The 104,141-nt window shown below is 34.5% G+C and overlaps 5 protein-coding genes and 3 long non-coding RNA genes across 12 annotated transcripts; 1 reads left to right on the top strand and 7 right to left on the bottom strand.

Annotated features, from left to right (window-relative positions):
• Positions 1–10,420: 10,420 nt before the first annotated feature.
• On the bottom strand, positions 10,421–16,620 carry LOC132124283 (ubiquitin-conjugating enzyme E2 variant 2-like). Its single transcript, XM_059535232.1, has 4 exons — positions 16,534–16,620; positions 14,317–14,465; positions 12,476–12,601; positions 10,421–10,931 (listed from the first exon to the last, which is right to left on the bottom strand). Exons 1-4 carry the CDS (start codon positions 16,547–16,549, stop codon positions 10,785–10,787), a joined length of 438 nt encoding a protein of 145 aa, XP_059391215.1. The 5' UTR covers positions 16,550–16,620; the 3' UTR covers positions 10,421–10,784.
• A 573-nt stretch (positions 16,621–17,193) lies between these two features.
• On the bottom strand, positions 17,194–26,158 carry LOC132124280 (DNA replication licensing factor mcm4-A-like). Its single transcript, XM_059535231.1, has 17 exons — positions 26,083–26,158; positions 25,149–25,206; positions 24,903–25,037; positions 24,649–24,812; positions 23,056–23,157; positions 22,862–22,957; positions 22,653–22,748; positions 22,039–22,177; positions 21,732–21,952; positions 21,446–21,566; positions 20,604–20,863; positions 20,143–20,508; positions 19,931–20,058; positions 18,856–19,063; positions 18,454–18,682; positions 17,532–17,665; positions 17,194–17,420 (listed from the first exon to the last, which is right to left on the bottom strand). The coding sequence occupies exons 2-17, from the start codon at positions 25,192–25,194 to the stop codon at positions 17,328–17,330; spliced, it is 2,538 nt and encodes an 845-aa protein (XP_059391214.1). The 5' UTR covers positions 25,195–25,206; positions 26,083–26,158; the 3' UTR covers positions 17,194–17,327.
• Positions 26,159–27,548: 1,390 nt separating this feature from the next.
• On the top strand, positions 27,549–28,902 carry LOC132124284 (CCAAT/enhancer-binding protein delta-like). Its single transcript, XM_059535233.1, has one exon. The coding sequence runs from the start codon at positions 27,731–27,733 to the stop codon at positions 28,589–28,591; it is 861 nt and encodes a 286-aa protein (XP_059391216.1). The 5' UTR covers positions 27,549–27,730; the 3' UTR covers positions 28,592–28,902.
• A 4,963-nt stretch (positions 28,903–33,865) lies between these two features.
• On the bottom strand, positions 33,866–36,241 carry LOC132124285 (uncharacterized). The gene is made up of 2 exons (XR_009426743.1): positions 36,209–36,241; positions 33,866–34,747 (listed from the first exon to the last, which is right to left on the bottom strand). It is a non-coding gene; the product is annotated as an uncharacterized LOC132124285 (long non-coding RNA).
• On the bottom strand, positions 36,241–49,949 carry LOC132124287 (uncharacterized). Its single transcript, XR_009426744.1, has 3 exons — positions 49,624–49,949; positions 37,215–37,274; positions 36,241–36,303 (listed from the first exon to the last, which is right to left on the bottom strand). It is a non-coding gene; the product is annotated as an uncharacterized LOC132124287 (long non-coding RNA).
• A 710-nt stretch (positions 49,950–50,659) lies between these two features.
• Positions 50,660–62,594, bottom strand: LOC132124504 (uncharacterized). Its single transcript, XR_009426771.1, has 3 exons — positions 62,475–62,594; positions 60,561–60,655; positions 50,660–50,734 (listed from the first exon to the last, which is right to left on the bottom strand). It is a non-coding gene; the product is annotated as an uncharacterized LOC132124504 (long non-coding RNA).
• Positions 62,595–70,304: 7,710 nt separating this feature from the next.
• LOC132124314 (microtubule-associated protein RP/EB family member 2-like) lies at positions 70,305–82,665 on the bottom strand. Of its 2 annotated transcripts, none has more exons than XM_059535296.1 (7): positions 82,532–82,665; positions 75,079–75,206; positions 74,701–74,846; positions 73,331–73,547; positions 73,057–73,226; positions 71,832–71,990; positions 70,305–70,663 (listed from the first exon to the last, which is right to left on the bottom strand). In XM_059535296.1, the coding sequence occupies exons 2-7, from the start codon at positions 75,197–75,199 to the stop codon at positions 70,589–70,591; spliced, it is 888 nt and encodes a 295-aa protein (XP_059391279.1). In that variant the 5' UTR covers positions 75,200–75,206; positions 82,532–82,665; the 3' UTR covers positions 70,305–70,588. The 2 variants fall into 2 exon arrangements, with proteins under 2 accessions (XP_059391279.1, XP_059391278.1); XM_059535295.1 differs by lacking the exon at positions 82,532–82,665 and adding an exon at positions 79,459–79,725.
• A 2,173-nt stretch (positions 82,666–84,838) lies between these two features.
• Positions 84,839–103,312, bottom strand: LOC132124288 (dystrobrevin alpha-like). 4 transcript variants are annotated; one of them, XM_059535235.1, is made up of 23 exons: positions 103,095–103,312; positions 97,888–97,955; positions 97,611–97,691; positions 97,224–97,437; positions 96,977–97,062; positions 96,306–96,460; positions 95,430–95,535; positions 95,101–95,267; positions 94,019–94,143; positions 93,594–93,677; positions 93,076–93,147; positions 92,042–92,134; positions 90,361–90,448; positions 89,944–90,032; positions 89,751–89,864; positions 88,525–88,621; positions 88,397–88,417; positions 87,444–87,636; positions 86,729–86,818; positions 86,556–86,640; positions 86,354–86,474; positions 85,151–85,188; positions 84,839–85,054 (listed from the first exon to the last, which is right to left on the bottom strand). In XM_059535235.1, the coding sequence occupies exons 2-22, from the start codon at positions 97,952–97,954 to the stop codon at positions 85,171–85,173; spliced, it is 2,166 nt and encodes a 721-aa protein (XP_059391218.1). In that variant the 5' UTR covers position 97,955; positions 103,095–103,312; the 3' UTR covers positions 84,839–85,054; positions 85,151–85,170. The 4 variants fall into 4 exon arrangements, with proteins under 4 accessions (XP_059391218.1, XP_059391217.1, XP_059391220.1 ...); XM_059535234.1 differs by lacking the exon at positions 103,095–103,312 and adding an exon at positions 100,947–101,044; XM_059535237.1 differs by lacking the exons at positions 92,042–92,134; positions 103,095–103,312 and adding an exon at positions 100,947–101,042.
• Between the last annotated feature and the right edge of the window lie 829 nt (positions 103,313–104,141).

The raw sequence follows: 104,141 nt of genomic DNA on the forward strand, positions 1-104,141 counted from the left end.
TAGGTACAGTCTCGGAGCCCGGGGCCCCTCCTCCTGTTCGACTGGCGCCAGTACTCAATGGGCCCTGCACTTTGATTATTTGTGTTAACAGTTAATTTAGCACCACAGACACATGTGCCAAAGCTGCCTTCACTTCCTCATGCTTCACTAACAAATGTGACTTTTATGAGTTCTTTTGCACAAAACCAGACACCCCCACTACTTCCCCACACACACACCTCCCGCTTGCTGGCGTCGCTCATAACCCTCTGCCGACCGACAACTGTCTTTAACGCACATACACAAACACACACAGACTTGGTGCTAATCGCTTCCACATCTTATGAGGAGTTATTTCTGGCTCCTCTGTTCCCAGTGTTTGCATTATCAGGGATGCATTTCATGTGAGAGCAGAGCTGGGTTAGGAGAGCAAGAAAACTTCTGATGCCTTTAAACCATGTTTGCTTCCATGAAAGAATAAAGAAACAGTACAGACGTTTGCTTGGCATACTCGAGTTTAGCATCAGTGTGGTTTTTCATTATCTGGAAAACTGGTTTGATATATAATAATTTTACATTTTCAGAAGAAACAATGATGTGTTGATTTGCAATTACTAAGATCTTATCTCATTGCTTTGTAGTCTCAACTCAAAAGTCCAAAAAGCCAAGTCTCAAACATGGTTGTTATCATCAACTAACACTAAAACTGTAAAATTGTTACTGAAATAACACTGAAAATGAAATAGAAATGATGGATGTAAATTAAAAAATAAACCATTTTGGCAGCTAACTAAAATTAGTTTAGGTTGCATTAAAGTAAATAAATAAAAACACTAAAATAACTGCTGATACTAAAAGTGAAATACTAACTGGGAAAAAACGAAATAGTAAATATAAATATACAGTATATAACCTACTAAAAATGACAGCACATAACACACAGCATAACAAAATTACTCAAAATGTAACTAAAATAAATTAAAATGAAAACTAAAAATTTATAAAAATAAAAGCTAATTCTAAATATTAATAAAGTCTATAATAGTACATAAACAATACTAAAATAACACTGGTCTTGAAAATCTTTTACTTTTAAATATTTTTTTCACTTTAAACAGGTAATGCACACACAAAGAATGCTTAAGTATTTAAAAATATAATAATAATAATAAAAGTTAAATAATAAAATATAATTTACAAGTTAATTGATTTTAAAATAAACTGCAAAATGATTCAATACTATTGTAAAAATAATTAATAGTAAATATCACATACTTATATACTTCAGTAAAAAAAATCTGTAAACAGAGCTGAGCTATCAACAGAACGGTCACTGGTTCAATTATCAGGAACTGATAAAATATTGCACTTAATTATGTTGCCTGTTATTTTTTATCCAAATGTATATGTATGGGCCTGAATGCAATTTAGGTCAGTTTGGATAAAAGTTGTCTGCTGACTGCATAAAATTGGATAAAAATAAGAATAAAATCTATATAAATCCAAAGTGTGAACATCTCTCATTCATAAAATGTCAGATTATAATCATGCATATAAAATCATTTATTCTTGATGAATGGTGAAGGGGGGTGTATGGGTAACCAAGCATAAATTCAGTTGAAATTGTTGCCAATACAATGTGTTTGACAAATATTCACCTTATATATACCTCTTAATGGAATAAATGAGCAAAGCAAGCACGATCTGCATGGACACGTCTGGATGACGCTGTAGTTGGACACTGACAGTGCTGAGAAAGACCTAACTGGCCGCACACATGAGCTCATGCCAGAGCTATGCTGCGTCTCAAGGCCACAGGAGCCTCTGAAACATCCTGACTCCACTCACGCTCCATCTCTCGTCTGAGCCACGACTAGCTCCATCCCACCAGAGGTGAGGAACGGCATCCAAAACCTCAGAGGAAACACCACTGCGGCCGCTTTTCTACTTCTCAAAACAGAGAAGGCTGACATGCTTTCATTAGTCTTTCGAGAGTAAACAGAGAGATGAACCATGAATGAAATCTAATACCGTTAATGATACATACAGCCAATATGCACCAATAGAAAACATACATTTGATGACTCTTTCCATCATTTGAAGACCCCTTTAGAAAGATTCACCTGTTGTGAATGTTTATGGGACAAAGCTTCCGATCAACTTTTAGGTCCAAAAAATTCAAAATGTGAATATTTGACTCATGTATTAAAGTGCACAGTACCACCGAACATAAATCATTCGTGCTCAAGCAGTAACAGGGTTGGGCACTATTTAATATTAACTGACAATTAATCGAACAATGTTTTTAAAATTCCAATCCACTTATAGGCTGAATACACATTTTTGCCCCAGTTTACAGTTTAGACAAATTTCGATAGTTGCTGAAAGTCAGTCAGCCTGCAGATCTTTGGCCGTTGAAGTTGATAGATTTCGCAGAAAATAATGTAGGGTATGATGGATTGATAGACTATAATTCATCCAGTCAGAGGATATCAAACATATTTGATTTTTGAGTCACTTTTAGAACACAAAGGGTAGCAAATGGAATGCAATTCGAATTTGAATTTAAACAAGTGAAATTCACAAGAAACTGAACTTTAAATAAACTTGTGTAATATTTAACTAGAAAAAGAAAGTTCAGCAAACAAACTTTACATTTTGGCTTGCCTGAAAGTGTAAATAAGTAAATAAATAAGGTTTCACAGGCCGAAAGGATGAACAACAAATAGATGAAATGTACAAAAACTTTCAATGCATTGACCAAGCTGAAAAACATTATTTTTTAAAGAAAGCCACTGCCTGTTAAATTTCTTTGAACTGTAATTCAGTAAAATCCACCAGGTCACACTTCTGAATGTGCGGTAAAAAAATATATCTTGTTTTCAAAGAGATTTGTTTGGGCTTTACAAGCAAACAACACAATGAGACCTAAGTTAAGAAGGTTCTAGCTTCTTAAAGGAAGTGAAATGCATTCAGTGAAGCGCTAATGCTCAAGCCATGCAAAGGGATATTGTCTGTATCGGGGCTTCACAGGTTGGCAGGTTCATGTCCCTTATTCTCACTGCCTCCTCTTTCCTTCCCGGTATTGTCCTACATCCTGTGGACTGCTTCTGCAGCCTGTGCCACAACAGCACCAACAGGGACCAACTGTCTTTCCAGCCAGTCTGTCACCACAACATTTGTCCACTAGCCCGACCTCTGCAGGTTTAAGTCTGTTCCACTGGAGCCCGTGAAGAACTGCCAAGTATCCCATTCTGCTCTCCGCTGCGGTTGATTGGGAACCTCTTGGAACACAACAATCAGGTGTAATATTTAAGTTTAATTTAATACAATAACTAGATAAATTTATGTTCCAAGCACTCATTTTGCAAAAATATTGTTAGATGCCAATTATAAAGGAACACAAGACGCCAGTTTTCTCATTCAGTTCGACTACTGTCATGATGCAGCAAGAGCTTGAAGGGAATCTTATTGTGCTATTTAGTTCAAAAGGTCACCTGTAAATAAATAATTCTGGGTAAAACTCTTTTTTATATAGTGTACTTGTTAGACGTCACGTGTAGCCTACTTACTAAAATAATAACAATTGATTGTGCATAAATCCATGCAACAAACCCCCATTCTAACTTTAACCGTTCAGTAAGTAGTTAATTAGTATTAGTTAAATTACTTAAATTACATGTAGTTGCTTAATTACACATAATCACTCAATATATATATATATATATATATATATATATATATATATATATATATATATATATATATATATATATATAAAACTATACACTGAAAGAAATTGATTTAGAAATTGCTAATAAATAAAAACAAAAAATACAGAAATGAAAACTAATTTCAAATTAAATGTGAAATTTCAATTAAGAAAGATTAAAATAGATTTCCTTGTAACAGGTGCCTGGTTTTCTTAAAAAAAATAGGGTTTCTTGTTTATTACAACTTTGAAGAATCATTTCTGACAGCGTGCAATAAAATGTTGTTTGGTCCCCCAGTGTTCTTCAAAATATCTACTTTTGTGTTCCCGGTTTGAAACGACATAATGGCGAGTTAACGAACACCAATTTTCATTTTTGAGTGAACTATCCCTTTAAAAGTTAGTTAAGATATTTAGTTAGTTACCTGAATAAAAACATAAAGGCTTTAATTGCACAATCACATTCTTCAAAACATATTTTGTGTGTGTGTGTGTGTCATACAGGTTTGGAATGAAATTCTGTAATGGCAAGATTAAATGATGACAGAGAAAGTACATTCAGGCCAAGCACACTACACAGTTATCCTGATGATTTTTATGACTAGCGACAGCACATTTCTGCAGTCTTGCTTTTGACAAAAGCACAGCACAATGTCATTCGATGGCTCGGTCTTGCTTTGAGCTTTATCAAAAGCATTTCGAATTGACTTGACATGCCGGTCCATTTGTCTGTCACGCCTCACAAAAGACAAACTGCTGATATCGACACCAAAAAATGTTTCATATACTAATAGCGAACATTAACAAGAGATTTACTGACTCTCTTTGCTTTAAAAGGCCCTGTGTGTAAAATAAGGTCAAACTAACTGTAAGTAGCCGGGTCTGATTCGACATACACAGCTCCAGGAAATATATGGCACCAGATTTGAGGTTTCGAAAGAGACGTTAACAGCAATTCCACTGGCGACAAGTGCTATTACTGATGGCACCAGCTCGGAGACGGATTACAGCCTGCAGGGCCAGTGAGAGTGACGCTTTGCGGCCGTACATCTGGGATTGCGTTTAAGTCTCCAAGAAGCCAAAACTCTTTTAATTTAAGAGCAATTAAGTGGATCAGAGCCCCTTTCCCACCCGTCCCACTTTCCTTGTTTCCCCTTCTCTGCCTCACTCCGTTTTCACCCTTGTTTTATTAGCTATTTCCTCCCTTCCAGCAGCAGCGTGAACGCTCACTTTTCCCTAAAAAAAAAAAAAAGAGCACACTTTCTAATGCTTGCATTGCATAAACACACATAGACAACACACAGTAAGACCACCGGGACGAGGAGGGGCTGAGGCCGGCCCCCCAGCAGAACTGAAGTCAGGGGGCCGAAGCGCTCTGAGCCGGCTGTGTTGCTCCATTTATGGGCGGTAATTAAAAACATCCCGCGGTAATTTAATAGCACTCACAAGCCAGAGACACAAAGTCTGCTGGCTTTGCCCTCTGAATAAATAACTTGGAATGGGATCCGTACACAGCTTATTTGTTCTTCTTCTTTCTCCCCAGCATGAATATATATTTTCTTTGCCTTGTTGCCTTTCCTAACAAAGAGAATATACAGGACCAAAAACTTTGGGTAACATAATAACTTTATGATAACTTCATTAATTCATCATGCAGTATTAACAGACCAGTTAATTCATATTAAATATAAAGGTCAAGAAAGTTTGAATTGTAAAAATGCATATAAAAATAAATATTTAATTTAGTATACATTTGCTATAAAACACACATAATGCATATATATTTACATTTGCACACACACACATATATTTAACAAATACATAGTAAATATACCATATATTTGCATCTATCTATCTCCATTTATTTAAGAAATACATGCTCTCTCTCTATATATATTTATACATATACACGTATGCATGTGTGTGTGTATATATGAATATATAAAATATTATATATATATATATATGATAAAAAGTAAATACATTTGGCACTACACATACCAGAAGTGTATATTGTACATTATATTATAATATAACAATGCTATTATAAAGCATTGTTCTGTCCCAAACTATCCAAACACATTATTTAATATTATGTTAATCCATCAATTTCAACAATGCTACCAACCAGACTGCACTGCTTTATGGTTCTTATATAAGCATCACGCCTGCAGCTTCACTGATTACATTGTGACATCACAGTCTTGATGTTATGGTTTACTTTGCAGCTCAGCAGAGCTTTGAGTAAACACACATCAGACTGTCTCCAGCAGATATTTACAATTGCATCTCATCAGTCAGGAGTGAGAACAGGCGACAGGAGGAGATGAGAAAAACCACACATGATTTCAATCTGCCAGAGGTTCGAACACTCACAAAAGAGCAGTCGTGCATATTAGCAAAACTGAGCAAACTTTTGATACTGTACATATCCGCTTGCTGTCAAATATGACACTTGACAACGCTTTAAAATGACTTTCATTAAGCACTATAATGCTAAAAATATATGTAGTTCATGCATATTCATAGAAAAGTTCATATAATGAAATGTAATCTCAATAATCAAATGTCAGTTGTCCGTCTAATCAATTATATTAGAAAAGTATGCATACATTACATAACGAAAAAAATAATTAATTATATGGTAGTTTAAGATTTATAATTTTACAATGGTGCTTTAAGATATACTGTATATGAAAAAAAGGAAAAAGGAACATTTCTAACAATTTGAATGTGCTTTTTCAACTTTTTTGAAATGTAATAATCTAATGCAACAGTTATAATGCAATACTGTTCATTAGTGCCATTACTAGCAAACATGCATTGTACAAAATGCAATTCAATTACAAAAAAAAAGCACCAGATATTACCATGTTTTTAGACATGCACCATGGTAATCTTTAAAGTACAGTGTAAATACCACCGAAAGTATTCCAAAAGTTATCTTTTTTATATTTAAAAGCAATTCTGTCACACTAGCTTAAAAGAATGCTTGCACCAATGAAAATGAATTATTCAGGCACATGACTTCTTGGTCACACTTGCCATACAAGCTTAATGACAGAGCAATTCAGTTAAGACATAAGGTTCTTTCTTTAATAAGGGACTTTTCCTCTCTCAGTGGCGGTTAATTCAGGATGAAAGGTCCCCTTGGACAGAGACAAACCTCTTACAAGTGTTGATGATAATGCTCCAATTATACACAGCCTGAGACACAAAGACACCATAACATGGCCAAGAGCGACTGCTCTGGCTCCTGCGCTGTCGTCGGCTTTCCGTTTGGCAAGGTCAATAAAGCATGTCTTTTTTGGAAACATAAAAATAATGCATAGCTGCTGCATGCAAAGTCGTGGCAGTGCGCTCTAGTGATCACAGAAGACACTGCATGCACAGAAGCTCCTAGTGAATTAGAAGCAGATGAATGAACCTCATGGCTTTGCATATAGCGCCTCCTTGTGACATGCTTAAAAAGTCAAAGCTTTTGATCATATGTAATTCCTGCAGAGTTTTGCACTAAGCAAGGTGTTGTGATGTGACAGTTTTTCTCAACCTTGGTCCATGCAGGAACGGATCAAAGAACACAAATGTGTTTCGTTGATCTTTACAGAGAGAGCAATAAAACTAGATTAAACTGCACTTTCCTGCAGCATATTCACAAAACACATCATTCACATCTGAAAGAGAATCTAAGCATAGAGAAAGAAGGAGAAATAATCTTTCAAGATGTCATTTTTATCCTGACGACATGCTGAAACATCTATAATAGCCTTCATTAGACATTCCTCATCAACCACAGTGGCACACAGCACTAAAGAAGATATTATGAAGAATGTTGGAAACCAAACAGTTGACTGCAGCCATCGACTTCCATAGAATTGTATTTTTTTTTCATTCTATGGAAGTCAATGGCTACCGTCAACTGTTTGGTTTTCAACATTCTTCAGAAAGTCTTCTTTTGTGCTCAACAAAAGAAAGAAACTCATACAGGTTTGGAACAACTTGAGGGAGAGTAAAATATGACAAAATTTTCTTTTTTGGGTGAACTGTCCAGTTAAGTCACATTTAACCCACTTGTTGTCTTATAAAAGCTCATTTTAACCTGGAGAGAATTTACTTTTTCTCGCAATGTTGTAGCATTAGACTAAAACACTTTAACAGCACCACCCCCCCCCCCCCCCCAAAAAAAACAAACTTATTTGCTATTTTTTCCTCACCTTGTTATACTTATTTGTGTATTAATACCAAATATTGGAATCATTCTTTTTATCAACTTGTTTTTGTTTAATCAGCACAGGTTTTTTTATTGCTTTTGAACTGAATGATCTGAATGCTTATCTGTTTCTAAGTGAATATTGCCAGAATTATCCATAAATATAGCTTTTTTTCACTCAAGAACTGAGGTGCCTATGCTCATATCAGTGAGGCATATGATCAATCAGTTCCAAAAAGATTTCCAACACAGCACAAAGTTTAAACATGTCTGGGGGGTAAATCTCATTACAATATAGCAAACATATCAAAGCAAGTGACATCTGGGCTCAAATCCTGCAGAAGCTTTTCTCAGAATTCCCCCTTTTGCTGCTAGTCTCAAGGTCATCTTTGAGTCAGAATGTGTCTAAATTCATTAAATGTACTCATTTCAAACCGTTTATCAAGTTTAATAACTTCTTTTCATGAAATGTTTTATTACATTCATCTAATTCAGTGACATTCAGGGATTTTTACTGTGGCTTGAGTGTCCAAATACTTCACGGCTGTGTGATGTGAGGCTTGTGATTTTAGTTAAGAGAAACAAAGACAACCTATGATGTGGCTGAGCTTCTCAGCACACAAGAATTTATGTGAAATGTATTTCAAATGTCATAGGTTCTACAATTTTCCAGCTAAATCTGTAGAAAATAGCATCTTGGCCCTAACAAGACCCCTTAGTGGAAACAAAATCAATATTTAATGGACAGGGAATATAAAATGGATGAGACACAATATTTCCACTGACAGACAGGTCTTCTTCTGTCATGTCCGGTGATGAACCAAAGGCCTTAAACCACAAGGACGAGACAGCAGGACTTACGTAATGCGATGCATTTCCTAATTAAATATTTAGCAATACTCAACCAGAAACATACACGGACTTTAGGACTTCAATTTATCCATAATGATTAGATCTTAAAAAATGTCTCTATGCACCATATTAGTTCACCAATATATATATATATATATATATGAGGTGAGTTCCTTACCTACTGCAAAACATACTGCAAGAGATACACCAACAACTTGTCACTTGTGTTACTCTCAAATATACACCTGTGTAATTGATCTAATATTCAATTATATATATATATCAATATTATGAACATGAGTTCCTTAAAATTACATACTAGTAGAGGCAGATAAGGTATAAAGCAACACTTCTGAGGGCACTGCCCAAATGACAAGCTAAATGAGGTGTAGATGACAATTTATTTTTTTAATATTAATTCCATAAATACTACGAGCAACCTTGCAAAAAAAAACCAGAGTAAGAAACGAGTGTGTTCCACAATGTTTGTTTTATTATTCTGAACATAGTCCCGGTGTCACAAATTCAACTTAACTTGATAATGTGTCTTAAAAAAAAAACCTGAACAGGGAGAAGAAAATAAAAATGTTTCTTAGGTGAATTACAGGGTGATTCATCTGTGGCTCTGAAAATGTCGAGACCGTAAGAAAACTGCCACTACATATATTAATTTGCACAATAACTGCCTATTCGTTTTCGCTAATGAAAACTTCAATAAAAAGGTCATAAGCATAAATGAAGAACAGCACAACAAACCCCCACCTTTCACTTGAATTACAATTGAATTTAATGATTCTCTTCGTTCGAGTACCTAAGGATTATAACAGTGGTTCTAATGTAATAATTTCTGAAGCACTAGTTGGTGGTGTAATGAAAGCTACATAACAGCATGCTGTCGCAGTTACAGGTGGAGTCATAAAGCACCGTGGTAAAGCAAGGGCAAGTATACAGCAAATCCTTACCACTGACACAAACAGTGATTCCTACTAAAAAACAACCTACCTCAAACTCACTTTGAACTGATTTTCACAGTACGTCACCTTACTAAGTGTGTAAAATCTTCAAACGCTTTAGATAAACTTATGTAATGAGCGATTTAAATGTTAGGGATCACAACAACACACACTTGTGTTGAGTTACACTGCAGTGACATGAGATCAATGTGAGCGTTTACTGGTAGGACTGATGTAGAAAATGAATCTTATCACTGTAAAAATAAGGCTGTTTCATTCTAATGATGCAAACCGCAAATCGGACACTCTGAATCCCGTCCCTGAATGGCAAGGGTTTGCCGTTTTATTCGTACAGTAACATCTCAGCGTATTTCTGCGGCGTGTGATGACTCGTATACAGAGTCCGACAGCAGGTTGGAGAGTCATATGTTAATGCACCCGACAGATCCTTGTGCACGGTTTGATTTCAGAACAGAACGCGCTGAAACACACTGCGATTGTGTCAAATACAGACATTAAAAACTAAAAACAAAACAGAAGAGAAGTTCAGAACGGCTCCCAACCCTTTTGCGATTCTAGCAGACTACAGGCACACTTTTAGGACCCTTAACGTTATTGTCAGTGAGGGGTTCAGACATACACACACAAAAAGCTGCTTTTTATGTTTCTCTCTTTTTTTAATAAGCATGCCGTTGTATATGCATCCTATGTTTGTTTGTTTTGGCGTCCTGTTACTTTAACTTAAAACGAACAGATCTCTATATAAACCTCACCTAGCATGCCTTCTTTCTGCATCTATGCTGACTATGCTGTTCATCATCATAAAGCTCATGGTCGATGTAAATGGAAGAGAAGAGGTTTGTGCACTCGTAACTTTAAAACACAATTGAACATGGTGCCACACAATATAGGCGTTTTGCTTTGTTTCTCAAGCTAAACTATTAGAAATGTCCAATCGTGCCCCCGCAGAGGAGACTGTTTGTGTGTGGAGTGAGTCATATTTGTTTTTTCTTTTCTTGATGGTTTACAAGACATTTCTAAATGGTTTAAGACAGAGGGTCATAACAATCATTTAAAATTAATTGCTGAATGTCTGTCCTTCTGGTGGTTGAGGAAGCTTCATATTCTCTTTGGACATCATAAGACGCCTTAGCTCTTGAAGAACGACTTTAATGCTATATGAGTTTTGCCATTTTGCTAGAATTGGTATGCTACGTGAATCCACCTGAAACAAAAGAAGAGACAGAAAGAAAGGGAGGGGACATGTGGAAATGAGTAACATGATTTCAGTTACAGCCGCACACGTCATTAAACACTGCAAGAGTGCATTTGCATTGCACTGATGTCACAAAATTAAAAAAAATATACAGGATTTAATAAAGATTTTTGGGGGGTTTTATACAAGCTAAACTCTGTCAATTGTAATTGGAATCATTTCAATTAATTCCTCAGTTATTAAAATGAATAAATAAAAATACAGTAGACATTAAAATACATAGTTTTAACCCATGTGCTGTTTTTATTAAATAAAACTAGGTGTTTCCCCGTTGAAAAGTGACTTTAAAAAAAACTAATAGTATATCTCTTATGCTATATTATCATCAAATCTTGGATTTCGAGGGGGGGGGGGGGGGGGGGTCACAAATCAGCATAAACATTTTTTAAAACATTGAAGTTGTTATGCCCTGTGTGAGTAAAATCACTAAATTATAGTCCAATGCAATAACATTAGCATTTTCTGGAAAACAAAAATACAAATCAATCACAACATGATATTGGTAACGATTATTTAAAAGCTCATCTGGAATGAAAACCATTCCCACTTTAAAAAAAATACCAGTTTTGCACAGCTAAACATAAAGCTTGAACACGTCAATGAGATTTCCTTTTTAACGAAACATGCCAACTAGTTAAAAAGCACAATAACAGTAAAAGCTTGAACTAGAAAAGTCAATTAAAGTGGGTGCAAATAATATCACTGTAGCAGCAAAAACGTATCACAAAAATGTCCTGTGGTATCAGTATGACTGCTATATACAAATGTACCAAATAGACCTCAATTTCCAGATGTGGCAGACGCTTGTGCTTTATAATCATTACTGTAGTTTAAGGTAAGATGTGTCATGATGTAATCTAGTGACCAAAAACAAGAAACTGAACTCTTTATTGTGCACAGATCTTCAGTCTGAGCATGGGGAAATATCAGTGTCACTGCTGTATATTTTTAAGAAGTCATATATATATATATGTATGTTTTCCCTTTACTTGTCTACAGGTATTCAATTTAATATTGAATTTAAAGCACAGCTTATCATATTTCCTCCTACTTGTTTCAACAAATTAGCTTGTAAAAGTGTAGTTATTCTTAAACCAATATATTTCAAACAGCACAAAGGTTTTGAATCTATATCCAACAGACTACTTCGACCAGCCATTAAGAAAAATGGACACAAATGAGAATTCAATAGAAGAAAACCCTCTGTGGTGTAATAAAGCGATTCATTTACTATTATTCCTTTTCTATTCTGTATCCAGCTGAGACTCATTAGATGTGTTTGAGGTTCATTATTGGTTCTGCTTAGGCACAGTGAAAAACGTCCCTCCTCTGCAGTACTGATGTGACTTGAGGGCCTCTGTTCTGCATCGCTTTGAAAAACTGCAATGTCACACATTTCTAACAGTTTGCTGATAAATGCTCTCTAACACAACAGACAATACCTTGTTAAAATAACAATCAAAATACTCATTCATAAAAATGATTAAACTTACCATCCCATTGGAATTATTTATTCCATTCATGCTAATTTTCGTTACAAATCTAACAGTCGGTGGTACTTCGGGATATTTAGGTCCGCACTCCACTTTCAGGCTGTATATCCTGTTTTCATAATTAGTCTGAGAAATGAGGAAAAATTCAAAGGTTACAGCCGAAATGCCAAGTGGAACATGAAAGTGAGAGGATAACGAACACATCAATTCATCAAAGAGAACAGACCCACACAACCTGAAAGAAAAAAAAAGTTTGCATGCACTTGACAATCTGATTTCATGCATGGTATTCTAAACAATAACAGCACACAATGATAAACTACAGACGGAAACACAGTGTCGCTCTAAAATCAAGGTTTTATGATGGTACATTTGAGAACATTTAAGAATAAAGAAGATTAACAGAATGAATTGAAGGGAACACAATATATCAATATATTCTCAAAATGCATATGTCTAAGGAGCACAAAATGAGAAAGTTTAAAAAAAACCTACTTCAAACTAACAGCTTAAGGCTTAAACACTTTTGTTCCCAACCACTAGAATATGGAAATAAGCATAACTTTAACTGCACCTGCAAATATATGATGTTCTTCCTCAGCAGCTCTCAGTAAGTTTCTTTTTTTTTTTTTTTAAGTACAAATATCTAAAGATTCTTAAATCAACATACATTTTCTCGAGAAGCAATATGACTTAAGAATAGAAGTCTTATTTTCTGAGTAACTGAACAAAATGAAAAACTATAAAGAGAAAACAAGTTTTCACGCTCTTTTGACGGATATTTGTAAATGTTTTAAGCATAAACTCACTCCTTTTTTTTTCAGGTTGTCAGAAAACATACATTTTTATCTCAAGTAAATGTATTGTGAATATCAAGGATATTTATACATTTCTATTGCAGTGCATGCGCATTAAATGCTATAAATTTAAGACTTTTTAAAAGACAGTAAAGACAGTTTAAGACCTTTTAAAGGCCTTAATTTAAAAAAGGGTGAATTAAGACTTTTTAAGACCCGCAGAAACCCTGTAACTTTTATCTTTAAATGATGAACACAAAAGGAATAACAGAAAGGAATTCAATAATATTATCTATACACAATTATCCTGCAATTTCAGGCTAGCCGAGTATTTTGGATGCAAAAGAAAACTGAACTACTTCTGTTTGGTAGTTAAAAGCTCCCTGAAAAAAAAAACTAAAAAAAAAATACTAAAAGATACAGTTATCTTACATCGCCTCTAGAACAGCACTTTTATTGGTCATATTTCACACTGAATTCAAAATAATACATTTTATAAATTACATTTTTTAAAAATGAAGGAAATTTTAGGTCCTTTAAGATTATTTGCACATTATTGTCATACCAATTCAGGATATTTTTATGCCTAAAATTTACTGCAGTTAAAAAATAAATAAATAAACTTAAAAAAAAAACCTGGACACAATTAATTTTGTTTAATTACAAACTGCATAAATTACATTTACAATGAAAGTGCTTAACTGTCAATACAATTTTGCCATTGCAAACGGTCATAAAAATAGGCTTTATTATCTTTATGCAAAATATAATTTCAATAATTTTTGGAGTGAAATATGATCTGGTAGGTTTGATGGAAGGTTTCAATTTACCAATTAAGCAAATGAAACAAATTCACAATTTATCCTGAAGACTTCTGAGAGCTCCATATTCCCCGTCCAATTCAGAATTGGCAGCCAATAGGAAAAAATACATAAATAACTGAAGTATGTTTCTGCTGCAGCACTGCTTTCATTGCATGCATCTTTATCTTTCGGTCATGTGTCAGCCTGGACTACATTAAACATGATTAAACAGCAAACATACTCGTGCAGGTCCGATGATCATGCCTGTCCACCGTGTGAGAGTCATATCCTCGTCATCCTCCAGACCCCAGCTCACCGTCCCATCACCGACACCCTTCTGTCCTTCCTCAAGCTCTTCCAACAAACGAAAATTACGAGGGACTTTAACTCCTGCAAGAATCAATTCATGAACAATTAAAACCAGTGTCTCCGTAAACCTTTGTTTGCAGCTGATTAGTTCATATTTGACATGTTTTCGATGAAGTATAATGATTTGTCCTAACTCATGTATAATTATTATACATGCTGTTTTTATGAGTTCATATGACTTCATAGACACCTCAAGACTACATAAGTGAAAAGCAAAATGAATAAAAGTTGATTTTAAATGAATTGGGAAACCTAAAATACACACTTTTCCTTTACTTATGAATATTTATTATTAAATTTATGCAAAAAAAAATGTTCAATTTTATTCAGGGTTCCCCCTTACCATTTGATCAATGAATTCCCATTATTAAATATTAAATATTTAAGAACAGACAGAGCACAGCTAAAAAAAAAATGCTAATGCTTAATTTAAACATTATTTCAGCTTCTCTTGTTTGTGAATGTGAAAAACCTCATTTAAGGTGCAATTTCATTTAAATACTCAACCAAAACAAAAATGATACTGTAGGCACATTTAAGTGGATGACACCTATAAGATTAAAACACAAAATCTGTGCGGTTTCAATTGTGAAACATTAGTTATATGTGCATTTCACCATGGAGTATCACCCAGTGTTTTCATAGATACCGCTGAAAAAGTGGAGGGACAAGATTTGCAAGTTCAGGTGAGGCTCTAAGGAAAGGCTGAATGATTCAGGAAATGACACCCATGTTGCTCTATCAGGGTTTATCACTTCTTCACAATCTCAAGACGATCGCGGCATGCACGAGCCTGAACAGCTCAATACATTTCTGATGATGCATCTGACCTCATATAAACATTTAAGATAGGCTACATATGCAAACACACACAGTCCTAAATTTAATTTACATTTCAATAGTTCACGCTTACATATAATTAGCTGAGGTATGGAATGCGTATTTGGCGTGCTGTCCGGGGAAGGGCTCCGAGCTCGGGAATGGCCCGAACCTTTTCCCCGTCTATTTATAAAGTGAACTTGAAGTGAGGAGATGGGGTGGAGGAGGGATGCTGATAAACCGTCAATGGATAGAGGTAAGTCAGCGATATTTATACTATGGGATTGATTACTTGATTATGGTCCACCTGTGTTGATTAGGCTAAGTATCTGACGCGCTCCTCCCGAATCTTATTAATAAAATTACATATATGTATATCTAGATATGCACATTTCCAAATTAGCCTGTGCAAATGTAAAGATCTAATCTCATGATCTATGGGTTTTAACATATTTAAAAATACAATGCTGTTGTTTAACGTTACATAGAAACTCTAAATGTCATTTTATCTGAACATACACGATCTTACACTGCTGAAATATGAAGCTACAGACAATATTAAATAATCATAATATATTTCTAAAATGTCATAAGTTTAACGGATTTAAAAACTCTCCGTGAGTGTATAGTAAATAAACACACTCATAAACTCTAAACCTCATGTAACGTTATTCTGTTATGAAATGGCTTTATACGTTACTTGAATGAGTGTTGTTATGCACCTATAAATCTATTTACAAAATCAAAACGCAATCTTCTGCAAAGATGTGTTATCTTTAAGAGGTTTAAATGACTCTGTGAGGAAGTAATAACCTGATCAGGTGCTATTATAACAGATAAACAGCAGTTAAAGGCCCGTTTATCATGACTCTGGACGGATCCAGCAGCAGCGCGCACGTCAATGCTCCGCCTCGCCTCGCCTCGCCTCAGCACCGAAACACCCGCCCAACTACAATATTCAGCATTAAATCTACACCTTACTACTATATAAGAGCATAATTATATCTGATGTGTTTCTGTAATATTTATTAGCTAATACATAAAAATAAATACGATGTTATTTTTAAAGTAAATGTCTGAGTGAGGGCCGTTAGCTCGATGCTAACACACACACTGTTTAAAACGCACACAGATCTGTTAAGTGAAATTAGTCAAGGCGTCTGATCACTGGAAACCTCTCGGATAATCTATATAGGGTCGTGAAGCACGGGCTTGGCGCTTCTGTTGTTAAAACACGGCCGCAGAGGACTGAAGAGATTGTGAGACAAACCTGAGGAGGCTGCCATCTTCTGTCCGAATCCAAAAGCGTACGAAAGCGTGACGTCGACGCGTCATGTGACTAACGTCTGTAGAGAAAGGGGCGTGGCTCCACAGCAAAATTCTAAATAAGGTATGTAATTTATTACGCTTGAGATAAAAAATTACATTTGAATTCAGTTCAATCGTTTCACTAGTTCACCTTGAGGGTGTTTTCTTTTTTTATGTAATTGAGTTAGAAATATAGTTAATTGGTAATTTTATCTTTGTCCCATTTCACTTTTCAGTCTTTTAGCCCTCTCTAATATATATATAATTTATTTTTAAGTAACAGACTTTTAGTTTAAGTATTTTTTTTACTTAGTTAATCTGTTTAAATTCCTAAAATTACACAATTATATAATTCCCTCTATTCCATAATTTTATTTCCATTGTGTAAATACTCCATTTATAAAAACAACTCAAAAATCTAGTTGCTGTATGATAATACACTGTAATTTCACAGTGTTTTTTTTCTATTTATTTGACTTGCTTGGTTTTGCACTGTTGTTATTGCAGATGTTTAAGTGATTATTTTTGAGGTTTCAACCAGCACCATGTGATTGATTCGGATCAGTGAATAGATGCTTTCCATACTTGATTATGTAAATAACAGCTATAAACCACCAAAGTCTTCTTTTGTACAACAAAACCAAAATCATTTATTGCAACCAGAAATTGTCCATACATATGACTATTAACAATAATTGCTCTAAAGAAACAAAGAATAGGATGAAGCAAGTAACAGAGGAAGCAGCAGTCGAGTGTTCACAGAAGCCGAACGGTCTTTCCTGTGACGGTCAGATAATCTTCATCAGCAAGTGCTCTGAGGGCCTCGTCAAACATGTCCTTTGTGATGGCCTGAAATGAGAGGGAGAAACAGTTCACATCCTTTCTTACCGATATATAGCTGGAGTATCTATGCTTTCTTAGTACTATTAAAATAAGAATAAGAATAAAAAGAAAACATACCGCTTCTGACTGGCCACGGAGATCATCAAACAGCTGCTGGTACTTCATAGCTGGTGTTTTGCCCTTTGATTGAATGAGTTTCTTCAGGGCCTGAGCCACTTCCTCCTTGCGCTTGCGTGCTGTAGCACTCATCCCTGTCCAGAAACAATCATCAGACTCAACAACATCCACAGGTACTAGTTAAGGCATAATAAAGGGATAATTTGAGGAAGAGCACTAAAATGAAGATAATAAATAAATAAATATTTAATTACATTGATTTATTACCATTTTATTAATAAAAATTATTTTTATATGATTTTTATATATTAAATTATTTGTATATATTAATTGTTCTTTTATAAAGCATTTATATCAGTACTGAATTAAAACCACTGTAAGTTGTTCACTAGTTAAGGATAATTAGTGGAATTAAATTGAGGAAGAGCAGCGATTCTGAAAAATTTCAGAAAGAAGTGTAACAAATAGTACTTTATATAATTACGTTACCGATTTATTATTACTGTTTTACCCATTTAAAATATTTTCAGAATTTTAAAATAATATTTGATTACGAAACAATGTTCAAAATGAAAACTAGCCAATAATAAATAAATCTATATAATAATAATTTTTATATTACAGAATTGAATAATGGTATATCATTTAATATAATTAAGTTATCTATTTATTTTATCAATTAAAAAATGTATTTTTATATGAATATTTTGAGGAATAGCCCTCAATTACTAATAAATCATTTGATTATGGAGTAATTCTCAAAATGAAAAAGTAACAAAAAACATTTTACATCATTAGACTATTATTCATTATTAAAAATAATAATTTATTATACCTCTCACTAACTTAATGTTAAATGAGCCCATGTGACTTGACCTGGCCAGTACTAACGGTTTATTACGACCTAATCTCTAAGCCCTACCTGTGGTGAGGATGGAGATATCCACGAATCCTGTCCTGGGGTCAGTTGCAGACTGTTTTAGGGCCTCTCTGTGCAGTCTCTTGGCTTCCTCCACGTCAATGGACTCGACTTTGCTTGAGAAACGCACTTTAGCGTGACCTTCAGCCAGTCTGATGAGAGACTCCAGCTGACGGGGGTACGCAGACACCATCCCTCTGCCGCTGCCGATCTTACGCATGTCTACATAGGCCTGCAAAGTCAAAATGACAATTAATTTGATAATGTTAACATTAAGAATTACCAGTCTCTTTAAGACAAGTCATGTCACTGAGTGGCCATCTTTGAAACGCCTCTCGGGCATCTCTTTAAATGGGGAAACATCAAATTCTTCTACAGATACACTGATCTACATCATTTACTTGCCTCTATAAGAGCCTGACTAGCTTCTTCACTGAGTCTGGGATGCACAGTTGTACGTGCGAAAGCGATGTAGTCTTTCAGCATGGCCATGTCCAGATGCTCCTCTTCGATCTGCTCTTCACTCTGATAATACAGAGACACGAGGTGATGCGCCAGACGCCGGTCATACGCCTCGTCCTGAGGGTCCAGCATCAGGAAGATCAAATCAAACCTAAGAACCACAGAGTTTTCAGCTTAGTGTTTCATCAAAGAAAAAAGAAATGCTCAGGTGAGGTAAAAAAAAAATAAAATAAAATTTTTTTTACAAAAATGGAATGAAATGTATTTTAGCATTTGTATTTTAAGCTTTAAAACAGTTTGAGATCATTAAAGGCTACATTTACCCCATTTACTGTAATAACTGTCTCTAGCGTTACTGTGTACATCAACTTAACAGTTTATAAAGTACATTTTATCCACTTCTGAGAAGACTCTTTACTGCTCACACACACTCATTCATAAATTCAGTCCTATTCAAAAGTCTGGGGTCAGTAAGGTTAGTGGTCGGTAACTTTTACTTTTATTTAGCAATGATGGATTCGAACTTTTATTAAAGAGTCCTGAATTTTGTTTTTCTTCTCTATATTAAGCAGCACATCTGCTTTCAATCAGTTTTTATAGGTACTTATATATATATTTTTATATAAATGTAAAATTTTGAATGTTTTAATTTTGTTTCACTTTCATTTAATTTTAAGGTTTTAGTAATTTTATGGCATGTTTGTTTTTGTTTTTTTAAAGCTGTCTAAATGGTTGTTGTTGTTGTTTTAGTTTTTGTTATTTTAAGTCCAATTGAACTAAATGAAAATTATAAATGTCGCAACTAACATTTATTTCAGTTAACGTTTAAGAAACAAAAGTGTTTATTTACGGTTTAGACTAATTATTAGAACCAAACTTCTGAATGGTAGTGTAGCTCACTCTTCACAATCAACTGCAATCCTGACAGATACAACTTTCTTGCATTCTCTCAGAAATAAATCACATTATGGATGTTAAATATGTTTTATGTAAATACTGTGTCATGTTGTGTTCTTACCTGGACAGAAGTGTGTGAGGCAGCTGGATGTTTTCTATAGTCGTCTTCTTGGGATTCCACTGAGATTCCACTGGATTGGCTGCGGCGAGGACGGAGGTCCGAGCATTAAGTTGGCAGATGATCCCAGCCTGGGACACACAAACACTGCATTCATGACCTGTCCTGACAAAACCATTCACTCATGAAAATGATGGCTCACGCATCGCCCTCACCTTAGCAATCGAGAGCGTTTGCTGCTCCATGACCTCATGCAGCACAGACCGTGTGCTGTCGCTCATCTTATCGAACTCGTCGATGCAACAGATGCCGTTGTCACTGAGCACGAGTGCTCCTGTCTGCAGAACCAGCTGACGTGTTTCTGGGTCCTTCATCACATACGCTGTGAGACCCACAGCACTGGATCCTTTCCCAGACGTGTACTGGCCACGAGGAACCAGGTTATACACGTACTGCAGCAGCTGGGATTTACTGGTGCCCGGATCACCACAAAGCAGGATGTTGACCTCTGCACGGAAGTTTCCACGGCCCGTCTGAGTGAAGTCCTTACGGGTCCCGCCAAACAACTGCAACAGGATGCCCTGGAAAAAATGCCTACTATCAACTCACATCCTGAGAAACATTTGAATAACGTGAGGTAAAAAAAACCTCTTAAGCAGCACTGACTGAAACTCACTTTCTTGATGTCCTCGTGTTCATAGATACTGGGCGCCAGCGCAGAGGACAAGCGGTCGTAGACGTCCGGTTTGGCCGCTAGCTCTTTCAGCGCTGCGACCCGTTCTTTAGTGAAGAGTTTCTGCTCGCCGTCCTCGTCCAGTCCATGAAGACGCTTCTCATCCGTCTTCCGGAAGTGGATGGCGTCGATGTGGGTCTTGTACACGGACTTCACCTGGCTCTGTCGTGGGTTCAGACGCATGGGGGCGGCTCTGTAAATGCCTGATGAGAACAACAGACATGCTGCTTAGTTTTTTCACAATAACACTTATCTTAAAATACAATACTTCAATTAGCATCAAACCTTTTGAAAAGTTGGATTTCAAATTCTATTCTCAAATCCTAGCACTTGTGCTAAAATATTTAGATTTGAAAAAGTAAAAAAATATTAAATAAAGAATTATAACACACTTAGATACACAAACACCAACAACTACTAACATTATTAATATTAATAAATTATAGGATCACGTAACACAATATACTAATATATATATATATATATATATAATATTACTATTATTTTATTATTAAGAGGTCAAAAAACCCAAATGTTAGGAAATCTGAACTTTCATTTTTGAATTTTTTTGACTTGATATAATAAACTGTTCTTATCAGTTATTCTTCAGAAAAGTATCCTAATGTAATGGGTCTGAAAGTTTAGCTGTTCAACTAGGTCTGCTCCATAACTTTGAGAAAGCTACAATACAGTGCCTTGTTCAGATCGAAGAAAGTTAAGGGTTCAAATAGCATCAGGTACTCTACAGAACCACATAACAAAGCTTCAACAACAGCAGGTCGTACCGGTGATGTTTATTCTGTCTCCAGGTTGTACTTTGTCAACTAGGTCATTGTGTGCATAGACGACTGTGGTGTGTGGCGTCTGACCCGCAGGCATGTCCTCTGGAGATTCCTGCAGTTTTATCTGTCACCACAAAAGATATTGAAAAAATAATAATAATAATGCGCCTCAATTTCTGTAAGGGTCTTAAGGACTAGTAAACAAATGCAACCAAGAATAACAACCTTTCTTAACCAAGTTAAATATCTCAAAGAGATCAAATGCACTAAAGATTCTACGTGAACTCACCATTTGTTTGTCAGAGAAGGCGGAGCGGTTATGCACCAGCGCCATGCTGTGGGTGGTGTTGCAGTTGCGGCAGACGGCAGGTTCAGCGATGCGGCCGCGGTCCACCTCCACACGTGTGTTAAACGCACACACCTGACAGCGGAAGAACGCCTCCTGCATCTCAGGGATCAGCTGAGAGGTGCGAATCACCATCCCACTGATAGTGATGAGCTGGTCAATGTCTGAAAGGAGATAAGAGACGATCATGTGACGGCTGCAGACATTTATCAATAAACTGCATGTGATCATTAAGCACTGCTTCACTTACCTTCAGGGTTGAGCGCACGCATGTTTCTGGTTTTCAGGGCACTGTAAGGACGCACTTGAATCTGATGCTCCAACACGGAGTCTGTGAAACGATCGAAGAAGAGCTCATTGACGGCCATATCAAAAGTGGGGATGACTTCCTGTGAGGATGAGAGTCAAAGAGCTCAGTAACAGGTCAAAGTGACAATACAAACGTTTTTTTATGTTGTTGAAAGAAAAAGCTCATCAAGGCTGCATTTATTTGATAAAAAAAAAAAAAACAGACTAATTGTGAAATATTATTCCAATTTAAAAGATCTGTTTTCTATGCAAGTATATTTTAAAATGTAATTTATTCTTGTGAAGCAAAGCTGAATTTTCAGCATCATTACTCCAGTCGTCAGTGTCACATGATCCTTCAGAAATAATTTGATTTGCTGCTCAATGTTAAATTTTCTGGAATAGAATAGAACATTCTAAACAACATTGCTACATTAAAAATCTCTTTAAATTTTTACTTTATTATACATTTAATGTGTTTTTGCTGAATGAAAGTATTAATTCCTGATCCCAAACCTTTCTGGGTAGATACTTTTTGATGCTTATTGTTTATTATTAATCTCAATACTCGCTCACCTGTGGATAACAGATCAGCTGACGGTAGAGATCAGCATCAAATGTCTGAATATGACTGCAGTTCACATTCAATACCGGCTCTCCAACAACGCTGATCTGAAACACAAAACAGCCATATTAGAACACAAGAACTGGATATTAACGATTCGGCATCACGAAACATGAACAATCATTGTTTATGCCTTTCTAATCAGTCCTGCACTCCTCACCTCATCCAGTTTCTGTATATAAAGAGGCTCGTTCAGATCCAGCCCAGCGTTCTCCTCCTCTCTGGAGTTGGGGTCTGTGAACTGCTGAAGGAAACGCTGCAAAAAAAAAAAAAAAACACCACCAAAGATGATTTTTTTTCCATGGAAGATTAGCTTTATGCCAGTCAGCTGTGGATGGCTGTAGTGACACACACCTGAAACTTCTCCTTGCAGGTTCCCACGTTGACATCAGTCCCCCAGATCACCAGTCTCTGTCCTGGACCCTGCTCGTTGCCGGCCACAGCATCTCCAGACGGCTGAGAATGACGAGAGATGCACAGATCCAAATAAATAAATGCATGCAATGATTTTAAAATTATTTAAAATCTTTTAAATTCCAATTTTTTTTTATTTGTAGTCATTTTGTTCTGCGTTTTGTCTTTTTTTTTTTTTTTATATTACTAAATATTTGTAATTAATTTTTTATTTCAGTAAGTATTTTTCGTTTCAACAAACTTATTTCAGATAGTTTTAATGCAACATTTCTAATATATTTAATATATTCTAATATTACTTTAAAGACGTTTTATAATTTAAATAAATTACAAGTATTTCAATTCATACTTATATATAATTATTATTATTACATTTATTATACTGTAAACACATAAACACACTTAACAACAAAAACAACATAATAATAATAGCAATAATGACAAGAATAATAATAATGAACCAAAATATTTTATTCGTATTTATTTATAGTAATTGTCTCTCGATGATCCTTCTTTCTTTGCATTCAAACATGCCCTCATGTCCAAAAAAATGAAGTATAATAATAATAATAACAAATATGAACGACAACAACAACAATAGTAATAACTAAAATAGTAAACAAAAAATACTTTTAATTTATTTAAATTATTTTTTTATTCAGGAAGGTTGGTAATGGCGCATTAATTTTCTCTCACTGATCCTTCTTTCTACACATGCATACGCATTCAGCTTGAGGTCATAATAATAATAATAATAATAATTATTACACCAGTCTCTGTCCTGGACCCTGCTCGTTGCCGGCCACAGCATCTCCAGACGGCTGAGAATGACGAGAGATGCACAGATCCAAATAAATAAATGCATGCAATGATTTTAAAATTATTTATATACTATTACTTATTTATTTTATTATGAAATAACTTTTCATATTATCAGTGATCGTTTTAATGTTAAATTTTAAGTCACTTTACATTTTTATATTACATTTCAGTGTGAGTTTGCTAATGATTTATATTTTGAAATGCTTTTAAATTCCAATTTTTTTTTATTTGTAGTCATTTTGTTCTGCGTTTTGTCTTTTTTTTTTTTTTTATATTACTAAATATTTGTAATTAATTTTTTATTTCAGTAAGTATTTTTCGTTTCAACAAACTTATTTCAGATAGTTTTAATGCAACATTTCTAATATATTTAATATATTCTAATATTACTTTAAAGACGTTTTATAATTTAAATAAATTACAAGTATTTCAATTCATACTTATATATAATTATTATTATTACATTTATTATACTGTAATAATAATAAGGTTTTCCCTCTTTTTTTGTCCTTATGTGATCACATGCCTGATGCACATGAACAAACTCCAATTAAAAAATGAATTATATAAGTAACCAAAAAATATTTATGATGTGTTAATTCTAATAAACGACTAATTAAAACACTACCAGCAAGTCATAAATCAAAAGATTAACCTCTTAAACTATTTACTTTTTTTATGAAACTGCAAATAACAACAACGTTCACTCACTGGCTCTGAATGCATGTCGACCTGTGGAGCTTTCCGGACAGATCCCAGGTCGGCCCGCTGACGTGCCGGGGTCCCACGTATGCTGCTGCGGGGCGTTCCTTCCACCCTGGAGCTGGGAGTGCCGTACATCAGCGGAGAACTCACATCGACCTCGCTCTGCACGACTGGAGAAAACAAATCTTTATGAATTCCTGACCTGCTTAAATCAGCTTAATTAAATTCAATGCAAGTGAAATGCTGAATACGAGCTGTACCAGAGCGCGGGGCCATAGGGCTGGAGAACAGCGACACGTCCATGGCTGGAGATGTGGGCATGGGCTGAAGCTCTGTGGATGTGTCATGAGCTCTCGACCGCTGCGACGGAGGAGAGAGAGGGTCCTCACTCGCAGCTGCAAACACACACAAACCCTTCACATGCAGCTACTGTCAAAGACAAAGCTGTCACACACTACATGCATGCCAGTATGTGTGTGCATTCAGAGTCAATGTATGTAACTCACAGGTCGGAGGGTCTCTCTTACGGCTCTGGGACGCTGGTGAAGACATCTCGACTCTAAACTAAAAGGTTAAATCTCAAAATTAGTCAGCTGGAACCAAAACATGCTTTTATTACATTTATAGTTATATTATTACGTTTTAACATTAAGTAACTTAGTTTTTAAGTTGTACTAACATTAAATTTAGTTCATGTAAACTCAAATAGTTGCATGTTTATGTTTCATACACAGACTACTTCAGCATGTATGAAACTGAAAATCCTTTAACATTTGGTAATGATTATGACTTAAGTTCTTATAACCTGTTATAACTATTAATGCTATACAAATACTATAACTGCTATATTATAAATGACTTGTGACATACTAACTTATGATTTAAGTTATTGTTACCTGTTATAAAAGATATGCAAATATCATAACTGTTATATAATAAAAGAAAACAAGTTTAATGCTTGCATGAGATCAAGAGCGTAACTTTGGGTCTACCATTGGGGGGGGGGGGGGGGGGGGGTTTAAACTCGAGGCATATTTATTTATTTATTTATTTAATAATTTTCTTGTGTATGAGGTAACATGCTAATTTGGAATTCCTGTATTAGAAACACATGATGAGATGCCCAGAGAATATAATATCTGTCCACGTATAAAAACTTAATATTTTAACTACGCAGCACATTTATTTTGTAAGGACATTGAGAAAGGATGAAACGAAAGCATGAAGGATGTAATTTAAGTATCTTGAAGAGTCAACTAGTAGCACGCTGCATCACCCACAACAACGACATAACTTAGTATTTTAACCAGAATAACTATTATTTTTAAATATAAGTTCACACTATGCCAACGTCCAATTAACCGATACCTTTCTTTTTAGGTTATCGTGATTACGTCTACTTTCAAACACGGTGATTTTATACAGAAATACAACACTTACCGTGCGCACTGTTTCCCTTCTAATGTGGACGGTGGCGCGAAACTGTCTGTGACGTAAATTTCGCGGGGAAATTTTGACTAACCAACAATACGTTCCTCACTATCAGTCGAGAGGGGGGCAAGTGAGCGAAATGTGTGTTTAAACCATATAAAACTCGTTATTTCTTAGATTACACAATTCGTTGCGATTACTTATGTTTAAAATTACAATACACTCTTTTTCAAACGTTTTTAATGGCAGGGCGGCAATTATAGGGCGGGTGACATAAACGAATCGTATGAACTTTTTGGTATCGTCCAAAGTTTTCGCGGGAAAGAACATCAACAGAGAATAAACAGAGGTCATTCCTCTAACATCCACTAGATGTCCACGTGGACAAGATTAATGTGCCTACATATAGAAAAACAACCGTAGCATCCTCACAAAATTATGAATGACTTTTTGGCCTCATTAAGGAAAATTATTTATTAATACAAGTCTAAGGCAGGGGAATAAAACATTTTATTGTGTTGCTTATATAACTGCAAAATTATTTTTAAAAATTAAATATAACTAACAACAAATAGCCTACATTTTGCTTGCTTTAATGCTTTAATGTCGTTTCAATTAATATTATTTTTGTACTGAATTTGTACGTTCAGTGTGCTTCTCAAATACATGGATGTGGAAAAATAAATGAATTTAAATGTGTGTATATTTCCAAGTATACAATAAACACACTTAACAACAAAAACAACAACATAATAATAATAGCAATAATGACAAGAATAATAATAATGAACCAAAATATTTTATTCGTATTTATTTATAGTAATTGTCTCTCGATGATCCTTCTTTCTTTGCATTCAAACATGCCCTCATGTCCAAAAAAATGAAGTATAATAATAATAATAACAAATATGAACGACAACAACAACAATAGTAATAACTAAAATAGTAAACAAAAAATACTTTTAATTTATTTAAATTATTTTTTTATTCAGGAAGGTTGGTAATGGCGCATTAATTTTCTCTCACTGATCCTTCTTTCTACACATGCATACGCATTCAGCTTGAGGTCATAATAATAATAATAATAATAATAATAATAAATAACAAAATATTCCTAATAAGTATAATAATATAATTTAAATTATTAATATTATAAATCCGAACGAAAATCCATAATAGTAATAATAATAAATAAAAAAGAACCAAACATTCATTCTGTCCATTTAAATTCATTTTATTTGTTTATGCATGCATGTACAGTACACCCGCGTACGCATTCAGACTTGTCCTTATGTCCTACAACATAAAGTTCTGACAGACTGTTCTTACAAGTTTGTGTAGGCGTTCACGCACACCCGAGTCTCCTCAAATAGGAGCACGGGCGGAACATGTGACTGACGCTGGACACTCACTGGCTCCTGGAAGGGGGCGGTGATGCCGTGACGCAAGCCATGCGCTCGTACTTATTCAGGCGGACGGCAGAGTTTCGATAGAGAGCTACGAGGACTTTAACACCTGTGCGCAAGACAGCCAGACTTTTGGACATACGCGCTAGGTGCGCGAGACAGCGTGTAATTGCGCGTGAAAAAAATTACGCCTTTTGTGGACTGGGACAAGGAAAGCATCTGCTGATCGAGTTTTGAGTTTCGCTGTGTCCATGTCTGACATGTACAACCTGGACTCGCAGTGCGTAACGCCACCATGCAACATGAGCTGGGCCATGGAGCCTGCCAACTTCTATGATAATAAAGTCATGCCAGGGGATGCCAAAACCGGGGGAGAGCATTGCACGTCCGAGGACAACAACAACAACAATAACAGCAGCAGCAACAGCATGATGGAGCTCAGCAACGCGCCTGCCATCTACGATGATGAGAGCGCCATCGACTTCAGCGCATACATCGAGTCCATGTCCACGGTTCCTTTGGAGATCTGCAACGACGAGCTCTTTGCAGACTTGTTCAACAACACGGTGAAGCATGAAAAGCCTGACTTTTACCTGGCAGGCGCTTTTGCGCAAAAGAGCTCGGAGAGGCTGCAGAACCAGGATGGGGGCTTTGGCAAGGGCGCGTTTTGCGCACCGATCAAGAAAGAGGCGGACTGGAGTGACAGTGATGTGTCCTCGTCCTTACCATCTCAGATCGAGACGTGCGCGCAGACGTCCGTGAGCCTCATGCACACGGGTCAGCCGACACCTCCCACCTCACCTGAGCCAGAACCCCACACCCGGAGGAGGCTGGGAAAGGAAAGGGGAAAAAAGTCAGTCGACAGGCACAGTCCCGAGTATCGGCAGCGGCGCGAAAGGAACAATATCGCCGTGCGTAAAAGCAGGGACAAGGCGAAGCAGCGGAACCTGGAGATGCAGCAGAAGATGATCGAGCTGAGCGCCGACAACGAGCGCTTGCACAAAACGATCGACCAGATGACACGAGAGCTCAGCAGCATCAGAAACTTCTTCAAACACATGCCCGAACCTTCTTTTGGGACTGCGGCGCGCGCGGCAGTTGACAGTCGGTGACGCGCCTCGGGTAAAGAAAGCGTGAGAGAGAGCGCGCTCCCCAAAAACCTTGCCAAAAACATACCTCAGTGAACTTGAATTACTATGTTCTTCTGTAGCAGACGTGCATTAAGTTACACATTGGATGATGGACTTTAGCACCGCATGGTGTCGTGCTTATTTTTGTATTCTAAATTATTACAGAAAAAACTTCATATGTTTTTATGGTACTTGTTTTATAATTCCCCAAAACGTCGTATTCAATGCAAGAGCATGTTTGAAATTGTACAGTGTGTATAAATGTATAATAAAACGACGTGAATTTTCAAAAAGATCCATGTGAACGCGCATGTGTGCAGGGGGGCGGATCTGAGGGGGCGTGGTCTGTTGAAAGGTGAAGCTGTCAGTCAGCTCAATGGGATTGTAAACAGAGATTTTTAAACTTAAAAAAATATATAGCCTATATATTTTTGTAAATGTCAGATTAATCTAATTGTTGTGAACTTGTCACTGGATTCAAATTAGAAATAAAACTATGTAAAATACATTTTTTCCATACTGATTATTAGACACTTAAAAATCGTTGTACTGGTTGATCTTGTATGAAAATGACTTAATCAGTTATTTGGTGCCATTAAACTTTTATTTATAGTAAACGTAGGTGTTCAGCTGTCATAGAGAGCAATAAATCAGTTATTGTACAAATAATTAATCTTCAACACCATAATGTAATCACTCAGCTGATCCTGGACATCACATGAGCATCTTTTATACTAAAATTTCTAGTTGATGGTTCAGTTTCAAAATACTCTGATACTACAGGCTCATGAATGATCATTGCTAGAATTATTCTAGCACTCTAAATATTTTGTTTATTTACATACATTTGGAAATAAGGCAAGACCAGTGTTGATTAATTATTCTTTTTAAACCATAAAATCAGCAGATAAGTGTGCTAGACAGTGGAGGTCAAACTCCTCCAAACAGTGTGACTTCTGTTGATAATAATTCTGTTGATAATGAATGTTAAACCTCAGTACATCTTGTCGAGTTCAAAAAATATTTAATGGTCTTTTGCTGCAACTGAAACACAAGCACATGAATGCAGTAAGAATGCATTAATATCAGAATTTGATTCATACGATGTGGCAGGCATATGGGAAAAATACTGTATGAAACATTAATATTTATCACAGACAACCCTGGAAATCATTCAGACTAAGGCCTCAGGAAATCAACCGTCTGACCTCATCTAATCAAGCATCTTAAACCATTTTCGCTTGACAGAATTATACAAAATAATGTTAAAGTCTTCTTTTACATGGTGAGAGCTGCATCAACTAAATGCATTATAAAAATGGCTTAGTATTCAGTAAATTCGTAATATTTTACACTTAAGATTAGATTTTGTTTTTCATCTAAACTTTCCCTTTCATACATCATTTACTCAGTAGTCCCAAACTGTCACAAACTTCATGACTTTATTCAGGTTCTGTGAGTGAAACTCATTTCTGATAACATATGAGAGGTATCTTTTTAAATCTGTTCCATAATATATGACCCTCCACTTTCGCTGACATTTCCAGGAAATAAAACAGAATGAAGATAAACACTAGATGAAAAAAAAAAAACATTTTCGTTTCTGCACAAGAGATAAAATCATGCTAGCTTCACTTTCTAGTGTTTATAATAATCATTTTAACGTCATGTAAGATATAGATACTGGTGTCTTAGAGTTTGTTTTCAAGAATTAGAAGAATGTCACGAAGACGTCCAAGTCATATATCAGTCCAAATATATATATATATACATGGATCAAATTTACTATTATGATTTTAAGACATTAAATATATGATAATGTGCAAAATATCATTAGGTGCAAAAAAAGGTACTTTATTATTTAAATGGAAAAGTATGTATATATCATACTAGTACTGTCTATGTTATTTAAACACTAGTCAAAAGCTGATATAATTGAAATTAAATCAAATTATTTAAATTGTACATTATTTATATATATAAATGTCTGCTGCACTGCGTTTAATTTATGCTATTTAAAAAAAAATGGGACATGATTTTTCTATATCTAGACAAGAGCTGATGCTAATTATGCAAATTATTTAAACTGTAAAGTATATCTCTATTATGAAAATGTTTACTGTATTGCATTTAATATGTTCTATTTAAAAAAAGAAAGAAGGATAACTGGACATTTTATTGTAACAATAATAAAAATCTAACTTAATCTAAATTGATGCAAATTATTATCTGTTTTATTTCTTTTTCCACATCCAGCAGCTGAAAGCACCTCACCTTGATGAGGTGGGTGCATCCATCACTGCTCCACATACTAAACAGACGAATCCTTTCCTAGAAAAAGCACACCAACACACATGCGTATGTTTGTTGAGTCATTTTCAGTGTGAGGATTCAAAGGCACCATGATTCATCACTTTAGCTTTAGCTCTTACACAGGAATGTGAAAACAGTTTAGCCATGTGGTGGGTTGTGATTAAACACGTAAAGGAGGCGTTTTACACATTAAAGGGATAGTTCACCTCCAGTTGCTGGTTCCCATTGATTTGCATAGTGTTTATATATATATATATATATATATATATATATATATATATATATATATATATATATATATATATATATATTATGGAAGTCAATGGGGACCAGCAACTGAAGGTGAACTATCCCTTTAACTCTGAACACATATGGGTCAACAACTGAACAAGCAACACATGCATTTAGCATTCCAGGACAGCCCCATTCTATTTGTCAGATGCTTTTATTCAAAGGACTTGCATTGGTTTTTAAGGCATACATTTTTTTATGAATTTGCTAGTAATTAAAGCTTTAATCTTGGCACTGCTAGCGTCATGATCTACAGTTTGACTTATAGGAATGTCAATGTATGAAGCTGACAAGCAACAGTGTATAATCTGAAAGAAACACCAAAAAAGCATCCTCTGCAGTGAATGGGTGCCATCAGAATGAGAGTCCAAACAGCTGATAAAAACATCACAAAAATCCACAAGTAATTCTTATAAACTCATAGCTTTTCACTTCACAAAACGTTAATTGATGGTCTGGAGCTGTGTGATTGTGGTGTTTTTATCAGCTGTTTGGACTCTCATTCTGACGGCACCCATTCACTGCAGAGGATTTATTGGTTACATGATTTACATTTAAGCATTTAGCAGACAATTTTATCCAAAGCGACTTACAGTGCATTCTTTTGCACTGCTAACGCAATGCTCTACCACTGAGTGATGTAAGTGATGTAATCCTACATTTCTGCAAATCTGATGAAGAAACAAACTCATCTACATCTTGAATGGCCCGAGGATGAGTAAATCTCCAAGCAATTTTCATTTTTGGTTGAACTATGCCTTTAAGTCTGTTTCTGCGGCTTTGGGAACAAAATAAACTGCCACAAACACGTCCCCTATAATGTACTTTGAGAAAACTCAATTTTCTGACTTGCTTCTTAATAAAGAAAGCATTTGGGACTTTACAGGATGACACAAGTAGGAATTTGCAGCTGTGACGCTGCTTTAAATAATGTCTTCTAGCTCTCTAGAACTAATGTTAATCCGTCAGCCCATCCTTATCACAGATGCTGCAGGTTGATGTTCACTTAGGATAGTTTCTGGTCTTTAAAGTTCACCAGTATGGACTTAGAACTGGTTTATAAGAACTACTGTTGTTCTCAAGCCAGGAGAAGGCTGTGCTTTCATCCATTGCTACAACTCAAATCATTTCATTGACACACTTGACTCTTATCACTTTGCTTGTTGATCACAGAATAAACTATGTATTGTTTTAGTAACTAACACAGTTACGCTCTTGAAAAATTAAGCTTCCAAAAGGGATTTTCTTTTGTTTGGTTCACCTTTCAGGGAACAGTTTGTAAAAGAACCATTTTTTGGAACCTTCTGTGTGATCAAGGGTCCCATGAATGTTAAAGCTTCTTCATGTAACCATAGATTTACTTTTAAGGATGTCATCTTTAATCATTTGTTTACTAGTTTCAGTTTACTGGATATGAATAAGCCCATTACTGCTATTTTTACTCCTTACTGTTAGCTCATCACCGCTCATCATTTTTACCCGTCTGATTTGACCTACTACTGTGAAATGAGTTGTGAAATTACACAATCTATGACTTTGTTTGTTCAGACTTCATCTGAGAACTTGCATGGATATTTTCTATCAAATAACATTGTAAAAGAAGTAACGGAGCACACACACACATCTGTGTTATAACAGAAAGCGTGATAAGACCCCAGCGTGAACCTCTGCACGCTGGAAGATCCTCCGGCAAGCAACAAGAAGTTGCTGACCTCTGCAGAAGACAATTTGTGCTTTTTACAATTTTGAGTCAGATGATATGTCTTATCTTCAGTGTGAAACTGCCACAGAGATTCAAAGTCTAACATGGAGTGTCAAAAATCACATTTCTATCAGTGGTTTTCAAACCGGTCCTGCAAGCAACATTTTCTGTGTCTCTCTTATCTATCACACCTGATTCAGCTCTTCAGCTCATTAGTAGAGACTGCAAGACCTGAAACGGGTGTGTCAGATACAGGGAGACATACAAAATGTGAAGTGCTAGGGGTGCTTGCAGGACCGGTTTGAAAACCACTGGGGAACAATCTAAACATAATGTCTGCATGAAACCTCAGTGCGGATGACAAAATATGACATGATAGAATCTAAATTTATCGCTTCATGCCCTGGGTCATCCACAGGGATTTCAGCTTGAATCATTTTCATTCAGTAGTTTCGAATGTTTCCATAAAATAGACCATCTGTAAGATTAGAAAGCATTCATGGCTGAATCTCTTGAAAACATGTGCAGGTCATTTTTCACCACAAAAAAAAAAAAAAAGGGAAAAAAAAGTGCAGAATTTTTTTTAAATTCCTGATAAGGAAAATCATGCATCTTTTTAGGACCATTAAGATTTGTGACATTGTTTTCATGACAATATAATGAAACATATTTACTTATTACTAGTCATTATTCAAATAATTACTAATATAATTGATTATATTTCATCTAATTATTTATGAAAGGTATCATGGAAATCATGTGAAAATGCACAGATGAGAGCAAATGAAATGTAAACAAATATTAACATTTATACAATATTCATTCAAAGTTCCCTAAAAATATTGAAATGTTCTTTATCCACTGAGAGGTCTGTTGGTAGATAAAGTATGCCATCACAATACCACAACAGAATTTTGTACAAGTTATTTTATTCAAATTCAATTAAAAAATATATATATATTTTAATAATTTTAAATAATGCTTTTAAACGAATTTCCCATCTGCCGTTGGTCAGTCAAAGACCAAAGAGTAGACAGAATGTTTATTTACTCAATACATTTGGGGAAAATATTTTTGAATGTTATTTTTTTTTTTTTTTTTTTGAGAAATTCTGACCACTAACTCTACACACATTTCTGCTTTTTTTTTTCAGTTTTCTGTATAGCCGTTGTTTTAGCCTGTTTTCTACAAACCGCCACTGTAAAGCCATTCTATTAATATTAATGCAAATAAACCTGGCTTTTTGTAAAAGCAATGAAATAACTCTCAAAAAATATTAATGTTAAGAAGATGGTCGATTTTTGTGGATCATTTAAAGAATGCAACACTTCAGACAGATGGCTTCACTTTGCATGACTTAAAATAATATAATAAGAGGAAGAACAGAACACTTTGTAACAAAATGTGAGTTTTATATCTCAACACCAGGCAAAAAGACAACTTCAACATGTGGGAGAAAGATCTTGAAGGAGGAAGGAGTAAATAACAAACCACAAGAAGGTCCCTAACAAAGCATCAAGAACAAACAACTGGTTTCGTTTAAATGTCCAAACATGCTGTACCCCCCTCGAGATCTGGTTCTGTCAGGCTGGATCATACCAACTCCTCAAAACAAGGGAGGTTCTGGGGGGAACGTACCAACCTTTGACAGCGCAGAGAGAGTCTGGGAGGGTTTCTGGATCCAGGTGCTCCAGTATTATGGGTCGCAGAATGAAGAATTACGAGTCTTCTGGTTCCAGTTGGATCACTGTCTGTTCCCAGCAGAATAACTGAGCTGGTTTACAAAAAAGGAGCAGTAGCTTAATGTAAGGGAACGTTTTACAGTCAAGGCTCTGAGAAACAACGACATGAAGATTAATGAAGGAAGCCTCTAAATCTCAAAATAGTTCAGACATGAAGAAGCAACCACAGAGACTTTCAGCTTGAATGGCTTCCATTCAGTAGTGCCAAATGTTTCCTTAAAAAAATATCTTTTTGATGCATTATAAAGCATTTGTGGCTGCATCACAAGAAAACAAGTCAAGGTCATTTTTCACTCCAAAAACGAATAGGAAAAAAAAAGAAAGAAGAAAAGTGATACCTATTTTTAGGAACATTCTGTGAAATTATTTACAATTAAGCATAAATGCACTTATTTATTTATATTGTAATTTATTTAAATAGTTAAATTATGTACATAGATATTACCATGACATATAAATACATTATAATGAAAAATAATATTTATTACAACTTACTAAACTATACTATATAATATGTGACCCTGGAGCACAAAACCAGTCTTAAGTCGCTGGGGTATATTTGTAGCAAAGATAACGTTCCATGAAGATATTTTGTAAATTTCCTATTGTACATATATCAAAACTCAATTTTTGATTAGTAATATGCATTGCTAAGAATTCATTTGGACAGTTTAAAGGTGATTTTCTCAGTATTTACATTTTTTTTTTTCACTCTCAGATTCCAGATTTCAGATAGTTGTATCTCGGCCAAATATTGTCTGATCTTAATAAACCATGCATCAATGGAAAGATTATTCATTCACGATGTATAAATCTCAATTTCGAAAAATTGACACTTAAGACTTTTTTTTCTGGTTTTGTGGTCCTAGGTCACATTTCAGTATTCTTCACTTTACAGTAATGAGATTATCATGAAAACAATGTCACAATGCAAAGAAATTTTAACAGTCCCAAAATGAAAAATGAATATTATTCATTATATCTCTCTTTTGATTTCAGGGTAAAACATGACCTGGAGATGTTCTTTACATAGTTATTAAGATTAATCTGCATAATGTCCTATAATCAGTGTCATTTTAGTATTATTGAGATATTATCATAGTTGCTATTATAATTTTGAATCAGTTCTTATTTTCACATTTTCTATTTTAATTTTAGTTAACATTTGAATTAAAACGAGTAGATTCTTTTGTGATTTTTGTTATATAGTTTGTATTTATTTTATTCCAGTTAAAGTACATCCAGTTAAACTAAAGACATTTTAGACATTTAATTTAATCTAGCTGCCAAGGCAACATTTCTCATTATAATTTAATTTGTAAGTTTTTTATATTTTAACACAATTTTATTTATTTATTTATATTTTTATGGTTTTAATTTTTGGTTCAGTGTCATTTAACTATATAAACCCTGCGGCATTGTTTATAATAATTATAATACTTCAGAATTACTTCCATTATGGTAGACTGAACTAGTAATTAGCAAGTCATGAGACAATACCAGTGCTTTCAGACAGCTGATGCGTTCATGTATGTCTAACAGGTGAAATACCATTCTCCTTCACAGCGTCTCTGATCATCAGAACAGTTCTCCTGTTCCCCTTCTGTCACAAACAGCAGCATCTCCCTCTTGCCTGCATTTGAGCTCTGCAATACAAAGATGTATGTAGAAATCAGTGAATAAATTATTATGAACTGCCTTGAGATTTTAAGATTAGCACTGGAATAAACCTTTCAATGTACAATGCACATTTTCTCTTTTCAAACATGCAGACATCAATATTGTGCAAAATTGTGTATAGTATATCTCATGTGCAGGAATTCAAGAATAAAGGAAATTGTTATTAAAAATAATCTATATATTAGGCAACACTATGTTACGACCCAATTTTGGGACAGAAAATGTTAAAGAATAAAAATATGCTCAGATAAAGGGAAAATGGCAAAGGAATTATTATTTTGCAATAGTAATATGTATGTAAAAATAGGGGTGTTTATCAAACAAAGGGTAATTAAAACTTAATTTGTTTTCCCTCATTTAAAAAGACATAAATCTGTCATTATTACGAGAAATGCTCTAGGGCCAGTTTTGTGTCACTGTTCCTTCATACACCTACACAGATGTGCAATGTCAGTCAGTATAAAAACAAAAACTTTAATCTACTATCAACGCCAGAGTGTGTGCATGACCCTTAACCTACAAATAAATCCCAGGTTATCAAAGTCCACAGTCTGAGGGTTTGCTAGATCAGTCAAACTGATTGTCAATGGATGATGTCACTTACGGGAAGCTTGCGACAAACAGTGCATAAAGCTTTCCAAACACTTTTCCAAAAGTGTACAGTTTGGAAGCATCTCTGAGGGATGAAGACTTGGCAGATGTGCTGGGAAAACAGCTACGGTGGGTTTTTAAGAAGACAATCTAAAGGCAAAGCTATGGACTATTTCTCACCCTCTTTAAACCAGGTGGGCCAAGATGGTCCACATAGATAGCTATGATGAAAACTGATGATCTGATTTATGCATTTGTTGTTAAAAATAGGTTACGAAAACATTACCAGTAATTGTTTATGAACCACAGTGGCCCAAAAGCTGCAACAAGGCCTCAAAGAATCGTCCTAAACAAGAAAGCAAGCAAGAATCAATCGTAAATCATTTTACATTCAAATAAAAATGTTCATGGTTTGCACACCTTTGTTGGTATTGTTAACTAAAATTATTTAACAGCATTTTTTATCAATTGAAAAAAACTGAAATAAAGCAAAATATAAAAATTCAATGAAAATTGTACGCTTAAAAAAAAAGAAAGAAAAACTTAAAATTTGGAAATATTACCTTGGAAAACAACTGAAATAAATGGGCTGAGGTACTAAAACTGAAATAAAAATAAATATTACACATATTAATAATAATAAAAAAATATATAAATAAAACAAATAAAATAACTTTACCAAATTACTAAAACCTAAACTAAAATTCAAATGAAAACTGAAAATATAAAAACTAAAGCTCATTCAAAATAAAAACTATAAAAGTACCTAAATAATAATTAAATAACACTGTTCCACACCTTTTTCTAAATTGAGATTTATATGTCATGTGAAAGCTGAATAAATAAGATGATGATGATGACCATTGATATATGGTTTATTAGGATCGGAGAATATTTGAAAATCTGGAATCGGAGGGTGCAAAAAAAAATCTAAACACTGACAAAATTGCCTTTGAATTTGTCCAAATGAATTCTTAGCAACACATATAACAAATCAAAATTTAATAAATTTTAACGGTAAGAAATTTACAAAATATCTTCATGGAACGTGAACTTTACTGTATATAATGATTTTTGGCATAAAAGAAAAATCAATATTTTTTACTCAACAATGTGCTTTTGGCTATTGCTAAAAATGTACCCCAGCAACTTCAGACATATATATATATAGTTTTAAAATCTTAAAATCTCAAAATTCCTCAATATTTCAGGTTTTCCTTTATTATGTTATTTATTTTTGAAGCATGTCTGGTCAATCTGTTTTGCCGTTGTTTTAAGTGCTTTACATTAAGGATCTCTCTTAGCGTCTGAAGAACAGGTGGTCGGTACAGTAGAGGTTCAGTCTGTCCAGATAAGGGAACCATGTGACCCTCCTGGACGCTCAGTCTATAGCAGAAACTGGGCGGTGGGACTCGATCCTGGAAAGCACAGGCTGTCCTCACTATTTAAAAATCAACTACATCGTTTAAGAGTTCAGAGAGGTTATTTGATGGAATATAAATGAATATCGTTTACCTCTGTCACTCAGAGTAAAGTTCCCTTCCCGGTCAACCAGATTATTTATAGAAACAAAACAGCAAAAACACTCATTCAGAAGGTCATTAACATATGACTGCATACATCTGCATATATTTACAGAACTTGACCCGCTCCCGTGTCCTTCAAGATAAAAAAGGACAACAAAATGCTATGAATAGTAGAAAATGGTTCCTTTAAACCTGCTTTTTTAAACGCAAGGCAGAAAGTTTTAGGCCTAATAAAAGATGAAGATAACTACTTATTTTCCCAAGCAACAAAATTTCTACAAAACATTCAGAATTTTTGAAGATACAGCTGACATTCATGACATTCTTTATTCAGTGTAAGTGAATGAGGGATTTGTTGGTGCTAGGTGAAAATCTGTAGAGAAAGGGGGTACATTCATGTCTGATCACACAGCAAAGTTTAATACTCGGCGTCAGGGGTTTGTTTAAATCACTAACTCTTAGTGATGATTGTCTTATCCAGGAGGAATCTTCTAGAAGCAGGAGGTATGTGAGATAAATGTGAAGTAAACAGTCTGTGATTTACGATGTGATTTGAAGACCTACGCTGGTAGACTGCGGCAGATCGTCATTAGATTTTGGATCAACCGGAGGAGGCCACAGACGAAGAGAAGAAGAGAGAGGAAAAGAAATAAGGTTGAAGTCCAGAAACACGGGAGCCGAAGGTGGAGTGTTTATAATGTCAGTCTCATTATCTTCGATTGCTGCTGTTGGAGCTGAACAGTGTCTGTTGATGAGTACGAGATCAGTTTCACTAGCAGGCTGAGGCTTGTTCACACACACACACACACACACACACACAGAGGTAAATAATCTGTCATCAAAGCATTCAAGAATTAAATTATCCCTATTGAAATGGCTGATAATCTAATATTTGGCAGGCCACGTGTTATTTTAATTCCGAGTTTATGCTGCTAACAAAACAACTCAGACATTCAGACAAAAGGACAGAGATCAGCTCCGTCTGTGTTTGATTTAATAGATTGACAGAGAAACACTCCCACATTATTAGAATTAAAACAGATATGGCATAAATAGGTACCAGGGTTATTGTCATCAACTAAAACTTAAACTATTAACAACTTTTTGTTAACTAAAAATAAAATAAATAAAAGATGTGAGATGAAAAACTAAACGAAATTTTGAAACTGAAAAAAAAAAAAGAATAATAAAATAAAATGAATTAACATTAATTAATAATAATTATTAATAATTAATAATAATTAAAAATAATGAAAATTACAAAAACACATAACAAAATTACTAAATATTAAGCTACAATTAATTTTTAAAAAATGAAAAAGAAAGGTGAAATATAAAAAGAAAAGCTAATTCAAAAATGAATAAAAACTAAATAGTATAATATTTGAAAAAATAAAAATAAAAAAGGCAAAAACACAAACATAGTACAAAATTTAAGCTACAATTAAAAAAGAAATTTGAAAATGTAAAAAAAAACACTAATTTATAATATTATTAAAATAGATTCATTTAAATAGTAATATTTTAAAAAAGTTATAAAAATGGCAAAAGCACAAAAAATTACTAACGTTAAACTAAAATTAAAAAGAAAGCTCTCTCTCTCTCTATATATATATATATATTAAATGAATATACACATAAGAATGCTAATTCAAAATACTGAAAAAAGCTATAATAATACTACAATAAAAACTATAACAGTATATATTGGTTTAGGGTTCTCGAGTTGCTATATGGTTGTTTGGAGATCATCAGAAGGTCTTGATTTTTCATTATAGATCAAATTCAGTTTCTGGACTGTTAAAAGCTCTAATACATAGATGGGTTTCTAGAACACGAGAGAATAAAATGTTCTTAGTGGGGCTTAAAAAGCATTCTTGAGCCCTGTGTGTGCCTCAGTGCAGCATGATCTGATCACTCTCAACCACTCTTCCTGTGACCCGCTCAACCGCCCCATCCAGTCCAGCGGGACGAGCCCTCGCTGAAAACACTGGCAGAATGAGACTGAAATCAAGCCTTGCAGCACAGACAGTCATATTGTTTATATCCTGAAGAAAGTTGTCTATTTCTGAGCATTAACTCCAAAAAACTCATCTTTTCTAGTGTTTTTTGTTTTTTTACATTTATGTATTAGCAAACACTTTTATCCAAAGCACATTTTATCTAAAGAGCCAACAATGCCAGGTTTATTAGACAACTATTAAAAAGAGCATTTTTCTTGAAATACTATTCAGAATTAGAAAATAAAACCCAATATGAAACAGAGAAGATGAGCTAGATCACTGTAATAATTGTGTGATGCGGAGCCTTTTCCTTATATATAACTGATCCGAATGTACAAAATAATTTATTAAAAGGTGTAGTTAAGGTGTATATTTAAATATTAGATGCAACAAATGGACTGCAACTAAAACTAAACGTTAACTAAAACAAAAATAAATAAAACAAAAGTTTTACTAAAATGATTATACTAAACAAAATCAAAGGTAATAAAGATTAATGAAACTATAATGGCATAATAAAATAACACAGGTTCCCAATGAGTTACAACCATGAAGACAAAAGGAGATATTAAGTTGCTTTTCCATACAATGAAAGTGGAAATTGGGGACTGCGACTGTTAAGCTCAAAAAATAAAAAAGCGTGATGATAAAATTACAATGAAAGCAGGCCAAATGACTTGTACACACAATTTCAAGTGCTCTGAAACCATTCTGGGCTTATGTGAAGAAAAGACTAGAATTTAAGATGTTTTTTTACTGAAAACCTTCGCTGATAATGTTTGGGAATATTATCAGCAACTACATACATTTTGAATTTTTCTTCACATAAAGCGATCATATGGCTTTAGAGGACATATTTTATGCTCTTAATGTCTTTTTGTAGCTTGACAGTCCCAGTCCCCATTTACTTTCATCCTGTGGAAAAGAGTAGCATGCTAGACATCTCTTTCGGAGTTCCACTGAAATAAAAAATACTTGAAATACTTAAGGGCAAGTAAAAGATTCTGATTCTGAAGATGACGGAATTTCCTTAAGTGCCCTGACCCTAATCTCACACACCCTATACACCATATAGATGGCCGTTGATTCCAAATAAGCAGTGCATGTTGAAAGGCATCTTGGGTATTCGTGTACACGGCTCATGTTCATATCTGTGGAAACGTGTCACCAGAATTTCCCATCACGTGCCATCTTTAACTAAACAACACATATGTTAAAGCAGTGAGCAGACATATGTGGCGAGAGGCCAATAATACTCAACACAGACGTAAATCTCACAGGCCAGTGTGCTGCTAATCTGAGCAGGAGAGGGTGGAAACAGGAGCTCATATTAACTTTGAGTTCACAGAGTGCAGTACGGTTCAATAATTATTCACTAATAGTGCAGAAAACAGGGTTCGGTTTGAGACAGTTTGTGAACACAGTGCAGAAGAAGCTCACCAAACATCCCATAACCGTCCTGAACGCGAGCGCACAACCTGAGAAAGAGAAAGAGAGGGAAAACAATCATTTTCAACCATTTAACAACCTGTAGTGAATTAGTCTCTACTTATTTTGCTTTGCACTACTTATATTTTGTTTTGAGTTTCAATAGTAATTGTTAACTCCATTTGCAATGCACTACTGTTATTTTACTTTTGCAATGCAAAAGCTTACCATTTTTGCCATGGCAATAATAAAGCACTCTAAATTGAAATTAAAGTGGTAAGAAAGAGAGAGACTGAGAAAGACTGAACTGTTGATGATGTTTCTAAAAATCCAACAAGCATTTGAATTTATTTTGACAAACTCTTCATGACAAACTGAATTCAGAAATAACCTAACCAAAATTAAGACCCGCACATGTGAGTCTCTGATGAAGAGGGAAGCTTCATCCCAACAACAAACACTCACATAGATACAGATAACGTCTACGGATTTAATGTTGACTTTGGCACCAGACAGGGACTTAAACTTGATCTGTGGCCTGACTCGCAGCGGTCACATGGCGGTGTTTCTATACTCAAAATGGTATTTTGTTTGCAGGTATTAATAGTCTCTACAGATCATACAGTCAGTTTACAGAAACTGGTGACTTTTTTGGAGCCAGTAAACCACAGGACTAAACAAACAGGCTGGTATTTAGATATATTTTCACATGCGAGACAGTGATTTGATTGCACAGTAGAGATAACTATAGTGGAATACAAAAATAAACACAGTTGATTCGTACATTCTTCACACTGATCTGAAGACGTGCTGTTTAGTTAAAAAAGTGCTTGCAAGGCAGAACTGCATTACTATTCCTGAAATAATCTACTTTCATTCTTTTTCTTCTCCACATTTTCTGCATATATTTCAGCTCAAACCACTTTCTGTGCAGACTATTAATAGACTGTTTAGAACAGAGAGTCACAAACTTTTTGTAACCTGTAAAAATGTATACTTACTAGTAATTGCTATTGCAGTTGGTTGCCTTTTTTTTTTTTTTTGCATACTGAATTGTGATTTATGCCTATTTTCTTATCGATTTCTGTGTATTTATCTCAAAAGGCATCAAAAGTTTAGTTATGTGTTTGTATGCATAGTTGACAGAAAACAAGATTATCTCAAACTTCTTATAAGATATGAACCAGTTTCAATTTTCCCATCAGTTTCTTTCTATATGTCTATCTTTTCTTTTGCTAAATGTGGCAAGAACACAGAGCTGACAGAAAACAAGATTCTCTGAAGTTTCTTTTGGTTCACATTCAGTTGTGTTCAAACTGAATTAAGAACCCATTTCAAACTTCCAACAATCTCAAATTTGCTATTTAGTCTTTCAACATCTATACTGTCCAAAAAAGCACTTTAACTCAGCTCGAGCCAGATTAGGATAAAACAGTGATGTTTCATGTTAAAAACCTTTATTTAGATTTATACAATACAGATTGCGTCAAAGTGGCTTTAGTGTTAAACAGGATATTAATGTTTCAATGATGCTGACAAAATTCAATTCTGATGCAAAGCAGCTCTAAAAAGAAGACAATAGTAACCAGTCAAGTTTTCATTAAAAGTCAGTTCATTGTTGATTCAGTTGAGTTTAATATCTGTGTGAATTTCCTCAATTATGGAATGAATTCAATTCATCTATAAAGGAAACAGTGATGTCATCATTTAGCTCACTTCAGTTCTCTTCAAATAGTGTCTGTGCAATTAAGTTGATAAAGTCGGCAAATATCAAGTGAAAAATAATGAATAAAAAGTCTAAGCACTAATAAAACGTCCAAGAGAAAATCAGCTTTCAAAATAGATACGAAAAGAAGCAAGTAAACGATGATGGCGCGATATGAGTTGACTTTTTTTTATTTTATTTTTTTATTATACATAAGGTAAACACATAACACAACAACAGAACACAAAAACAACAATAAAACAGCAGTAATAATAACAACAATGAAAAGAAAACAGCAACAACAAATAATAATAGTAATATGTAGAAGTATTAAATAGTATTTAAATAGTAATAGCATGTATAATAATAATATTTAGTGGTGACGGTAACAGTAATATCAGTAATAACAATGACAGTAATAATACAAAAATGATACTACGGATGGTGATAAGTTGTGTTGACGGCAATAGTAATATCAATAATAAAAATAAAATATAACATTGATAATAGTGATAATAAAAATAACAATATTGGTACTCATACTAACACACAAAAAAGTGATGATGTTGATATTGATAAAATCAATAATAACAATAATAATAACAACATTTATATCAATAATAATAGCAACAGTAATAACAGTAATACTAAATATGGCGATGATGATAATATTTTGTATTGAAAGTACAATTGCAAAAGTTATATCAATAATAACAACAACAATAGTAATAATAATAATAATAATAATAATAACAATAGTAATAATAAAAAACATAAAAAAGTATAATAATGGTAATGCTAAAGATGGCGATTATGATAACACTTTGCGTTGACGGCGACAGTGATATCAATAATAATTATTGTAGTAATAATAACAATAATAACAATACACACACATGTGACACACATCCACCACATCTCTCCTAGTGTCTGTGTGCATGTTTTTTTTTCTTCCCCCTCTTCCTTTTTTTTCTTTTTCCCCTCTTTTTTCTTTTCTCTTTCTTTTTTCCCCTTTTCTTTCCCTTTCTTCTCATTCACTGTACAGTTACTGTTTGTATGTATGCCTACACTAAGGTGGTGCATTAAAAGAAGGTGAAGTGCATTAAAATCAGCATTTGGTGCATTAAAACCATGTGTGGTATGTGTTAGATGTTGACTTGATTTGGTTATATTTTATATATTTATATCATTATTATCATCATCATTTATTTATTTTAATAATTTAATATATACAATATACCATTACCATCCTTTATATCAAGCAAATTATCATCACATCGCCATCATTCCATCACTGTTAAATGTTTCTATGATATTGAAAATATTAATAACCATAATGTCAATAATAATTATAATAATGAAAATACTCACAATATTACTAAAACCTTGTATAAATGTATAATAATAAATGAATACATAATTAATCGGGATGAGTGTGTCAGATTTGTAATAGTTGGATGAGGTCTGATCTGGAGTGTTGAGGTTCCGATATACAGTTGTAATGAGGTGTAAAATATTCAAGGGAGATGTAGTCTATGAGCAAATTTTTCCAGTGTGTTATGTGAATAGTGCTTCCGGATTTCCAGTTCAAGAAGATAGTTTTCTTGGCAATGGCTAAGGCTACAAGGAGCATCCTTTTGTTTGTTATTTCCTGATGTATGAGTTGACTTTTAATAAACCATGACTGGCGTTTCTGGAATCATCCTGACTTGTTGTTACCCTGTTGTGGCGCTGCTGAAGAACACTGGGGTTAAGTGAGTGCGGTTGTGAACACTGAGGCTTGTTTAGACCCGTGTGTATATCAAACTGGAGAATAGGAGGGGTTATTGGCCAGTAGCTTTCTGTGGTATGGCCAGGCTGACATAAACAACCCCCTTCTTTATTCCTCTCCGATCTGTTTCAGGCACTTCCTCTAACGGAGCAGGACTGGGGGCCAATGCCCCCACCGGGTCTCTGTCACTAGTCAGCCGCAGTCACGAGCCACTTTAAGGAATCTGTTATTGTGAGCATTCGCAGGAATTCGCAGCAACTTGGAGGCGCTTCCAGGAACTGTAATCCATTGAGCTTGTCCAAACACTCACATACACACACATTTCACACAAGCCTACTGGATGTAGGTACCCCACTCCCACTGCGTTTCTTTCACACATGCACAAAAACTTCTCTGGAAGCTGTTTGGCTGAGGCACAGTGGGCGGGATTCCTTCCAGAACAGCGCTGGCCAATGGGAGCGGATCTTTCGATAAACAGGGCTGTAATCCGACACGTAAAGCACATTGTGTTCTACTTCTTCTAGAAAACATCCAACCCCTCCTGTCTGAGCACAGAGTACTTCTTCAGTCTGTTTATACTGCTCTGAGTTTTTACTGGAACAACATATCTTCTTGGACACAAAGTTAAATGCTAATTATTGTCTGGAAACTGGCCACAAAAACTCAACGAGGAGAAAGAACCATAAAGTAAACATAGGGCAGGACCCAACTGCAAACTAGTTGTAATGAAGTAATGTTGTCAAAGCACACATGAAAAAAAATATTGTTAACAACTATAATGCATGTTTGAGGGTATAAACATGGATTTCAAGCATATGCTTACAGTATATTCTGATTTTAAGCATGTGTGTGGTGAACTTATAAACAGAGCCAAGACCAGTGCTTTTACTGTGTTTTATTAACTAAAACTGAACATATTCAAATCATTTTGTTAATGAAAATAAAGCTGAAACAAAATAAAACTAAAATATTAGATGAAAAACACCCCAAAAAAAACTTTAGAAATGTTACTCAATCTGAAATAAAAATAAATTAAAAGCTATATGTATAACTAAATAAAATAATACTAAAATAACACTGCTTTTTACTGCTGTCACCAGGCAAACAAATAAATATGAATATATTAAAGATCAAAGTTTAGCTTAACAAATTAGTTTGGGAAAGGCTGAATATTAAGGTGACAGAAAAGTAGAAAAGTACAAGTAAAGATATAAACCATCTTCTTAGTAGAGCAAATGAACAAATGTACAGTATTTTCTTCAAAAAGTCTCAAATTAAACACAAATGATCTATTCAGGGTGTTGCTATGGGGTCATCCAAGTCAAAAGAGCATCACCACTTGATATGGCTCAGAATGTAAGATCATTAGAAATAGTGATGATTGCCCAAGCAACAACTAAATAATTTAGATAAAAAAATAGAGAGGGTGCAGAAGTTGAACTCATCACAGTCAGCTGACCCAATCTGAGCCAACATAAAATGAGGAAGGAGAATCAAATCATGAGGGAGCGATAATGTGTTTGTATAATCAACTGATGCTGCATTTGAACATAAGATGTGTGTATGTTCAAGAGAATAAGCGCATGTATGCACCATGTGCCACCAGCTGAGCTAGAGTATAGATATCACCATTATCCCACTGTACATTCACAGGTTAAAAGTAACTTATTGTACTGTTTACACACATTACTCATCTGTTTATGTAACAGCTATTCATTCTTGAGTAACATTTTAGGTTTAACAGTTAAACGCAACCCAAAACAAAGATTAAACAATTTGCAATTCAAAGTGCAATTCAGATTACAAAAAAAGATTTGATTTTCTTCGACACTACAACAAATTAACATTAGACTACAAAAAAATAAAAAATACAAATAAAAGTAAACCTCTAATATTACACATTTACTTTTAACACTAATAATGATAAAAAAAAAAAAATTTAATAATAAAATGTTATTTTATTTTATTATTTTTGTATTATCTTATTGTCATTTATTAATAATACCAATCATAATAAAATTATATATTTTTTATATTTTTCCCCTCGTAGTTTTTTTATTGTTTATTTATTATAGCTTGAAAACATAAATCAGTAATTAAAATTGGTTCTAAATATGAGAAATTTGATAGATACCTGCAAATAAAACAACTCGGTCTTGGATTGACGATACAATGAGACTGCTTTTTGATAAAGAAAATTAACCAGAAACAAAGTGAGTGAGTGACACAGAAATCATATGAGGCTGCGAATGGCAGCTAGTTATGTGCTGGGGTCTGCTAAAAATGTTGTGCATTGTGTGTATGTGCATGTGTTGGTTCCAACTTTGTCACACTAGTTTTGGCCCAGTCAACACACTCCATTCCACAGTGTCTGCTCTTCCTGTGCTTCAATGTTTACGGCATGCTGTAGCGTCTGACGGGGATCCGCTTACTGACACTCAAACGACTCTTTTTCCATCACACTTCATCAACACAGCACCACGTGCATTTTTTGACAACAAAACAGCATGTCTCAGAGCGGTGAAGAGATCAGGAAGCGTATAAGGGAGGAGAACTTGGACACTTAACCTGTGGATATGATTTCGGTCTTCCTGAACTCATGCAGCATGTCTGTAATTAAAACCTGCACACACTGACAATGCAGTGAAAACAGAAACAGAAGTGGTTTCTGGTTGAACTGTTTAATAACAAACCTCTGACCACAAAGGCACCAGAAGAAACCCAGATTGAATATCTGACAAATAGAAAGGCATAAGATTCATTCTGAGGGCACAGAAAGTGTCGTGTCTTGAGAGCCCAAAAGCATTCAAGTTATAAGATCAAAAATATCCCTGTATGGGTTTTTGATATTTATAAGATATCATACAGATTTATCGGCGTGATTGTGAATGTGAAATTGATTTTACTTAACAGTACAACAAAAAAAAAGTTATAATATTGAGTGAGTTACATTTTAGACACAATATTGTTTTTTTTTTTCTGTTACACACTTGCAGTGTTTAGTTCCTGAACAAATCTGTTTTTGAATTAATCATTTGAGTCAGTGATTCAATGATCCATTCATGAAGACTAATTCTAATTGAATCTTCGTTTCTTAACTGTTTGAATGAACAATTCATTAAATCACTCATTTAATCAGGCACCTATCGCCACCTACTGGCAGTTTTAAAAACACATTCAGCAAAATGTTTTTTATCAATATCGCACACTTCTATTGTCACTTTAAAATCAAGTAGGAATACAATGAATTTTATTTATGAAAGCACAGCTGAATCTGCTTGATATTCTCATTAGTCCTCAGATGCCTACATGACTGCTTGTTGCAGAAAAAGATGAATGAACTCTCACTAACCCTTACACTTTTTCTGTATGTCACTGATAAACAGCATTTACATTTAAATCAATGAATTCAATTAAAAAAGGATTCAAATTATCAATCAACTAATTTTCATCTGGTGATGATAGAACAGGCAAAAAAATCTCCTGCCCGAGTCTGATTTGGAGTCTAAATCTGTGCAGTAGTGATTCATTTATAGCTACAGTATCACAGTCCTGCCCAAACTCCCGCAGACCCAATCACAAGAACCCATATTGCCTGAAATAACTAAAGAAAAAGCAAAAAAAAAACACACTTAAAGTAAACACTTAGAGTAATATCAAATGCCAAATATTACATAATCCATCTGGTTGGTCTTAACTCCCATTTGTTTACATGGAGAGGGCGGTAAGCCACCAGGGTGCGAACAAAATATTTTGGCTTCACTTTTCAGGACGAGTGCAGCACACTTGGTAACAAGTAACAACTAATAGCAGCTGCATAGTAACATGCTAAACACTTTACATAGCAAATTAACATGTTAAAACCAGACCTTAACAACTGTAAAGCAACATACAAAAAAATCTCAAAAACCCTTTTCAGCTGCGCAGCAACATGCTAAAGTCATTCAAAACTCTGTACAAAACTCTACAAAAAGATTTCATTTACACTTGGCTTGGGGTCATATTTCGAGCATTTTCTTTTCTTACAAGGCACATTCTTACTCTCACTTTTTGTCCTTTATTTGCTTTTTTTCTGAGAAGCATGTGGCTATGGATCACTGACACCGCTGGGCTCAATCAGAGATGTTTGTAGAGTTTTACCATATGGCAGAGAGAACTGCGTGAGGCAGAACAAGATAGAGAGAAAGAGAGGACTCTGTGTACTGGGAGGGGTTGTTTGGTTAGTCATTGACAGAACATGGAGCAAAGTTGCTCTCTCTCACCATTTATTACTCCATGAGGAGAATGACCTCTTGGAGCTTTAACAGTGGAGTTCAGAACAGACAATGGCCTAATTACACCGCGCTGGAGCACAGAGCAAACACACAACACATCTCATAAAACATGTACAAAGATGCACAGTCTCAGATTGACGAAGCACATTCTAGATCATTCTGATGCTCATTCTGTGTGATTTGGACCTGTCATGCATGTTATTGTATTTAATTATGACCTCAAGCACATTCCCAATCAATTCACATTGACATAGAAGCAAATTAGAGTAAAAGTTGAGATCTAACTGGTATCTGGTTTGTCAAACTAGTTTGTCTGGTTATTTACAGAGAGCTCAAGTGTCTGTGTTGGTAACAGTTACAAAGTGGAAATGTGAGGAAAAACATGCAAGTTTTTAAGTATTAAAATTAAACTACGTAAAGCTGCTTTGAAATGCTTTGATATATATTGTGGAGGGAATAATAGCGCTATAGGCTTACAAAAACAACGAACCCAAAAATATAATATATATATATATATATATATATATAGTGTGTGCATGTACTCACTACTGTTTGGGGTCAGAAAGTATCTTTTAAAGAAATTAAATTGATCAGAAGTGAGAGTAAAGACTTAAAAGTGAAAGCGAAAAATGAAAATAATAAATTGCAATAATATTTTGCAATATTACTGTTTTTACAAATGCATTCAAATAAATGCAGCAATGGTGAGCAGAAGAGACCTACCAACCCCAAGCCTTTGAACGGTAATGTATACATTTATTTAAACGCATTTATTAAACAGCACACATTTCTTCAAGAATTTTAGAAGATCTTTGACCAAAACAGTGTTTTTTTGTGTGCGTGTGTTTGTTTTAGAAAAGATTTTGAAAAGAAAACACTATACAGGACTTTTCCGGTGTTTTCTTCCTCCAAAGTAACAAAGTTATTCAAACCAGAGAAATGAAACAGAGGTCCAGTACTTGCCGATGTGTTGCAGTGGTCTTAAATTCTTCTGATAGAGGCCCGTCCAGTGCTCTAGCTCCCCAGGGCCCGACGACCCACAATCCTCCACTGCGTCCAGCAGAGACTTAGGAACTCCTCATCTGTTCAACTCACCGACCTGAGGATGGAAAAATAGAAACATTGGCATTTTATTTTTTCCAAACCACACCAGTAGACACCAGTTTTATGACTTTTACACAATATGACCACAGAATGGCACCACAAATGCATTAAGTCAGTCTCCTCAAATCGGCAACTCTCACTGGAAATGAATGGTTTAAGGTTTCTCTCACTGTAAATGCCTTAAGTGCCTTGTACTCAACACTGATGGCCTTTGAAGGACCAAACCAAACTAAGCCTTAACCACTAAATCACAACACTCTTAGCAGCTAACGAGTGGAATTTAAGGATGCATTAAATTGATGCAAATTTAGGACATTTAGGATATCAAATAAACGCTGCTCTTTTGAACTTTCTATTAAAAAAAGAATCTTGAAAAAAAATGAAGGTTCCAACGAAAATATTACTGTTGTAAACATTGATAATAACAAATGTTTCGTGAGCATCGGATCAGCATATTAGAATGATTTCTGAAGATCATGTGACACTGAAGACCGGAGGAATGATGCTGACAATTCAGCTTTGATCACAGGAATAAATTGCATTTTAAATTATATTCAAATAGAAAAAAATAGAGCCAACAGACCCACAAGAAGTTCATGATGACAAAATAAAATCTTAATTTCAGGTGGAATTTCCCTTTGTGTTTTGTTGGCTAGCTCAGATTTTTTAAAAAGCCCTTAAAAAGATCTCAGCGCAGCAGATGATGGTTACTCTGTATTTTGAAAACTGTGGCTAACACTTTATGTGTTTACAACCAACATGAACTCTTTATGGACAAAACTGCACTGCTTATTTTGAGCAGTACAATAACATGGGGAAAGTGCAAAGCCTCATTCATCAAATGTCTTTTAAAAAAAAGAATTTGTTACGCTAGGGTCTTGTCGAACAGGAACATTTTGCCTCGCTTTCACACTAAAGCAAATATTTATGCATAAAAACATCCCTCATAAATCATCTGCACTCATGAGTGTCACACAGGAAATGGCAGCTGCATCCATTCCAGCTGCACTTTCACACATTTTTATGTGTGGCCAAATTCGAAATCTAACCTAGACCATCACACTTCGGGGAATTTCCGTTTTCTTTCCCGTGATCGCATGGGAGAGGACAGCTGATGTGACAGCTTGACACTTTTAAAAACATTCATAAAACTCAACTGCATTGATTTTTGTCTGTTAAAAGATTGACAGCAGAAACACAACCACTTCCACTCTCCTCACACACATAAAAGAGTCTCAAGATATCCTCAGGTACACATGAACGCTCAAGCCCTTCCCTCTCTGGGTTGAAAACTACTGTTAGTGACTGACTGATCAACAAAGATGCTCTTTTCCATTTCACAGGCAGTCTGAAAACTTGTTTATATCAAAACGCTGAACTTGAGTTCAACATTATTACTTTGTACTTAGCATCAAAGAGATCGACTGTGAAACAAGCTGCACTCCTGTGATCATTTTTTGCCTTGGTGTGTCTTAGAAACAAGAACAAACACTCAAACAAGTGTTAAATGTTGTTTGCCAAAAGAAAGATGTGAATTTATGATTCAATATAGAGTGGTATCTAAACATGGCTCCTCCTTAAGCACCATTCATCTTTTTTTCTTTGCAGGCAGATAAAAATCAGCTGCAAAGTGGACCAGACTTCATGCTGAAGGCTAAATGAGATCAATTTAAGCCTACCTGGCAAAATCTAGAGATGCACGATTTGAGGGCGAAAAAATTAACTGCAATATTTCTGATAAACCTGTGATTTTTTTTTAAATCCAGGTTTGCTGTGCATTGTTATAGGGCTGCAAAAGTTGGCCAATAATAAGTGATTATTGAAAAAAACATTACATGAAAAAAGAAACTAAAATACTAAATAAGATACAAAAATAACCAAATAAGCCAAAATTAATTGTATTTTATATTACAACCATAAATGAAAATAGCACTATAATAATATATATTAAAAAAAAATCAAATACAAATACAAATAAAAAATCAAATAATAAATAAAAATATTAAATTACTAAATTAAGAAACGTATCACTGCTATTGTAATATTTCACTGTAAAATAAAAATAGAATATTTAAAAAAATTATTAATAAAAAATTATAATAATAATAATAATTGTATTTTACATTACAACCATGAAATGAAAATAACAAATTAAAAATAATTATTATTATTACTAAATAAAATACAAAAAAATATTATTATTATTTTAATTATATTATTTTATTACAACCATAAAATTACAATGCTAACATTTATGGCTTATGACTTAATTTCTTTATTTTCAAGAACATTCAACCACTGAACTTTTATGATGACAGAAAACTGCAGTAAGCCCTTCCTTTTTGTTGATTAGAGCTTCTTATTTAATATAGGAAGATAGTTGGCACATCGCATTCCCAAATAAATGTTAAAGAGATTAAAACTCAGAGCAGATGCTGAGATTGAGTTTATGTGGAGCAGCATTTACTGTGAACCAAACCACTCTGAAACACTTAAAACTGACGGATGAGAACACAGCACCACACCTCACTGTAAAATACCTAAAGCTTACATCTATTAAATTAATTCGCACTAAGCCATCTAGCAATTTTCAGTTTCATTCTAAATATGCATGATCAGTTTCATTATTATAACTGGAAATATCTACACTCTTAGGCAGTACTGACTGGAGCATGTGCAGGAAAGTGTTTACAACTAGTTTTTGATATGAAGCACATGGGGACAAATGCCTGCAAAGGACATATGTATTACTGTGAAAACATCTGCACGTTAGTTTAAAAGCACTGTCATGGATGCATGAGAACGTATCATTCCCAGGGCCTCAGAAGTAGGTTACAAACAGCCTGATCAGTCTTTGCGCCGAGTGTATGGGGTAATTTATCACAGGTCTGTTCTAAACAAACATGTCTTCAATAAACGGAGGCCTCCACTCCACTACAAGCCGGGGCCTGCAGAGCTCATGTCATGAGACGTAGCATGTACGTCAGCATTCAAACCATCCTGCCCTGTGAGAGAATTGAACAGGTGCCAGCAGAGATGAGCAAACGCACTGAACATAGTGAACTTGAGCCAACATTGCACCGCTCCAGGGCAGCCAGCAAAGGCAAGTTTACACAGGAGAGGTGGAGGTCCTCTCCAACCCAGTGCAAACAAACGCCTTTCAACATGCTGTCAAACTAAGAAGAATAGGACAGAAAATTCCAGTCTTTGACAATCCAACAGTGACAGGTCAAAAATAAATAAATAAAATATATATAGCAAATAAAATCTGATTTTCTCTTTAGCCATTCTGTCTAGAAACGTGAAAGTATTTTCACTGTGTGCAATATCGAATAATATTGTAAGTAATATTATAATTAATAAAATTATTTATAATTTTATATATATCATATAATATATATATATATATATATATATATATATATATATATATATACCATTTTAATTTAATTCTATAATTATCTACATTTTAGAATATTGAAGTCATTATAATTATACATTTAATAATTAAACATTTTAATATCATTAATTAATAAATTACATTCATTTAATAAAAATGAGAACCGAATCATACTACTACTACTAATAAAAAAATAAGAAAAGAAATCAAATACAAATTAAAATACAAAGCAAAGTCTTAGTGATCAAAAGCTCAGGAAAATAAAGCCTTAATAGAGATTTATTCAGCTCAGTGCACACAGAATCACATTGCTATCGTGATAAACGTGTGAATGGTTTTCCGGTAAATCTGAGCAGGAAGTCTGAGAACAAACACAAGAGAGTGTGCTGACGTCAGAGCTGACACGAACAGGTGAGGGTGCGGCACAGGTGTAATCACTACCTAATGATGACAGGCATTTCCTTCATAGCTGAACCATGAAGAGGCTGGGAATAGTGTGTGGTTGTGTGTTTATGTTCAAGAGAGTTGGTGAACAGAAACACTCCAATACATCCAAAGCGGTTTACATGACTCTCAATTTTTGACTCAGACTTTAATGAATGGCAAGTGGTTCTCAAATGCCACCATTTATAATATACAGATATTAATAATATACTAACCATCAATAATATACTGCCACCAAATAATAAATCAAAACTATATACTGTATGCAAAATAAAAATTTTAAAATAATAACACGTTATCAACTTGGAGAAGGAAATAAAAAAGCTTTTTTTGTTGTTAACAGCCATGCATCCGATCAAAATGCAAAAGTTAAGTGCAAATACCTCTATCACTTGGTACATAGAAACTAACCCAAAATCGATGGATATCAAGAAAGACAGGTTGAAAAGGATATTTAGAAACGCAAACTGTCAATTTCTTTGGATGATCAGCTTCGGACACTGAGCATTTGTGATGTTCATCGCTTGTGACGGCGGGAGAGTAAATCCAGGACTCGGGGACTGTGCTGAACAACTTATTGGAGTTTTCACTGGCATCTTCAATCTGTCATTGTCTCCGGCATCAGTCCCCAAGTATCTAAAATCAGCCATCACTGTGCCAGTACTGAAGGAAATGAACATCACAAGGACTTCACACATCCTGGTCATCACATCTTTGAACTGCTGCCATCTGGAAGGCGTCATAAAGCCATTTATGCTCGCACAACCAAGAACAGTTTTTTCCTAACCTGAAGTCACAATACATAGGCTACCGTTTATATTGTTTATGTTTCTTTTATCTATTTATGTATTACTTATTGTTCTCTACTTGTTAACTGGTGTCTTAAAGATCTGCTAACACTATTTCATTGTTCTGTATGGGTGCACACAATGACAAATTCATTCATTCACATCATAAACATCTGCACTACGATCAAATTGGTGGTTCATGGAAATTCTGAAACTTTCAAGGTTCATCAGTTATTCAGTTCTTTAATTTGAATAAAATTTGAAAGTTTTAATCTGAATTGAACTTCATAAGTGTCATTTTTAACTAGACAACAGTGGTTTGTCATTAGTTTTGAATGATGGTTTCAAAAATCTTGTCAAATAGTTTAAAGAAGTTTAAAAGGTTAAAAAGTTTTATAAGCTGTTTGAAATATAACCTAGAAATGTTTTTGTTAGAGTTGTTCCGATTCCGATACTAGTATCGGAAATATCACCGATACCACAACAAATTCTGGCATCGGCGAGTACATGAACCCATATACCGATCCGATACCATTTTCTTAAACGACCTAGTTATGACCGTTAGCTTTGCCTAAATGCTGCACGGTTCTTCTTCACTGCTCAGAATGCATTGAAAACACAGGAAGTTGTGCTGTGTTGCCACAAGCAACCCCTGTTTAGAGCAGCGAAGAAGAAATGAAAACGCGTTAGCAGCACTGATCTATATATGACTGGATCGCTCACCGCGTTCTAAACTGCCAACAGACAGTGAAGCCGCTTCTATATTATAGATCAGTGGTTAGCAGTATGTCCGCTGTTTAGCAGTATTTCAGACTGGACCAACCAGGCAGTAAAACGGCGACTAGGGATGCCACAAGTACTGGCACTTCACTACCAAGTCGGTGCTGAAAATGTAAAAATGTGATGATACCAGCGTCTCTGTAGAACAGGTAGTAAGTTTGAGTATATTCGTTACCCGCAGCTGCGTTCAGTCGCTTCCGTATTATTCTAAGCGCAGGGCTCCAGACAGTAGCCGAATATATATACTAGTGTCTGTGAATATTAAACTGCAAAATACTATTTAAATATTACTCCTGCAAATTCTACATCTCTGTGGGTGACGGGCGCAGATGCGCGGGAACTCGCTGTTTTGTAGTCTCTGCCGTGTGTCACTATATGAGGACACGAACCCATATACCGTCACTTCATGAGAATTTAACGTTTCATTTGAGAAAATTGTTCGGTGTAACGTGAGTAAATTGACAATATATTAAGCTACTGTTGTAGCCTACAGTAGATTTAGCTATGTCCGTGTAGTAATAATAATACGTCTCTATTAATAATAATAATTATGCCTCGACGGTTCCTTGTTTTTTACTTGTTTTGTTGTAAAGAGATTATCTGATTAATATATCATTTTTTATATTCATAGACTTATTTGTTGCAGTTTTTTATACAGTTATATTGTAAAACTAAAAATACCTTTTTTAGTTTGCGGTGTTAGATTTTTGGCTGCATTTGAAGTTCTTTTTCCCTTAAGAAAATAAATAATATTACTGTTAAATTCATGTCAGATAATAAAAATACTGTAATAAATACAGTAGTTCACCATGTATTTGTTCATGTTTTATTGAGGGATAAGTCTGAAGCACACCACAAAATAATTCTAGCAATTTACACAGGGCTAGTAGTATATACAGCTGTATGTACAGATACACACCCAGGTATCGGATCAGTACTCGGTATCGGCCGATACCCCGAGCCCAAGTATCGGAATCGGTATCGGGAAGAGAAAAAGGGTATCGGAACATCTCTAGTTTTTTTCGCTATATTTTAATATCAGACTCTTTAATTCCAATTTAACTTCCTGTGGGGAGTGGCTGAACCAATTAAAATTCCACCTGATGAACTTGAAAGGATATCAGTTTTTAAAATTGGAATTTTTCCCAACCCTGTGTCACACTGCATTACTATTTCAAAGAATTGCAAAAACCAAACAAATGCCTGCAAATCATCTGCTGCAAACTAAGGGGGCCGATTTGGAGTTAATCCCATGGACTTTCCAGGGTAAAATGAACTCTTGGACTTTCCAGGGTCAACTATGCCTGCCCTTAAAGCAAACACTCCGCAGGGGGAGAGAAAGAAAGAGAGAAAATGAGACGAGGAAAAACTGGTGTCAGCAACACATTGCGCTGCATATGTTTTCTATTCGGCCCTCTGGCCTCTGTCACAGTTATTGTGATCCGCTGCCTAAAAAAAAGTACCTCAGTGAAGCAAAAAGTGAGGGAAGAAAAAGAATCCAACAATGTTTTTTCCCGGCTTGCTGGAAATGAGCTCAGAGCTGCCAGGAAGAGGTATGCAGGCCATTCCCTAGAGCTGAGGAATGACGTGGGAGCTACGCTACATGAGGGGCGATACGGGGGAGAGCAAGAGGGGAGGGGCTTTGACTTCCGGCGAGTCCCACTCTCTACAGTTTGGACAGATCTGTGGTCCTCCCACACAGCTGGAGACTGGCTCTTCTGTCCCTCTCACTTACAGCCCCACAGGCCTCTCGCTCTTATCAGCTCTGTGCAAAAACACACAGCTGCGCATGGCAAGACTGTTCCTGCTCGAACACTGATTCATCACAAATGACCACAGAAGACACAGGGAGATGTGCGTCAATGCTGTGCAATACGAGTGATCTAGACTTGAGTTGATGAAACTGAAGAAAAAAAAAATCGCCAGCAGGCAAAACAAGTTTTTTGCACACCGAAAATGCCGAGACTATAAATATTTCACAAACTAAATAAAATATAAAAAAGAGAAATACATAAAATTTTAAGGACCTGGCTGTTTGCATGAGAAAAAAAAAATATTACTAGAATATAAACATGAAACAATATGAGAAACTATAATCAGGAAATTTTTAGACAAAAAGAAAAAAAAGCAAATGCTTTTGTTGAGTATCATATTTGATGCAACAGGTTTTTTAAATGGCCAAAAAGTAAGATGAAATTTGTGAGATCTTTATAACTGTATACCAGTCTACTTACATAAAATGCATATAAATATTAGTTGTCAATCTATATCTCTAAATAATAATATGTCTAAAGTAAGAGGATATTTAAATGTTTTGTTTTATGATCACAGCTCTGTGTTTTTTATTGTGGTGGTGGGGGCATATAAATTCAATACAATGATTGACAACACTCACTCAACACTTACACAAAATCTTCTAAAAGCTTCTACTAGGAACTAATGTTTTGAAGATTAATTTTAAATATGATTGACTGAACAACATTTAATATAGTTATGCACTATACAGCATGAATAATTAGCCTGAAAGTAAGCTTTAAAGTTAAAAAATGACCAGCTCTGAAATACGGTTTCATTCTCAAAGTCATTAAGTTTTGCAAAACAGCAGAGATACGATACAGGCCCAGTAAATTAATAACAGCAGCAGGATATTTTGGGTTATGCAGTGAAAACTCCAACACTGGCATGGCTTCAAGTTTTTCATTTCAGTCAGTTCTGAGGAAATGAAACAAAATCCAGCTCTCTGACGGGATATACTCCCATGCTGACTGTTCAAGGAATAGTTGGCCTCCTCAATTGGACACATGAACACAATTGACTCAGCTGAAATCATAGCGAGCACAGCCAAGACTACAGAGAAGAACAATGTGTAATGGAAATTTAAGGCAGTGAGAGAAACAGGCTAAACTTACCCCATGCAATAGCATGCAAAACAAAAATACAAGGAACACTTTTTCTGTTTTTCAGGAGGAAAAGGTACCAAAAAGCTATGCATATGAAAAGGAAAGGAGCTAGGTGCTAAATGCACACACTGACATCTGATTCATCAACCATGAGAACACCTAATATGTTGCATATAAAAATAGATAAAAATAAATCTTGCAACAAGCAAGAAGTGAGTGGGAGGAATTTCTCTAGGAATTATGCAAGTTGTAAATCTGTCCATAAACTACATTCAATCATCCTAAATCACTGTTCCACGTGCAAACATAAATGAAAAAAAGAAATGCTTGAGAACTGAATTCAGAGTTATTCAGCTAACATTACATGCACAAGATGTAATGAATCAGTAGATGTGGAAAGACAGACATTCAAAACTAGAATAAAATTAAACCAATATACATTTGAGATAAAAAAAAAAATTAGATAAATAACAATTTTAATCAACTATTTTTTAAATTATGGGTTACGGTTAGAAAACTTTCCATCAGCGTTGTTTTAGAATCATTGATATACTATTACAGTTTCTGTAAACATTCAACATTAGTTTAATATTTTTTATTTTAAGTTTTGTCACTTTTATTATTATCATTTTATATATATATATATATATATATATATATATATATATATATATATATGTCTATACAGTTATATGATATTATATAAAATATGTCGATTTTACTTTATTTAGTGTTAGTTTAGTTTTTCAAAAATAAGACATATTTTGCCTTGGCAACTACAGTAGTTGAAATAAAAAGGTTTAAATATTTTATTTCAGTTAATGTTAATGTTAATGTTTTTCAAGCAATGAACATAAAGTTGTACTTAATAATAGTAATAATAACAACACTACTTTGCACTGGTAGTGCATCACATACATTTTTTTACGTTTTCTCTTGAATTTCCACCGTCAACTGAAACATTAACTTCTTTAAACCTCCACACAAACATACCTACACACACTGAAGACCCTGGTGGGCCACTGTTTGAAAAGAAATCCGTTAAACCATGGAAAATGAAAACATAAGGTGTGTGATTGTGTCTGCAGTGTGTTTGTGTCTGTGGTTTCCTGTTGCTTTGGCTGTGTGACAATTATGTCCTATCGTCAGCTTAATCACCTGAAACACGCGTGCTTTCACAGCCTCTTACTCCTCCAACTGTACACAGCTCATACACATCTCATCGCTGGAATATTCTACACATTTCATCAAGCATGACAAGCAATTATTATGGAAATATGAAAACTGTGGGTTGGGGGTTAAATTCTTTCCTGACACATTCTTTGGGTCAGATCTGACACTGGCAGTATTGAAATGAATGACGTTTTTAATTGTGAAAACATTTATGATAATGTTTTCATTAGCGGTCAGGAACAGAGAACTTGGCACTAATGATCTGTACAGAGCTGACATTCAAGACATAAATGAGTCGTCACATAAACAGGCAGGATACACAAGGATGTGTTTTACCATCTGATGTGGTTGAATTGCACTGATGTCTCCAGAAGCTGATGGCTGATCTTTGCCTGCTGTGGAGTCGGTTCAGCCTTTCAGCAAGACGTCCCCTATAGAGAGTGATCACAGGGATTCAGGCCAACAGTATCAACTGAATTTGAATCAATCCCACAGAATCGTTCTAAAGCTAATTGCTTAACACAAATCACACAAAATCAATCCCAGAGAGTTTTAAGCACTCAGAATCAGTCATATGAAATCAGTCCCACAGAATCATTCATATAGAACCAATAATGAAATACCAAACACAATATCAGTCCTTCAGAATCACACATGATCACAATCAAAATGATTGAATCAATCACAAAGAAATCAATCATTCAGAATCAAACACACAATCTGTGTGATTTAAACCACCCTGAATCAGTTACACAGAATCAAACCTATAGATTTAGTTGCATGAATCAACCCCACAGAATAATTTATACATGCATTCAATCCCATAAAATCAATGATAAAGAATAAACGTGAATCATTTCTATCAAATTAAATAATGAATCTGACTGAATCAACTAGAATCAATCCTAGAGAAAGAGTCATAGAGAATCAACTCGAATCAGTCTCATTGTATCAATTCCATTAAGAGAATTCATTTGAATGTGTTCAAAGACAGAGTCAGATCCATGGAGTCAATCATAGAGAATCAGTTCGAATCAGTCAAGTGGAATCAATCCCACAGAATTTATATAAAAACAATCAAATGGAATTAATCATAAAGAATGAATCACATATAAACAATTACATGGAAATATAAAATTAACCATGTAGAATCATGTCTACAGAACCAGTTACACGGAATTCCGCGGATTAGATTATAAAATATGCCACAGAATAAATGATAGAGAATCAATCCCTTTAGACTCAGGCATAGAGAATCGATCTGATTCAATCCCATGAAATCAATCACATAATGATATAGAATGAGATTCATTCCAATAATTCTAGATGGGAAACATTTCAATACAATTAACCACAGAGAATGAATCTGACTGAATCAGCTAAAATCACTCATAGAGAATCAATGAGAAACAATGAATCAATTCCATTTAGAGAGTCAATCTGATTCAACCATAGAATCAAACACAGAGAATAAATTTCAGAAATAAATCGTACTCACTATAGTCATATTCACTATAATCTATCTTCACAGAACAGGGAAAACTGATCAATAATTAGCAAAATGTTTTGTCTTTCATAAACTTTATAGGCTTACATTTGTTACAGGCTTGTTAGCTAAACCACATGCTTCTTATTACCAGAGCAGCTCCATTCTACATGCACTTATTAATGGTTATTTGCTTTATTATGTTTATGATGTACATATTTTGGTTCTTTTTTTACAGGTGGGTGGACATTTTTACGTGTGCTATAATCTTTATGTGTGTAGACACAAAAATACATAATAAAAAAAAACATAAAAAGCCACACCAGACACACAAGGAACTTATCCTGCGCTTGCCTGCAGAAGGGACTGAGGGTCAGCAGAAGGAGCGCTGGACTAAAAAGAGCCAAAAAGAGACACAGCTCCCCCGTGAGGGAAAAAACTCGACATTTCGAGCCGATCCTTGATAGCCAATCAAAACCCAAGCTGACAACATTTTTACGGTAAGGGTGTGGATGTATTATTAAACCTAGACTTCGAACCCTTTTGTATTCTGTGTGTTTACACTGATATGAATCTTTGGGTGAACTTGACGTCAAACTGTGAAAAAAAAAACTGCAATAAGAATATATAACAGTATGAAGGATTACTGTCAGTCAAGATGATAAATCCCAATCATAAACCAGTCGCTGAACTCATAAATTGAGTTCATCTTGCACAGGGTTGCACTGAAATGAAGATTAAGATCCAAGTACCATACATCATACCTTTCAAACCTCCTCCTCTTTTTACTCGAGTCCTCTGGGGTCTTTTCTGAGGTGTCTGAAGAATCGCCTGAGCTGATCGAACCCACTCGCTGACCGACTTCCTGCTGGTCTCAGCTGCGTGATGTGCTTTTATCATTATTAAAAATAATATGAATTTAAATAAAGCTGAAATAAGAAACATATATATTTAATGAAAAACTTAAACTTAAAAAAACTTAAAATGAGAAATTTCGCCTTGGCAAGTTGAAGTACTTAAATTACTAAAACTGAAATAAAAATAAATTAAAAGCTAAACACAAAAAAATATTTTTTTTTACAAAAGTACAGAAAAGATCAAAATAAAATGTAAACTAAAATTAAATTATATATAAAAATAAAAGCTACTTCATAACACTATAAAATAGTATATAAATATTACTTAAGGAACATCATATGCAATGAAAGGGCATGAAGAAATGTTGCCTTGGCAATCAACTTAAAATAAGTTTAAGATTAAGTACAAAAATTACTAAAACTAAATCTTAAAAAAAGCTAAACATAATTATTTGAAAAAATTAAATTAAAAACTGCATAAAACACAAAATATAAATAAAATAAACTGGAAATATAGAAATAAAATGTAGTTCAAAATATCAATAAATACTATAATCTTTTGGCACTTACAAATGAGGAACGTCACATGCATGCAAAGAAGGTTTTTTTATTTTATTTTGGGCGCTTTTGCAACTTTTTACTGACAGAAGAGCAGATACAAGAAAATAAAATATTTTTATGCATGACAAATAGAGATATGATACATGTCAGATTCAAAGCTGCACCATCAAGACTCAACGTCAAAAACTAACTGAAGCCTTAAGTTCAAGATCTGCCTCATAAATATCTTTCTTAATGTTTAATGTTTGATTATAAAATGAACATTAAAAGTGCAAAGTCAAAAACCTTGACATAATATTGTGATTGTGAATGCCTTCAGCACAAAGACTTTCAAGAGTGTTGGACCTTCACTGTCAATCTCAATGGAGGCCAGTTCATTTAACAATTAATCTTATAGGTACTCACTCCTCAAGCTAAACGCACACAAAACTCTTGGAAAACTCTCGGTCCACAATTACACAAATTATGTGACCTGAATGACGCCTCCTGACAGGCTGCCGCCATGCTGTCAAAGTGAAATTACAGACTAAACAGGTGTTACAAAAAAATGGCAACCTGTGTTTTCACCTTATTCACATGTCATGCTGGGATATGAAAATCGATAGAATTTCTATCTGAGCCTAAAAAATGAACAGCACGTTAAAAAAAGTCTTTACAGATGGCTGAGCGCCACCAAAGCAAAGCCAAAAACCTCAAGATATGAACCAGTACCTTGAACAACATGATCATCATTCAAACTCACGTTTCACATGGATGCTAGAGAAGAAAATAAGTGAGAGGGGCAAAGATGGGAGGCAAAAAAGCAAGAACTCAATGAGCTCCCATTAATTCAATCCTCCTGCACATATCGTAATTCCACTATCTGAGCATCTACCTATCCAGCACTGCATTAATCTGGATATTAAAATTACTTAGATGCACCAACAGAGCAGTTTTATCCAATTATTATCCAAATTATTTATCCATTTAATGTATTTTATTATGTCACATTTGGATATATGTATATATGTATACATTACAACGTAGAAATATTACTGTATATATGGAAATAGAAGTATAGGAATACTATAACAATATATGGATGGATAGATGGATGGATGGATGGATGGATATTTTTTTCCATTATGGCATTTTTGGGTATTTATGTCAATAAATATATCAATGCCCCATGCATTTATTATTAAATTTACATAGTCCTTATTTCTAAACCCATTTCCAGGCCTAAAAATCACAAAAAAATATATAAGTTGCAGGAATGTTTATATACATATACACATATATATATGTGTGTGTGTGTGTGTGTTTGTGTGTCTCTTTGTCTTTCTTATGCTCTGGTTTGGACTGATCATTGGAATATCTGTGCACTGCAAATCCAGTCCTTTGTAAAATTTACAGCATCGATTCTAAAAGCATTATGGGAAAATCTACAAAGTCAACCTGAGATGTGACAAGGGACGTCCAGCCTTGATAAAGCACACACCCTCAAACAAACAATGGAAAAAGAACGACAGAAAATAAATTCCACAGATAGACCTGTAGATACAACCCGCGCCTGATGATATGGTATATGTGACTCATTTACCATTTGACAGGCCGTAAAAGAAGGATGTAAAGGGAACAGGAGGTGGTTATGTTTGTGTGTATGGGTGTTTGTGGTTGCATTGTCACAAACTGGTTTTCTAGTGGAAAAAAATCGGCTGCCTTTTTATCATGTGGAGACATGAACGGCATTCCAGGCCGCCGAACAGCCTACACACTCTTTTATTTGAATCAACTTGACCCTGAAGGGCAGTCTGCCAGGGAACAGTGCACTACGCGCGCTCTCTGTCTTTCTCTCTCTGCGCAGTACACTATGTTCCTGGCCCAAGCTCAAAAATGTGTTCACCCTGCACTGGCAAAATGAATGGAGGAGTACACAAACATTTTGCTCTATCAAATCTATATCACTCCCACTTTTTTTAGGAACATCATATAGGGGCAGTTCCCAAACCAGCGGGAACAGGACGGAACCGCTGCATTAACAAAAAGAGACGCCAGGCCATAGAAAACGTGTCATCGCCAAGGATGGAAAAATACAAGGAAATTAATTATAGGTAGAACTGCAGGTGTAATTAACTGAGCAATACAGTAACACGTGATTAATGTCTAGATGCATGTCTATTATTCTCCCCTCTTGCTGTAAATGGACACAAACATTTTTCCAGCGAAGGCCAGCAAAGTACACAATCCGTTTTTTTAAACAAATGGTTTCAATCTTGAATCCAGGAAGCAGGAGGCATGGGAATAAGTGCTAAACATAGATGTGATTTGGAAGATTTCAAGGCTGATGAATGTTTCAGACAGAGATGTTGCTGTGTTCTTCATGACATTCTTCAACAATTACATTTCAAAGATGCTCTAGATTGGGGATTGAATTTTTTTTATCCAAAAACTGATCTATTCTGGCTCTGATCAAACTTAATGCACATAATTCTTCTCATATATTCTGTTGTTCATGTCAAGGATGTTCAATAAAACTATGGTGTTTTGGCACAAATTCATCTGCCACTTGATTAAGCTAGACAAATTATATAGATGTCAACAAAGATAGTTTTAATGACCTACTGCATTCTCAAAAAGCATGAACAAAACTGCACAAGGTGAAAGAAAATATGACTCTAAAGAGTCTTTCAAGTTTTTTTTTTTTTTTATGACTCAAACATTTCCGATGACAAAGAAATCTTTGAGTTCTGGAGTGTTCTCAAATTATTATTTGGATCGTCACCACTTGACCAGACTAAACTACAAGGAAAAAGCTTTGGATGTTTCAGCAATGTGTAATGTGATGCCTTCCAACTATTCCAAGTATTAATGAGTGAAATCAAAGCTGTGTTTATGCAGTGCCGCAAAATACCTCTTCAACATGACGAATTTACCTAAGTAACTTACAGTAACTGTGAATTGTACCATTATGACAGTAAGATGCATCATGCTGAATTATGATAATCATGGTCAAAGATCACTAGCATAAGACTCATCACTTATGATGTCATGGCTCGGATGTTGCGAATAGCATTCCTGGGATAAAACTGGGATTTAATCATCCCCAAGTCATTCTAAAATCTGACTTTCATTCCGTGGAACCCAAAAGATATTCTGAAGAATTCTGCTTTTGTCCATACAATGAAAGTCACAGGGATTCAATGATGTTTTGGACGCCATTGACTTTCACTGTATGGACAAAAGCAGTTGCACCATTCTTGTTCTTCTTCTTCTTCTTCTTCTTCTTCTTCAAAAAAAGAAATATTTCAATTAAAATAGCCAGATAAGGGTGAGTAAATGATGACAAGTTTTTTTCATTTTTTTAATCCTTTTAAGTGTCTGGCTCATGACCACAATGATGAAAAATGTTCTCAGAGATCTCAGTACCTCTCCAGTACCTGGATCAACCGAGGACTGATCCTGAAATCACTGTGTTCGCAACCCAAATCATAACCACTTTACTACAATTACAGGTGCTAAGCTAGACACAGTTATTAAACTACCTAATCAGTGCTTTAACTAATTTACATTCTCACACCAGAGTGCACAACAAAGCATAGGTATATATTTCTAATCCAAGTCTAGTAACATCGTTTTGCTTTATTTCATCTAGCATGTCTAAGATATCTCTAAGAAAATCCTTGAACACGACATTAACTTTCAGATGCAATATGCATTATATATAATATACAACTATAAGATGCATAGTGGCAATTGCTAATGCTAACTGATAATTGGCAAAACAACATATCTGACTTAGACCAGCATTATTTATCTTTTGTACCTTTATGCGATTAAAAACTAAAGTCATTACTTAATTTAATGTGGAATGTACTATGACATGACCTTTGAGCCACATTTGATCTTATATTCAGATGAATTGAGTGACATATGTACTGTACAACATGTCTAATACCAAAATATTCAGGCCAAAGTTCAGTCCTAAATGGAGCAGGGACATTGAGAACCCTGATGAACGCTTAAGATTTCAATCTCAATCTCTTATCTGAGGAATCATTGCGCCCCCTACTGAGTTAACATGTGTCCAGTACAACTTGTCCCCTGATCCAAAGTTTTCTCCTTTAATTTGTCTTTCATCAATATTTCTGTCTTTCTTTATTTCTTAATAAACGGTAAAACAAAAACAATTATTTTATGCTAAAAAGGAATTACTTTAATGCATGTAAACGTATTGTGCCAAATAAAGATAAAATATACTTACAGCAACAGGATTTAGAAAGTCGATGTGTTCTTTTGAAGCTGAATTCTCTTCCTCTATCTCACTGTCTGAATCAATAGCGGGAAGGTCATCCGTCTCCGAGGGCAAAAGCAGATTAACTAACAAGCCAGTGCATATTAAATCATACAGTTATGAAGGTCTAGCATTGCATCCAGAGCAGAAGGTTCTGATTGGACGATAATATTTTTACATCACTCCACATTCCTGATAGCACTTGTCAAGTAATAATTACACTACGTTTGTTGAGTAACATGTAGTTTAACACTCTTTAAATGATAAACACAAGGAATATTGTTATAAGGAGATTAAATAAATACATTCTTTAATGCTGCTTAATTCTGTTCTACTCAAAGTTATGCTGACATATTATGCACCTGCATAATTTATTTTTGGGGATTTCATCTGATGTTTTACAATTCAGGGTGTGTATTTCAAAAAGAATAGACCCAGTCCCTTCCCCCCACAAATGTTTTTATTTACATTTTTAGAATTGTAATGTTACATTTAATGTTGAATTTATAATTTGAATAATTGTGATGTTACATTTATAATTTATGCATTTAAAATATTTTTGTACACATTTTCCATTTATTAATAATAATAATAATAATAAATTAAGACAGACTGGGCCAAACCGCTGTAATAATAATAAATTAAATAAATACTATTTAGTAAGGATGAATTAAATTGATCAAAAGTGATAGTAAAAACATTTATAAGGATTTCTATTTCAAACAAAATGCTGTTCTTTTGAACTTTCTATTCATCAAATAATCCTTTAAAAAAACGGTATGACAGTTTCCACAAAAATATGAAGCAGCACAACTGTTTTCAACATTGATAATAAAAAGAAATGTTTCTTGAGCAGCAGATCAGAATGATTCTGAAGAATCATGTGACACTGAAGACTGGAGTAATGATGCTGAAAATACAGCTGCCCATCACAGGATTAAATGACATTTGAAAAACATATTCAAATGGAAACATTAAAAAAAATATCTCATATTTAATAAAACAATTTTTTACTGTATTTATTGATCAAATAAATGCAGTCTTGGTGTACCTTACTGCTTTAAATAACATTAAAAATCCCAAATATCTGTTTTTTTACATTTTATGCTCACTACCTACTTACATTTACAATGCATATTATTTAATATTTTCAATTGCATTATTCTAAAATAAGTAAAATACGAATAGGCGTGTCCATTTTTCATTCATTGTCTCTTTCATTGTTCTCTTTTATTAGCCAAATTTATATATATATATATATATATATATATATATATATACACACACACACACACACACATACTTGTGATGATGTGGAAAAAACACTTGGACTGGACTGACACTGAATAAAAGTATACAAGTGGTTTTCCCAAACATATTAAAAGTTTGAGTCTGTTTACAAGGTGTTTATTGATCGCTTACCTTGCCCATGATGTTAAGCAAGCGTTTTCTTTGATGTTAAGCAAACTTTATCTCTTTCCTCAAATAGCGATTAATTCCTTATTTAATTATTACAGAACTGCAGGCAGTTTCTTCTACGCTTCGTCTCTCGCGCTCTTTCAGCTCGTGATGCCGCGCGCTACTGACACCTGGCGGCCAGAGACGCTTAATGTTATGGCACAAGATCGAAGACATCGTTTCACAATTGATTTTTTTTATCGACTAAATAAATAAAATGGTCTGTTTTTGTCAAAGAGAATCATACTCTGTTGTTCTCTGAAGAAGTTTATTTATATGAAAAACGAATAAATAAAATACTAACAAAAACTGAAAAATAACAAACCTGTTCCTTTTCCATAAAATCTGCTAATTTGTGTGACTTGCCAAACATTTTTAAAAGCAATTCAAAGTAAAATCTTGTCCAAACCCTAAACTTCTCCATAAAGCACGCTGAAGGAGTTTCACTTGTATTTTTTTTTTTTAATTAATGACAAGCATCAAACATTTGGCATTACAAAAAAGTCTTCGGTGTCTCGTGGGTCATTTAAAAGATATTAAAAGATGAGATATTAAACAAAACACGTCTACTATATTGGACACAAATATTCATTCTATCCTAAATCTTACTCATAATAAAAACAAATGATTTATTCCTTTTGAAAGCGAAAGGGTTTTATTAGGGCAAGTCTATAATATCTCCAAAGATTCTAAACAGCAAGTTAAACATACAAAAAACATTTAACATTTTTTTTTTTAATTTTCTTTTTTTATTAAATATGTAAAAAGCAGGTCAAGTTATTCACAAATAAAATGCAAACATGCAACACATTTGGGGAATGCATTAGGGGAGATATGGTGAGGGAAATAAAAAGAAACACATTGTCTATTTATAATTATTAACAGTACATTTGTTTACATTCCTTTTCATTGTACACAATAATAAATGACATAAGACCATTGACCTGTGGAGAATATTGAGAGATCACGAGAATGCGGTTTTCTGTTAAGAAGACCTGTGCTTTAGAACAACAGTTAACAAAAATCTTCAATATGCATTGTCTTTACTGTACTTATAAAGTAAAACATGTTTAGACGCAAAATACGGATTGCACAGTTCAAATAAAATACTTCCTACCAAACATCGTGATTGGCTTTCATTTCTGTGAAGCGCAGACACATTTAGCAAAAAAAAAATCATAAAAAATGAGCATATTTATTCTAACATGGAGAAAAATTGAGCATTGTTTCCAAATGAATCACATTGCTTTATATTAGCAGTGTGCATTAGGTTATAATGCAAAATTTACTATGGTAACCAATGGTTAGTCTTCTTGAGGAATCTACCAGGAGATGAACTGTACTGGTAGCTCTCTGAGCTACTCTTATTGTTATATTGTAAAATGTAATGGTTTGATACGACGCATCTAACAGCTTGAAGAGATAAAGGTCAATTCTCCTTGAGATGTAAAATAGCAGTTAAAGTAAAAATCGAATGGAATTGATGTGCGGTGGTTATCACAGGCTTCACACGGACAAGATTCACCATTTAAGCTGATGTCAGATGACATGTTCATAATAGTCATGATGCAATTAAACAGGGCTTCGAAATGACAAAAGAGACATATTTGGCCAATTTGTCAATAAACCAAATGAGAAATAAACCGTCGTGAGTTTGAGGAAATGAACCCAAGAGCAGTTTTCTGACTGAGTGCATGTATGTTCAGGTGTCTGTTTGATTGACAGCTGTTCAGTATTCGTCCTGTGTGTCATCAGGGACGTCTTCCTCCTGAGCCGGAGCCTCATGCTCCTCTCCGCCTGCCTCCTGCACACACACAGTCATTTGTTATTTCTGAAGAAACATGAAAAACTGCACTATGTATGAGACAGAAGCACTTGATCTGTAGGGTTATAGCACAAGAAACGATCAAAAACAGGATAGTTATGTCACAACTATTTAAGAACGTTCATACGTACATCTGTTCAGTACTGAAGGACAGTTTGAACTAGAGTAGTAGTACAAAATGTGTTAAAAACAACAGGTCATTTATAGAAGAATAGTCTGTGCAATATAGAGGGAGAAAAATAATTAAGTATTATGAACATATTTTGGCTTTGACCAACATAATAAGTGGACTTTCGAGGGGAAAATCTAAATGTTAGTGTAGAATATGAATATGAAAAATAAACAATAAAAATGTCTTTTTTTATTCAAACAAAAATAGAAAATAATAAAGAAAAAGAAAAACAACATTAATAATACTAATATTATATGGTGTGATGTTTTGTTAAAGAATGATCTAAAACTATTCATTTAAATAGGTTTGATGTATTAAAAGAACATTAAAAAAAGTAATAATAATACTAATAATAATAATAATAATAATTTGTGAATGGTGTTAAGATTTTATTAAAAGAAAAGAAAAAAAAAAGAGCAAAACGTAATAATTGTGACCCTGGACCACAAACCCAGGCTTAAGTGTAAATTTTTAAATTTTTTAGATTTATACTTCTTCTGAAATCTGAATAAATAATCTTTCCATTGATGTATGGTTTATTAGGATCGGACAATATTTAGCTGAGATGCAACTATTTGAAAATCTGGAATCTGAGGGAGCAAAAAAAATCTAAAAATTGAGAAAAATCACCTTTAAAGTTATTCAGATGAATTCTTAGCAATGCATATTACTAATCAAAAGAAGTTTTGATATATTTATGGTAGGAAATGTACAAAATATCTTCATGGAACATGATCTTCACTTAACATCCCAATGATTTTGGGCATAAAAGAAAAATCAATCATTTTGACCCATACAATTTTTATACATTACATATATATAAAAAAAAAAAATAATAAATGTGATGTCTTATAAAAAAAATTATAATCGTTGTGATGTTTTAATTAAAAGCAGAAAGTAGATAGATAGATAGATAGATAGATAGATAGATAGATAGATAGATGGATGAAGTGAAGACTGAACTGAAGCACTAACCTGGTCGTCTGCAGAGTACAGCACCTCCATGAGTCTCTCCACGAAGGGCCCATTGTCCTGGCCCTGCTCCTGACACAGGAGCTCCACCTCTCTCAGCTTCCCGAAGTAGAAATCCCTCTCCTTCTCCACTCCTTCTAGTGCTAGCTTTAATGTATTGAGCTGCAGCAGAGGAGAGACGCAAGAGTTACCAATGCCATAAAACACAGTCAATGGACTGCTGAAAACACTTATAAGTAAAAGACGGTTATTGCTTTAGAAGACAAAATTCTTCCTTGAATGTTTACATTTCCTGACACATTATTTGATTGGTCAAAAAAAAAATGTCCAAGTTTAAATGATGTGTATTATCCAAAACAATTACAAGGCCTTTCTTTGGTTTTTGTGCACAATTAACAATGCATGGCTCTTATTAAATAAAATGGCTATAATTCTCAATCATTATGTCTAACAAGGCAGCTCACAAGGAGCCCAAAAGTGCTGTCTAGGTCAACAGCCAAAACGGGGGGAGAAAAAAAGAAAAGTTTGAAATGCGGTCTAAGCAGCACTTGATATCATGCTAGGAAACCAGGTCTTGATAGCTAACATGCGGTCTGGATTCACAGCCGATGATGCTCAAAAATGCTGTCTGTCTCGGCAAACAGATAATCACAGTCAGAAGACAGCTCACACTAGGTTTCCAAAAATTATTTCTACACGTTAAAAATCTGTTCACAGTCCATGCTTTCATAAGAAAATCCAGAATGCTGTGCTATGATGTCATAAGAATGCCTGAGATGATGCCTATGATGACATTTAGGAAGATTCCTGTGATTAGAAATCTAACTGCAATATTTCTGGCAAAAACTGCGATTTAAATTCCAGGTTTGTTATGCTTGTTTGTAGGACTGCACAATTTGGCCAATGTGAAAATATTTTAATATATTTACATAATAATAATAATAATAATATTTTTTTACTAAATTAAACAATATTAATAAATTTGATTACAACCATAAAATTACAATACCAATATCTTTCTGCTCCAATTTAAGACCTTTTAAGGCCTTCATTTGTGCAAAGGACTTTTTTTAAGACCCACAGAAACCCTTGTCTTTAAAAATGATCTGCAAAAATAGCATCATACCTCAAGGAGGTCTCACTCAGCTTTTCTAACCATTATGTTTTTGACTGCTCAAGCACTTTATTTCAGGATTTTAACCGTGTTAATAGCGTTAGGGATGTCCACCTGTTCATTTAGTTGTGTTACTTGGGCTTCCAGCTCCTTCTCTCCTTTAGCAGGTGTCGCTGACATCACTGGGATCTTTTTGGCAGAGGAGGGTCTGGAGGTGGAGGTGGAGGTGGTGGTGGTGGTGGAGGTGGAGGATTTAGGGGTTGAACTGGTTGATCTAGTAGCTCCTGCACACAAGTTAACAGATGCATGATGCAATTTAGTAGATGCTAAATGCCAGTTGATTAATGATGATTATTAATAAATGATGTCACGAGCAGCCCGAACAGACCTGCAGTGGGAGAGCTGACGGCATGCTGGGATTTCTTTGGCAGGTTGAAGATCTGCTCGCCAGGATCTGGAGGGGGAATGGCGTCCTGGCCCTGTCTGGCCTGCACCGGGTCGTACTCCTTCCCGTCGTAGTTGGCATCAAAGAACTTCTTAAACCACTGAATGAAGTCCAGGTTGTCTTGAAACCGTCCCTTGACGAGCTTCTCTACAGGGATGATCTAAGAGGAAAGGAAACAGGATGAGTATAAATGTGAAAAGAAAAAAAAAATATTACACAGATAACTTTTCATAACAAATGTATGTTAAATTAGGGGTTCACAAAACAGTGGGGTCCCACAAACACCTGATTTGTGCTAATAATTAAAATGTAAAAATTTAAAATTAAAATACATTTTTAAAAAATATATATAAAAAATGATAAATATATATATAATTTTATTAACTGCAAACTCTAGAATGTGTTATTAAATTATTGAAATATTCATTTAAAGTCTCAAGTAAAGCAAAAAAGGTTTGTGAATCCCAGCATTAATTAACATATGATTATTAAAAGTGTGATTTTTTTTTATTGCATGCATAAAAAGTCTCCATCTGTCAGATATCACATATAGAAGCGTCCTAAGAAATCTTTCTCAATCTGACTGTCTTGACTAAAAAAAAAATTATGCAAATATAAAAAAAAAAGAATAAACAATTGTGGCTTTTGTGTCAATCATTTTGCGCATGTGGGTTTGTTAATGTCAGGTTTGCTGACGGAGTTCTGTTTTGAGGGTGTGTGGTTGAAAATTGACTGAAATCGCTTATAGTTTTTAAGAAACATAATGGGTTATATATCCATTCAAGCTTTATAAAACAGCACTGTTATACCTTGTTTTTCAAGTGCACACTTTTAAGCAGAAAAAAGTCTGGAATTATTTATAAAACGACAGCACTGAGTGAATAACGAGGCTCAAAATTAGTGGCAACATTTTCAATAAAAATTTTTCTTAACAATAAATATTTAATATTAGCAAGTATTATTTTAACAAATTAACATTATTTATTATGCATTTTTTCACATAAATTGTGATTTTTTTTTTCATCTAATTTGAAGATTTTGTTCTAAAGGCAGCAATAGCAGCTGCGCTATTTGCTAAATAAAACAAAGAATATTGAAAACAGTATTTCATATTTTCTATATCTTCTACTACTCATAAAGCTCGTAAATAATAGAATTAAATCAGTCTGGGGTTATGAGATCTTTTATATATTTTCTCATCACACAAATCCACAAATGTTTTTCAGGCACTTCTCTATGGTGATTTTATTTCCAATTAGATTTTCAGCGGTTATAGTGAAAGCATGACTGCAAGGCTCTCCTGTTCCTCTCACCTTATCAACATTCATCCTCTTGAAGGAGGCCTGCAGGAGTTTGAAGTTGTGGATGTATTCGTGCTCCAGCTTGGCCTGGAATTTCACCTTCTTAAGACTGATGCAGCCGGGAAACAGCATGTCCATGAACTGACAGTACGCTGCTCCTGGAAAGAGATGCACAAACGATACGCTGGGTCAAAAAGGTTTTGTGATGACTTATTTAGGACTGCTACAATTCATGGCTGTGTTACCTAAAGCAGCATTTTTTAACAAACATATAAAGTTAGCATGCGTTCTACAGCAGCTCAGACGAGCACTAACTGTAAATCCTCTGGGATTACTGGTCTTTGTGTCTAATGAGTGTCAGCGGTGGGTTAAGTTGGGAGGATCACATACCTGATGACAGCTGCTCCACTTTAGTGTAGTTTAGACTGAGCAGATCGTTCACCCAGGCTGTGATGTCATGCCTGCTCATGGTCTCCTGGGTGATTGAGGTAGAATAAACATTGACCGCCATCCCCCAGCTGTGGACGAGACTCAGACATCAGCAGCACAATCAAGGACAGCCCAAAGTCTGGATGACATTATCAGCTCTGGTATTCACTGAATCATCTTGTCAGTCTGAGCCATTTACAATGCATGCAGAGTATAACAGCAGAATGTATAATGCCTAAAGTCATCCTCTTACATTGTTATTAAAATTATGAAATTGTGCAACTGCAATGCAGAGTTTTACTATTAAGAAATCTGAGATGGATTAAAGTGGGACAGCATCTATTATTGAGAATTCATAAAGGAATAGTTCACACAAAAATCTACTCACCCTCTGGCCATTTAAGACGTAGATGTGTTTGTTTCTTTATCATATTTGGAGAAATTTAGCATTACATCACTTGCTCAGCACTGGGTCCTCTGCGGCGAATGGGTGCCATCAGAATGAGAGTCCAAACAGCTGATAAAAACATCACAATAATCTACGAGTAATCCACACCACTCCAGTCCATTAGTTAATGTCTTGTGAAGAGAAAAGCTGTGTGTTTGTGAGAAACATATCCATCATTAAGATGTTTTTAACTTCTAACCGTCGCTCAAGTCCTCTATCCATATTTCTGGTGAAAAAGTCATCTGGTCTGAATCAGGAGAGAAATATGCACTGATCTAGGGCTGAAACGATTCCTCGAGTAACTCGATTACAAAAAATGATCGGGGCAAATTCCTCTGCCTCGAAGTCTCTTTTAATTTATTTTAAATCTCACGTCAGGTTCTTTTCCGAAATCTCATACTGCATGGAGTCAGCAGTGTTTTGATTTGAGGAACGGGCAAACGTCAAGAGAACGTCGTGGCGTGTGTCCATTGCAAGATAGAGCTGGAATACCACAACTAGGGCCCTATGATTTCCGCGATGCAGAAAACACGGAGGGAATCGCGGAATCCAGTCATAAAAACGGAATTTACAGTTTAACGCGGAATGGAACGGAATTTGCCAAATTTTGAACGAATTAATAAAAAATTTGTCATTGCACTTACATCAAATCACGATATGGACTAACATCTATTAAATATTAAGCCGGAACAGTCTATTTAAATATGAATCCTGCATGTTCTGCGTGTCTGTGTTAATGAATGTCGCAGAAGCGCTTGTGACACTCGCGGTGATTTCAGCATCTGCTGTCTCACTAAATAAGGACGTGAACACATGAACAACATCTCCAGAACTGCTCTGACAGTCACTTCATGAGCATTTGACCTTGTCACATCACAATACACAGAACTGTAAAGGTACGTCAACCCGTCAAAATAAAAGTCCGGTTTACAGTCCAAGACAAGTATTTGCCAGATATGCCAGAACATTATTTTTTTAAGGTTTAATCACACAACATTTCTTCCATGTTTTATTTTTAATAGTAAATCCCCTTTGTTTACCAAAGAGTTAAGTTTGCTTAATTTTCAATAATTAAAAGATAAATTAAATTAATGTTTTATGTGTTTAATGTGCATCTCAGAAAATGCTTTATTTAAAACTCCAACTGAATGGCACCTAAATACACTTAATTCATCTGTCAACTTTATTGTCATTGTTCACAGTACAAGTACAGACAGAGAAACAATGGGTAATAATTAAATTTTATTTTTGATGTATGCATTGCATTCTATGCATTTAAAAAATAAAAAATAAAAAATTTCAAAAAAATGAAACTTAGTTGTTCATGTTAAGAGACCCAGGTGTCTTATTTTATCTTGCATAATTAATATTGCACTTTAATTAAGCAAAAACACATTTTATCCGATTACTTGATTAATCGATGGAATTTTTGGTAGAATACTCGATTACTAAAATATTCGATAGCTACAGACTGATCAAGCACTGTTTACAAGCGAAAACAATGATGTGAGAGGACAACAGGGGATTTCCACTTCCTTTTTCCAAAGGTGGAACTGTTTGAACTTTTTTTTTTTTTTTTTCAGAGAAGCAATGGTTTAAAGTTCAAAATGTCTTTTAGATAGATTTGTGTCTTACAAACATTCAGCTCTTTTCGCTTCACAAGACTTTTTCAGATGGACTGGATTGGTGTGGATTATTGTGATGTTTTTAGCCGCTGTTTCTCTCATTCTGACAGCACTAGGGACGCACCGAAATTAAAAAAGCACAGTAGTGCTATTGCAAACAGGAACAAATTTTCTACTTAGGATACTACTATAGTATTAATCATGTGCAGTACACGAGTGGAGCGTTCGCCATGAGCAACAAAACTGAACACACATTCATAGAGAGATATATACACACAGGGACGACGGCCAGAGAAACCAAGCGCATGGAACACTACTACGTTTTTCGGCGACTGAAATTTTGGTGCATCCCTAGACGGCACCCATTCACTGGTGAGCAAGTGATGTAGTGCTACTTTTCTCCAAATCTGCTCTCATGAAGAAACTCATTTAAATTTTGGATGGTCTGAGGGTAAGTAAAATTTCAGCAAATTGTAATTTTTGGGACTATTCCTTTAGGAGCTGTGAACGTTTGCTGCTAACTGGCGTTGCACTTTTTGCCCATAAACACTGTGTAACATGATCCTAATGTCAACTCAGTAATCACCAAGTAAATAGCAAGATACACACAGCGCTCCACAATGTTAAAAAGAAGCTTTTGAGCTTTGTTTGTTATCCTACAGTTCACTGAACGTTCATCCTATTTTTTTTTTAACTCAAACTAAACAAAGAAAAACATCTAAAGGAAAAATGTTTGTCATATAAATAAATAAATACGTAAAGTACTTTGTAAATGTATGTACAAACATATTCATTTTCCATAACTGAACAGCGTTTGATGTCAAACAAGACTGTCTATACATTTGCTTCAGACAAAAAAGACTTCGTTTAGGAATTTAGGTTTGTCCTTGAAAAGCTGTTGATGTGAGGATAAATTTGAAACATCTCAGTTTGGCACAAAACACAGTTTGATTGGGTGGATACTAGCTGACATGATACACGGTGATAATTATTTTCATGCTATGACTGATATTAAAATTAAATTTAATTAAAAACTAAATTAAATTCATGCATTTAGCAGACGCTTGTATCCAAAGCGACTTATAGTGCGTTCAGGCTACCAATTTTTACCTATCATGTGTTCCCGGGGAACCCCCCCACCTTGCGCTTGAAATTGGAAAAAACGAGCATTAATTGTGCACTTTTCTTAAATCAGTTTTTAAAAACATGGTCCTGAAATGTAATCCCTATAACATACCGACTGCTTAATAATAATAATAATAATAATAATAACTATTTTTAAAAAATCAAAGCTGCAATGCTGTCCACAATCGGTTATTAATAGGGCATAATTAAGCATATGGACATATCAAAGATAATCTCAATTTACACATAATAAACTAACTTAATTCAATTAACTGACTGATGCCAGTTTCAGATCAGTGCCATCAGATCAATCCCATTCACCTTGATTTCCCAGTGCACCATCATATGAATAATAAAGTGAATCCCTCAAGAAAACCCACATCTCTTACTAAATAAGATTTCTTTAAAACCACTCCAGGACAAATGGACCTCCCTATACATTTCTCATGACTTTAATAAACTCAAACACACACTGCATTTCCAGACATTATTGATGTTGAGCTTAAAGAGCAGATTCATCTAAATTTAGCAGGAAAGATAAACAGTTTAGTGAGATGTTGGAATGAAGGGGGAGGGAAAAAAATCAGTGTCAACAAAAGCAATCAACCCAAAACATGTTTATAGACCTGTAAAACACATGCAATCATATTTCTACCCATGCACGAGATTATTGCCCAGTATTAAGAACGACATGCACGCCTTAACAGCAGACCTGAACAGATTTTCGGGATAGGATGAAATGAATTACATTACGCAATGGCTGACTGCTTGGTGAACATACAGGCCATGTACTGTCAAAACCTTGGAAAGCATCCTGTCAGCGCACATCCCAACATACATACATCTCAAATCATATGCATAACGCCTGAGAAAAAGCTCAAAAGCATGAACGCATTCACTAAACAGCGTTTAGCATGCTTTTTTATGACTGCATCATCGGGGAAACGCCATAGCTGGCTCAGGAAAAGCCCCACCGTTAGACAGAACGCAGCCATAATGTGGGTTCCCAGAGCGAGTGCATTGCAAAGCATGGATTAAAACGTACAATCTTGATATTTTCGGCTAAATGCATTGACTGTAGGTCGGTTAACGCGGTGGTTTTCTTTGTAAAGCGGCCGGCGGGTGGTAATGGCAGTGGTGTACCTGTAGGCGCGCTCTCCGCGCACTGTGTTCTTTCTGTAGGGAATGATGTTGGTGCCGTTGCTGTCCGGAATGATGTCGTTGTTGTTCTCTCCATTGGGGGACAGAGCTTGCATCGGACCGGGCATTTGGCTCTGTGAAATACTCGTTCGGACGAGGAAAGGGACGTTGGGGTTATTCCCTGCCGCCTGCTTGTTTGTTCTCAGTATAAATCCCGTTTGTAAGAGTGTGAGTATAAGTGTGTGTGTATAAATATATGAATGTGTGTCTTCGGCTCAACAGCGACCTCACAGGCGAGTCACGGAACTACAGTCACGTGACTTTGGGAGGGGTGCTTCAGATTTGAGCCAGATGGACTTTACCTCTTCCTAAATGCGTCATTGTGTATATATATATATATATATATATATATATATATATATATATATATATATATATATATATATATATATATATATATATATATATATATATATATATATATGTGTGTGTGTGTATATATATATATATATATATATATGTGTGTGTGTGTATATATATATATATATATATATGTGTGTGTGTGTATATATATATATATATATATATATATATATATATATATATGTATATATATATGAATAAACTTGATCTCCACAGCTGCATATAAATGAATCTGCTCTTTCAGCACAACTAAATGTCTGTAAATGCGTGCGACAATGCATAGCATTTTTTCCTATTATTATTGTCTTTAGGAAGACAAAACAGATAAATAACAACATTAATAACTATTAAAATGTTCCTGGAGCACCAAATCAGCATATTAGTTTGATTTCTGAAGACTGGAGTAATTCAGCTTTGCCACAGGAATAAACTACATTTTAAATTTTTTTATAGTTATATTTCATAATTGTACTTTTTATACTGTATTTATCAAATAAATACAGCCTTTGCGAGCATAAGAGACTATATATTAAATAATATTAATTATAATAATATGATATAAAATAAAATAAAAAGTCCAAAAAGAAACATACACTGCTTTTTGCAATTCTAGATATCTGGCTCTATATGTGATGAGGTCTGTGGCTCATTATTCTTCACTGTATTGCAAAGAGTGTTGTGATTTAGTTTATGATATATACACATAACGCAAAATTTATATAAGGCTCTTATTGTATGACATCTTTACAATGTAGTCTCTCCAACCAATCAAATCTATGGTTTTTACAGTCAAAACAGAGAGATAAATTATCGAAATGGCCTGGCGGGTCATGAGCAATAGTCTCAAATTGAAGAATGAAGATGTCATACTATTACAAGCGATGACATTACAAATGGAAAAAAACATTAGTGAGATTATTTCAAGTTTTCTTATGCTCCAGCATAATAATTAAACAGCCAAATAGATAGCAAAAGTTGGTGACTGAGGTGTTCCATATGCATTAAACATGTTCCTATACTACCATTAATCTGGTCATAAATAAACTGCCAGCGGAAAATGTTACAAAAGATTAGTCTTATATTAATGGTTAAGTTTACAATGGCTGGCAGTGACTTCAGAGTGCCTGACAAATATAATAATAATGCCATTAAATTACAGCAAATGCAATGTACACAAATAAGCTTACATGAAATAAACACTTATTTTGCGTCAAATATAAAATTTATAGTGTGTGTTAATTTAAAGCATGTGTATATATAAGTGAAAGTGACGTGAAGCCATGTATGGTGTTATACAAATCATATACAGCTCGGATGTAAGAGAGTTTCAGGCATTAAACCTGAAAATACAGCAGGATGCTTTAAGATTTAGGACTTTGAAAAGTTTTATGTAAAATGAACAAGAAAAATTCTCTATTTTACATTCTATACTATACCATCCTTCGCTAATCATATTAAAGTAAACTAGTGACATTAATCATGTGACTTAGTACAGACACTTTATTTTGCTTTCACTCTAGCAATTAGAAGAAAAAAAGTCAAAATTGTGTAACAAACTCAGAATCGCAAGACGTAGACTTTCAACTGTGAGAAAGAAAATCTAAATTGTTAGATGAATTGTGAGATTTAATTCGAAATCTCAGAGTTAAAAAGTACTAATTTTGAGATTTAAACTCAGAATTCTGAGAAAATGTGTTAATCGCAAAATATAAACTTGGAATTGGGATTTAAAAATTGAGAATTATGTTTTTATATCTCACAATTCTAGTGAGATAAAAAGTCACAATTACGATTTTCATTTTTTGTTCTATGGAGTTAAAAAGCTTCCATAAGGTGCTCTTTTAGAACATCTCAAATGGTGTTGATCGGAAAATGATATTTCTTAATGCAGCTCAAGTCCTGCGATCATTAAAGCAAAATAAGCACAAATCAAATCCTAACGCATGTCTAAAATTCATATGCACTTTGAAATTAAGTCTTTCAGATGCTGATAATATAATTTGCATTTTTTTTTAGCCTTGAATAAAAATTTATGCAAAATAAAAGCATTGTCAACTGGTGATCTCACACCTTTGGACCAGACTGTGATAAGTCAAGTTTCTGCACCAGCACTAACATGTTAAAACATGAGGTCACTAAACTGTTTGTGTTGCAGATTACTGCATTTTAATTGCACCAGGCTGTTCAATTGTCTTTTGTTGGCATGTTTCCCCAAGACGGCTTTGCAGTCAACCTTTCGTGCAAACACGTGGACTAAATATCTAACATCAATGTAAAAGTTGCACCTTGCAGCCTCACAAAGCAATTGCATTTCTCTTAGAACAAGGAAGTGTGCTTGGAAAATTATCAACTTCGTGTTAATTACAAAAGAAAAAACAACATCAACACACATTTGTGTCAGTAATATTATATATTTATTAACCACGCCATCATAAAACATAAAAAGTGATGGTTAGGGCCACGGTGCACTTCAATGTAATGAACAGCTGCCGCTACGCTAACAAGCTACTCTGCCTGCATGATCTTAATGACAACATTAAACATAAAACAGGGGTTTCCCATAGGCTCGATCATGCCAGAGCAAAGCCATACCCCTCTATTAAGAAATTGCATTAATAGTTTAAAGACAGCGCCTGAAATAAACTCGACTCACCCGTGAACTCAACAGTTAATCCGACCAAACCAGCTGCGCTTCTCGGTTCGCACCCCACCCTCCAGCGCCTCAGAGAACCGTCAGCACCGCCCCCTACCCACCCGCTGCCGCTGATTGGCGGATGCGCTTCCATCCTTCTCGCCAATTGGTTAACAGATAGAAAGGCCGTTGTTTTATTCATTGCCTCCTCCCTCCGTTCAGATGAACGGCTGAGGGAAGCAACGGATGTTGTCTTTCTCGACCAATGAGAATGCAGTGCGCTTAATAAATAAACTAAATAACTCCAACTTAAATATAAATATATAAAAGCTTTTTAGACATATTAAAAAATGCTAAAATAAAAAAAAAACACAGAATTACTTAAACGCTAACTAAAATGTAAAATATAAAAATGAATTAAAAATAATACTAAAAAAAATCTGATTATTATAATTAAAGCTGTGAGAACGTCCCAAATTATTAAATAATTTTAGGAAAAAATAGTATTGTTTTATTTTATATGTCATTAATTAAATTTGGTTTATTTACGTTTAAGTAAATTTTAATGTGATTTTTATTGTTGTATGGAAAAATATATATCAAATTACTCAACAAGGACATCTAGTGGCCGTTGTTTATATTGCATCAACAGATGACAATTTACAAAGTTAGAATATCATTGTGTGCGAAATTATTTGAATTTTATATTATATAAGTTTTAACCAACATGGAACAAACTCTAAAGATATGGAAAATACAGAGACGGCTAGCACAGATTTGATAAAATAACATTAAATATAACGTAGACACTTGATGATACTTGTACAACATAATATTTTTATTTTTATTTTGGACCATGCAAAATCACTGAAAAGTGCAATGGTTGGCAGCAGGGTGCGAATGCTGCTTTTTTTCTGGTAACAGTAAACAGTGAGAAAAATGTGAGTGCTGCAGTGTGACAGTAGAATATCAAAGAAAGGGAAAAAAAAAAAAAACACATCAATGTCGTAATCTGGAGATGGTCAAAGCCAAACCAGTCTTTCTTAACCTGTCTACTAGAGACGGTCTTTAGAAGGAATTCATATTCACTAACAAAATCAATCCAATCATGAAAATTCTGTTCTAGATCAACATATCTTACACCAAAAGGCATCTTGTCAGTCCTTGATCGACATAACAGCACATTCAAGGGTGTCAGATGCTGTCACATATTTTTGCCTTAAAAAAATGCCTATTTCATTATTTCATAACATTTAAAATGTTTCAAATGTAATAACAGAGCATGGTGAATGAACTGTGTGCCATTTGGAGTCAAATAGTATGCTCCACTGAATGCAGAGGTTTGGGTGAAACTCATGAAACCTGTATAAAAAAAAAAAAAAACATGCAATAGACTCTAAAATCCAAAGGAAAAAAAAACTATATATTTTGCATAAAGAGAATAAATAATTAAGTAATTATTGAAAAATAATTATTTATAAATCATTATTGCAATAATTTGTAATATATATATATATATATATATATATATATATACACAAACGTATACATGTTAGGTAAAAAATGTTAGCCTGAATGCACTGTAAGTCACTTTGGATAAAAGCATCTGCTAAATTTATAAATGTAATTTACATTTTATATATATATATATATATATATTCATGTATATATATATTCATGTATATATAAATTCATGTATATATCCAGGTCATCTGTTATTATTACAACCTTTAATTTAAGCTGATTTAAATAAATACATATTACAATGTTGTGCTTAATTGTCGTGAAAATAATGTTACTAGGACAGAAATATAAATGGTCCTAAAAATAGGCTTTATTCACTTCATGCAAAACATACTGCATGTTTAGTTTTGGGAACTTGTTCAAAATAAAGTTAAATAAAATTAAATGTGACCTGGTGACATACGAGATTCACCTGTATTCATTAAAATGTCTTTAAAAAATAATAAACTGCAATCAAGTACTCACACCTATCCAGCTATTAAAATAAATCTGATAAGCTAAGGCAGTGTATTTGTGTATCAAACACTATGAGAGAATCTCAAATAATTCCACTCAAAGAGAAACTGAAGCTACAGCTATTTTATGTTTCAAAGGAGCATCAGGTCAGGCTATTCTGCTCTTAATGCACAATAAAAGATGCCATTTGTAAAGATAGCAGCTTCATTAAAGACCCCCCCTCCCACTTCACCCAACAGATATTTAAATACAGAACACGTTTGAACAGATACACACAGAAATAAACCAAACCGAATACATAAACACCAAGGAAATCAAGGAAATCAAGGAAATCTCCAAGGAAATCTCATAATCACTGGATTTATGGCACTGGCGGTGTTGTAGACAGTTCCATTATTTGTAATTTCCAAAGTCCGTTCACAGTATTGTCTTAAAACATCCTGTAGAGTCTAAAAATATATTTCTATATATTTATAGATTGGGTTGTGTCCCACAGTACTGTTGATGTTTTCAGAAGTGTGGTATGTTCCAGCTCAGGTCTGGCTGCACAGTGCTTCAGAGTCGCTGTGATAAGACAAAGAGAAAACCTTCATTTAAAGCATCAAACACTGTTGTATTCCATCAGTCACCAGTTCATCAGTTCAACAGACAAATACTTACCATTGCTCACTAAAACACAGCTATTCTTGTAAAGTCACCTGGAAAAAACAGAATCAAGGAGTTTAAAACTGACCATGTTAAAATGACCTGATATCCATAGACGACATGGAAGGAGCATGTCTTTTGCAGTAATAGTTGTGGCATGTTGCATGCAGCACCCGTGACATTATTTGTACAGATGCACGGTTAAAATGAACATCATCATGGCACTCAAAAACAGGTGCCTGGAAGCAGCCTGGGGATATGTTCATTACAATGAAATATCCATTTGGTTTAATGGGTATTTCATTTCTATTTCTTCTCATTTCTATAGCAATTAAAAAGGAATCAAAATTTGATATATGATGAAGCACACTCGTGACACATTTTCCAGAAGATTCATCCAAAGTTTGCTGCTTAAAAATAGCTTTGGGTCAGATGACAATGCATATTTGAATACAGAAACGTAAGAGATATTATTTATCTTTTGGGGGAGTTTTGTCTTAAATATAAACCACTTATTACATGCATGTTTAATTGAATTGAATTGAATTGAATTGAATTGAATTGAATTGAATTGAATTGAATTTAATTTAATTTAATTTAATTTAATTTAATTTAATTTAATTTAATGAACAATTAATTCTGACAAATGTTTTTATTTTTTATTTTATTTTGATGCATTAAAAATGTTCACCAAGGCTATGTTTATTTTATAAAAACAATAATAGTGGGAAATATTATTAACATTTTTAATATTGCAATATATTTGGAAATATAATTTATGCTTGTGATGCGATGCTGAATTTTCAGCATCAGCGTCACATGATCTTCAGAAATCATTCTCATATGCTGATATGCTGCTCAAGAAACATTTCTGATTATTACCAGTGTTAAAAACAGTTGTGCTGCTTCATATTTTGGGGAAAGCTAAACTTTTTTTCAGTAATCTCATTGAATTAAGATGCTGTCTAATTTTGTTAATTTTTAGGAGCATAATAATGCCAAGATTATAAATAGAAATATATGTCAAATGATGACTAATGATGGTTGGTTCCGTAATTCGCCATGTTTGATAATTTGCATATTCCAACATATCAAATGCAAAACTCTCTGACATTCAAACTGCTCTGGTACGTATATTAATTTGGACAGAAGCTGATCTTACTGCTGCATTATTGTTTTTGCTTTGAAATGCTCTATAAAAAGGTCTAGGCCTCTCACCAGGACGTTCTTGTCCTGTTCCTGCGTGTGTCTGAGACGTTCCTCCATCTTCAGCTCTCTGTTCAGCTGCTTTTCTAGATCATGTCCATAGAAATCCCCAGACTCCAGCGCACCTGCCGCCCTATGAGACCAGAACCACTGTAAACATCTGGACAGCACGTGATTTGCCAATCAGCAGATGATTTAGTCCAGTTTGTGTTACCCTGATCTTGAAGCGCTCCTGGCGTGGAGAACATCTGATGTTGGGAACGTGAGGTCAGAGATGCTGTCTGTTTCACTCCCCGCCTCTAAACATCATTGAAGGCAAAGTGTGAACATCAATGTATGACTTATTCTATAATTATAATTAAACAAGTGCATAAAATTCAATGTTACCTGAGTTAAGTTCTTTCACCAGTGAAGACATTGTGTTGGTTATGGAGTCTGCAGCTACCAGGAGATCATTTCTTAAGTTCCTTCTGGAGCCTTTAAAAAAGAAACCAAATTATTTTATATTATTTAATAATAACACTTAATGTGTTTTCAACATTGATAATAATTAATGTTTCTTGAGCACTAAATCAGCATATTATGACTTCTGAAGGATCATGTGACACTAAAGACTGGGGTAATGATGCTGAAAATTCAGAAATAAATTATATTTTAAAATGTATTACAATAGAAAACGGTTAAATTGTAATAATATTTTACAATATTAATGTTTGTGCTGCATTTGCTGTTTTGGTAACCAATAACATTAAAATGATTTTTTTTTCATGATTTTTGACCATGTGTATTATATTAAATTACATAAATATGAATATTTAATAACTGCTACTTTATTATTTATAATAATATAAAAGGTATCAAAAAAATAAAATGAGCCACCAGGTGCAGTCAGAAAAATTTTAGAAATCTTCACAGGTCAAATATTAAACATATTTTATGCTGTATAATTCACATAAGTCACATGTGTCCTATTAAATCCTCTGTTTTATTCAACCTAAGATATTCCTGTAATGTCAAAATGCAGTATCAGGTTGTTTTATTTTGTCAGCCCAGGTCAATGAATGAAAGGGTCATGAAAACACAAGAGGATGGTGTGTGCTACCCTGAGCGAAGGCCTGCTGCACCTCTCCTCCCAGACCCATGAGCGAGTCCTGAGGAGTCTGGCTGGGCGTGGTATTGCCGGATGTTGATTGGACGGGCATGGGGATGGGAGTGGTATTGCCGGACACTGATTGGATGGATGTGTTGATGGTGTGGCTGGGGGAAGAGCGAGGGGAGGGGCCAGGGGCCTGGTTCTAGGACACAAAAGGAGATTATCAGGATAATCTATAAATGTAATGTTATACATTCTTAAACCTGTGTTTTTATTAAAAGTATTAAAAAAAGCCTTCCCAAAAAATGACAAAAGCACATAACATTATTAAAACTGAAAATGTATATTTAAAAAATCTTATTAAAAATATAATATAATAGTGTTTAATTAACACTGAAATAACACTGGCTTAATCAAAAACATTCTACAATATTAAGTGCTCAAGGTGTGTGAATGAGTACAAAACATTAATAAAATACATCAAGTCAAATCTTTGTAAATTAAATAATCATTAGCAAATTATTATGAATAACAGTTTGTAACACTATATATAATGTCCTTTGTCAGGTAAGGTTCTTTAAGTAATCTGTCTTAAAATCTGATTGTTGTTACTGGTGGTCTCACGTTTCTCTCTCTTTCTTTCAGTCATTCATGTCTTTAGCACAAACAATGAGTTACAAATCAAAATGCATTATTATTTATTATAGTATGTGTTAGAAGTTTGTTCAAAAACTTGCAAAGAAGGATTAGAGTATGTAATCGACATGCCCAAATGTAGACTGTCTGAATAACAGCATGCATTTACTTTGATTTGTGCAATGCTAAATGAACAAATGCAAGTCCTGGATGGATGCCAAAGACACAACCAACACAAAACATTTTTTGAGTTTCATATTAACACACAGCATCCAGTAAATCTTGAGTAAGTGGAGGTATATTAACAGTTTTGTCACTAGACTTACAGCTCTTTTTAGCTCTTCTTCCTGTAGATGGAGCAGTTCAGCTCATTAACATTAACTCTGGATATCTACATTCCGAATTTAACTTCTTAAAATCGTGTCATCATCATTTGTTGTGTGATCTTTTCTACCTTTAACAGAAGCATGAGCTGCTCTAGTTGGACCATGAGTTCTCGACGGCTCTCCTGAAGAGCTGACATCCTCTGCTCCAGCTCCTCCTTCCTCTGCCTGAGACACATTGTTTACAATACATTTGTATCAGACGTCTACTTTAAAAAAATGTCAATCATTAAAAGCAGGTGCATAAAAATATATAATATATAAAACCGACATTAAATTAAAATATATAAAAATGAATATAAAATAATAATTTTATATATATATATATATATATATATATATATATATATATATATATATATATATATATATATATATATACAAAAATGAAAATGTACCATATTCTTCAATGTGGCACTCGCAGTAGGTTTTATTTACAGGTCAAATCTAATTTCTATAAATGTAATTATGGTTTTACAAAACCATAAATCATGTTCATTATGAAAATCGTAATGAAAAAACTAAAACTTGTGGGTAAAGATATAAAAATAGTTCACATGTGTGTGTGTGTGTGTGTGTGCTCTTGTTTTTGTGACATATCAGGACACAACTCTGTATAATGACATGGGTATGACACAGGTATTACAAGGAGAGGGTGACTTATGAGGACATAACCCATGTCCCCATTTTTCAAAACACTTATAAATCATACAGAATGAGGTTTTTTTGAGAAAGTAAAAATGCACAAAGTTTCCTGTGAGGGTTAGGGTTAGGGTTGGTGTAGGGCCATAGAATATACAGTTTGTACAGTATAAAAACCATTACACATATGGGATAAACCCACTTTCCACAAAAACAAACATGTGTGTGTGTGTGTTTATTATGAATATAGTGATAAAACCACAATTAGAAACCAAAACTGCCACACAAAGCACTTCCCAAATAGATTATTTAGTATGAATCTAGAACCAAAACTTGAGTTACTTGAGTTAAACCACAGTAAATTTTCAGAATTGAAACACTAGAGCTTATTTAAATATCCATGCTTGGCTCAGTTCGCCATTCAAATCTGAACTGGTGATGTCGACATAGAGGAAGGAGCCTCAGTGTTACAAAGTGCTTTCACTCACTCAAGAGAAGAGCCATGATCAGGTTACACTCACTTTCAATGCCGTCTATCTCATAACCATCAGCATCTGTTGTTCACCACATCCGATCAGGTTTCAGGTCTGATTCCCGGCTGTACGCTGCATGTGTCTGTGTGTGTGTGTGAGTGTGTGTGTGTGCAGGTGTTTACCTGAGCAGTCTCAGTTCAGCCAGTAACATTGGGTTTTGTTGGCTTTTGTCTGGCGGAGGCTGGGAGGCTTCTTCATGTTGTTGTCGAAGGCGTTGGATCTCTTGCAAAATCTCCCTAACACACAGTTTATTCATTTTATGAATTCTAATTCAAAGTCACCATGCAATACTTAAATAAACAGACTCAAACTCACTTGTTCTTGTTCTCTAGCTCAGCGATAAGTTGTCGCTGCTGTTTATTAGAGTCCAGACAGAGAGAGATGTCCGCCGGGACTCTGGTCTTCTGTTAATAGTTATCAGGTTGTATATAAAGTTAAAGAGTTGTTTACATGAATTTATTTGTATGTATTAATGCATTATATTTAATATGCACAATTAAAGTCTAAGTGTGTCATTTGTTTTTCCTAAATGCAGCACCACAAGCACAATTGCATGACTGCATAATGTTCGTTTCCAAACAGGTTTCCCAAACAATCCAGTTGCCCACTACATCAATATATCCATGGAAAGGAAAAAAAAAATCTTTTCTAATCAAATTTTTTGCAGTTTATAAAACTAATGGCATTTATATTCAGTGAATAATGGAAAGTTTCTCTGATTGGCTGTCTTACCACTGCAGCTCCATCAGCAGCCAATCGAGAGGCGTAACGGGCAATGAGGAAGTGCTCATCATCCTGGTTTTTACAGCTCTCCTGACAACTGTCAATCATGGAAAAGGGGGTGGAGTTCAGTTATCTTTACAGTTACTGGTTGAGAATGACAAAAGCACTTACTGTAACATTATATATGTATATAGCAATAAGTAGCCTATCCAAATTTTGTTGTTTTCTTGCTGTAACATTTGTGTGTGTGTGTGTGTGTGTGTGTGTGTGTGTGTGTGTGTGTGTGTGTGTATACCAACTGTATTATTTTTTAAATATGCAGAAAAGTTCAAGCAAGTTCTAACACTACAAAAAATTATAATAATTGAAGATATCCACCAGAACTATCCTAATTGCAGAAACCAGCACACGTAAACACATTTCAGGATCTAAGCAAAGCATGAAGACCACAGAGCCCCAGTTTCCCAAAAAAGCACTGCAAGGTTAGGAGCAAAGGCAAGAAATAATCTCAATATTAGACATCTTTGCTGGAAAACACAAGAGGAAACATTTAAAACATGTAGTCATAGGTAAGCACTTCATTCATAGATACTGGTGACTCTAAGATGGGATGGGTTCATTTAGTTGGCAGTATTTGTTTAACAAGCAAGGGATGCTATTAATAGTTCTCATTTTGAACTATTGTGCACATACATCTGGCACTACAGTGAACGGCACTTTTCTTTCTCTGGTTATGGATGTTTTTTGGGGGTTTTTTCAATCCATTTTCTCCATAGCCAAATAAACATTTATGAATCCAACCAATATGAAGAGAATCATAGCATTACACCATGTGATTGCTGCAAAAATACATGAAAATCTGAAAAATGTACATTCAAATACAGTGATGAGGGACATCTCATCCCACAAATATTATATTTATGTATTTATGTGAAGTAACATTGGATTCACAACATGCATTTTATCACATCAAGCATTTAACCCATAACCCTGGAGTTGCTAACACCACTATCTGACATTTTGAAAGACATAATTATAATAGAAATGACAGTAAAATATAAATATCTAGATTATAAGTCAAGAAGCATAAAACATATATATATATATATTTTTGTTGAATTTATAAAACTTATTTTGTACAACAGCAAATTATCTGATTGGTGAATTATGGAAAGTGCAGTTCTTTACTGAGAGTTCAGCAATTCACATTCTATAAAAGCATATTTTATCACTATACAACTTCAGAGCTCATGGTAGTTCTGTACTGAAAGGTTAATACATTAGTGCTAAAAGTCATTCTCTCTACGGGGAAAATGAAGGGCATTTTTACTTCTGGACTGTTACGTTCTATGGCAGTGAAATGTAATATGTTTAACACAGAGCAAATACACTGCTTAACACAACAAAAGCCTGGCCAGTTAGCAAGCTGCAAATACAAGACAGCGCTATGTCCAGAATAGTCACCATCCCACATCTGGTGTCCTTTTTAAAATGCAGAAATGATATTACATACTGTACATTTAAACTGTGGAAAAAACCTGCACTGTTTCCTCAAATGATAGTTTGACATTAACATTGTTAAATTGAGTTCTAGGTATTACCAGACTGACATGGTGACCTTGGAGCTCTAAAAACAGATTAGGAAGAAAACTGCCACAGCAACCTCAGCAGACTGACAGCACACACTGACCATGAACGGTCCTTTCGGAGGAGATTCACATAAAGTCCGATAAGTATGTGCTCATCAGCGAGCCTATCCGCAATATCGAGGCTGTACTGAACCCTGAAACCATGTTTCACAAACACAGATGAGATGAAAAAGTAATGGAGTGTAAAAAACATCTTCACACGATCTTATCTTCTCATCTTCTTATGATTCCACTATTCAATTATGCATTATTTTAATGCATTCATAATAATAATACAGAATGCATTTGTAATACAGAATGCAAATAGATTTTGATGACATATTTAAAAGAACAGTCCACTCAAAAATGAAAATTTGCTAAAAATTCCCTCACCCTCATGCAATCCACGATGTAGATGAGTTTGTTTCTTCATCAGATTTGGAGAAATTTAGCATCACATCATTTGGTCTCCAAACGATCCTCAGCAGTGAATGGGTGCCGTCAGAATGAGAGTCCATCAGCTGGATTAGTTTCTTACAAACTTGCAGCTTTTCACTTCGCAAGAAATTAACTGATGTTTTCATCAGCTGTTTGGACTCTCATTCTGACGGCACCCATCCACTGCAGATGATCCATTGGTGAGGAAGTGATGTAAAGCTAAATTTCTCCAAATCTTTTCTCATGAAGAAACAAACTCATCTACATCTTGGAGGCCTGAGGGTAAGTAAATTTTCTGCTAATTTTCATTTTTGGTTGAACTATCCCTTTAACTTGATGCAAAGTTAAGTTGTGTGGGATGGAGGTACCATCCATTTAATATTGACTATACATTGAAAATTAGTCTTTTATAAATTTGCAATGGACAAAGGACATCTCAAAAAAAAAAATTCTGAACAAACAACGATCAGGTACAAACCAGCATGACTGGTTAAATGGGCTGTTCTTCAATCCCTCACAGCTTTGTTTTTATTTGCATCTACTCAAAACAGTCCCATGTATCTCATTACAAGATGATCTTTGTTCCTTGTTATTCCTTAACATGGTTGTTGCACTTACAACAGATAATAGTGAAATCATTTCATCCAGGTTGACTTACCCTTTCCCTTTTAAAAGATCCGGGGCCGTCCGGGAAAACTGCTTCTTTTGCTTTGTCTCATCGTGAGCACCTCTTTTTACCCCCAAAATGAGACATAATAAAAGTTACAATTAATGAGCAACACGTATACTTACACAAACATGCTTAATCCACACACCAGTGTCATTTTAGTATTATGTATATACTATTATAGCTAGAATTAGCTTTCACTTTCGTCATTTCGGTTTTCTTTATTTAAAGTTTTATTATTTAAATTTTGATATTTATATTTCAATTTTAGTTTTAGTACTTCAATTTAAATTAGTTACTTATTTCAGTTAGTTACCAAAAACACATTTAAAATTTCATTCAATTACAATAGCAGCCTGTCTGACTGAACATAGAAATAAAAGCATAACAGACATAACAAAAAAAGAAACAAAGCCTTCATGATGTGAGGTGAAGCTTGAATGCTTTAAGTTCAGATTTATGCTTGTACACATACTTCTATTGAACATGTCGTACAGTAACAGACTCACGTTTTGCTGGAGTAAGGGTTTCCTGAGTAAGGCATCGTGTGAGGGAGCATGTATTCATTTCCACTGGTCACAGGTCTGGGAGGCCTGGAGGAAATGCAAACAATAATTGAAGCGCAGTGATGAAAGTGTGTCTGTATGTCTGTCTGCACAGTGTCAAACATATCAATGCATCTAAGATTAGCTTTCCCCCATCAAAATATTGTGAATCCATATGATATAAGAGAATATATGACTCTTCATTTCACTTCACTTACCATGTGTCCCTGTTTCGCAGCATAAGCAAAAATCAAACAAACAAAAAAACACACACAAGGCAGGACAATGTTAGCATGCACAATTTTTGTGTAATACAGTCAAGCGTTTTACACTCAAGTAGATTATTCGAGCAAAATGTGTCGGATATGGTCATGTCTGAGTTTACATACCCAACATGAGTGAAGTTGAGCGGTTTCTCAGGTGCATCGGAGAACATCGGGTAAGGAGGCTCTCGACTCGTGGCACAACTCAGAGATTTACCAAGAGCGTCCGACAACTTCTTAGCTGGAGATTTCTGGAGCAAAATAAAGGACTGTACTGAACCAGAAGAATAAATATTCAAAAAAATATATATGAATATGTTTAATGGAACCAAATTATGAAAAACAGGAATTTCTTAAATAAATATGAATGTTTATGTAGAAATACTCAAAGAATATCATAAAAGAGATTACTTACATATAGAGGTCTTAAAGGTGCAGTAACTAATAATAAATGTTTAATTATAACAGTCAGAGACAGGATGGCAAATGTAAATGTAATTTGTAAAACAAATTATTTACCTTTTTTTTTTAATATTGTGTAAAATAAATGTTTATTTATTTTCAGCAATTTTTGCATATTTAATTTGCCTGTAAGATTGAAATCTGTAAGATTTGTTCGAAGAAATTAATATTTTTATTAAGCAAGGATGCATTATATCGCTCTGACGTGACACTAAATGTTACAAATAAATGCTGTTCTTTTGAACTTTCCATCACTTTTCTATTTTGATAAAAATGTAACATGAAATATCATGAAATGTATGTTTCTTAAGCAGCAAATCTTCATATTAGAATGATTTTTGAAGGATCATGTGACACTGAAGACTGGAGTAATGATGCTGAAAATACAGCTTTGATCACAGGAATAAATTACATTTTTAGATTAAACTTATTTTAAATAGAAATAATATAATAATGTTAATAATACTTACTGTATTTTTGATCAAACAAATACAGCCTTGCTGAGCGTTGCTTTCAACAAACATTTAAAAAAATCTTCCCGACCCCAGACACAAGTAAACTTGACTAAAATCTAAAAGTACTTTAGAGAAGAAAAGTAAATGCTACCAAAGTGCTCAGAGTTAGATTAGACTGGTGTCAAGACGTTTAGTATAAAGGCATACAGTGATTTGACATGATTTTTGGCATTCGTTGTCAAAGTCTAAAGGTTGTTTGGATGACAGGTTCCCACATGGCCGTTCACCTACCCATGACATGTACTCCTTCATCTGGTGCTGATTGCTATGGCTGCCCGAGGCATGACCCCTCCAGAAACACTCTTGGCAGAGTTGGTAATTATCACATTGTTGGCACCGGTAGCGAAATCCCATCATGCTCTGGCTGTGGCAGTAGGAGCACTCCACAGGATGGAAGACTAGAGAAGAGATAAGCAAATTCAAGTCAACAATACTAATTGAACACAGTCACAATATTTGTCATTTATATTGTTTCTGAATGGCTGAAGGAAGTAATAACATATCACTGAGCCATATGTATGGTTTGCTACAAAAATGAAATAAACATGCTTAAAATGCACCGTTCTCAACGTTTGCCAGCCGATGCATCAGCGGTAACCAAACCAGACACTGAGGAGGAGGATCCGACATGAACGTGTCGAGAAACACATTGAGCGAGACCTTTTTCTGAGGACGGACAGCAGTTAGTATACAAATGAGTCAATAAATACCATGTGTGTACAAAAGAAAAACAGTTTTTTTGTTTTTCTCAAGAAATTGTGAATTGCAAATGTTGTTGCGGTTCCTATGCACTTGAATCTGGGTCGTTGCTGGTTATTGCCAGTGTGTTGCTTATTAATTTCACCTGTTTCATTGTCTGCCCTACAAAGAATGTCCACTGTAGTCTGTAATATATTTTAATGTTTTTTATGTTCACCAAGACTGCATTTGTTTAATCAGAAATACTGTAAAAACAGTAATAGTGTGAAATATTATTACAATTTGAAAGAACTGTTTTCTATGTGAATATACAGGTATGTGATGCCCAGCTGAATTTTCAGCATCATTACTCAGGTCTTCAGTGTCACATGATCTTCAGAAATCATTCTAATATACTGATTTGCTGCTCAGGATTTTTTTTTTATTATTATCAGTGCTGAACTTGCTTTATATTTTTGTGCAAAACTTGATACTTATTCTTTCATGAATAAAAAGTTCAAGAGAACAGCATTTATTTGAAACAGAATGTCTTTTAAAATTATTATTGTCTTAACTGTCACTTTTGATCAATTTAATGTGTCCTTGTTGAATAAAAGTATTAATTCATAAAAATAATTTTTTTTTATATATATATATATATATAATAAAATCATACTGATCCCAAACCTTTGAACAGTTGTGTCTGATAGCTTTAAGCATGAAATGACATTAAATCGTTTAAAAAAATTATCACAAACCTCTTGTGGAAAGCAGGTTCTTGTGGACTGCTCAGTGTACCCAAAAGATGGTCCCTCAAAAACCGTCATGGGCAGTTTCAGCACCTCCCTGAGGAACTGGTCAAACTGGGAGTAGATCATCACTCCGTTTGGGTCAGATATCTGTGAAAACACATCTTGTGGAACAAAAAGAAGAGTTATCAGTTTCATTTTATAAAGGCAGGAAGAATGATTTATGAAGGACCATGTGATACTGAAGACTGGATTAATGATGCTGAAAATTCAGCTTTGCATAAATTACATTTGACAAAATATTAATGTTTTTTTAATTGTAATAATATTTTACAATACTACTGTTTTGTACTGTATTTTTGATCAAATAAATGCAGCAATGGTGAGCATAAGAGAAAAAACATAAAAAAATCTTCCCAACCCCAAATTTTTGAACAGTAGTGTAGTCTAAAGTTTTATTTCTAGGACCAATTCACCAGAAAAGAGAGAAAAAGTTTTAGCCACGCTGAACAGGTCATAAGAGGCGGCTATGCCTCATGGTTAGAAGTGACTTTCAAGTAATGACAGCTGCTCTGAACTTTAAAATGATGATAGAATGAGTCCATTCATTTAAACATCCATTAATCAGCATCAAACCATTGAACACATCAGTTCACAGGCAAATCCAAAGTGAAACTTACATCTTAGTTTATCTAAAATCTTCCCTCCACAGAGGGCAGCCAGAGCCATCTTCACCACAAAAACCGACATCTTTCCCATACCTTCCCTAAAAAAGACAATCGTCAACTCAAACATTAAAACGGTGAGCAATTTAAGTGAAGATTATGAACAGTCCTCATGTACAGGAAGTTCACTTTTTTCTTTCTACTCTCAAAAAAAATGGCATATATTAAGACAGATTTAAGGCAGCTCTGCAGGGTTTCTTACGGGTCATAGGCCGCCAACAGGAAGTTGAGGATGTACGAGATGGACTGGTCTACATTGATCTGGTGGGTTGTGGGCAGCCGCTTGTTCAGCTGGTAATAGATGGTGGACAGTATTGCTTGCAAATGTGACACTGAGAACTCTGTGTTAAGGTCCATGGAGTTGAGTCTGTTATCCCGGAAAACCTCAATAATATTCCAGATATCCACCAAATGCACTGCAAGAAGTGAAGAACAAATGGCAACATCATTTCCAAAGACTAAAGTTACTGTAAATATAAAAAACAAAGTTGTATTCATAACAATGGGCATTCAAAAGGTTTATGTGAAAAAACACCTACTAATGTTAACATAATGTACATTTCTTAGCAGTAAACACCTTCATACTTACAATTGCACCTCTTCTGAATGAATCTCAGTTTGCATGCTGTCCTATACGTGGACAATCTGATAGAATCAAGATCTAGTGCACCTGTGAGATGAAAACATGGCATCTCATGAAAGTTCATGTCAAAATATACAGCTTAAATATAGCCTAAGACATTTTAGCTGGTGTTTAGATCTAATGCATCCTTGATGAATCAAAATGTAATAATTTCTTTAAACTTATCAACATGATTACCATCATATCGCAGCTTTAGTATGGAGTAAAACAGAGAAATACATACGCATTTCAGCAAACAGTTGTCTTCTGTCTGCCATGGTGCTGCTGTTGCGGCCTGACTCTTCAATCATTCTGCGAAACATCACAAAAAACAAAAGGTCAGTGTGACAGGCATCCCACAGCTGTGAAGGCAAACTGGGCTGCAAATAGACCTTTTGAGGAATTAGTCTTCAGATCTGCATAAAGTTAATTAACTATTACCGTGGGTAAAACAACATATATAATGTATTACATCATTCTCAAAGGTTTTGAGCCATTAATTCACTAAAACTTATAAAAACAAACGGAGTTCTCAAAATAAAACTACAAATACACACCAAAATGCACTAACTATCCATGCTGCATCTGCCTTATTTGGTTTGCATGTACCAAAAGACAGATAAATTTGCAACAAAATAATAGGACTGGCTTGATACTACTTTTTCAGAACCGATCCCGATCCGATACCAAAACATTCTGAGTATCTGCCGATACCGATATCAATCTGATACAAGTGCATTTTCTTTTTAATTAGAGTAGAATTTCTATATCTCCATGTGTGTTGACCTGATTGTCACTATTTTGTGTGTTACACACAATCTACTAAATATAGACAACTTCATTATAAAGAAAAATAACAAATGAAAAAAATATATATAACCATAATTTAGGGCTGGCTTGATACAAACTTTTTAGAACCAAGCCCGATCCAATACCAAAAATTCTGAGTTTCTGCCGATACCGATATCAATCTGATACAATTGCTTTTTTTTTTTTATTAGTGTAGAATTTCTATACCTCCATGTGTGTTGACCTGATTGCCACTCTTTGTGGGTTACACACAATCTACTAAATATAGACAACTTCATTATAAAGAAAAATAACAAACGAAAAAATATTTATAAGCATAATCTAGGGCTGGCTTGATACCAATTTTTTTAGAACCAATCCCGATCCGATACCAAACATTCTGAGTTTCTGCCGATACCGATATCAATCTGATACAATTGCAGTTTTTTTTTTATCACTGTAGAATTTCTATATACCTCCATGTGTGTTGACCTGATTGCCACTCTTTGTGTGTTAAACACAATCTACTAAATATAGACAACTTCATTACACAGGGAAAAAAAGTAAAACAACATCTATAATGACAACATCATTCTCCAAAGTTTTGAGCTGTTAATACATCAAAACTCTACTACAAATTGTATAAAACTGATTTTTTTTAAAATTCAGTTCTCAAAATAAAACTACAAATACACAAACCATAATCTAGGGCTGGCTCGATACCACTTTTTCAGAACCGATCCCGATCAATTACCAAATATTCTGAGTATCTGCCGATACCGATATTAATCTGATACCATTGCCGTTTTTTTTTTTTTACATCAGTGTAGAATTTCAAAACAGATACTGAATATCGGATTGGCTCACCACTACAGAATAGTGAGTCTGATTGGACACACACCCATTGACGTCCACCGCAAAAGATATCGGAAGAATTTTCTCCTCCCTTTTAAAAGTTGATAAAAATATTTACTTTGTTCTCCTAAATATACACAATTAGATTTTTAGTTGCATTTCATTATTTGAAACTTGTTTGCAAACCTGTGACCCACCTCTGTCTTAATATAAAAATACAAGTTCATTGGTGGAATTAATGTGCTTATCTCCCATTCTTCTTTTACAGAGCCCTTTTGTTACGATGCACATTAAAGACAGTAACGGAGGTTTTGAACTTCACTTGTGACCTTGATTAAAAATAACATTTAGAAGATCACCGTCTCATGTTACTGAGGAAACAGCTGTATCATCTAGTACAACAAATATACAGAGCTACAATAATTTATACAACAATTACATTTCAAAAGAGTAGATTATGAAATTGTACAAAATTTTTGGTCATGGTACAATAGTAATTCCTGGACATACTTTGGAATACTTCATGTAAATACGTACGTGATAAATAGGGCAATCTTTCAGTATGATGGTAAATATAAAAACATCATACACTGAAAGAAGAATTGGTATAGAAACAATTTTACTTAGAAATGTATACAGTAGTAAGATTCACAAATAATTACAAAGAACATGACATTTTTAAGTAGAAAGACTGAAATTGTATTTTCTTGTAAAATGTATTCCAATAATCTTTGGGGTGGGATTTTTAATGCTTGTAAAAGAAGTATCTTATGCTCAGCGAGACTGTGCTTATTTGATAAAAAATTACAGTAAAACAGTAATATTGTGAATAATACATTTAATTTAAAATATTTGTTGTGTATATATATAATATGCTGATTTGGTGCTCAAAGAATCATACTGCTTAATATTTTTGTGGAAACTGACATTTTTTGTTAAATATTCTTTACTGAATATATATTATGATTGTCTATACAGTCACTTTTTATCAATTTATTCCATCCTTGCTGAACAAAAGTTTGAATTTCTTTAGAAAAAAAAAATCCTACTGACCCTGAACTTTTGAATGGTAGTGTACATACTGTATTTACAGCCACAATTAGTAAATTGGTTTTTATCATCATAATCTTAAATGACATGAACTTAGAATGATTGCATTTTATGAAAAATGAAAAAAATGCTTTTAATTTGCTCTGAGGAAACTCAGAGTTTTTATCCCTCTCCAAAACAGCACTGTAAACCATACAATGAACATGAAGTTGATCTACTAGAGAAGTTAAACTACCTCCTTCACAAAGCTTTGAATGCTCAATTAACTTTAAGGAATGTTCAATCACAATCCTAGAGATCGAAGAGTTGAGTACAACACGGGGTCAAAGCGCTACACGTCCAGCCATCGATATCAAATTCACCTGCAGATGTGAAAAATATCCAGAATGCACTGCAAAAAATGAATCCATCAGTAACGTGACAGTAATCTACCCTATTGAACTCACATCAGAGATAAGCTGCCACAGCGTAATTAAGCGTAGTGGTTTGGTTCACTGTTTCAACGGAGAATCTATCATGCTAAACCAAATGGAAGAGATCTAAACAAACTAATGCTCTAAAAAGAACCAAACTATCACAAAAAAACAAAGGAAAACCCAAAGCAAATACCCTACGGAAAGCACCATGGTCCTCTTCTCGCTTATTTATAAGCGCGACCACAACGAGTTCAGAACTTTTAATAATGCTTTCTGTCAGGTCGTAACACAACAAAAGTGGCCCATAGAGTTCTTGGCAGCTGACTGAAATAAGAGCCAATAAGGATCCAGCATGTGTAGCCTCTATCTTTAACTTCCAATGAGCGAGACTCACATTCTTGTTGGGCTTAGACGGCTGATTCAGATCTGGTTGCTAGTTTGCACCGTCTCCTAACCCTAGGCCCGGTCCTGCCTGTAGGGCCTGTACAGTTATTTGTAGTTTAAAGACTTTCTCTGTGAAATTATTAGGCAAAATTATGAGGCTACGCAAGAATGGCTTGCTAGAGAGGACTGTAATTCAAGCCCTCTAATGGGACATTTCTAGAGAGATCCCATATTTCACAGAGTCGGTGTCCTAATCTTTTTCTCTCTCTCTTTCTTCTTTTATTGTGGTTCTGGGATCTCCGAGCCTATAAATATCATTTTGGACAGTGGCATCCAGGCATTTTGAACCCGACTCCATTTTTTGTCACTCTCTGTGCGTGATTTATTTAGTACGGCAGGTTGAATGAAAAACATGAAATTTTGTGTGTGTGTGTGGTTTTTTTTATTTGGCTCACACTCGAAGGCAATTGGCTTATAAGGCGTACAGATATGACCTCGAGGACAAAGTCATGTTCTACATAAAGCAGCTGTTCGGAGTATCTTCACCAAGTAATTAGTGCTGGATTACTCGCATTAAACCATATGTGGGAGTAACTGATAGCAGATAATGCTATTGCATTTTTCCAAACCACCACATAATGCATATTTTTGAGAAACACCATTGCTAGATAACAGACAAAACTGACATTAATACAGGCTAAAATGGATTATATTCATAATGCTGCCAAACAACGTATCTATCTATCTATCTATCTATCTATCTATCTATCTATACACACACACACACACACACACACACACACACACACACACACACACACATATATATATATATATATATATATATATATATATATATATACATACATAAATAAACTATTATATATTTGTGTTTTATAGTTAATATGTTATATATATGAAATTCTTATATTTTTCTGTATTTTCCTTTGTATATAGTGTACATTATCAATTAAACTATTATACTTATAATAGTACATATATGCATATGGTTTCACAGGAAAATCCCATTTTAGACATTATTTATGCATTAATAAAATATGCAGTTTATGGAAACATCAGTCAATTTCAATGTCTGAATGAAAATAGATTTCGTTTACTTTTTGCACATTAAGTCCTGTCTTGGGTTGCTTTGAAAGCTGTGAATTGGATTCCATGAGAACTCTATCTGCAGCAAAGTGAACCATTACTCAACCTAACTGCTTTTTCCACCAATCAGACACAGTAACTGCCTGTATGCTGCACTGATTGTCATGGTACCACCATGAAGCAGCACAGAACTCTGGGTAAAGTCTCCCAGCCCATTCAGTCTATGATTTACATGTAGTTGTTTACAGGAAATTCTTCTAATGTCTTCTTTTAAGTAATCTCCATTTGTTTTATGCATCTGATTAGATGAATTAATATAATGATGCACTTCAAAAATAACATGCATAACATTAAATGGCATAGCAAATAAAGAAATAACTTTAATGAACACAGATTGACTTTGTGCATGCAGAACTTTTTTAACCTATTTTCCAAATGTCTTACCATTAAAATTTCACTTAAAGTGCAGAAAATACAAATCAAATGGCAACAATGTTTGTTTAGAATATAAAGGTGTTTTAAAAAAGATTGTTTTTTGTTGAAATTTTACGAGATGAAACAGTAAACAAACAAACACTGCATATAAAATAATCAAATGCATGCAATTATATAAATGTATTATGCATGCATAATATTCAGCAGAATTTAGTAGAAGAATTTATAAGTAGTACCAAAATAAATATAGTTATATTTCATCGTTTTGGCATTGGGGCAGATGATTTAAGACATAATGTTCCACATACACACTACTATTAATATCAAACTTGCATAATCTGCATCATGCGTGTTAGTAGTAGACTGTGGAGCGTTCACAAAGAGGCGTCTCGAGCTCTGTGCACTTGCTACTCACCACCAAACGCCTGTCATCGCCAAAACGGGTTTCAATTCAGCTCCTCTGCGGTCACTAAAGCCCATCTGCGCTCAAACGACGCACTTTATCGACGACAATCTCGGCGTTTGAATACAAAAGTCTGTTTTCGTTCGCATTAGACTCGCGGAGAGCGGCGCGGAGCTCTGCTGCTCATTTGCTTTGATGTGACGTAATGCGCCTCTCGCGATGACGTAATGCGGAGTCTCTCCACTGAACACATCCATCAGTGCTATGCGGAAATATAAATAAATATTAGTAAAGTAATTTTTTATTAAATGTTTTACATTATATGTTATACATTTAAAGTACATTTTGATGTGGCGAAATGTTATGAGCAAATAATTTGTGTGATAAATGTATTATAAATATGAAAAATACAAAAAATATATATCACAACAACAAAAATTTGATCTTATTTAATTTAATTTATCTTGTGCATATATATATTTTTTTTTTTTCAAGTGAAAAATGCTAATGCGTGATTGTATTCACCATTCAGCATCAAAACCTTCGCAACCCTGAAAGGCTTTTTTCACTTTTTCAGTTTTGTCTATTGTCTCAGTGGTGAATGAAGGCCTTCCTGTTGCCTAGTAACCGCGCGCGCACGATGAAAGCTGGGGGCTGGAAACAAAAAAGTGGCGTCGCGACGTGACACAATGGCGAGATGTCAACATGTATCATATCGCGCTTGATGGGTCATGAATAAAATACATGTCATCAATGGCTCAACGTTCAGCGATTTAGCAGGGAATAAAGTAAGTATTTTGCGCGTGAATCACAGTCAAACCTGTTGTGTTGCTGTACTCATTTGATGCGACTTTTAACATCGTTTAACCTGCGTTCATTACTAATTGACTTAAGATAACTTTGTTTATTTTTGTGCAGACGGTAGTTAAAGAGCTGTTTTGATGTCAATGTATTATGTCAACCTCATAAAAATATTTTTAAAGAATAACAAAAGTAACAAAAAAATAAATAAAAATAGGATACCATAGTAATGCATTTGATATCATCAAGCTTAGAGAA

This window comes from Carassius carassius, chromosome 42 (assembly GCF_963082965.1).
Source record: "Carassius carassius chromosome 42, fCarCar2.1, whole genome shotgun sequence".
NCBI lineage: Eukaryota > Metazoa > Chordata > Actinopteri > Cypriniformes > Cyprinidae > Carassius > Carassius carassius.

Coding starts and splice junctions, on each gene's coding strand:
- LOC132124284 (XM_059535233.1), top strand. CDS start 27,731: ATGTCTGACATGTACAACCTGGACTCGCAGTGCGTAACGCCACCATGC.
- LOC132124280 (XM_059535231.1), bottom strand. CDS start 25,194: ATGTCTTCACCAGCGTCCCAGAGCCGTAAGAGAGACCCTCCGACCT. Junction 20,509..20,603: donor AACACGAGGACATCAAGAAA/GTGAGTTTCAGT, acceptor CATTTTTTCCAG/GGCATCCTGTTGCAGTTGTT. Junction 17,421..17,531: donor TCCGTGGCCAGTCAGAAGCG/GTATGTTTTCTT, acceptor CTCTCATTTCAG/GCCATCACAAAGGACATGTT.
- LOC132124314 (XM_059535295.1), bottom strand. CDS start 79,583: ATGCCCGGTCCGATGCAAGCTCTGTCCCCCAATGGAGAGAACAACAAC. Junction 74,847..75,078: donor AGTGGAGCAGCTGTCATCAG/GTATGTGATCCT, acceptor ATCTCTTTCCAG/GAGCAGCGTACTGTCAGTTC. Junction 73,227..73,330: donor CGTCAGCTCTCCCACTGCAG/GTCTGTTCGGGC, acceptor ACTTGTGTGCAG/GAGCTACTAGATCAACCAGT.
- LOC132124288 (XM_059535234.1), bottom strand. Junction 97,692..97,887: donor ACAACTGTTTGCTGAAATGC/GTATGTATTTCT, acceptor TTCATCTCACAG/GTGCACTAGATCTTGATTCT. Junction 97,438..97,610: donor CATTCAGAAGAGGTGCAATT/GTAAGTATGAAG, acceptor CACTTCTTGCAG/TGCATTTGGTGGATATCTGG.
- LOC132124283 (XM_059535232.1), bottom strand. Junction 12,602..14,316: donor TGATCATCGGACCTGCACGA/GTATGTTTGCTG, acceptor CTCATTTCTCAG/ACTAATTATGAAAACAGGAT. Junction 10,932..12,475: donor TAAATAATTCCAATGGGATG/GTAAGTTTAATC, acceptor CTTTTGTTTCAG/GTGGATTCACGTAGCATACC.